General features: G+C 44.1%; 1 protein-coding gene across 1 annotated transcript; it reads right to left on the reverse strand.

The window, feature by feature from the left end:
* Window positions 1–21,019: 21,019 nt before the first annotated feature.
* On the reverse strand, window positions 21,020–68,237 carry LOC309562521 (membrane-spanning 4-domains subfamily A member 4D-like; the record flags this gene model as incomplete). The annotated part of the gene is made up of 6 exons (XM_082266762.1): window positions 21,020–21,196; window positions 25,565–25,690; window positions 32,701–32,847; window positions 32,939–32,995; window positions 54,108–54,230; window positions 68,103–68,237. The coding sequence occupies 6 exons, from the start codon at window positions 68,235–68,237 to the stop codon at window positions 21,020–21,022; spliced, it is 765 nt and encodes a 254-aa protein (XP_082122888.1).
* Between the last annotated feature and the right edge of the window lie 75,942 nt (window positions 68,238–144,179).

Below are 144,179 nucleotides of genomic sequence, written 5' to 3' on the forward strand. Positions count from 1 at the left end.
GGGTGAGAGATACCGATCTGCCAGCAGATCTGCTAATATGGAATTGCTTATATCTTTTGTACATATGTGAGTGGCATATTCAATAAGATTTGTACACGGAATTATGCTATGTGACATCATTTTACCCTTACGTGAGCAATACTTGGAATATCGGTAATATCGGCCAGTTCCAGGGCCGATATAGATATATCGGCAAAAGTCAATATCGGCCCTCGATATATCGACCTTGCCGATAATCGGTCAATCCCTAATAGAAACTTCCAACAGTGAGATCCTCCAGCCGTGATTCTTGACTGTTTTGGGTTTCTAGCCCACCTTTGCATGATCCAGCTTTTCTTCCTGTTACAGTCTTATCTCTTAATTGGTATGCAGATCTGTAAACTCAGTGCAGAGATCTAAAAAAAAAAAAATAGTTCCCATGGGATAGAAGAAGCTGTTAGAGGGCTTACATGTTTAACACCCACCAAAGACTAAAATATCAGTTTTGGGTGGATTAACCTATTAATATGGGGACTGGAGCCACCACTGGTGCTGAATAAGGAAAACATTATGAAACAAACTGCTCCTAAAGAAGATATCTCAAACTCCTATAAAAGCCATTTGAAATGTATGCCATTGCGCTGTCATGTACACTGCAGTCTTTGTCTGTTTTTTCACCTTTTACAAAAAATGCTGTATTTTGTTACAGGTATTCATTCTGCATAATGGAGCTCTGTAGCCAATGCCTCTTGGAACTGTGCCATCCGCACCTCCATATTTCTCACCATCAGATTTCCCACCACCTTATTAGGAAGGAGATATGAAAACGTATTGTTAAAACTGCAGTTAGACCTCAAAGTGTTGGTAAAATTAAAAATGGAAAAATCAGCACAAGGAACATAACTTACATTCAGTAGGATGTGCCCCTTGTGCTGATTCCTTTTCTTTTAGTTAAAATGTTCCTCTGTTCCTGCATTTTGCCTCCTATCCCACCGTATCCCTGCCTTTGTAATCTTCCGATGTGGCAGGGGCAATCGCAGGCTCACATTATGAGAGCTCAACCATACCTGTAGTTCCTGAAGAAACTACGCAAGCACGTAGTGAAATGCATCGACGTTACACAGGCGTCACGGACATCAGCTGTGCTAGCCCTGTTTGAACTCGCGCATTGGCGCAAATGACTGTATCTGGACTTCTGGATCTGTCTGGGCTCTGAGCAACGGAGGTTTGCTTATCTGGTGGATGCTGTATGGGATCTCGGACTTCGGTCGCAACCCCTCTTTTTCCTCTGTGGATTTTCGGCAATGTCAGTGAGGCACAGGTCATCTCACCCAAGTTGGGACTCAGCAGATATCGGAACTTTAGCTTCCATGCTTCATCATTGTAGCCTCCAGTGAACAGCCGACCTAAGACAGTGGGGTGGTAAGACTGATCGACTGCACATCTATCATTTGGAACTGTACTATCAGACATCCCAGTTTATAAGCCTGTCAACTGCCCCCATTTTGTTGATTACATGCAATAGCCCTCCTAATATTTACAACACGCAGCTTGCACTGCAGGGGTCCAGCTGACTTCATATCTGAATTTGAGCCCGTGTGTTGGACAATAACTGTTGATCTGCCTGCAACCATTGAGGACCATTTATTGGGACTCAGGTTTTCCTGCAAGATGATGCCCTTAGGGAAGCCTTTCTCAACGTTTTCAACACAGAGGAATCCTTGAAATACAGTTCTGGTCTCGTGGAACCTGCTAAAAATTAAAAAATCTACAACTCATGACGCATTAGTGTGACAGTCAGTGGGAAGAATGCTCCTTACTCTTGTCATCATTGTGAAGAATTACCCCCTTACAGATAGCTAAAAGGAACAATGGTGTCATTGGAAACTTATCCGAGAGGCAGAAATTGCTCATTGCTCAAGGAACCCCTAGCAACCTCAGGAGGAACCCTAGGGTCCCACGGAATCCTGGTTGAGAAACCCTGCATTAGGGATACACTAAAAAAGTTACTTGGGTTGTGGTCGCAACGTATATTTTATGTCACCCCCAGGTAAAGCCCCTTCTTTGGTTTTGTGAAGCCTCCTCTAGGATAGACCTTCCCTGATATTATGGAACCTCTTCTGACACAGTGGCAGGTCTGAAGGCTCTTTTTTAATGTTAAAGGGGGGGTCTGTGGGGACCCTGGTGTGGGGGGGCTCTGTGGGGACCCTGATGTGAGGGGGGGGGCTCTGTGGGGACCCTGATGTGAGGTGAGGAGCTCTGTGGTCCCTGATGTAAGGAGGGGGGCTCTCTGGGGACCCTGATGTAACAAGGAGCAACTCTGGGGACCCTGATGTAAGGAGGAGGGCTCTGGGGACCCTAAAGTAAGGAGGAGGGCTCTGGGGACCCTGATGTAATGAGGGGGGCTCTGGGGAACCTGATGTAAGGAGGAGGCTCTCTGGGAACCCTGATGTAATGAGGGGGCTCTCTGGGGACCCTGATGTAAGGGGGGCTCTGTGGGGACCCTGATGTATTGAGGGGGGCTCTAGGGACCCATATGTAAGTGAGGGGCTCTCTGGGGACCCTGATGTAGGGAGGGGGGCTCTCTGGGGACCCTGGTATAACAAGGAGGGCTCTTTGGGACCCTGATGTAAGGAGGGCTCTGTGGGGAAACTGATGTAATGAGGGGGGCTCTAGGGACCCATATGTAAGTGGGGGGCTCTCTGGGGATGCTGGTGTAAGGAGGGGGGCTCTCTGGGGACCCTGATGTAACAAGGAGGGCTCTTGGGACCCTGATGTAAGGTGGGGGGGCTCTGGGGTTCCTGATGTAAGGAGGGGGGCTCTCTAAGGACCCTGATGTAACAAGGAACAACTCTAGGGATCCTGATGTAAGGAGGAGGGCTCTGGGGACCCTGATGTAAGGAGGAGGGCTCTGGGGACCCTGATGTAATGAGGGGGGCTCTGAGGACCCTGATGTAATACATAATAAGTGATCAGTTTCTGTGTGAAGTAAAGCATATGTGATATAAACCTCAGAATGAACGAACCTTTTTAAAAAATGAAATGTTTCCATGTATCTATAAAACGGCTACCTGTGGCACAGCGATTAGGAGTATTTTGTGGTACAATGACTGTAGTATGTGTGTGCAATGTATACAGCGAGTAGGCACAGATTCTGTTTAATCACCCCCCCTTAAGCCCTTTCCACTTTTAGCTGGGTACACACCTAAAAGAGAAGTATGGGGAAAGTTTGTCTTGCAATACAGTTCTGTAAGCAACAGCTTATTTTCTGGCAGCGCCCCTCCATAGACTAGACACTGGTTCAGCCCCTGTTCTGACACAAATCTTCCGACACAAATCTTCCTTGGTGTTATGAAGCCCCCAGGCGTTTCTCCCCCTCCCATTCTTATCCTAGTTATTCTATTTAATATCACTGAGGAATCTCTGAGCGGTCCAAACTGCACAACCATATCTTTCTCCTGAAAGTGATTGGATGGAACCCAAGCCTTCTTTGATATGATGACTATCCAATATTTGAATGCTAGGATGCGCAGATGGTTGATGGGTCCACCCCGTCAATTCAGGGATCCCATTTTATTCATGGTAGCTGCAGTACAGCTTCTGTGAATGGTGCCGCCAGGCAGAAAGGGCTGGCATAGTCAGACTTTCTTGACAAGAGTCTGTAACAGCCACTTAGTTGTATTAACCCCTGCCTCACCAGAAGATTACAACTGCGGGGATGGGGAGGAGCTAGGGGTGCAGGGACAGAGAACATTTTTAAACAAAAGGGGAGGAATCATGTACATGTAACACATTCTACTGACTAAGTTATATCCCTTGTGCTGATTTTTCTCTTTTTAATTTTATTTACACTTAGGGTTGAAGTCACAAAAAAAAAACTGCCCCAATGTGTAGAAGGCACTTTATGAAATCCCTATTTACCTATTTGATCTGCAACCCCAAAAATTGCTGCAGTCCCAGTGAAAATGTAAGTATGCTTAATCACTAACACTTGAAATGATTAGGGGGAGTGCCTTTATAGGCATATAATATTGAGCGTGATTAAAGCTGAACTCAAGACAGATAGAAAAACACAAATTAATGCATTATTTACTGTATTAAAGTGCAACTAAGCCCTTCTAACCTTTTGCAGCCGACATTTGGGATAGAGTTGACATAAGCAAACTGGCATCTGTGACAATTATTATTAAATGAGAAATGCCTTGAATGCAGCATACCCCACATATGCACTAGTAGTGTTGTGGAAATTTTATTAGGACTAGTGTGGACATTTTTCAGGATGTGTTTTATTTAGCCTGTCATTATGGCTCTTGTTGGTTTGCTTGCAATATGATCATTAGAGCATGTACAGGCAAACCGGCATTGAAGAAAGACTACTGGCAGTGAAAACCTTCTCTTACAAATGTAGACGTGTTGGCTCTACATAGACATCTCCGCCGGCGAACACTCCATGCGCGGGTCTGTTTGCTAGTAGAGATCTATGTGTATTGCGGTGTGGAGTTTTGATATCTTTCTGCCTTTATGAAGGGATACATGCTCATGTCTTTCTACTGTGCCTGATCACCATAGTGGAAACAGCATAGCTCTTTCCCTGCAGATTGCCTCACATCTATGGGAAAAGTAGTGAAATCCTATTAGGTATTATTCTCTGAGCCTTGCTGAGTGGGATTCACTCCAGTAGTAGTGGCGGGAATGTATGCCCGAGTTTGATTAGAGCAGCGTTCATGGTTCTACACGCTGATTTCATTGTGTAGTGTTAGGCGCGAATTCCGCTACACGTGTGTAGCACCCTTGGGGTAGGGGGCACTGTGCTGGCGGCTCTGTAAAAGTGATCAGTGCCACTGCACCACTTTCAAGGTGGGAGCTGGTTGAAAAAGACCACACAGGCTGATGCCTGCTACTGCAGCCATCAGCTTGCGATTAAGGCTCCATTCACACCTGGGAGTTCCAGATTGCAGGCAGAATCACCGCTATCCTAGCAGCGATTACAATTGCCGCAAAACGTGGGACGGGCTTGCAATCCCCATTACTTTCAATGGCACCCCAATCATTATGCAAGGTTGCTGTTAAATTTAGTTTGCTGAGCCTTAACTAGCTAGGCTGTAATTATTCTGTGGTTAATTGGACTTCCCTTCTTAATCTGGTTTGACTGTGTTTCTCCCTTCCGTCAGTAGATGGCACTGTAGCCTCTGACACTAGTGTGAGAATTACAGTTAAACAAACTGTTAATGTCCATCTGTTAGTGTCTCCCAATCAGAGTGTCACTACGGCATTCTGGGAGATCTTATAAAAAGGATGGGAGGTCCAATAATCGGTCTCTTCCCGCCTGGACCCCCTTGGGGGAGGGTGTGTGCTGCTGTTTGCTGCTGACTAGGCCTGAAGCCTGAGGCCTAGTCAGATACCTGGGATTCTGCTGAGGAGAGCCAGCGACCCACATGGGAAAGATCATCCACAGACATCCAGTAACCTGTGTGAGTAACCTGCTTGTATCTTATGGAGGATAGCTTTCCAGACAGTACAGACCACCAAAAAGGGATTGTGTCTAGTGGAGAGAAGATGTCTCCCAGATCAATCTGAAGCTCATGGACACCTAATGATTCTCAAGGTCTGCTATCCTGTACTGCTGTCTGAATACCTGTCTTTTGCAATGGGAGTCTGCCTAATAGACTGTTCTTAAAGGGTGTCCTGGACCCTACCCCTCTCTCCCCCGGTTTATTCTTGTCCTGTTGAGAAGAAATAAACTATTCTTTTACTTCAGCATAAAAGTGACTGGCGCCCAACATTTATTTTACCTGCATCACTACCCACCATGCCTGACAATCCACACCCACAGGAGGTATGTAGCCCCTCTCTGCCTCTGAAGTTCATCACTAGGCCCTAGGGGGTTTTGGGGGGTCCGCTACACGTGGGTTTCATTGTTTACCATTTGCGGATTTCCACACACCAACGGCGGGAAGCCGTGCACGCTGTTCTGCTCATTTACGATCGTGTACTCCCCCTTTCTATTCTATATTTGAATGTATAGATGTGTTTAATTGGCTGATTCTATGTGAGTAACTTGTGTCATGTGACTGTACATTTGGAACTGATTGGCTGATGTTGTATAGCCATCAATTCCTGCTAACTGTTATCTCTTTGTTGTTCCATAAATAAACAGAGCTCAATGCTTTAGGCAGGACATTCTATCGAGCATCCAATATGATAACAGCCTGTTTGTCTGGATTACTGGGTACTGCTGAGTGCGCTCCATTACCTTATACAAAAGAGCTGAGAACTGTGCATTTTTGCACAATGGGATTAATTGCGCTTGGCGTATATTAGTATCCAAAAGTGCACTTATCAGCCCAACTGAGTTATTTGCGCATCAAGCGTACATTAAGTTCCAAGACAGTAGGTGGAATGTAATTTTCAAAAGCTTCAGAAAACCTGAAGGATGGCTAGCCTATGTAAAGGTAATCCACTGAGGGGGGAATTGCAGTAGTCGAGGTGAGAGATCACCAGGATGTAAATTAGAAGCTTTGTGGTATTATTGGTTAAGAAAGGGATGTTGCAGAGTTTGAGGTAGCAAATTTGGACAGAGATTGGATGTAGGGCTGAAAAGAGAGTTTAGAGTCCAGAGTCCAGGATTACACCTAGCACCCTGATATGCAGGGATAGTCATGCCAAAGATCTTTACAGAAAAGTCAGGGGAAGGGGCATATGGTGGAGGAAATATTATGAGCTCAGGTTTTAACCACTTTGCCGCAGTAGCCTCCATGTGAGCATAGGTAAAGTGCCGCGATCCCGTCCAGCGACGTAGACCTACGTCGCTGGACTCCGCCCCTTGTGGGCGGTGCTCGCGCGCCGCCGGAGGCTCGCTCCCGCTGTGTTCATTCACAGCGGGAGTCGGGCCAGCGGAGGAGCAGCGGCGATTGCCGCTGCTCTGCCCCGATCGTCGGGGATCGAGTCTGGAGATCCGCCCGCTGTGTGTAAACACAGCGGGCGGATCTCCATAGTGACAGGGACTGACAGATCGGAGTGTTCAGCATAGCTGGACATCCGATCTGTCCTTCTGTCACACAGTCACCTCCCCCCCTACACGTCAGTAAGCACCAGGCATACATTAACCCCTCCCTCTCCAATAAAATTAACCCCTTCCCTGCTAGTGTCATTTTTACAGTAACAGTGCATATATATAGCACTGATTACTGTAGAAATGTCACTGGTACCCCCAAAAGTGTCAAAAATGTCAGTCAAGGGTCCGATCTGTCCGCCGCAATGTCGCAGTCCCGCAAAAAAATCGCAGATCACCGCCATTACGCGTTAAAAAAAACACCAAAAATGACAGAAATCTTTCCCTTAGTTAGTAAACGCAATAACTTTTGCGCAAACCAATCAAAATACGCTTATTGCGATTTTTTTTACTAAACATAGGTAGCAGAAAACAAATTGGCCAAAAATTTAAAAAAAATTGATTTTTACATTTTTTTGGGGGGGAATTTCATATAAAAAAATTTAAAAAATATTGTTATTTTTTCAAAATAAACGCTCTTTTTTTGTTTATAGCGCAAAAAGTAAAAATCGCACAGGTGATCAAATACCACCAAAAGAAAGCTCTGTTTGTGGGAAAAAAAGGACGTAAATTTCGTTTGGGTATGGTGTCGCACGACCGTGCAATTGTCAGTTAAATTCGCACAGCGCCAAATCGCAAAAAGTGGCCTGGACGGAAGACAGCAAAATCCTCCGGGGGTAAAGTGGTTAATAAATTGAGTTTGAGGAAGTGGAGTGACATCTAGACTTATATGTCTCTCTGTAAGTTAGTGATGCATGAGGAGAATAATGGAAAGAGCTGAGTGGCAGAAAGATACATTTGGATGTCATAAGCATAGAAATAGTAACGAAAGCCATAGGTTGCTCTCAGCTGACCCAGGGAAGATGTGTAGATTGAGAATAATAGAGGTCCTGCATGTACCCTTACGGAAAAAAGAAGAGAAGAGAAGGTAGAATTGTAAGTGACAATGAAGATGCAGATAGGTAAGATGAAAACCAACAAAGAATACAGTCATGGAGACCAAGGGAATAGAGTTTTTTTAGGAGGGGGTGGCAGCAGAGAGGTACCAAGAATAAGAGTACAGAATGCTGATCATTGGTTTTAGCCCTTAGTAAATCGTTTTGTGAGTTTTAGAAGAGCAGTTTCTGTGTCGGTGGTAGCTCAGGCATTTGTATTCGAGGTGTACAGAGATAAAGTGGAGCAAGGAGATGGGTCATACGTTTTTGAGATTGGGCCTACATATGAAATTGATGTTCATTAACACCGGCCTGGTATAACTGGTTAATCATACACCTGAATCTTATCCTACAAATTCCCTGACTTTGTGCAAGTGTACAAAGTGTGTAAGTGTAAGAATTGATGCTGGTTTGAAGTCAAAGGGTAGTTACACGAAATACTGATTTGATTTAGATTTTTCTTCTGTTTATTTTTTTATAAAAATAAACAATAAAAAAAAAAAATATATATATATATATTCTTATTTCCTTCTTATTTACTGCCTAAAACGTTTGCACAGTACTGTATGTGGATGCTTGGCATCATTGACCTAATCCATGAAGCTGGATGATGGTCACTGGAAAGTGGATGATGTCATCAGTGACTCGGGATTAACTCCACCTATTAAGATGTAGGCAGGTGCAAGTTGGCCTCCCTGCATAGGTAGTGTTGTTGCTTCCATGTTGAAGGGAGAGTTGAGGACAGGAAGATAATCCATTCCTTTTAGGCCTCTGTACGTGTCATCAGGTGGGCTGCTGTCTGATTGGACGCTGCTACCTGGGTAACCTCTGTGGTCATCATTAGTGTGGCCAGAGCTTACAAATAACCCTGGCTCACTGCAGTAGCCGTGCATTCTGTGTGTGGCTAGGTGAGGGACAGGAACCCGCTTGAAAGAGAAGTGTGTCTAGCAGAGGAAGAGGTTCCAGAGGAGGAGGACCAGCATAAGGATTGTCACCAGAACTCCTTGGGGAACTTCTCTGCTACTTGTGCTTACTGCATCCATCTTCCAGCAGCTCCCTGCACCAAGTGCTGCCAGCCTCTGTGCATCGCTCTCTCTATCTGTGAGTCCTGCATACTGCTGTGAATATTGCTGCTCGCTTCTTACTTTTTTAAAGACTCTGTTACTGTATCTGTAAGAATTTGAAAATCTAACTTTGCCATCTCAACCACTATGTGTGCCGTGCCTCCCTCCTGGGCCTTCACCTACCCACAGCCTACAAAGATATTAACCGCTTGCCGACTGCTCACAGTATATTTACTGCGGCAGTCAGCCCCTCACAGGCAGAGTGACGTAGGTCTACGCCGCTCGCCTGTGAGGCTCTGGGGAGCGAGCGCGCGCCCGCGGAGGCGCGCTCCCGCTCCCGCGTGGTCACGGACCCCCCCGCGCGTGTGACCAGCGGACCCGATGTCCGCCGGTCACTCGGCGATCGGCGGGGGAGAGGGAGAATGTCAGGCAGCTTGTGTAAACAAGCCACCTGTCATTCTCCTCGCTGTAAAAACACTGATCACATGGATCTACTATGTAGATCTGTTGATCAGTGTCCTTACAGCTCAAGCCACAGCCAATCACAGTAGAAAGCACGCCCCTAGAGACACACACAGCCCCTCCCTCCCAAATAAAGTTAACCCCTTCACAACCAGTGTATTTTTACAGTAACAGTGCATATATATAGCACTGATTACTGTAGAAATGTCACTGGTAACCCCAAAAGTGTCAAAAATGTCAGTCAAGGGTCCGATCTGTCCGCCCCAATGTCGCAGTGCCGCAAAAAAAATCGCAGATCGCCGCCATTACACGTTAAAAAAAAAACACCAAAAATGACAGAAATCTTTCCCTTTGTTAGTAAACGCGATAACTTTTGCGCAAACCAATCAAAATACGCTTTTTGCGATTTTTTTTACCAAACATAGGTAGCATAAAACAAATTGGCCGAAAATTTTAAAAAATTTTGATTTTTACATTTTTTTGGGGAATTTCATATAAAAAAATGTGAAAAATATTGTTATTTTTGCAAAATGTACGCTCTTTTTTTGTTTATAGCGCAAAAAGTAAAAATCGCACAGGTGATCAAATACCACCAAAAGAAAGCTCTGTTTGTGGGAAAAAAAGGACGCCAAATTCGTTTAGATACAGCGTCGCACGACCGCGCAATTGTCTGTTAAAGTCACGCAGTGCCGAATCGCAAAATACCCCCTGGTCGTTTAGCAGGAAAATCCTCCGGGGCTTAAGTGGTTAAGAACACATCCAAAGTTGGATCAATGAACATTACATCAACGTACTGTATAAAGAGATTTTTCTAAAACCGATAGTATGTTTTCTAAACGCTGCATCTAGTCAGCAATTGTCAGGTCATATTAAAGTGACACTAAACTATATTCTTTTTTACCAAAAATAATACACATCCAAACAAGAATCTGTTCCTCTAGCTTACTCATCCAAATCCACCAACAGAGATATCTTAACATTGATGCCCCATAGACCCCCCTATCCATGCATAATCCCTGAACTGCCCCCTTCATGCCCCCCCAAGGGGGTGTTTATTTTTTCTCTCTCTTCTCTCCTCCCTCTCTCTCTCTTTCCTCTCTTTGTGCTAGGTTTGCTTCCCCCCCCCCCCCCCAAACGGCACCCTCTAAGACTATCCTCTGAAATACCTCTACCGTCCTTTAATTCATTTCCTTACACAACCCTTTTTCTCTATATTTTGCATAATAGCGTTCATTGAGCCAGGCAATCAGATGGTTGGCCCAACCCTCGTTGAGGACGTTTCTCCCAGGGTTCGGTCAGAGCAAGATCCCCTCTGGGGTGCCTGGACCCTGGGAGGACTACCAAGACAATCTAGGTAACTGTTTGCCCACTTTCACCCACACGTCTTACAGTTCAACAGAGATGTATAGTAACTAAGTAGAAATACTTCACTACTGTACTTAAGTACCGAAAGGCGGTATCTGTACTTTCCTAGAGTAGAATTTTTTTCTCTTACTTCCACTTTTACTTCACTACATTTTTTTCAATGATTTCAATACTTCTACTCTGATATTTTTTTTTTGTGCTGCATAGTTACTCGTTACAATTATAAAAATTACCACTGCCAGAACAGTAGATGGCAGGTTTCATGAAGCTCAAAACATGTGTATTATCAGCGCATACGAAAATAAATGCTACTGTATGTATAAATAAAAGCTGTATTTGAAATAATAAAAAACAATATGATGTTCAAACTTTTGACTTCTTTCTTTAATAACTACATAACACAGTACTGGTACTTTTACTTTCAGTACTTGAGTAGCAACATTTAAAAAAAAACTACTTGTAATACTTAAGTACAAAAAATGTTGAATACTTTAGTACTTAAGGGTGGTAATAAACAGCGCATACTCAGACTGGTCTGAGGTAGTAAGCGGGGTCCCCCAAGGCTCAGTCCTAGGACCAACCTTGTTCAATTTATTCATAAACAGCATTGAGGACGAGATCAGTAGTTCAATATTCGTTTTTGCAGATGACACAAAATTAGGCAGGGCAATAACAGCACAGCATGAAGCAGATATCCTACAGTATGACCTGGACAAAATAACGGAGTGGGCAACGACTTGGCAAATGAGGTTTAACGTGGAGAAGTGTAAGGTTTTGCACTTGGGGACTAGCAACATAAAAGCACAATACACGTTAGGAGGAGAACCCCTGGGAGAATCAAAAATGGAGAAGGATCTGGGAGTATTGGTGGATGATAGACTAGGCAACAGCATGCAATGTCAAGCGGCAGCTGCCAAAGCCAGCAGAATATTAGCATGCATAAAGAAAGGGATGTATTCCAGAGATAAGACTATAATCCTTCCACTCTATAAAACTCTGGTCCGACCGCATCTGGAGTATGCTGTCCAGTTCTGGTCACCAGTCCTCAGAAGGGATGTGTTGGAGCTGGAGAGGGTCCAGAGAAGGGCAACTAAACTAATTAGGGGATTGGAGGACCTTGATTATGAGGAGCGTCTGCAATCGCTTGATTTATTCTCCCTGCAGAAGAGACGTCTGAGGGGGGACATGATAGCAATTTTTAAATATCTCAATGGGGATCTAGGCTTAGAAGAAAAGCTGTTCAGTCGCAGGGATTGCATGAGGACTCGGGGGCATACAATGCGATTAGAGGAGAAGCGGTTTAACCTCAGGCAACGTGGGGGGTTCTTTACTGTTAGGGCTACAAGATTGTGGAATTCTCTACCACAAGAGGTGGTTTCTGCGGGAAGTATGGTGGCTTTCAAAAGACTTCTAGACGTACATCTCAAGGATCAGAACATTCGGGGTGTGCGAGATGATTACAGCCACAAACACCTACACAGGTTGAACTGGATGGACTATTGTCTTTATTCAATCTTACCTACTATGTAACTATGTACTCAAGTCACTTTTTGATCGAGCACTTCCACTTCTACTCAAGTCACTTTTTGATCGAGCACTTGTACTTTTACTCAAGTATGGGTTTCGAGTACTTTATACAACTCTGCAGTTCAATGTAGCGGTATCATATCTTTGTCTCTTACAAACTCATTATGATGTTATTATGACTTTATCTCAATACTGTTAACCATATGGCCTCTGTGCATTGCTTTTTGTCATGTACACTATGTTTGTTGAAATGCTAATAAAACGTTTTGGAAGAAAAATAATAATAATAATAATAATAATAATAATAATAATAATAATAATAATACACATCCACTCCTTAGTCCCGGTTCACACTAGGGCGACCTGTGAGGCGACCTGGTCGCCTCACAGGTCGCCGTAGGTCGTCTTCCATAGGGAAGCTGCGGACCTGTTCTAATAGGAGCGACACAAGTCGTTCCAACTTAGAAAAAGGGTCCGGAGCTTCTTTGGGGTGACCCGGAGGCGACCGCCATAGACTTCAATGTTATGAAGTCCGTGGCGGCCACTCCGAGGTCGCGGCGCGCTGCTCGCACCGCGACCTTGGAGGTCGCCCCTGGAAGTAGCATCGCCTGTATGTGAACGGGCACTTAATGTTCCTGGAGACTGTTTTTCATTAAATGTTTTCTTACTGTGTTTTTCTGCATCCTTGTAACATTATGAGCTCCTGAACCTCTCAATTTTCTACTTACTTCCATTTGTTTGGAACAAGCAGTGCATGTTGGTTGCAGTCATATGCCCTTCTCTGTGCATGCTGCAAATCCCATAGTCCATCTCAGAAGTGAGAAAGATAGGGTGGTTACATTTCTACTTACGGTAAGACCACAGAGAATTAATGCATCCACCCTCTAACAGAAGTCGATCACAGCAAAAAGCAGGAATTTAGAGACTTGGAAGAGGCTGAGAGCAATAGAAGGTACTTTTATGAGTTATAAACACATACTTGAATGTAATTAAAGAAAAAAAAAAAAAAAGATCAGTGTCACTTTAACCTCCTTAGCGGTAATCCCGAGCGTGACTCGGGGTTGGTTTTTCATATCAGGAGCGGTAACCCCGAGTCACGCTCGGGGTGGATTGCAGAGAGCGCAGCGGTGTTCTCTTACCTTATCCTGGCGATCCAGCGATGATCTCTCATTGCTGTGACCGCCAGCCGAGAGTCCCGCCGCTCCTCCGTCGGTCTCCGTCGCTCTGATCACTTCCTAGTTCCGTTCCCTGCAGCAGCAATGCTGCATGGGAGCGGAACTAGGGAGGGAAATTAAAAAAAAAAAAAAAAAAACGTTGCACAAAACACATTTTTTATTATATATATATATATATATATATATATATATGTGAAAAAGAAAAGTGCGCTGATCCGTGAATCTTCCAGATTCCATGACATGACCATTCCAGATTTTTGTGATCACTGATTCCATCTCAGGTGAACCAATTAGCTGCTGTGTGCAGATCCAGCTTATGATGACAGCCAATTAGGCGGAAACGCGTCAGACAGGAGGCGTGCCGTCACCACGTCGCTGGGGATCCGGACTGCAGCCGGACCCTAGCCATACAGGAATTCCTCACGCTTTTCTACCATACATCTCATGTAAGTGCAATTTTATTTCAAATAAAGTTTACACCAAGGATAATGCACTATAGTAGTCATTCCTTTTTACATGTTATGCTGGAACGATACGATCCATCCCATCGCTTATTATAAGCGGCTACCAGTGCCACCGGAATACAGGATCTTATCTGCCCGTGAGCAGCGCAATAGTATTCAGTGTCCATATCCACCAGAGGCTGATAAGGACCAATTGGATACAGAGACATACCCGTCCAAGAGGGATGCAATTACGCATGTCATCTATATCCATCTGGTAAGAAGCCCAGCAGGCTACTTTATACACACGGCGGGGAGCACCTTTTGATTTGGGAGCACCTGGGATTGTTCGTTTTCTTTAAGGAGAGCACTTATTTCATTCCGTCCCCGGTAAGGAGGAATTCTAACAGGTGGAGGGAATTCAAGTCACTTATTGCTTTTGAACACCATCTGTCACCAGCCACATCACCGAAAATTGTTTCAACACAGACACATTAGTGTCTTGGGACTTTTTCTCACATATATTTATATGTTAGAGTTTTGCACTTATATTGTTTATATTTGAGGTTGCACATCATTTGTTTGCATTTTTGCACATATTTCAGATATAGCGCACCACCAATTACACACATATATATATATATATATGCATGTATATATATATATATATATATATATATATATATATATATATATATATATATATATATATATATATATATATACACCGGTATATATATATATGCATATATATATATATATATATATATATATATATATATATATATATATATGCATATATATATATATATATATATATATATATATATATATATATATATATATATATATATATATATATATATATATATATATATATATGTATATGTATATATATATATATATATATATATATATATATATATATATATATATATATGTATATATATATATATATATATATATATATATATATATATATATATATATATGCACACACACATATATCTATATATAATATATAATGCATGAATTATAATCTAATCAATAATATAATTTTATTATATATATTATATATTAAATAATAAAATAATATTATTGATTCAATTATAATTCACGTGTTTGTGTTTCAAATTTATCACATCTGGGATGTCTACTAGACTCTTGTTTTGGTCAGGTTTAAGTCAGTAATCACTAAGCATTGTAGGCCTATAATACATAACGCCAAATTTCCATGAAAAGAATTGTACCGCTTTTGGTATGTAATTCCTGACATAATCATACCGCCAGGGAGGTTAATTTAGGAGGATTGTATATAGCATATCAAATCAGCAGAATATTAATAGCATATAAAATTAGCAGAATATAGATAGATAGCATATAAAATCAGCAGATTCCTGATTTCACTCTATACACACTTATGACCCACTAATACCTTGGATAAGATGAAGAACCATTTATGAGCAGGCAAGTAATTTGCTACTTTACATGGCTGTACACGTTGGATATTACAGGTAGACTCAATGGTATTCTCAGTGGTGGTAAAGGATAACTTGGATGCAGGAAGGGGAATTATCGCTCCAGGTAACATAGGGAAATTAATCCTGCAGCAAGTACTCCCAACAGGTGCTGGCCCGGCTCTCCACCGCAATATGTAGAGAAACTTGGAATAGACAGTCGCACTCCGTAATGGGAAACCAAACGTGAACATCCTTATTGTAGTGTAGACAGATAAAAACACAGGAATCCATGGATCCATTTTTCCATGGATCCTCAATCCAGTCACATGACATCTTTGGTCTTCATCTTGATGAATAAGTTGGATAGGTCCTTAAGGGCACCAACTAATGACGTGTCATTCTCCTGCATGTGCAGGACGGCTTGATAGTGGTGAAATATCATGGTGCCTTTTTAGAACAGCTCAAAAAAGGGAGCTGCTCTAAAATGGCTCCCTGAGCTTTCTTTTTGGTCTTTATTTAGATGGCTGTGCCATTTTTGAGCTTTTCCAAAATGACACCTTGCGTCTATTTATTTGAATGGAGCAGTATAAATGGCAGGCTTAGGAAAGGGATGTACCACCCAAAATGTGTTGCCATACTCCCATGTCATCATCATGCTTTCTTGGTTCCCTGCTTCCACCCTGAGGTTTCCTGTGTTCCTCACAGCAGCCCTGCTGGCAGGTCATATATGGCTCAATACTGGAAGAAAAAATATGCCAAGGGGGAGCTCTAAATCAGAAAGTATTCAAGCCCGGTAACTAGCAATTTCAAGCACTGATCAGCAATGGCAACCTTCGTATTTATCTTTACCATAGATTTCCTTTGGACTATTTTGGCTTATATTTATGGAGGAACAACTTTTAGTTTATGGGCTGTTGTTAAATTCAAGCAGGTTTTACATTTTCTGTGCATCTATAGAAATGCAAAACCAGCTTGAAGCAAGTCAAATGCAGGATAGAATGAGATAAATTGCACCTATCAATGAATTCTGAATAAAATCAAAAGCATCCTAAAATAGGCTGATCTCCAAATACTGAATAGTGTACCCCAAAAAAAGAGTCCCCAATTGTGTCCCCATTTTTTAATGGGGACACATTCCCACAGCCTGGAGCTGTGTTGGAACCTATTTGGCAACATTCAGTACCTGGAAACTTTCATGATTTAACCTCCCTGGCGGTATGATTATGTCAGGAATTACATACCAAAAGCGGTACAATTCTTTTCATGGAAATTTGGCGTTATGTATTATAGGCCTACAATTCTTAGTAATTACTGACTTAAACCTGACCAAAACAAGAGTCTAGTAGACATCCCAGATGTGATAAATTTGAAACACAAACGCGTGAATTATAATCGAATCAATAATATTATTTTATTATTTAATATATAATATATATAATAAAATTATATTATTGATTAGATTATAATTCATGCATTATATATTATATATAGATATATGTGTGTGTGCATATATATATATATATATATATATATATATATATATATATATATATATATATATATATATATACATACATATATATATATATATATATATATATATATATATATATATATATATATATATATATATATATATGCATATATATATATACCGGTATATATATATATATATATATATATATATATGCATATATATATATACCGGTATATATATATATATATATATATATATATATATACATATATATATATAATATAAAATGTGTTTTGTGTTTTGTGCAACGTTTTTTTTTTTTTTTTTTTTAATTTCCCTCCCTAGTTCCGCTCCCATGCAGCATTGCTGCTGCAGGGAACGGAACTAGGAAGTGATCAGAGCGACAGAGACAGACGGAGGAGCGGCGGGACTCTCGGCTGGCGGTCACAGCAATGAGAGATCATCGCTGGATCGCCAGGATAAGGTAAGAGAACACCGCTGCGCTCTCTGCAATCCACCCCGAGCGTGACTCGGGGTTACCGATCCTGATATGAAAAACCAACCCCGAGTCACGCTCAGGATTACCGCTAAGGAGGTTAATGTGCTAAATTATCTTTCCTTCTCTTTTCCAAAATGTTATGGTTTCATATGTCGATTAATGTTTTTAATAATATTTATTGTGAATGGGGAAATTATGTGGTGTTTTATATGAAAAATTCCCCATTCATCAAATAAATTTAATATATAACATTTTCCACTTCCTGTTAGTTTGTGGGGACACCCACGTACTGCTCGTAAAAAAAGGAAGTGATACTATTCCGATCAGGCGTCTATTCTTATCTTCTGATTGGCGGGGACAGCCGTCAGTCACGTATAAATAGATCCAGCCGCGAACAGGAAGTGATGTCTATGAAAACGCCTATTAAGGCGGGCGAAACGCGTCGACACACTTCCTGTTGATGGCATACCAAACAGCGTCACTTCCTCCATCTCGTGGAACGCAAGCCGGCTAGTGATCCCGGAAGTGGACGCATGCTACGTTCTCATGTGGTTTTTTCAAACGCTGTCTATCCTATTTACCTTTGTGAGTAGTTTTTTATCTATTATACTTAATAAAAGTTACTACGGGCTTCACTATGTTTGGCTCCTTCCTTTCCTTATGAATGTATAACCGAGAGGGACCATTAGTAAAGGTTGGAGGCTCGTCTGGTGACACACGGATCCATCCATCCACAGGGCTGTTTTGGAGAGTCCATGGTCGTTAAGGCTTGATTACCTTTAACATCTGGTGAGTGGATCCCCAAAAGGGGCCGTTTGGAGCACTTTTACCACAGTGTGGAACACCCTAAGCACCTTTTTGTCCAGCACCTTATTTTGAAGGCATTAATGGACTTATAACTTTGGACTGCACTTTACTTTGCACTAAATCACTTTAACACTCAGCATTTTGATTTTTGCACTTTATATTGTAATATATATTAATTTTTATAGTTATATTTTAGCACCAAGCATCTTGCACTTTATATTGTGATATATATTCATTGTCATATTTTTTCATCAAGTGCACTTTATATTGATCACTATTGGAGGATTATATTTAATTATCTTTCACTTTCCTGGTAGCGCTGTCATATAACATTTTCACTTTATGGATTTAGTGTCAATGCCAGATTTTTGTTGTTTTAACTGGTTCTCCGAGTGTCAGGCCCAGTTCCACATCTCTTCCCCAGTTTCTATTCTCATTCATCATTCTTCATGAATCACCACAATCCAGCATACAGTAGTTTCCCCCAATGCATTACTGTAACCTTTTCCACTCCACCTGTTTCTGCCCCACAGTCAAATTCATATAATGTAATATCTTCAATCTCTTTGTCCTCTCATCTGTTTCCAATCCATCTGCTTTGTTTCCCCTGTCCAATAGTAATGCTTTTGCTATCTCATATAGTTTAGTTCTACTTCTCCACCTGTCATGATGATGACGTTTCACTTCCGACTTCACTTCTGTTTAGTCATTTTAGATTGTTACCTGAATTATCTATAAAACAATTTATATAATACTGACTTTCCCACTTTAACCTCTGCACATTTAATTGTTTTCTCTGGCTGGAAATGCACTTCCCTCTGTTTATTCACTTTCACCTTATTTACTGTTCCCATTTCACCTCTCCCTTCCCTTTTGATCCAAGGATTTACCATACCTCAAACTTCCAAGCCTACAGACAAGACAGACAAGCTTACAGACTACTCATTTTTCATACGGAGCTGCTGATAACTAGGAAGATGTGTCACTCCAAATACTCAACTTGGTCACATGACTTCATTCATTTCTGTTCTCATTTGTAAAGCTCACCCATTCACTTGGTACCTCAGGTCCTCTATATTTTTTCCTGTTCAGCTAGTACAGTCCTGGCACTCAACATTAACCTCTGCCAAAACCTCAGTCCTGTTTTATTATTTGAAACTATCACACTTCGCATTAGCAGTGTTATTTACTCCTGAACCCTGCACTCTGTACATTATACACTCCTAATCCCTGCACACTGTGCATTATATATATATATATTCTCCCACTCTACAAGACTCTGGTCCGGCCACATCTGGAGTATACCGTCCAGTTCTGGGCACCGGTCCTCAGGAAGGATGTGCTGGAACTGGAGAAAGTCCAGAGAAGGGCAACAAAAATAATTAGGGGAATGGAGGACATCAGCTATGAGGAAAGACTACAAGCACTGAACCTATTCTCTCTGGAGAAGAGACGATTGAGGGGGGATATGATATCAATGTACAAATACTGTACTGGTGACCCTAGCATAAGGAACAAACTATTCAGAGAAAGGAGATACAATAAGACACGTGGCCACTCACTAAAACTAGAGGAAAGGCGGTTTAACCTTAAAGTGCGTAAGGGGTTCTTCACTGTAAGAACGGTAAGGATGTGGAATTCTCTTCCACAAGCAGTCGTTTAAGCAGGGAGCATTGATAGTTTCAAAAAACTATTAGATGGACACCTTAAAGACCACAACATACAGGGGTATACAATGTACGGTTAAAAGCAAACACACACACGCATCATAGGTTGAACTGGATGGACTGATGTCTTTTTTCAACCTTACTAACTATGTAACTATGTAACTATGTAACTATGTAACTATATACTCCTGACCCCCTGCGTTTAGTGCATTCCAACTCCACAACTCCTAGTGAATTCCAACTCCTCCTGCACTCTGTATGTTATACACTTCTGACCCTTGCATTCTGTTTATTATCTATTCCTGACCCCATCATTTTGTACCTTGTGCACTCCTGACTCTTGAACACAGTGAGTTACATATTCCTGACCCCTGCACTCCATGCATTACACACTCCTGAACTTTATGCAATATACATTCCTAAACCCTGCACTCTTTACCCAGAGCAGAGTAGATTTAGGTTTTATTGATACTTCTACCCTTTTAAGTTTCTCCCCAGTGCAATTTGTAGCCACACCCACACATTTATGCACCCCAAACAGACAATGTTTTTTGTGGATAAATGTGGACATGGTTAGTACGATTGGCAGTCCTGAATAAGGAGGCCACGCCCTCTGAAAGCGTTGTCATAGCAACCTTAGCATCAGATACCAGCTGGCACTGCTTGAGAATCATAGTTACATAGTAGGTGAGGTTGAATAAAGACAATAGTCCATCCAGTTCAACCTTTGTAGGTGTGTGTGGCTGTAATCATCTCACATAGCCCTGAATGTTCTGATCTTTGAGATGTACGTCTAAGAGTCTTTTGAAAGCCACCATACTTCCCGCAGAAACCACCTCTTGTGGTAGAGAATTCCACAATCTTGTAGCCCTAACAGTAATGAACCCCCCACTTGGATGTGTATCTGGATCGAGTCTCCCGGTGATTGGAGGATCCTCCTTATGTGCAGGTGCAGGGTAGGGCAGGTAGTGGGGAGAGAATGCATTAAGGTAAAAAAAACCTTTAGACATTCAAACCACTTTAATAATTCTATCACTAAGTCATTTAAAAAAAAAAAAAAATACACTGCACACATACAGCAAATTGTTCTTCCACCAGTAGATTACTGTTAAGGAAATATAAGTTGTGGCTGGATGATGGGGTTTGGTACGGAGTTGCTGGTACTATTCTGACCTCCTGGATACAGAGGAGGAGCAGAAACAGGGGCTGCGCTCAGCATCAAAGTGTGAGGATAGACTGGCTGAACGTGTCTCGTCCAACATTCGTTGTTGACTAGTAGTGCCTGCTGGAAACATGAAACAATTATACAGATTACAATGATAGTTCTCACTATACAAATGAATAAAAAAGGTGTAATAATGCATGTGTGCTGAATCTTCTCACTACTTCTATGTGTGGTCACTGCTCTGCCCCTTAGCCCATGTCAAACAATGCCCCTCACCTTCCTTCTGTTCCTTGAATCTAGAGACATCACAGTTTGGTATTGATTTAAAAAATAATTCAAGCTGGAGATTGTTAGATTAGGAGATTCAGAAATAGGAGGGAAGCCATTGAGGGTGGAGAATGTTTTGACTAAATGCAAATTTTTACTTTAAAGATGGGTATGTGTCCTTTTTGACTATTGCCAATGGGACTATGAGTGAGGAAAAATCTAAAAAGTCTAAAAGCAAACTCCTGTGTTCAGTAAGCAGCAGGGCAGCTGATTGGCTTGGGACCAAGAAGCCACTAGCAATCATGTAGTAGTGGTGCCTACCACAGTTATTTTCAGCTTCCATAGGTATCAGGCAGGTATGGCACATGCATTCAAGTTGGACAAATGTAACTATCCAAAACTATCAATCCCTAAACTTCAGCTTTAAATTGTTACCAGAACAGGAATAGAGTTCCCATGTCAACCTTCTAGGAACAGATATCTCCTATTTTGGAGAGACTTCTTATTTCTTCCTGTTTTGTCAGGACAGGAAATGAAGGTATTCTTCCCAATAGGACCTAGACTACCATAATGTTTTAAATGTCTTTTTTTATTGAAAACAACTATTTTTGGTTGATTTCTCCAAATAGTAAGGCTCTAATTGTTTAGTCTATGGGGCATGTAAAGGACCTTATTTCTTGCTCCATAAGGCTTCCTACCCACTAGATAATTGATGGTGAACCTTGGCACCCTAGATGTTTTGGAAGTACATTTCCCATGAGCATCATGGGAAATGTAGTTCCAAAACATCTGGGGTGCCAAGGTTTGCCATCACTGCACTAGATGAACTTCCCACGTAGCTATGTAAAGAACCTCATTTCTTGCTCCATAAGGCTTCCTACCTTCCAGATGACCTTCCTATGTAGCCACTCCTCTTCATTGATCATGCAACCATCTCCTTAGTCTGGCAGGCTTCCTCCACTGAATTACCTTCAGTAGCTGCTCCTCTTTGCTCTTTTTGTGGCCACCTCCTTGTTCCTGTAAACCCCTCCCTCCCCATTGGTTGACGTTTCCAAGTAATCACTGTTCTTAGTTGGTTACAGGCCTATCACTGATATCATAACACACAATGCAGGACCTTCAGCACTGCACTGTACATGAAGGCATTGAGGGCCTACCCACATTCTGGAGCTGGAGAAGAGTTAAAGAAAAACACCTACTTTTTAGGAGTGTGAAAGAGGTTAAGGTTTCTTCTGTTACATCCCCCTAGACTAAACATTCTTTAGACCTTAGAATATGGGGAGGGGATACCAAAATGAGATTTTTGAAAGCAGACCAGGATTCCACTTTAAACTATTTTAAGCTGAAGCATTGGGGGGAACCTACAGGGGTCGCAATTGCCACCCTGCCCCATCCTGCAGGGGTCCGTACTGCCCCTGTATATCTGGAATGGAGGAGTGATGGCTGCATATAGAGAAAATGATCTCTCCATTTTCCTCCTGCAGCCGCTGAATGTCCACTTCTCCTCTTCTCTCTTCCGCAGTCATTCAGTGGCTGCAGGAGGAATATGGAGGGATCATTTCCTCTATATGCAGCTGCCCCACCACTCTTCCTATCCAGCTTTTTCTGCTGCCACCTGTATGCTCTTCAACCCCCCGTGTTCTCTCCGGAAGCTCTGCTGGGTCTCCCCCCCCCCCCCCTCACTGGCTGCTGTCTGGGATCTTTTTTTTCCCCAATAATGTGGATGTTGAGAGCCCCAACATGTTGACTTTGTTCCCTGACTTTCATTGGACTTTTAAACAAAGTAAATATTCTTTGTACTCTAACTGTTCCATACAATGCCCTTACTTTCTTGTCTTCCATTAAGCAAATGACAGCTGTGAGTATGTGTTTAAGTACACTGCTCAAAAAAATGAAAGGAACACTTTGAAAACACATAAGATCTCAATGGGGGAAAATATCATGCTGGATATCTATACTGATATGGACTGGGTAATGTGTTAGGAACGAAAAGATGCCACATCATTCAATGAAAATGAAAATTATCAACCTCCACATGGCTGAATTCAAAGACACCCCAAAAATCATAGTGAAAAAATAATGCAGCAGGCTACTCCATTTTGCTGAAATTTAATTGCAGCAACTCAAAATGGTACTCAGTAGTTTGTATGGCCCACAAGTGCTTGTATGCATGCCTGGCAATGTCGGGCATGCTTCTTATGAGACAACAGATGGTGTCCTGGGGTATTTCCTCCCAGATCTGGAACAGGGCGTCACAGAGAGCTCTTGAACAGACCAAGGTGCAACCTGGTGGCATTGGATGGACCGAAACATAATGTCCCAGAGGTGTTTAGGTCAGGCGAGTGTGGGGGCCATTCAATGGTATCAATTTCTTCATCCTCCAAGAACTGGCTGCATACTCTCGCCGAATAAAGCTGGGCATTGTCGTGCACCAGGAGGAACCCAGGACCCACTGCACAAGAGTAGGGTCTGACAATAGATCCAAGGATTTCATCTCAATACCTAAAGGCAGTCAGGGTGCCATTGTCTAGCCTGTAGAGATCTGTGCATCCCTCCATGAATTTGCCTCCCAAGACTATCAATGACCCACCACCAAACCGGTCATGCTGAAAGATGTTACAGGCAGCATCATGTTCTCCATGACTTATCTAGACCCTTTCACGTTTGTCACATGTGCTCAGGGTGAACCTGCTCCTCTGTGAAAAGCACAGGGTGCCAGTGGAAGACCTTCCAATTCCGGTATTCAATGGCAAATGCAAATTGAGCTCAACAGTGCTGGGCAGTGAGCACAGGGCCCACTAGAAGACGTCGGGCCCTAAGGCCACCCTAATGAAGTCTGTTTCTGATTGTTTGGTCAGAGACATTCACACCAGTGGCCTGCTAAAGGTCATTTTGTAGGACTCTGGCAGTGTTCATCCTGTTCCTTCTTGCACAAAGGAGCAGATGCTGGTCCTGCTGATGGTTTAAGGGCCTTCTACAGCCCTATCCAGCTCTCCTAGAGAAACTGCCTGTCTCCTGGAATCTCCTCCATGCTCTTGAGACTGTGCCGGGAGACACAGCAAACCTTCTTGCAATGGCATGTATTGATGTGCCATCTTGGAAGAGTTGGACTGCCTGTGCAACCACTATAGGGTTCAGGTATGGCCTCATGCTACCAATAGTGACACTGACCCTAGACAAATGCAAAACTAGCAAAACACGGTCAGAAAAGATGAGTAGGGAAAAATATGTCAATGGCCTCCACCTGTAAAACCCTTCCTGTTTTGGAGGTCATCTCATTGTTGCCCATCTAGTGCACCTGTTGTTAATTTCATTAACACCAAAGCAGCTGAAACTGATTAACAACCCCCTCTACTACCTAACTGACCAGATCAATATCCTAGGAGTTTAATTGACTTGATGCTATACTCTGATTAAAAAAGTGTTCCTTTAATTTTTTCGAGCAGTGTATAGGCGCTTTTCCACTGCATGGAACCGTACCGGTTCGGCACCCTTTTGTGCTTTTCCACTGCTGGTACCGCATGGTATAGGGTCGGAACGGTTCGGTACGGTACGGTATAGGTTTGCTTTTCCACTGCATGGAACCGAACGGTACGGTACGGTACGGCTCTGAAAAAACAGTACCTACTCGATTGTGGTTCCAACAGGTACCAAACTGGTACCATATCCCACAATCCTTTGCATGCAGTCACTACTAGCCACTGATTGGTCAGAGAATCTCACCCACCCCGTTGTTATCCCACCCACTTAACTTAGTACTACTTTAGTGGAAAAGCAAACCTATACCGTACTGTACCGAACCGTTCCTACCCTATACCATGTGGTACCAGCAGTGGAAAAGCAAACCGGGCCAAGCAGGGCCGAGTAGAGCCAAGCCGGTACTAGCCGGTACTTGCAGTGGAAAAGTGCCATAAATTGGCTTAGAACTCATCCCTTAATATTCCGTTTACTCTTATGGCGATCCTCATCTAACATTTAATTTATTCCCAATTATTTTGGCAGTTATAAAATAAGTTAAGTCCTGTCATTTAAGCTTGAGAGGTATAGAGAGATTGTGAGAAAGAAAGCAAGATGGACAGAAGAGAAGGAAAAATAAAAGTGTGAGAACGAGAGAAAATTTAGAAGAGTAGGAAGGATGGAGAGAGAGAGGGAAAGAATCATTTGGATGTATTTCTAAAATTTCAAGATGGTATTTGATTACATTATTTCCACCTAGCTAACCTGCGGTAAGGAGTCGACGGTCTCATAGCTCAGAGCACGACAGCCAAAAGAAGACATCGAAATGGCCACGCAGAACTCCAACAAGCTGACAATTATCAAAGATATTAAAACAATAATTCTGATTATCTGAAAAACAAAACAATATGACATATAAGAACCTCATCAACTTCAAAAAGCAGGAAATTGTTTTATAATAAAAAAGCTGCAGAAACATACAAGCAAATAATGATATTGTTACATGGTTAGTCAGGTTGAAAAAGTCCATCTAGTTCAGCCTTTCTCAACCTTTTCAACACAGAGGAAACCTTAAAATATATTTCTGGTCTCGGGGAACCCCTGCTAAGAATTAAAAATCTACAACTCATGATACATTAGTGTGACAGTCAGTGAGAAGAATGCTCCTTATTCTCTTCACCATTGGGAAGAATTACCCCCCTTACAGATAGCTAAAAGGAACAATGGTGTCATTGGGAACTTATCTGAGAGGCAGAAATTGCCCATTTCTCAAGGAACCCCTAGCAACCTCTGGAGGGACCCTGGTTGAGAAACCCTGATTTAGTTTAATCAACAGAAAAAAAAAATACATTAAAAACCTCCATATACGGAATCCTATATCCACAGTTGGCCTTTAACCACTTTAATACAGGGCACTTCCCTCCCTTCCCGCCCAGGCCAATTTTCCCCATTTAGCGCTGTTGCATTTTGAATGACAATTGCGCGGTCATGCAACACTGTACTTACACCAAATTTATGTCATTTTCCCCCCACAAATAGAGCTTTCTTTTGGTGGTATTTGATCACCTGTGCGATTTTAACTTTTTGCTAAACAAATAAAAAAAGACCGAAAAGTTTGAAAAAAAAAAAAAGTTTTTTTGTTTATGTTATACAATTTTGTAAATAAATAAGTTTTTTCCTGCACTGATGAGCACTGATGAGACTGCACTGACAGGCACTGATGAGGAGGCACTGATGGGGTGGCACTGATGGGGTGGCACTGATGGGGTGGCACTGATAGGCGGCACTGATATGCGGCACTGATATGTGGCACTGATAGGTAGCACCGATATGCAGCATTGGTGGGCACTGATAGGCGGCACTGCTGGGCACTGATAGGCGGCATTGATGGGCACTGATAGGTGGCACTGACGGGCACTGATAGGTGGCACTGACGGGCACTAATGGGCACTGATAGGCGGCACTGGTGGGCACTGATGGGCACTGATGGGCGGCACTGATCGGCACTGACGGGCGGCACTGATGGGCACTAATGGGCACTGATAGGCAGCAGCGGTGGGCAATAATGGGCACTGGTGGGCGACACTAAAGGATGGCAATGATGGGCACTTGTGGGCAGCACTGATAGGGAGGGCACTGGTGGGCAGCACTGATGGGGAGGGCAATGGGGGGCTCCCTGAGCCCTGATTGCCATCCCTGGTGGCCATAGTGGGCATCCCTGGGGTCATAGTGGGCATCCCTGGGGTCATAGTGGGCATCCCTGGTGGATCTAGTGGCACCCCCCCCCCCCCGAGGGTCTGCACTGGTAATCAATGATCTGACCTGTCAGGCACGAACTAAGGAAAGCCGATCAACGGCTGTTCCTATTTACTATGTGACCAGCCGTGATTGAACACGGCTGATCACATGGTAAAGAGCCCCCGTCAGAGGCTCTTTACCGAGATCGGAGATGCAGGGTGTCAGACTGACCGGGGGGCGCCCAGAGCTGTGTTATCCTGCCGCCGTCATATGACGTCCGGTCAGGATAACACAACCACATTCCCGCCGTCATTTTGCTATAGGGCGGGCGGGAAGTGGTTAACTACAGAATCCTGTACCCCAAAAATCATGGTCCAATTTACGCCGGCGGCATTTGGATATTCCCTGGAGCAACAATATTTGGTGTTATTACCTATAAATGTTAATATCCAGCCATATTATGTGCATTAATGCTAGGTACACATGTTTTTTTATTCATTCAAACCCAGCGGGCTGAATTAAAAAAACTGAGAGCTCGCTGTACTAACTAAGCAAAGATATTAAGGGGATTTTTCCCACTGAGCTATTGTGTTTTGACAGGGGGACTGCCGACTTTGCCAGAACACATTGATCAGTGTTCAGTCATTGGCTGCCAGCACTGATCGGATGGTGGTTTTCCAGCATGTCCATTCCACAAAAGCTGAACAGACTGCTGTACATTCTGGTTGAATGTAAGCCGGTTTCTGTTAAACCAACCAATATTCTGCCCATGTGTACCAGCCTTTAGGAATGCAACCAGCTCTTTTTTTAAAACAATCTACTGAGCTGGCCAGAACTAGTTCTTGAGGGAGCCTATTCCACGTTTTTACAGCTCTTACTGTGAAAAGGCCTTTTTGTATGTGAAGGTTAAATCCTTTTTCGTCCAGACGTAAAGAGTGCACGTTTGTTCTCTGTGATGACCTTAAAGTGAATAACTCAACACCAAATTAACTATATGGACCACTTTTAACAGAAACGTGTTCCCGCAAATTTGGGAGCATGAAATTGTCCAAAATGTCTTGGTGTGCTGACACCTTAAGAATTCCCATCACTGGAACTAAAGTGCCCAGCCCAACCCCTAAAAAACAACCCTACACCATAATCCTCCCTCCACAAAATGATTTGGACCAGTGCACAAAGCAAGATCCATAAAGACTTGGATGAGGGAGTTTGGGGTGGTGGAACTTGACTGGCCTGCACAGAGTCCTGACCTTAAAATGGAGTTCCAGCCTCAAAACGAAAATATAACATCTGCTTTCTCTAAGTAACCTGAAAAAGAATTGGATAATCACATTTTTTTTTTTTTTGCTTTACTTACCTTGTTTTTGAAGAAAATATACGTACCTTCCTTCCACTTCCTCCCTCTGTGGTCGAAGTCCGCGCCGTCTCTTCTTGCTTGCATTGACTCCTGGGAGCTGAACGTCATCGCTCCCAGGAGTCAATGCGCCTGCACCGGCCCTGCTCATCACTTCCGGTGGAGACGCATCATTCCCTGCTAAACAGCTTCTGGGCATGCCCAAAAGCTGTGCAGGGATGACGCGCCTGCACCGGAAGTGACGAGCAGGGCCGGTGCAGGGCATTCTCGGACTCCGACATCACCGAAGAGGACGCTCTGGCTTCAGCTGCCCACACCTGAGATAGCAGCGCTGGACGAGACATTTTCAAGGTAAGTATTTCTTCTAAAAGGTAAGTGAACCCGGGGACAGTTCAGAGGCTATAATTGCTGAAATACACTAGCCCTGACTGTCCCGGGGGTATTTTTATCGAAAAAAAATTTTAAGGCTGGAACTCCGCTTTAACACGATATAACACCTTTGGGATAAATTAAGGTGGAGACTGCGAGCCAGGCCTTCTACACATCATCTCCACATTCTCCACATTCAAAATTCTCCACATCTTCATCCAACATCAGTGCCTGACCTCACAAATGCGCTTCTGGAAGAATGGTCAAACATTCCCATAGACACACTCCTAAACCTTGTGGACGGCCTTCCCAAAAGAGTTAAAGCTGTTATAGCTGCAAAGGGTGGGCCAACTCAATATTGAGCCCTACGGACTAAGACTGGGATGCCATTAAAGTTCATGTGTGTGTAAAGGCAGGCGTCCCAATACTTTTAGTAATATGGTGTATAGTGCAAGCTATGAGCTCTGAAGACGTCACCGGAAGTGACGAAACATGTTAGCTCGGAACGCATAGCGAGGGTACGCTACGTTTGGGTGGTTCGCAAGCCGGAACCGGAAGTTCGGAAGCCGTACCGAGAGGACGTGCAGTCCGCACCGTACCGCTGACCACCAATGCAAACGTTTGGAAAAACTTTTTACAGCTGCTAACCCTATTTAGGGTAAATAAACTTAACATTATACTGCACTATCTGGAGCACCTTTCTCTTTCCTTTGCACAAAACCGGATCGCTGACAAGAGAACCTGAGGGACTGTTGCCATCCCAAGGGGATATCCAGAGGAGATGCGTTTGTGCCCAGGGGGCTCATCAAGCCTGATTGGTCCTGGTGCCATATGGCATTCAGTACCCATAAATTTCGGTAAGTGACTCAACTTTAATATTTATTTGGAACAAGGAACATCTGAGCCCTATATACCAAGCCTGAATAGAAGCACTTTACATGAATTGTGGACTTTTGAAAGGATACTATCATTGTTTTTATTACTAATTATTGTTTACTTGATGAATTGCTATTTATAAGATTTATGCATGTTTTCACTCACCAATATTGAATTTATATTATTGTATCTACATTTAATATCACTTGCGGAAAATTTATCTACACTATTGCACTTTACTATTTATTGGAATATTTTTTATTCATTCAAGCAAGCGCTGTATTTTGGTCGCTAGACCAAGTATTCACCAACAATATGGTGTATAAGCAGAAAGACAAGTGCTGCTAAATCAGCCCTTCCACAATCTATAGTTACACCCAGGTGTCTTTACTTTAATCTTCATAAAATCCTCCATAAATAACACCTTCATAGATCATAGGGCAGCTTACTAGAAATGCAGACCTCTAATTTATAGAAGGCCAGACAGCTCTTCAGATCAAGAGTCACAGGAAATAGTAGATGCTCACTCTCCACTAAGGATCATGCAATCACACTATATCCCCTTCAACGATTCCACTCCTTCGTAGTATTGCTCTAAGCGTATATGTGAGGACACAAAAGAGAAATTGCCCATAAGAATACCCCTAAAAGCCATTTATTAAATTACAGTGTTGCAGATTAAAAAATAAATAGTGTTTTCAATAACAATAATTTTCAATATGGCTTGTGTAACAATTGTGTATGTTATATATATGTTTTATTTGTAATATTTTTCCCCAAGAAAGTGGAGCAACCATTCACATTTTGATCTAGTATCTCTTTTGATGCTAAGTTAGGTTAGATAGTGGGTGAAATCAAAGGGGTTAGGGGTAGTATTTACCAATTACTGTTGGAGAAAGTATTTAGCATTGGGCCAAGTCTTGGTTTTATTGAAGAAGTCTAGAGTACAGGAGGAAGTTTAAGCTTGATAGTATGGTTTGGAAAAAGCATATACCGTATATACTCAAGTATAAGCCGACCCGAGTATAAGCCGAGGCCCCTACTTTTACCACAAAAAGATGGGAAAAATGATTGACTCAAGTATAAGCCTAGGGTGAGAATGCAGGGTGGCGGGCATGGTACAGGAGAAAGCAGGGTGGCTGGCATGGTACAGGAGAATGCAGTGTGACTGGCATGGTACAGGAGAATGCAGGGTGGCAAGCATGGTACAGGAGAATTCAGTGTGGCTGGCATGGTACAGGAGAATTCAGGGTGGTAAGCATGGTACAGGAGAATTCAGTGTGGCTGGCATGGTACAGGAGAATTCAGGGTGGCAAGCATGGTACAGGAGAATTCAATGTGACTGGCATGGTACAGGAGTAGAATTCAGTGTGGCTGGCATGGTACAGGAGAATTCAGGGTGGCAAGCATGGTACAGGAGAATTCAATGTGACTGGCATGGTACAAGAGAATGCAGTGTGGCTGGCATGGTGCAGGAGAATTCACTGTGGCAAGCATGATACAGGAGAATTCAGTGTGACTGGCATGGTACAGGAGAATGGGGTGTGGCTGGCATGTACAGAAGAATTCAGGGTGGCAAGCATGGTACAAGAGGTTGCAGGCATACTAGTGCGGCTGTCTCACTTACCTGTTCCAGAGGCGCCTTCATTTTAAAAATGGCGCCGCCCGGCCCCGACACGTCATTGCGCACGCGCCGCCGCCGCTCGGGACAGCTGGTATACGTTCGGCTATTTCCGGCCTGTCCCGAGCGGTGGCGGCGCATGCACGGTGACATGTATACGCCGGGCGGCGCCATTTTTAAATCTTAAACACGTCGGAGCGGCCGGGAACTTTTTTTTTTTTTGGTTGACTCGAGTATAAGCCGAGGGGGACATTTTCAGCACAAAAAAATGTGCTGAAAAACTCGGCTTATACTCGAGTATATACGGTACTTAGTTTTAACCACTTGCCGACCGCCGCACGACTATCCACGGCGGCGGTCAGCCCCTCACAGGCAAAGTGACGTAGGGCTACGTCACTAGCTTGTGAGGGTCTAGGGAGCGAGCGCGCGCCGCCGGAGGCGCGCTCCCGCGTGGTCACGGACCCCCCCGGGCGTGTGACCGGCGGACCCGATGTCCGCCGGCCACTCTGCGATCGGCGGGGGAGAGGGAGAAAGTCAGGCAGCTTGTGTAAACAAGCTGCCTGTCATTCTCCCCTCTGTATGAGAGATGATCATACGGATCTACTATGTAGATCCGTTGATCACTCTGCATACAGCTGAAGCCACAGCCAATCACAGTAAGAATCACGCCCCTAGGGACACACACAGCCCCTCCCTCTCAAATAAAGTTAACCCCTTCACTACCAGTGTATTTTTACAGTAACAGTACATATATATAGCACTGATTACTGTAGAAATGTCACTGGTAACCCCAAAAGTGTCAAAAATGTCAGTCAAGGGTCCGATCTGTCTGCCGCAATGTCGCAGTACCGCAAAAAAAATCGCAGATTGCCGCCATTACGCGTTAAAAAATAAAACAACAAAAATGACAAAAATCTTTCCCTTAGTTAGTAAACGCAATAACTTTTGTGCAAACCAATCAAAATACGCTTTTTGCGATTTTTTTTTTACCAAACATAGGTAGCATAAAACAAATTGGCCGAAAATGTTAAAACATTTTGATTTTTACATTTTTTTGGGGGGGAATTTCATATAAAAAAAAGTGAAAAATATTGTTATTTTTGCAAAATTTACGCTCTTTTTTTGTTTATAGCGCGTGATCAAAAAATCGCACAGGTGATCAAATACCGCCAAAAGAAAGCTCTGTTTGTGGGAAAAAAAGGACGCCAAATTCGTTTAGGTACAGCGTCGCACGACCGCGCAATTGTCCGTTAAAGTCACGCAGTGCCGAATCGCAAAATACCCCCTGGTCGTTTAGCAGCCAAATCCTCCGGGGCTTAAGTGGTTAAGATTGGTGGTTAGAACTTAATTTTATCTTGATGCCCTCAAATTAATAGGAGCTGACCATATCTTATCTACGATCAGTGGCATGCAAAAAAAATAATTATAAACAAGAACACTTACCCATGCTTCAGCCTCGTGGTCCACGCAGGGAGTTAGAGCTGAGTTATTACAGTAACCGGTAAAATCTGAAATGTCTGGAATGAGAAGACCAAGCTCCAACGTGGATACCAAAGAGCTTATAATGTTCATGGCCAGACAACCTCCAATCTGTACAGAACACAAGAAAATAACTGGGTACCAAGCTGTGATCATTCTATGGATGGTGAACAATGTTCTTTAGAAAGTTTCCTTGACTTACCAGACAACTAGACTCACGGTTTCCAGCAGCGACAGACAGAGAGCCTGAAATGATATACTGGGAAGAAGAACACAGATTTGTTTATATTGAACGGAAAATCAGGGTGATTTATTTTCCATCTGTAGTAATTATTTCACTCAATCATTGTGCCTTTCCTTTTATATAAAAGTTGTCACCAGCATGGATTAGGCACAGCTAATCTAGGAAGACTTCCCTGAAATAGAAACGCTCAACAGCTTTTAATGTTGGAAAAATAAAGCCAGATCTAATACAGTTTACTCTTTGAACCATGAATATCATTAAATACCATTAAATATTCACAGTATTACAACAGTAAAGCTGATCTTTGACAAGGCCCCCTTTTAGTAAACTATGTCGAAGATGAAGATCCATACCAGCTACTTGACATACATAACCAGCTCAGTAGGTACACACATCAATGACCCTGTTTATTCAATGGCTGATTACACCACACCATTTCTGCACTGTAACCTGAAAGCATGTGACATTAGCCCTTATACAAGTAAATACATTGATAACCATTGACAAAAAAATTAAAGCGGAGTTCCGGGCACAAAAACATTTTTTTTTTTTTGTGCCCCTCCGCTAGGTAGAGCTCACCTGAAAAGGAATTGGATAGTTATTTTTATTTTTTTTGTTAACTCACCTTTTTATTGAAGATCGTAAATACTCACCTCTGACTGCTTCCTCCCTCGGAGCCGCGGCTCACCCCGTCACTTCCTGCCTCGCGATGATTCCTGGGAGCTAAACGTCATAGCTCCCAGGAATCAATGCGACGGCACCGGCCCCGCTCGTCATTTCCGGGCGACGTTTCCGGGCGACGCCGCATTCCCCTGCTAAACAGCTTCTGGGCATGCCCAGAAGCTGTTTAGGAATGCGGCGCCGCACCGGAAGTGACGAGAGGGGCCGGTGCAGTGCATTCTGGGACACGAAGACGCGGAAGAAGACAGAGAAGAGGACCGCGCCGGCTTCAGCTGCCCACAACAGAGATGGAAATGCTGTGGAAGAATTTTTCTAAGTAAGTATTTCTTCTTGCAGGTAAGTGCGAACCGGGACAGATCAGAGGCTAGCCATTGTGGAATGTGCTAGCCCTGACTGTCCCGGGGGTATTTTCAGCAAAAAATCATTTCTGTGCCCGGAACTCCGCTTTAAGTTGTCATGAAGCTGTGAAATTTATAATCAGCCTTATTTTATGTGCCACCGTGGACCTGCCTTTCACCCCCCCCGGGAGAAATAAATATTAGTTCTTCCAATATGAATGCCAACCACACTCTTGGCTAATTGCCCTTAACCAATCCACCAATTACATATAGTTACATAGTAGTTGAGGTTGAATAAAGACAATAGTCCATCCAGTTCAACCTGTGTAGGTGTGTGTGGCTGTAATCATCTCTCATACCCCTGAATGTTCTGATCCTTGAGATATACGTCTAAGAGTCTTTTGAAAGCCACCATACTACCCGCAGAAACCACCTCTTGTGGTAGAGAATTCCACAATCTTGTAGCTCTAACAGTAAAGAACCCCCCACGATGCCTGAGGTTAAAACACTTCTCCTCTAATCGCATTGTATGTCCTCGAGTCCTCAAGCAATCCCTTCAACTGATTAGCTTTTTTTCTAAGCTGAGATCCCCATTGAGATATTTATAAATTGCTATCATGTCCCCCCTCAGGCGTCTCTTCTCCAGGGAGAATAAATCAAGTGATTACCAATCTGTTCCTCTTCCCTATACCTTTAATTTAAGGGTAGGGTGACTAAATTCTAAAGCTGGAAAAAGGACAATGTCTGTAGCTTTTTTCCTTTCTATGCTTCTAAGCTTTTCCCTTTCATTTTAAACAAATCCTAATCCAGTAAATCCTTGGATTGCGAGCATAATTCGTTCTGGAAACATGCTTGTAATCCAAAGCACTCTCATATCAAAGGGAATTTCCCCATAAATTATAATGGAAACTCAGATGATTCGTTCCACAACTATTTATTCATAAGTCCTTCAGTTTAGAGTCCATATAAACAAATTATAGCAATGTTATAGGTTGTGTAACTCTAAAATGTCCATCCACAACTGCCAGCCTCCATAAGGGGATGAGAAGCAAAATCCAGCAGGAGCTACAGAGTATAAAAGAGAAGAGAGGCGCCTCTATGCCCCGTAAACACGTACCGATCGTCGGCATACAAACGTTCGTCTTTTGTCCCCGGGATGTCGGTGTCTGTTGAAAAGTGCAAAGACAGCACAAGAATTTTGTCCGCCGACTACAGCCGACTGCAGAAGTGATGTCATGTAATGGTTAACTTTCCCTGTGTTTTTTCTTTTCTGAGCATGCCCAGTCTTGCAAATCTGCGGTCTGTCGGCAGAATTCTGTACTGACTGGTGAACAATCGTTTGTTCTGGTGTCAGCATACAAAAATTTAAATGCTTGCAAGAAAGACTCTTGTCCGCAGAATGTGCGCAGACAGCTGTCGGAGGCACCATACTAACAAGCGTACAATCGGCAGATCTTTTGTCCGCCGACGTTTGTATGCCGACGATCGGTACGTGTGTACAGGCCTTAAGTGTAGCAATATGGTTACATTTAATGAAGGTTCAACATTTAGCAACTCACATGGATGTGGACAGCTTTACCCTGGATGCCTGAATACTTAGGGTGTTTTCACACTAGCACTTTTGGTGCGCACCCGGGTTCGATTGACGTCAGAATTTGGTTCTTTTTGATGATGTGAACACTGTCTTTGAACTCGGGTGCGCACCCGGGAACCGTACCCCAGTCCACTTAAAAAGGGTGGTCTGGGGGTACGGTTCATGTGAACTCCAGTACAGTTCGCTTCTGATGAGAACGCAATCGTACCAAAGCAAGCAATTCGATCCATTTGGCACCTTCTCGTTTACAGCGGTTGCCAAGCAACATGAGTAAGCACCGGCTGCAGCTTGATGACACAAGTGTACCGCGGTTCGGATACAAAAATCAAATGTGAACACAGTCCATCAGGGGCAGGGGGAGGGGGGAGCAATCGAACTCGAGTTCGGACCAAGCAATCACATCAAGTGTGAAAACACCCTTAACCACTTGCCGACCGCCGCACGACTATCTACGTCGGCGGTCAGCCCCTCACAGGCAAACTAACGTAGGGCTACGTCGCTTGCTTGTGAGGGTCTAGGGAGCGAGCGCGCTCCCCCGGAGGCGCGCTCCCGCGTGGTCACAGACCCCCCCGCGCGTGTGGCCGGCGAACCCGATGTCCGCCGGCCACTCGCAGATCGGTGGGGGAGAGGGAGAATGTCAGGCAGCTTGTATAAACAAGCCACCTGTCATTCTCCTCGCTGTAAAGACACTGTTCACATGGATCTACTATGTAGATCCGTTGATCAGTGTCCTTACAGCTCAAGCCACAGCCAATCACAGTAGAAAGCACGCCCCTAGGGACACACACAGCCCCTCCCTCCCAAATAAAGTTAACCCCTTCACTACCAGTGTATTTTTACAGTAACAGTGCATATATATAGCACTGATTACTGTAGAAATGTCACTGGTAACCCCAAAAGTGTCAAAAATGTCAGTCAAGGGTCCGATCTGTCCGCTGCAATGTCGCAGTACTGCAAAAAAAATCGCAGATCGCCGCCATTACGCGTTAAAAAAAACAACAAAAATGACAAAAATCTTTCCCATTGTTAGTAAACGCGATAACTTTTGCGCAAACCAATCAAAATACGCTTTTTGCGATTTTTTTTACCAAACATAGGTAGCATAAAACAAATTGGCCGAAAATGTTAAAAAATTTTGATTTTTACATTTTTTTTGGGGGGAATTTCATATAAAAAAATGTGAAAAATATTGTTATTTTTGCAAAATTGACGCTCTTTTTTTGTTTATAGCGCGTGATCAAAAAATCGCACAGGTGATCAAATACCACCAAAAGAAAGCTCTGTTTGTGGGAAAAAAAGGACGCCAAATTAGTTTAGGTACAGCGTCGCACGACCGCGCAATTGTCCGTTAAAGTCACGCAGTGCCGAATCGCAAAATACCCCCCGGTCGAAATGGGGGTAAAATCTTCCGGGGCTTAAGTGGTTAAATGTGCCTCTATTAATCATCAACCATGTGAGTTGCTGAATGTAACCATATTGCTACACGTAGAGGCCCCTCTCTTCTCTTTTATACTCGGTTGAGATATGACGCTACTTGTATATCAAGACATCGCTCATTTATCAAGTCAAAATTTTGCTTGTCTTGAAAAAACGCTCTCAAACCAAGTTACTCTCAATCCAAGGTTTTACTGTACCTGCAACTTTTAAGCCTAACTTATCCCTTTTGTTTGTACAACTTTACCTATTTACTGAGGTACAAACAATCCACACAAAACAGTTATCAGCCCACATACCTAAAAATAAGGAAAAACAGTTTCCTAGGTTCCCAAAGGGTGACCTCTACCTGTGCCACATGCCAAAAGTAGAATATACAAAAAAAAATGATTGTTGCAAGAATTAGTCTTACAGCTGGTGGACTTTATTGGCACAATTCATGAGACCGAGACTGTATTTAAAAAGTATCAAAAACATTTTATTAGTACATCTCTTTAAAAGACGTCACATAGCCTAACCTAGCGTTCAAAAACAAACAAACAACCTAAAAGCAATACATACAGGGCTTTTTTTCAGCGGGAACACGGGGGAACGCAGTTCCGGCACCTCCAGAACTGAATGTATGTAATGGCAAGGGGTGCTGGGGTGTGCTGGAGGGTCTATTGATGCTGGCTAATAGGGAATCTATTGCTGCAGAGGATGAGGGTCTATTGTTGCTGGGGAGGTCTTCTGTTGCTCATAGGGATTTATTGTTGCTAGGGTGGGTCTTTTGCTGCTGGTGGGTCAATTGTTGCTGGGAGGGATTTATTGTTGAGGGAGGGGTTTTTGTTGCTGGCTGCTGGAGGGTCTATTGATTCTGGCTACTGGGGAATCTAGTGTTGCTGGAGGGGATCTATTTGTTGCTGGAGGGGATCTATTTGCTGCTGGAGGGGATCTATTTGCGCAGAAGGTCTATAGTTGCTGGGGAAGTCTGTTGTTGCTGGTGGGGTATCATGTTGCAGGGAATCAATCATTGCTGGGAGGGATCGACTGTTGAGGGAGGGGACTAATGCTGCTGGAGAGTCTATTGATGCTGGATGTTGGAAGTCCATTGTTGCAGGGGTGGATCTATTGTCGCTGGGGTGTCCATTGTTTCTATATCTATTATATTGCCTTTCTTGTTATCGTTAATTCTCTAAAAGGGGAGGTACTGGGAGGTGGGTAGGAGGTGAAACCAAGGAATGGTGCTCGGGGGTCGGTAGGGGACAGAGTTAAGGGGTGACTCAGAAGGGAGGAGTTCCTGCACCTATTCTCTGAGAAAAAAAGCCCTGAATACATATGACATTGCAATTTACAGTGTGACCCCTATATACCAATTCTCAGGTGATAGTCTAATGCAGGTTACAGGAACCAAAGAAGGTGTCTGTATATTGGGTCTCCTCCGTTGGTTCCTAGGTTCCTCCATCCACACAATGAGGTGGATGGGAGATTCCCGACACCGCAACATTATGGGGTTATTTACTAAAACTGGAGAGTGCAAAATATGGTGCAGCTGTGCATGGTAGCCAATCAGATTTTAGCTTCAGCTTGTTTAATTAAACTTTGACCCTAAACAAGGAAAGAGTAAGGGAGATATCCCATCTCGGAAACATTTTCACGGCCCGTTTCTGCATCATATGATTCAAGGTGTCAGGGAGCCGGAACAAGTCACAACACTTTACAATTACTTAGCCATACTACCCCCCCTTTTTTTTTTTTTGTTTTTTCTTTTTTTACCCCCCCCCCCCCCATTGATCCCTTCCTCAGCTTAACTTTATACTTGCCCACAATTACCCGCCAACAAGAACTGTGTACCCTCTCTACAGACTTTGCTAACAGAGACCATCATTTACTGGAGAGTGCACCTATACTCTAACTCACTGCCCCACCACTCCGTACCGCACTTTCACTCCCGTGCTGAAGGGCTAGGTTTGGTTATGTTCTATTTTGTTGTGCTTTGTCACGATATTACACATTGTTAGGTATTCTATACGCAAGACACCTCTCAAATCGAAGAGCGGTACTATTGGGCATACTGTTGTTTTGTTATACTGTATTTGACCTTTCTCTTTATTGTTTTTGTAATGTTCTAATATTTCAATAAAATATTTTTTGAAAAAAAAAAAAAAAAAAACTTTGACAAAAATCCTGGAAGCTGAGTAGTTTCTATGCACTGCTGCACCAGAAATTGCACTCTCCAGTTTTAGTAAATCAACCCCTATATTCTGGTCATGGCACCCTCCACTGTCAGAATACACTGATCGGCAGCTGCAGCTCATTGGTTCATTTCCAACATGCCCCTTTAATAGAAGTCCAACATACGACTGGCTTCTTTTGAGCAGGGACAAACACACACTAAAGCCCCGTACACACGCACAGATTGTTGGCCAACTGATCGGCCGTCTTTTGTCCAGTGTTGTTTGTTGGATGAAATGTGCTCTCTAGACTTGCACTGGACTTTTGTTGGCCAACAAAAACCAACTTCAGAAGTGATGTCATGTGCTGGTTGACTTTCCCTGTGTTTTTTCTTCTCTGAGCATGCCCAGTCTTGCTCATCTGATTTTTGTCTGCCGAATTCTGTACTGACTGAGGAACAATCGGCCGTTCTTTGTTGGCCAACAAAAATTTTATAGCATGCACACCAGATTTTTTTCGGGCCGAAAATTCGCAGTTGGTTGTCGGAAGCATCATACTAACAAGCCTACAATCGGCAGATCGGACGTTGGCCGACAATTTACGGCCAACAATCTGTACGTGTGTACGGGGCTTAATCGAAATTCATCCAGTCCTCAACTTGATTAGTGTATGGCGTGATATACTCAGGGGAATTGACAAAAACTGGTGCTAAGTTTAAGCACGAACAGTTTCACATTGTCAGTTTGACACTTTGTCAAGTGGTCTGAAACTACCAGAACTGGTTCAACAAACCAAAATAAACATTTTTGGTCTTACCAGACTAGTTTCCTAAAAGCTAACTATTTTTTATTTTTTTTAATCAGCACAATGGACGGTATGTGCATTCAAATCGAAGTGTCCCATGTGCTGCTGGCTTCTCTCTTAGTTAAAATCCAAATTCCTCTGCCCACCCCATACCTCACTGTAATCTTATGGCATTGTGTTGGTAATATGAGCTGCTGGACCTGTCATAAGTAGTGTTGAGCGAACACGGACTGTATTATTCGTGTTCGTACCGAATAATTGGATTTTTTGTACCCGAACACGGACACGGACACTTTACTGTATGTTCGGGTAAAAATCCGTGTTCGGTCGTTTTATTTCCGGGTTTTGCATGCTTTGGCGCTCTTTTCATGGCGGGCTTTCAACAGCCAATCAACAATCGTTTAACTGGTGTGCCTTAAGCCATCCCAGCCATGCCTGCAAATGTCTCAGTAGCTGTGATTGGCCGTCTGAAGCATGTGACCAAGTCTTTATAAGTTCGAGGCAGCCGCAGCGGCGTCATTATGCTGCTTAGATTCAGGGACAGAGCACACATCAACGTGCTGGCTGCTGATTAGGGAAAGATAGGCAGGAAAAAACCATTTGTGTCCGGATAGAATTGAGGGACAGGTCGGAGTGTTTAGGCAGGGCGAGTTGTAGGCATTTTAGGGATAGAGTCTGCTGAATTATATAGGGTCAGTGTCTTCTACAAACTACAATCGATATTGCTGTGTGGGGGGTGGGGTCTGCACTCAATCCTGATCTACGATCTCTTCTCAATCCTGTTAGGGACAGAGTCTGCTGAATTTTAGGGAAACTGTGTTCTACAAACTACAATCGATATTGCTGTGTGGTGTGGGATTGGAGATAGGCAGGTGTCAGTGATCCACATCCATTTTTCTGTGTGTGAGCTGCAGTGAACACAATCTTTTTGGGCTGCAGTGAACACAATCTTTTTGGGCTGCAGTGAACACAATCTTTTTGGGCTGCAGTGAACACAATCTTTTTGGGCTGCAGTGAACACAATCTTTTTGGGGTGCAGTGAACAAAATCTTTTTGGGGTGCAGTGAACACAATCCTTTTTGGTGTGCAGTGAACACAATCTTTGTGGGGTGCAGTGAACAAAATCCTTTGTGGGGTGCAGTGAACACAATCTTTTTGGGGTGCAGTGAACAAAATCCTTTTTGGGGTGCAGTGAACAACATCCTTTTTGGGGTGCAGTGAACACAATCTTTTTGGGGTGCAGTGAACAAAATCCTTTGTGGGGTGCAGTGAACACAATCTTTTTGGGGTGCAGTGAACACAATCTTTTTGGGGTGGAGTGAACAACATCCTTTTTGGGGTGCAGTGAACAAAATCCTTTTTGGGGTGCAGTGAACAAAATCATTTTTGGGGTGCAGTGAACACAATCTTTTTGGGGTGCAGTGAACACAATCTTTGTGGGGTGCAGTGAACACAATCTTTTTGGGGTGGAGTGAACAACATCCTTTTTGGGGTGCAGTGAACAACATCCTTTTTGGGGTGCAGTGAACACAATCTTTTTGGGGTGCAGTGAACACAATCTTTGTGGGGTACAGTGAACAGAATCTTTGTGGGGTGCAGTGAACACAATCTTTGGGGGGTACAGTGAACACAATCTTTGTGAGGTGCAGTGAACACAATCTTTGTGGGGTGCAGTGAACACAATCATTGTGGGGTGCAGTGAACTCAATCTTTGTGGGGTACAGTGAACACAATCTCATACTGAAGGTTTGAGGGTGCTGCCTGTTCCATACTCCCCCTACTCCTCATCTAGCCTTTTAGGGGTACAAACAATAGTAATTGGGGCCTAGTGTGGTTGTGTACGTGTGATATACATACACTTTTTTGGGATCATATTTTCTATTCCGCTATTTAATCAAAAACCTTTGGGGATCAGTTAAATTGGGGGATAGTCTGTGTTGGTACGTGTGAGAGAGATCCACCTTTCCAAGTTGTTGGGGTTCATCTCATACTTCTGAAGGTTTGAGGGTGCTGCCTGTTCCATACTCCCCCTACTCCTAGCCTTTTAGGGGTACAAACAATAGTAATTGGGGCCTAGTGTGGTTGTGTACGTGTGATATACATACACTTTTTTGGGATCATATTTTCTATTCCGCTATTTAATCAAAAACCTTTGGGGATCAGTTAAATTGGGGGATAGTCTGTGTTGGTACGTGTGAGAGAGATCCACCTTTCCAAGTTGTTGGGGTTCATCTCATACTTCTGAAGGTTTGAGGGTGCTGCCTGTTCCATACTCCCCCTACTCCTAGCCTTTTAGGGGTACAAACAATAGTAATTGGGGCCTAGTGTGGTTGTGTACGTGTGATATACATACACTTTTTTGGGATCATATTTTCTATTCCGCTATTTAATCAAAAACCTTTGGGGATCAGTTAAATTGGGGGATAGTCTGTGTTGGTACGTGTGAGAGAGATCCACCTTTCCAAGTTGTTGGGGTTCATCTCATACTTCTGAAGGTTTGAGGGTGCTGCCTGTTCCATACTCTCCCTACTCCTAGCCTTTTAGGGGTACAAACAATAGTAATTGGGGCCTAGTGTGGTTGTGTACGTGTGATATACATACACTTTTTTGGGATCATATTTTCTATTCCGCTATTTAATCAAAAACCTTTGGGGATCAGTTAAATTGGGGGATAGTCTGTGTTGGTACGTGTGAGAGAGATCCACCTTTCCAAGTTGTTGGGGTTCATCTCATACTTCTGAAGGTTTGAGGGTGCTGCCTGTTCCATACTCCCCCTACTCCTAGCCTTTTAGGGGTACAAACAATAGTAATTGGGGCCTAGTGTGGTTGTGTACGTGTGATATACATACACTTTTTTGGGATCATATTTTCTATTCCGCTATTTAATCAAAAACCTTTGGGGATCAGTTAAATTGGGGGATAGTCTGTGTTGGTACGTGTGAGAGAGATCCACCTTTCCAAGTTGTTGGGGTTCATCTCATACTTCTGAAGGTTTGAGGGTGCTGCCTGTTCCATACTCCCCCTACTCCTAGCCTTTTAGGGGTACAAACAATAGTAATTGGGGCCTAGTGTGGTTGTGTACGTGTGATATACATACACTTTTTTGGGATCATATTTTCTATTCCGCTATTTAATCAAAAACCTTTGGGGATCAGTTAAATTGGGGGATAGTCTGTGTTGGTACGTGTGAGAGAGATCCACCTTTCCAAGTTGTTGGGGTTCATCTCATACTTCTGAAGGTTTGAGGGTGCTGCCTGTTCCATACTCCCCCTACTCCTAGCCTTTTAGGGGTACAAACAATAGTAATTGGGGCCTAGTGTGGTTGTGTACGTGTGATATACATACACTTTTTTGGGATCATATTTTCTATTCCGCTATTTAATCAAAAACCTTTGGGGATCAGTTAAATTGGGGGATAGTCTGTGTTGGTACGTGTGAGAGAGATCCACCTTTCCAAGTTGTTGGGGTTCATCTCATACTTCTGAAGGTTTGAGGGTGCTGCCTGTTCCATACTCCCCCTACTCCTAGCCTTTTAGGGGTACAAACAATAGTAATTGGGGCCTAGTGTGGTTGTGTACGTGTGATATACATACACTTTTTTGGGATCATATTTTCTATTCCGCTATTTAATCAAAAACCTTTGGGGATCAGTTAAATTGGGGGATAGTCTGTGTTGGTACGTGTGAGAGAGATCCACCTTTCCAAGTTGTTGGGGTTCATCTCATACTTCTGAAGGTTTGAGGGTGCTGCCTGTTCCATACTCCCCCTACTCCTAGCCTTTTAGGGGTACAAACAATAGTAATTGGGGCCTAGTGTGGTTGTGTACGTGTGATATACATACACTTTTTTGGGATCATATTTTCTATTCCGCTATTTAATCAAAAACCTTTGGGGATCAGTTAAATTGGGGGATAGTCTGTGTTGGTACGTGTGAGAGAGATCCACCTTTCCAAGTTGTTGGGGTTCATCTCATACTTCTGAAGGTTTGAGGGTGCTGCCTGTTCCATACTCCCCCTACTCCTAGCCTTTTAGGGGTACAAACAATAGTAATTGGGGCCTAGTGTGGTTGTGTACGTGTGATATACATACACTTTTTTGGGATCATATTTTCTATTCCGCTATTTAATCAAAAACCTTTGGGGATCAGTTAAATTGGGGGATAGTCTGTGTTGGTACGTGTGAGAGAGATCCACCTTTCCAAGTTGTTGGGGTTCATCTCATACTTCTGAAGGTTTGAGGGTGCTGCCTGTTCCATACTCCCCCTACTCCTAGCCTTTTAGGGGTACAAACAATAGTAATTGGGGCCTAGTGTGGTTGTGTACGTGTGATATACATACACTTTTTTGGGATCATATTTTCTATTCCGCTATTTAATCAAAAACCTTTGGGGATCAGTTAAATTGGGGGATAGTCTGTGTTGGTACGTGTGAGAGAGATCCACCTTTCCAAGTTGTTGGGGTTCATCTCATACTTCTGAAGGTTTGAGGGTGCTGCCTGTTCCATACTCCCCCTACTCCTAGCCTTTTAGGGGTACAAACAATAGTAATTGGGGCCTAGTGTGGTTGTGTACGTGTGATATACATACACTTTTTTGGGATCATATTTTCTATTCCGCTATTTAATCAAAAACCTTTGGGGATCAGTTAAATTGGGGGATAGTCTGTGTTGGTACGTGTGAGAGAGATCCACCTTTCCAAGTTGTTGGGGTTCATCTCATACTTCTGAAGGTTTGAGGGTGCTGCCTGTTCCATACTCCCCCTACTCCTAGCCTTTTAGGGGTACAAACAATAGTAATTGGGGCCTAGTGTGGTTGTGTACGTGTGATATACATACACTTTTTTGGGATCATATTTTCTATTCCGCTATTTAATCAAAAACCTTTGGGGATCAGTTAAATTGGGGGATAGTCTGTGTTGGTACGTGTGAGAGAGATCCACCTTTCCAAGTTGTTGGGGTTCATCTCATACTTCTGAAGGTTTGAGGGTGCTGCCTGTTCCATACTCCCCCTACTCCTAGCCTTTTAGGGGTACAAACAATAGTAATTGGGGCCTAGTGTGGTTGTGTACGTGTGATATACATACACTTTTTTGGGATCATATTTTCTATTCCGCTATTTAATCAAAAACCTTTGGGGATCAGTTAAATTGGGGGATAGTCTGTGTTGGTACGTGTGAGAGAGATCCACCTTTCCAAGTTGTTGAGGTTCATCTCATACTTCTGAAGGTTTGAGGGTGCTGCCTGTTCCATACTCCCCCTACTCCTAGCCTTTTAGGGGTACAAACAATAGTAATTGGGGCCTAGTGTGGTTGTGTACGTGTGATATACATACACTTTTTTGGGATCATATTTTCTATTCCGCTATTTAATCAAAAACCTTTGGGGATCAGTTAAATTGGGGGATAGTCTGTGTTGGTACGTGTGAGAGAGATCCACCTTTCCAAGTTGTTGGGGTTCATCTCATACTTCTGAAGGTTTGAGGGTGCTGCCTGTTCCATACTCCCCCTACTCCTAGCCTTTTAGGGGTACAAACAATAGTAATTGGGGCCTAGTGTGGTTGTGTACGTGTGATATACATACACTTTTTTGGGATCATATTTTCTATTCCGCTATTTAATCAAAAACCTTTGGGGATCAGTTAAATTGGGGGATAGTCTGTGTTGGTACGTGTGAGAGAGATCCACCTTTCCAAGTTGTTGGGGTTCATCTCATACTTCTGAAGGTTTGAGGGTGCTGCCTGTTCCATACTCCCCCTACTCCTAGCCTTTTAGGGGTACAAACAATAGTAATTGGGGCCTAGTGTGGTTGTGTACGTGTGATATACATACACTTTTTTGGGATCATATTTTCTATTCCGCTATTTAATCAAAAACCTTTGGGGATCAGTTAAATTGGGGGATAGTCTGTGTTGGTACGTGTGAGAGAGATCCACCTTTCCAAGTTGTTGGGGTTCATCTCATACTTCTGAAGGTTTGAGGGTGCTGCCTGTTCCATACTCCCCCTACTCCTAGCCTTTTAGGGGTACAAACAATAGTAATTGGGGCCTAGTGTGGTTGTGTACGTGTGATATACATACACTTTTTTGGGATCATATTTTCTATTCCGCTATTTAATCAAAAACCTTTGGGGATCAGTTAAATTGGGGGATAGTCTGTGTTGGTACGTGTGAGAGAGATCCACCTTTCCAAGTTGTTGGGGTTCATCTCATACTTCTGAAGGTTTGAGGGTGCTGCCTGTTCCATACTCCCCCTACTCCTAGCCTTTTAGGGGTACAAACAATAGTAATTGGGGCCTAGTGTGGTTGTGTACGTGTGATATACATACACTTTTTTGGGATCATATTTTCTATTCCGCTATTTAATCAAAAACCTTTGGGGATCAGTTAAATTGGGGGATAGTCTGTGTTGGTACGTGTGAGAGAGATCCACCTTTCCAAGTTGTTGGGGTTCATCTCATACTTCTGAAGGTTTGAGGGTGCTGCCTGTTCCATACTCCCCCTACTCCTAGCCTTTTAGGGGTACAAACAATAGTAATTGGGGCCTAGTGTGGTTGTGTACGTGTGATATACATACACTTTTTTGGGATCATATTTTCTATTCCGCTATTTAATCAAAAACCTTTGGGGATCAGTTAAATTGGGGGATAGTCTGTGTTGGTACGTGTGAGAGAGATCCACCTTTCCAAGTTGTTGAGGTTCATCTCATACTTCTGAAGGTTTGAGGGTGCTGCCTGTTCCATACTCCCCCTACTCCTAGCCTTTTAGGGGTACAAACAATAGTAATTGGGGCCTAGTGTGGTTGTGTACGTGTGATATACATACACTTTTTTGGGATCATATTTTCTATTCCGCTATTTAATCAAAAACCTTTGGGGATCAGTTAAATTGGGGGATAGTCTGTGTTGGTACGTGTGAGAGAGATCCACCTTTCCAAGTTGTTGGGGTTCATCTCATACTTCTGAAGGTTTGAGGGTGCTGCCTGTTCCATACTCCCCCTACTCCTAGCCTTTTAGGGGTACAAACAATAGTAATTGGGGCCTAGTGTGGTTGTGTACGTGTGATATACATACACTTTTTTGGGATCATATTTTCTATTCCGCTATTTAATCAAAAACCTTTGGGGATCAGTTAAATTGGGGGATAGTCTGTGTTGGTACGTGTGAGAGAGATCCACCTTTCCAAGTTGTTGGGGTTCATCTCATACTTCTGAAGGTTTGAGGGTGCTGCCTGTTCCATACCCCCCCTACTCCTCATCTAGCCTTTTAGGGGTACAAACAATAGTAATTGGGGCCTAGTGTGGTTGTGTACGTGCGAGATACATACACTTTTTTTGATCATATTTCCTATTCCGCTATTCAATAAAAACCTTTGAGGATCAATTGAATTGCGGGATAGTCTGTGTCGGTACGTGTGAGAGAGATCCACCTTTCCAAGTTGTTGGGGTTCATCTCATACTTCTGAAGGTTTGAGGGTGCTGCCTGTTCCATACCCCCCCTACTCCTCATCTAGCCTTTTAGGGGTACAAACAATAGTAATTGGGGCCTAGTGTGGTTGTGTACGTGCGAGATACATACACTTTTTTTGATCATATTTCCTATTCCGCTATTCAATAAAAACCTTTGAGGATCAATTGAATTGCGGGATAGTCTGTGTCGGTACGTGTGAGAGAGATCCACCTTTCCAAGTTGTTGGGGTTCATCTCATACTTCTGAAGGTTTGAGGGTGCTGCCTGTTCCATACCCCCCCTACTCCTCATCTAGCCTTTTAGGGGTACAAACAATAGTAATTGGGGTCTAGTGTGGTTGTGTACGTGCGAGATACATACACTTTTTTTGATCATATTTCCTATTCCGCTATTCAATAAAAACCTTTGAGGATCAATTGAATTGCGGGATAGTCTGTGTCGGTACGTGTGAGAGAGATCCACCTTTCCAAGTTGTTGGGGTTCATCTCATACTTCTGAAGGTTTGAGGGTGCTGCCTGTTCCATACCCCCCCTACTCCTCATCTAGCCTTTTAGGGGTACAAACAATAGTAATTGGGGTCTAGTGTGGTTGTGTACGTGCGAGATACATACACTTTTTTTGATCATATTTCCTATTCCGCTATTCAATAAAAACCTTTGAGGATCAATTGAATTGCGGGATAGTCTGTGTCGGTACGTGTGAGAGAGATCCACCTTTCCAAGTTGTTGGGGTTCATCTCATACTTCTGAAGGTTTGAGGGTGCTGCCTGTTCCATACCCCCCCTACTCCTCATCTAGCCTTTTAGGGGTACAAACAATAGTAATTGGGGCCTAGTGTGGTTGTGTACGTGCGAGATACATACACTTTTTTTGATCATATTTCCTATTCCGCTATTCAATAAAAACCTTTGAGGATCAATTGAATTGCGGGATAGTCTGTGTCGGTACGTGTGAGAGAGATCCACCTTTCCAAGTTGTTGGGGTTCATCTCATACTTCTGAAGGTTTGAGGGTGCTGCCTGTTCCATACCCCCCCTACTCCTCATCTAGCCTTTTAGGGGTACAAACAATAGTAATTGGGGCCTAGTGTGGTTGTGTACGTGCGAGATACATACACTTTTTTTGATCATATTTCCTATTCCGCTATTCAATAAAAACCTTTGAGGATCAATTGAATTGCGGGATAGTCTGTGTCGGTACGTGTGAGAGAGATCCACCTTTCCAAGTTGTTGGGGTTCATCTCATACTTCTGAAGGTTTGAGGGTGCTGCCTGTTCCATACCCCCCCTACTCCTCATCTAGCCTTTTAGGGGTACAAACAATAGTAATTGGGGCCTAGTGTGGTTGTGTACGTGCGAGATACATACACTTTTTTTGATCATATTTCCTATTCCGCTATTCAATAAAAACCTTTGAGGATCAATTGAATTGCGGGATAGTCTGTGTCGGTACGTGTGAGAGAGATCCACCTTTCCAAGTTGTTGGGGTTCATCTCATACTTCTGAAGGTTTGAGGGTGCTGCCTGTTCCATACTCCCCCTACTCCTCATCTAGCCTTTTAGGGGTACAAACAATAGTAATTGGGGCCTAGTGTGGTTGTGTACGTGTGATATACATACACTTTTTTTGGATCATATTTTCTATTCCGCTATTCAATAAAAACCTTTCTAGGGCAAGATCTTAAATTACAGAAATATGAGGAGACCGTCAAATAAGGGCCGTGGCCTGGGTCGTGGTGCTGCTGGTAGAGCTCCTGTTGCAAGGAGAGGACATGGTCGATCTGTGCCAGCTACACGCACAAGTGAAACACCTTCCTCAAGTGTGAGTAGGCGACAGAACCTGCATCAGTATTTGGTAGGGCATCAAACGCCCCTAGAAGTGATGAGGCCAGAACAAGTTGAGGCGATAGTAGATTGGTTTGCTGCTGACAGTGCCTCCAGTTCCTTCACATTGTCTCCCACCCAGTCTACTGCAGAAAGGTCAGAGTTGGCACCTGCAGCCAATGTCCAACCGTCTTTCACCTCACCCCCTTGCAAATCAGGCCAGCAGTCTGAGCCCCAAGCCATACAGCAGTCTCTTATTCTATTTGAGGACTCTGTCAGCAGGGTTTCCCAGGGCCATCCACCTAGCCCTGCCCCAGAAGTGGAAGAGATTGAGTGCAGCGATGCCCAACCACTTATTTCTCAAGATGAGTACATGCAAGGATCATCGCAGCACGTCTCCGATGATGACGAAACGCAGGTGCCAACTGCTGCGGCGTTCAGCATTGTGGAGACCGACAAGGAGGGCAGGGGTGAAGACTGGGTGGAAGATGATGTGGAGGACGATGAGGTCCTCGACCCCACATGGAATGAACGTCATGCAGGTGAACTGAGTAGTTTGGAGGAAGAGGCGGTGGTCGCACAGAGCCACCAGCACAGCAGAAGAGGGAGCAGGGTGCAGAAGCGGAGCGGCCGTGCCCTAGACACTACGCCCGCTACTGCCCAACGCAGCAAGGGAACGAGCGCACCAAAGTCAGCTCAAAGGAGTTCTCTAGCGTGGAAGTTCTTTAGAAAATGTGCTGATGACAGGACACGAGTGGTTTGCACCCTGTGCAATCAGAGCTTGAAGCGAGGCATGAACCTTCTCAACCTGAGCACAACCTGCATGATCAGGCATCTAAGTGCAAAGCACGAGCTGCAGTGGAGTACACACCTTCAAAACCAAGAAACGTCTCTGGCTCATCCTGCTTCCTCTTCTGCTGCAGTCTCGGCCGCTCCAGCCACATCTGTAGTGATACCGGCACCTGCCACCCCGCAAACAGACGATCTGTCAGCAACACCACCACCTGGGTCACCAACAACCATCTCCACAATGTCCCGTGGAAGCGTTCAGCTTTCCATCTCCCAAACACTTGAGAGGAAGAGGAAGTACCCCCCTACCCACCCGCGATCCCTGGCCCTGAATGCCAGCATTTCAAAATTATTGGCCTTTGAAATGCTGTCATTCCGTCTGGTGGAGACGCACAGTTTTAAAAACCTTATGTCGGTGGCTGTCCCACAGTACGTCGTGCCCAGCCGCCACTACTTTTCCAGGCAAGCCATCCCTTCCCTGCACAACCAAGTGGGGGAAAAAATCAGGTGTGCACTGCGCAACGCCATCTGTGCCAAGGTCCACCTAACTACGGATACGTGGACCAGTAAGCACGGTCAGGGGCGTTATATCTCCCTAACGGCACACTGGGTAAATGCAGTGGCGGATGGGCCTGAGGCGGATAGCAATTTGGCGCATGTCCTTCCACCACCGAGGATTGCAGGGCGCTTCAGTTTGCCTCCTGTTCCTAACTCCTCCTACTCCGCTTCCTCATCCTCTACCGCCTCCTCATCCGGACAGCGTAACACCTTCACCACCAACTTCAGCACGGCCAGGGGTAAACGACAGCAGGCAGTTTTACAACTTGCCTGTTTGGGGGACAAACCACACACCGCGCAGGAGTTGTGGAGGAGCATGGAACAGCAGACAAATGAGTGGTTGCTGCCAGCGAGCCTCAAGCCCGGCCTGGTGGTGTGCGATAACGGGCGAAATCTCATAGCAGCTCTGGGCCTAGCCGGTTTGACGCACATCCCTTGCCTGGCGCATGTGCTGAATTTGGTGGTGCAGAGGTTCCTTAAAAACTACCCCGATATGTCAGAGCTGCTGCAGAAAGTGCGGGCCGTTTGTGCGCACTTTCGGCGTTCTCACCCTGCTGCTGCTCGCCTGGCAGCGCTGCAGCGTAACTTCGGCCTTCCCGCTCACCGCCTCATATGTGACGTGCCCACAAGGTGGAACTCCACCTTGCACATGCTGGAAAGACTGTGCGAGCAGCAGCAGGCCATAGTGGAGTTTCAGCTGCAGCACGCACGCGTGAGTCGCTCTGCGGAACAGCACCACTTCACCACCAATAACTGGGCCTCCATGCGAGACCTGTGTGCCTTGTTGCGCTGTTTTGAGTACTCCACCAACATGGCCAGTGGCAATGACGCCGTTCTCAGCTTAACTATCCCACTTCTATGCCTCCTTGAAAAAACAATTCGGGCGATGATGGAAGAGGATGTGGCACAGGATGAGGAGGAGGAGGAGGATGAAGAGGTAACATTTCCAAGGCTTTCAGGGCAGTCATTCGCAAGGGGCTCCGAGGGTGGGTTCCTGCACACGCAAACGCCAGGGACGCAATTGTCCAGCAGGGGCACAGTTCTGGAGGATGAGGAGGATGAGGAGGAGGAGGAGCTGGAGGAGGAGATGGAACCATGTTCACAGCAGGGTGGCACCCAGGCCAGCTCATGGCCATCACTGGTGCGTGGCTGGGGGGATACAGAGGACACGGACCATACACCTCCCACAGAGGACAGCCTTTCGTTGCCTCTGGGCAGCCTGGCACACATGAGCGATTACATGCTGCAGTGTCTCCACAACGACCGCCGAGTTGCCCACATTCTAACTTGTGCTGATTACTGGGTGGCCACGCTGCTGGATCCCCGTTACAAGGACAACGTACCGTCCTTAATTCACTCACTGGAGCGCGATCGCAAGATGCGCGAGTACAAGCGCACGCTGGTAGACGCCATGCTGCTGGCATTCCCATCTGACAGCGGGGCCACAGTGGAAGCACAAGGCAGAGGAGGAGGAGGAGGAGGTCGCCAACGCAACCAGGGCACCGCCAGCACCTCAGAAGGCAGGGTTAGCATGGCCGAAATGTGGAAAAGCTTTGTCAGCACGCCACAACAAACAGCAGCACCAGCAGCTCAGATGGAACGTCTTAGCAGGAGGCAGCATTTTACCAACATGGTGGAGCAGTATGTGTGCACACGCCTACATGTAGTGAATGACGGGTCTGCCCCCTTCAACTTCTGGGTCTCCAAATTGGGCACATGGCCTGAGCTTGCCCTTTACGCCTTGGAGGTGCTGGCGTGCCCTGCAGCCAGTGTATTATCTGAACGGGTATTTAGCACGGCTGGGGGCGTTATAACAGACAAGCGCAGCCGCCTGTCCAGAGACAATGTGGACAAGCTCACGTTCATTAAAATGAACCAGGCATGGATCCCACGGGACTTTTCCGTACCTTATGCAGAATAGCAATGGATACCGACCTTACCCACCCATTGTTCCATTTTTGCTCTTTCTCACTCTTTTGGGGTGTACCCTCATTTAAAATTTGTGAAAAGAAGCAGTGTTGGCTACCTCGTCCTCCTCCTCAGGGCCAGATTAATGTAGGGGCTATTGGAGCTGCAGCTCCAGGCCCCTACCTTTTATATAGGCCCCGGGTTGGCCATATTCACTGTTACCGCTCTTCTGTCACTTGTAAACACAGAAGTCTGGCTTCTATGCTCGCTTCCCCAGGCAGCACCCTCAGAACCTCCCCACACAGCGTGAAGGCCGGACAAGGAGGGACAGTTGGCGATGCATGGATGTGTTTATGGGCTTCAGAGACAGCATCCCATGTTGAATTAGGCATGCATGGCTGCACCCTTCCTCCTCTGGGTGCATGGCAAGGCACGGCCCTAAGGCCCTTCAAAATCCTCAGCACCAAGCCCATGATGCTGTTAATCCGGCCCTGGTCCTCCTCCACCGCCGCTTCCACCTACACCGCCCATAGGTGTGCGCAGCCTATTGCATTAAGGTGTGCACCCCAAAGTTGAAATACACATGCATGTGTTTGCCAGCAGGGAGAGTAATGTATCGGGGCCATGTACCTGTAGGCAAGGAGAAATAGAGCAGAGCAGGTCCCAGGGAGATCTTTCCCATCTCCTCACTGGCAATGCTATGTGCCCTAGGTGATTAGGGTGTGCCCAGGCACACCCAGCACACCCTGTGCGCACGCCTATGTCACCGCCACATCCACCACCACCTCAACCTCCCTCCTACTCCATATGGGCCTCGTCCTTCAGAGATGAAGAAGAACATTGTTTTATTTTTCTGTTTTTTTTTGTTGTTTTAAGTTATTTCCCTATCCACATTTGTTTGCAGAGCACTTGCCATGCTCTTAATTACGTTTTGCTGCCATTTGCAGCACTCTAGCCCTTTCCTTTGGTGTTTTAGAGCCATTTTAGTGCCTTAAAGTTCGGGTCCCCATTGACTTCAATGGGGTTCGGTGTCCGGGAAAAGTTCGGTAAAAGTCCGGGACACGGACCCGGACTTTTTTTTAAAGTTCGGCCGAACCCGTCGAACACGGACATCTAGGTGTCCGCTCAACCCTAGTCATAAGCACTTATCAAAAGTGCTTACTATGTCCACCCTTTCTGCCTCCATTTATAGAAGCTGTATTGTAGCTCTCATCAATGAAAAACGATCTATGAATGGAGGAAGTGGACCCTTTTATTCATTCACCCTTCCTCCATTCATAGAGAGATTTTCACTGATAGAGTTATAGCAAAGCTTCTATCAATGGAGAAGAGGATGGAAAGGGCGGATATAGTCAACACTTCTTGACAAGTGCCTACAACAGATGCAGTTCTCACAATAACCCCTGGGGGGCTGGCAGATTAAATCAAATGTCCTCTGCCTCAACCCCATATCTTTAAACTAAAAGAACAGCCAATAGCACAAGGCACACTTGCATGTAAGTATAGTCTCTTGTGCTGATTAAAATAAATAAATAAAGTTGGGCTTTATTAAAAAAAAATTGTCTGGTTAACTCCAAATTTTACTTACGAGAACTGGTCCCCAGAAAGGAATTCCACTGTCTATGGTAAAGTTTGTATAGCTGAAGAAGGACACAAAGTAGAGGATCACCCCAAGTGAGATCTGTATGAAGGCCGCTGAAATCTGTAAAGTCTGAAAAGGAAACATAATGCCAATTTATAACTAGCCAAAGGAAATTTTGATTGAAGACCTCAGTGTAAAGAACCGACATTTACTCTTCTTTAACCACTTCTGCTCTCAAATCTGTTTACCCCCTATGGACCAGACCATATGTTCACATTTCTGCTATGTGTTTATCATTAGTAAATACAAAGTTATAGACTCAGGAATAAAGAATTGATACATACATTGTTTTTGGGGACAAACAGTGCTTTCTTGGGACCCTTTTAATTTATTTGCATTTTAAGGGGAAAACGAGTAAAATCTGAAAAAAAAAATGTATATTTCCGAGTTTGGTCAGTAACATTTTAAACAGAAGTACCATTACTGTGGGCAAAACATTTTATTCTGCTTCTTGTTCTATTTGCTGCAATATTAAAATTACATTTTTGATACAAAGCATGTTAAAGCTATTTACAAAAGAAATAACATTATTTATTTATTTATTTATTTATTTTTTGCATATTTCATTTTTCTCATAATGTATCAGTAATTTAAAGTTCTTAATGACTCAAAATAAAACAGATATACCCTAAATCACATATTTTTTAACAGTAAATCCTTAAAGATAACAATGTATTTATGTAGGATTGGTTACACAGTAAGGTAAGCATGTATTGTAAAAAAGCAGTAATTCATTACAAATAATTCACCATAAAAACAACATCAGTAGATGTACATAATAAAAAGGACATTGCAAGAATTAGCACATAGATGAATATATATGAAAGTGATTGCCCTCATACGACGCGTTTCGCAGATTCAAATGCTGAATGTCGCTTCATCAGGGATGAGAGGCAGACTTCATCTATTATGCTTATAGAAAAAGAAAAGAGCAGTAAATCATGATATTCATCACAATTGATAATGTGAGGGGTAGCTTACAATTCAGTATAACATCACAGCTTACCATACATTGCAGATATCTTTTCACATGATTCTAAATCAAAGCAGACTCCATAAGATGAAAGGTGACTCCACTGAGTCGACAGTTTCGAGTCCTGGTCATACCAACCAAAGGGTCCACGTGTCCCACTTGGTGGTTGGCCGATATGGTGCAGACTGGACCAAACACTTGTAACGGACTGGACCCGTGGCAGGAAATGGGGTTCACCCTCAAGGTAATCAGGATCTAGTTCAAAAGGAAATTGGTGGGAAAAAAATCACCATCTACATCTTCCTTCACTCATAAGTAAGGCAATCCTCCCCATGCTACTATCTGAACAGATCAACCAGTATTGCCCAGTATAGGACCTATATCGCTGGTATTGTGGTTGATGTACTAAACAGCTTAAATCAACGAAAGAAGGCATTTTGGATTGAATGTTAAGTATTGATGCCCATGTTACTAAACAAAAAAGATCAATAGGAACTTCAAGCAGAGGGCCAATGAGACCCTATCCCTGCTGTGTTCCCAACGGTCATTCCTGAAGGCGGTAAAAGCCCCCCAAGAACATACTGACATATACAGATACTTGTGGGCTGATTTGTTCATCCTATTCCAAGTTAAAAAATCTCCAAATTTACCAGATCTTACTTAATTAAGCGGTGGTGACACCGTTTGCCAAGGATATATTCCAATCCCTGAGTCTAGTAGTAAAAAAGGCTGTATAGCGCATTGTCAGAGATAATGCCTTTAATAAAGTGGGGGGTATTCCTTTCAATGACGTACCTGTCCGTTAGATCCAAAGAGTTCTGCCGTTCCACATAGCGGATGTGCGGGAGGAGCCGCTGACGGCGTCCTCCACGTGCACTCCGCTATATGTTTGGTCCCACCGGAAGTAACGCTACACCCGCCCACGTCACTTCCGGCGCGGGCGCATCGCATGGTATTCTGCGCGACGGGGGACGAACCCGCCTCCCGCGGCGCATTCAACCAATCCAGCCAAAGGACCGGAAGAGGCACAGCACCCACTAATGGGAGCCTGCCTCTGCTTTGCGCCCGAGTCTACACTAGGCGGACTACGAGGGAAAGTCCCCCATGGGGTCACCCATCAAGGAGCCATAGTTACACAAAAGAAGATACAAAACAAAAAATATATATATGTATATAAGTATGCAAAGATACAGATTATAACAAAGAATTTATCACCCATAGTAACTTAAATCAAATATATTAAAACATGATTACACATTTGGGAAGGAGGGAGAAAAAAAAAAAAGGGGAAGAGAAAAAGAGAATATAATAGAATGGGTACAGTAAGAGTGGGGCAGCCCATTACAGAAATGGCTTATAGGATACAGCTGTATTGAGGCCTGGCCATGCAGTGGCTTGCAGCCTGTAAATCCATTTTGCTTCTTGTTGTAGTATTTTGTTATCAAAGTCACCACCGCGTGGATTGCGTGAGATGACCTCAAGAGCGCAAAAGCTGACATAGTCGGGTTTGAAGCTGTGATGTGTCCCCACGTGTTTACAGATGGGCGTAAAAATTAGGCCCACCTCTAAGTAATATAGGTGATCCTGGATACGTTTAGAAAATCTCCTTTTGGTTTTTCCCACGTAGAATGCCCCACAGAGGCAGGTGGCAAGATACACCACGCCCTCTGTGGAGCAGTCCGCGTAGAACCGAGATTTTAGAATGCCTCCACGGGGAGGGCAACATTTTCACCTACCTTCACCCATGGGCAGAAATCACATGTTCCACATCTAAAAGCACCTCTCCTTTCCTCAGCATCCCCAAGTCCTAATTGTGGTTGCTAGTGACTGTGGACTAGCGTGTCCCTGATCGATTTGGGTCTTCTGAACGTGATCTGCGGCTGAGGTGCTATTTAGTGATTATATGATCATCACAAAGAAAATGCCAATTGTTGGCAAGAACCTGCCTAATCATGGAGTGATGGGCATTATATTTAGTAATTACCCTGGTTATACCCTCCGATTGGTGTTTTTTGGGCCCAAAGATAAGTTGGTCCCTCCCTTTAGAATTTGCTCTTGCGTAGGCTCTTTTAAGTACCTTATTGCTATACCCTCGAGCACGCAGGCGAACACGTAAGGCGTCAGCCTCAATTTTATAGTCGGCCTCTCTAGTGCAATTGCGCCGCAACCTAATGTATTGGCTGTAGGGTATGCTTTGCACTAGAGGGCGAGGATGTCCACTATTAAAGTGTAGTATAGTGTTGCCTGCAGTGCTCTTGCGGTATAGAGAGGTATATATAGAGCCATCCGAATTCAAGAAGATTTAAGTGTCCAGGAAGGGTATAACTTCTTTACTCCATTGCATGGTAAATTTTAGATTGAAACTGTTTTCGGCAATAAATGCCATGAATTCCTGCAACTCAGCCACAGACCCGGTCCAAACGACCAGGACGTTGTCAATATATCGTCGCCACAAGGCGATGTGGCGAAGATATAGAGACGCCCTTTCCTCCGCGAATAGGGACCTCTCCCATTCCCCCAGGTACAGGTTGGCATACGATGGGGCACACGAAGTCCTCATTGCAACCCCCTGCACCTGGAGGAATGTTTCACCATTAAAGGTGAAGAGATTGGAGTGAAGGATATGATGTAATAACCTTAGAACATGGGCATCATTACTTAACATTCAATCCAAAATGCCTTCTTTCGTTGGTTTAAGCTGTTTAGTACATCAACCACAATACCAGCGATATAGGTCCTATACTGGGCAATACTGGTTGATCTGTTCAGATAGTAGCATGGGGAGGATTGCCTTAGTTATGAGTGAAGGAAGATGTAGATGGTGATTTTTTTCCATCAATTTCCTTTTGAACTAGATCCTGATTACCTTGAGGGTGAAGCCCATTTCCTGCCACGGGTCCAGTCCGTTACAAGTGTTTGGTCCAGTCTGCACCATATCGGCCAACCACCAAGTGGGACACGTGGACCCTTTGGTTGGTATGACCAGGACTCAAAACTGTCGACCCAGTGGAGTCACCTTTCATCTTATGGAGTCTGCTTTGATTTAGAATCATGCGAAAAGATATCTGCAATGTATGGTAAGCTGGTGATGTTATACTGAATTGTAAGCTACCCCTCACATTATCAATTGTGATGAATATCATGATTTACTGCTCTTTTCTTTTTCTATAAGCATAATAGATGAAGTCTGCCTCTCATCCCTGATGAAGCCACATTCAGCATTTGAATCTGTGAAACGCGTCGTATGAGGGCAATCGCTTTCATATATATTCATCTATGTGCTAATTCTTGCAATGTCCTTTTTATTATGTACATCTACTGATGTTGTTTTTATGGTGAATTATTTGTAATAAATTACTGCTTTTTTACAATACATGCTTACCTTACTGTGTAACCAATCTTACAAAGTCCCACTGCAACATGACCCTTCTGGTGACTGGGACCAGAGGTTCAAACCCCTGTTTTCTTATACGTATTTAAGGGATGTGGATAGGTTACTATGGACAGTACTGAATATTGATTTAATTCCAATGTATTTATGTACTTTAAAATTATTTGTTGGGAAAAAATATTTTAAATAGAAACATGGAACAGGAGATAAAACTTTTAAATAGTGCTTATACATGTTGAAATGAATGAGTTAAGTAGTAAAATAAGAGCATGTCCTGTATATAGGAGCAAAGTAAGGCGCTCACCGATCCTTCAATAAAACTCCGCTCACCCGGCGCCAAAAAATATTTCCTGAACACTAAATAAGGTAAGCTGCTGCTATAAATTCATACATGTATATAGGTGCATCAAGATTCAAAAGCCCAACGCTACAGATTCATTCACGCACTAGCAGCGCTAAAGTCCATGAAATAAACATGAATCAATTTCTGAATGTGAGGATGAATAAAACAGTAAAGGGAAGTCCATGCATGCAGTCCCAGGATGTAAGGAGATGATGTAAATGGGTGTATCCTTGCAGACACCCCAAAGCCTTCACCACACCGCTGTGTGCACCCTTAAGTGGGGACACTTACCAGAACCAGTCTTTAAGGAAGTAGAAAACAACCAGTGGGAATGCCTTTATCGCCTTAGTCCTCTGCGTTGTAACTCCAACAGGGACCGCCAATGGATATCGCATGTAAAATCCCCTCACCAGCATAGAAAGCGTATATATGGGAAATGAAAAAGCAACATAGCGTAGTCCAGCTAAAACACGTGTGCCTTTATTCCCAAAATTTACCCTTCAAACATTACACTTACAACATAACAAATCTTTGTAAACATGTCAGCAAGTTAGCCTGTTGGTTCCTACCGCTCTCTCCCGTCCTGGACGAATACAGCCCGGTACCTGGCCGTGAACCTCGGGGGATCGCGTGTCACCACGGCTTCCTGCGTGATTGCGTCACCACGCGCTGACGCGTTTCGTCAGCAAGTGACTTCCACCGAGGGCGTGATTCGGTGGAAGTCACTTGCTGACGAAACGCGTCAGGGCGTGGTGACGCAATCACGCAGGAAGCCGTGGTGACACGCGATCCCCCGAGGTTCACGGCCAGGTACCGGGCTGTATTCGTCCAGGACGGGAGAGAGCGGTAAGAGCATGTCCTGATTAAGGCTTCTTTCAGACGGCCGCTCCGCATTTCTTCTCTGCTGCAGGACTTTTTTTTTTTCCCGGAGCGGATGACATTTGGGTCATCCGCTCCGTATGCCCGCATATCATCCCATCCGTTTGCGGATGATATGCAGACATAATGTAAGTCTATGGGCATTGCGGATGTCAGCGGATGACACCGCTGACATCCGATTTTCCTTCCTTTCCGTTTTTTGAACGGATGAAAAAATAGGGTTCTGTTCCGTTCCAAAAAACAGGACAGAACTGAAAGGAGGAAAATCGGATGTCAGCGGATGGTATTCCGCTGACATCCGCAGTGACATTGACAAACATTATGTCCGCAAATCATCCGCAAAAAAATAGGATGATTTGCGGACAAGCGGAGCGGCCGTGTAAAAGAGCCCTAATTAAGAGTTAACCCCCTGTGCACACAATAAACATTTCTCTCTCACTCGCAGATCTATTTCACAGGGAGATAGGACAGCTACTATATTCATTTTTATTTGGTTTACACGTGTTAAACTGAATGCTCACTGTGATTGGCTGTCAGAGTGACCATTTAATGAGGAAGGCTTCTGACTGGCTCACCTGGAGCTCATCTTTCTACAGAGACCAGGTCTCATGGGGCTGTTCACAGAAGGGAGTAGGGGAGATAAGAAACTGCAGGGCATACAGGAGACACCCTGTGTACAGAGGAGGGGGTTTTATGGACGTGTGTAAGATGCTGAAGGTAGGCAACTGGTGACAATGACTTACAAAGGCTTTGAAAAACAAGTGCCTGCTTATAAAATGAATAGGGAATGGTATGGTACATACAACGTTGTTTGTGTTTCTGCATGTTGATTTTAACTTTGCCATCAACAATTGGCAGGCACTGCAACTTGCAGAGCTTGTCAGATGCCTTAATTCATAGCCAATTGAAATGTATTGCAAATGCATTCTAAGCCGCCCTTAGAATTTGCCATGAGTTTGCGTAGCACTACCGCTAGGCTCTATCCTCTATCCCAGGGGTCTTCAAACTATGGCACTCCAATTGTTCAGGAACTACAATTCCCATCATGCCTAGTCATGTCTGTGAATGTCAGAGTTTTACAATGCCTCATGGGATGTGTAGTTCTGCAACAGCTAGAGGGCCGTAGTTTGAGGATCCCTGCTATCCTATCCTTTCTTTTCAAAATATTTCAAAATATAGGCATCAAATAGCCTTTCTTACAACTCTGAAGTCCATCTAAAAATGTAGTCCGGTGCTGTTGGCATTTAAGAGGTTTTTTACTCTCAATGTCCATGTGAACATAACCTAAGAGTCACCTCTGTATTGACATTTAAAACCCAACTTTAGCCAAAATGTTTTACTTGGTTTAAGGTAGAGCAGGGAAGGATGATATTCTCTGTTAAAAAGTATCTATATCCTAAATGTTTTATCAGGGACAACCTTTTACCAGACCGGAAATGAAGAAATATTTCCAATAGAGCCTCTGACAGCAGTAAAACCTGTTCATTCCCTACACCAGTGCTCCCCAACCTTTTTATCGCCGCGGACCGGTCAACATTTGATAATTTTTCTGTGGCCCGCTGGGGGGGAGGGGGGGGGGGGGGGGGGCGTCAATGCACAGTGCCACAGCGTGCCCCCAATCAATCAATTAATGCACAGTGCCACAGCGTGCCCCCAATCAATGCACAGTGCCACAGCGTGCCCCCAATCAATGCAGAGTGCCACAGTATTGCCCCCAATCAATGCAGAGTGCCACAGCATTGCCCCCAATAAATGCAGAGTGCCACAGCAATGCCCCCAATAAATGCAGAGTGCCACAGCATTGCCCCCAATAAATGCAGAGTGCCACAGCAATGCCTCCAATAAATGCAGAGTGCCACAGCATTGCCCCCAATAAATGCAGAGTGCCACAGCATTGCCCCCAATAAATGCAGAGTGCCACAGCATTGCCCCCAATAAATGTAGAGTGCCAAAGCAATGCCCCCAATAAATGCAGAGTGCCACAGCATTGCCCCCAATAAATGCAGAGTGCCACAGCAATGCCCCCAATAAATGCAGAGATGCCAGCGTTCCTCCTTTCAATGCAGAGATGCTAGCGTTCCCCCCGCGAGACCCCCCCCCCCCGCGAGACCTGTGCACTTACCTCACGGCATCTTCTCTTCGGTCCCCGCGTCTCCTCGAGTCCTCAGTCCTCCCGCCTTCTCCTCGGCCAATGCATGGGCTTTGCCTTTCGGCCAATCAGGAAGCGAGAGGACTCGCTCCCTGATTGGGCAGGAGGAGGATTCGTGTGACAATAGCGAATTTTCATTCGCTATTGTCACTTAATGGGCGGGCTCGGGGCACACTGCTCTGCTCCCCGGCCGCCACAGTAAAATAATGTAAGGTTTCTCGGGCGGCCCGGTACCGTTTCATCCACGGACCGGGGTTGGGGAACACTACCCTACACCATCTGAAACTGAACAACAAACGTTTTGGGTTTAGATGCTCTTTACATTTTTAATTCTTTCTCTGTTTCTATGAAAGACATTTGCCAAGGCTTCCTCTCAGGAATAAAAGTGATGGAAAATCTTTCAAGTAAGGACAAAGACTAAAATGTTTAGAATGGTGAGAGCTAGAACATCTGGCAATTTTTTCATTCCTGCCCATTCTTTCTTGTCCTGGTGAAGGCCACAGGGGCCTTCACAATTTCTTGTATGGGCACCCCTGGGAGAGGAAATGAAAGAAAATTTTCCCAGTGAGGTTACAGAGAGAAATAACAGAACTGATGGAAATTATAACTTTCCTATATTATATTATATTACATTATATTATATTAAGGGCTAGAGAGTCTGGCATTTTTTTCATTCTTTCCCATTCATTTCTGTACCAGTGATGGCCACAGCCCCCCATTTCTTGTATGGACATCCCAGGTAGAGGAAGAAAATCTTCCCAGTGGGGTCACAGACAGAAATAACACACCAACAGAGATGATAACTTTCCCATATTATAATATATTACTTTTTCTGTATTATATTATATCATATCAAATCATATTATATTAAGGGCTAGAGAGTCTGGCAATTTTTTCATTCCTGCCCATACCTTCCTGTGCCAGGGATGGCCGCAGCCCCCCATTTCTTGTATAGGCAAGAAGAGGAAGAAAAGCTTACCGGTGAGGTCACAGACAGAAATAACAGCACTAACAGAAATTATGACTTTCCCATATTATAATATCTTATGTTTTAATATATTATAATATATTATGGGATAAAGCATCTGGCAATGTTTTCATTTCTGCCCATTCATTCTTGCACCGGTGATGGCCGATGACCCCCTATTTCTTGTATAGGTATCCCAGGTAGAGGAAGAAAATCTTTCCAGAGGGGGTCACAGACAGAAATAACAGCACTAACAGAAATGATAACTTTCCCATATTATAATATATTATTTTTCATATATTATAATATATTATGGGATAAAACATCTGGCAATGTTTTAATTTCTGCCCATTTGTTCTTGTACCGGTGATGGCCGATAGCCCCCTATTTCTTGTATAGGCATTCCAGGGAGAGGAAGAAAATCTTCCCAGTGGGGTCACAGACAGAAATAACAGCACTAACAGAGATTATAACCTTCCCATATTATAATATATATTTTTTATGTATTATATTATATCATATCATTTCATATTATATTAAGGGCTAGAGAGTCTGGCAATTTTTTTATTCCTGCCCATGATTAGAGTATTACCGATGCTTGCTCCCAGTTAACCTTAACCATTATGCTAACCTATACAAATTACCAGTGACACCAGTTTTGGAGAAAATTGGCCCGGTGTGCCATTTTATTAACAAAAATAACCAAAACACATTATTTCTTAACATAACCATAAATACTCCAGTATCCCATGAAATAAGTTGTTGGTCTTGGGAGGCACAAAATTCCAATTAACTATGTATCAGCGTAATTTGTTAAACGGTCCCCAGCCGCGCAACACCAGCTCGAGGACAACCCACTTGACCACTGATACCTCCTTGTTATTACGACTTCCCGTTAATCCACTATTAACCGGGATACACTAGAGGGCTCCATACCTTAGATGGGTCACCCTATGCACTTTGTTACCAACACTGTTTACCGCCTCCAAAGACCCCCAACCGCCAACACAAAGTATGCATACAAACCCCCAAAAACCACTCAACCCCAAACCAACCACAAGTCACATATAGCAACCACTGACCAGTGAAAACCCTGCATATTTTTTTTTTTTTACGTCCCACACCAAACACGAACACATCCAGGGCGGGAGGGCAGGGATCCTTTCTTCTTGGCTTCACGATGAATATGCTGGAAACCGTAAGTACCCCCACTTTCTTTTCTAAAGACCCCACCTACCTGACACTGACCAATCCCTGACCTTGACCTCCACATGCACCTATTGCCATTAACCCCCAACTGACCGTGGCCCAGTAAACCCCCTCATGAGGCCCTACGCTTATTTTTTTTTTTTTTTTGCTTCGGGCCTGTCTTACCTTCCTGTGCCAGTAATGGCCGCAGCCCCCCATTTCTTGTATTAGCAAGAAGAGGAAGAAAATCTTCCCGGTGGGGTCACTGACAGAAATAACAGCACTAACAGAAATGATAACTTTCCCATATTATATTATTTTTTAATCTGGCAATTTTTTCATTCCTGCCCATTCTTTCCTTTCCTGGTGAAGGCCACAGGGGCCTTCACAATTTCTTGTATGGGCACCCCAGGGAAGTGAAAGAAAATCTTCCCAGTGAGGTTACAGAGAGAAATAACAGAACTGATAGAAATGATAACTTTCCTATATTATATTATATTAAGGGCTAGAGCAGGCATGTCCAACCTGCGGCCCGGGGGGCGCATGCGGCCCAGAACCACAGGCAATGCGGCCCACTGCCCCCTGACAATTTTTATTTTTTTCTGCTGAGGAGGAAGGAAGTTGGGTCGGGGGCACGACCACAGCGGCTTCCAACTAACTGTAGGCAGAGGCTGCCTTGGAAGGGATCATACTCTAGTTGTGTTAAATTACATAGTTGCACAGTTACATAGTTAGTGAGGTTGAAAAAAGACAACAGTCCATCCAGTTCAACCTATGATGTGTGTGTGTGTTTGCTTTTAACCGTACATTGTATACCCCTGTATGTTGTGGTCTCTAAGGTGCCCATCTAATAGTTTTTTGAAACTATCGATGCTCCCTGCTGATACGACTGCTTGTGGAAGAGAATTCCACATCCTTACCGCTCTTACAGTGAAGAACCCCTTACGCATTTTAAGGTTAAACCGCCTTTCCTCTAGTTTTAGTGAGTGGCCACGTGTCTTATTGTATTTTCCTTATGCTAGGGTCGCCAGTACAGTATTTGTATATTGATATCATATCCCCCCTCAATCTTCTCTTCTCCAGAGAGAACAGGTTCAGTGCCTGTAGCCTCTCCTCATAGCTGATGTCCTCCATTCCCCTAATTATTTTTGTTGCCCTTCTCTGGACTCTTTCCAGTTCCAGCACATCCTTCCTGAGGACCGGTGTCCAGAACTGGACAGCATACTCCAGATGTGGCCGGACCAGAGTCTTGTAGAGTGGAAGAATAATCAATTTATTTCTGGAGTGAATCCCCTTTTTTATACATCCCAGTATTCTGCTGGCTTTGCTTGCAGCGGCTTGGCATTGCATGCCACTTCCAAGCCTGTTGTCTACCAGTACCCCCAAGTCCTTTTCCATCCTAGACTCACCCAGAGGTTCCCCCCCCCCCCCTAGTGAGTAGCTTACTTTCTGGTTTTTGGCCCCCAAGTGCATTACTTTACATTTTTCAACATTGAACCTCATCTGCCATGTAGTTGCCCACCCCGTTATTTTGTTCAGGTCCGTTTGTAAGGTTTCCACATCCTGCATAGAAGATATTGGCATGCCTAGTTTAGTGTCATCTGCAAATACTGAGATTGTACTAGATATCCCCCCCTCTAGATCATTTATTAATAAATTAAACAGGATTGGTCCCAGGACCGAACCCTGGGGGATCCCACTTTCCACACCCGCCCAATCCGAGTACTCCCCATTAATCATCACCCTCTGGACTCTCCCCTGGAGCCAGTTCTCTATCCAGGTACTCACCTTATGGTCCATACCTACCTTCCTTAGTTTGTACAGTAAGCGTTTGTGGGGAACGGTGTCAAAATTTCTTGTATAGGCATCCCAGGGAGAGGAAGAAAATCTTCCCAGTGGGGTCACAGACAGAAATAGCAGCACTAACAGAAATGATAACTTTCCCATATTATAATATATTATTTTTTATATATAATATCATATCATATCATATTATATTATATTACATTACATTATATTAAGGGCTAGAGAGTAACTAGCAAAAAAAATACAACCAAAAGAAAAATATTAATAATATAAAATATTTTAGTATTTCAATGTTTGCTGGCACAATGAATTTTATGTGTATAACAGCTGGTGTGTCTGTCTGCACGAATGTATGTAAAAGATTGCTAAAAATGCCCGAAACACTGAAGATATATTAAAGAGAAACTCAGCATAATAAATTGCTCACTAGCTAGTGTAACCTGAATTTCTTTTGTCCTCATTGTTCAATAGAAGGGAGATGAGATGACCTTTACTGTGTGATGGAATGTGTGCAAATAATTTAAAATTTGCCTTGCATCTACTGTATATACTTGTCCTTTGGATCAAATGATATACTGTAACTAATATGAATAGACTAAGGCCCCTTTCACACAGGCGGACCGTTCAGATCCGCCTGTTCGTTTTTTTGGCGGATCTGAACGGTCCCCCCATGCATTCCTATGGGGCATCGGATGTCAGCGGAGACATGTCCACTGACATCCGACCCGATCCGATCCATCAAATCTGGACGGATGGAAACCCTATTTTCCATCCGTCCAGCGGATCGGATCGGATGGGATCGGGTGAGAACGGACTGACGGTCCGTTGACATCCGATTTCCCCCATAGAGATGCATGGGGAACTGTCAGCTGTGTCTCCGCACACAGCGCGGAGACACAGCTGTCCTGCTGCTCAGCGGGGGATCGGCGGCTCGATCCCCGCTGAGAAAAACGGACTCCGTCCAACGGACGGAGTGTGTGAAAGAGCCCTAATAAATAATGTACCCTCCATACACGCAATTATACCCCGATTAGGAAACTTAAGCAAGATGAATTGAATAAAACTGCTGCACCACTTTTCTGGCATTAACTGTTCTTGTCAATGTGTTGCGCTAAATTAAAAAAACATCTGCAACAGTTTTTACTTTTTTGCTGACAACAACTCATGTGCCAAATTCCAGCAGTTCCAATTTGCTTCATTTATACATTGTAGTGCAAAGCCTGCGCCAAATTCAAAGTAAAAAAACAGTTCAAAACTCATTAGGACCAATTTTCTTTTGGCATACAGAGACAGATTTTGTAAAAGTGTCTTGCGTGCATTCTAAAAGTGACGCAGCGTGCCAGGGATTTTTTTCTTAAACGTATACATAATTCCAGGGAATATTTATATGATCGTATCAATCAATTCTATTTTTACAGAAAGAAAAAGGAAAAATTCCTATCAAATACTTACCGTAATTTTCCTTTCCTGATGGACTCCATGGCAGCATACGTACAGGTAGCTCCGCCTCCTCTCCTACCCCATAGGACCCCACTCCCATAAATGTTTGCTCCATGCCAGGAGCCGTGTTCCATGCTAGCCTTCTCCAGCAGATGGGAGGGAACTCCTGCTGCCATGGAGTCCACCAGGAAAGGAAAATTACGAAATTTTCAGTTTTCCTAACAGACTCCATGGCAGCATATGTACGGCAAATAACTAGCCATACACACCCGGGTGGGCAACTCCTGGTCAGACAGAAAAAGGTTTTGTTTGCACCATCAACTGACACAATTTGCAAACCAAAATTAACAGGGGACAAAGAGGCTGGTGCGACACAATAATGTATCATAAAGGTATTGATCGGGGACCATGAGGCCGCTTTACAGATGACTTCAGGCGCAACATGCCAGGAGGCCACCCATAATGTAGAGACCCCTCTGGTAGAGTGAGCAGTCACCGCCTCCGGGGGTGCCAGGCCCTTGGCTCTATAGGCCCACTGGATGGTCTGAACTATCCGAGTCGCAATTGATCTTGAAGAGGCAAGCCGGCCTTTGTTTTTTTTCCATAGAAGAGAATGAATAGAACACGGCTCCTGGCACGGAGCAAAAATTTATAGGAGTGGGGTTCTATGGGTTAGGAGAGGAGGCGGAGCTACCCGTACGTATGCTGCCATGGAGTCTGTCAGGAAAGGCTTTTTCAGAGGGGGCTTCCTTTTAATGTAACCCCTTTACATCTTCTATTGTGCATCTGTTTCACTGTGACTCACCCCCAGAGCTTTTGGTTGTCCATTCAGAAATACCTTGAAATATGGTTTTGTACTTGCAGCCGGATATAATAAAGGTGTGCTCCACTGGGGGGACAAAACAAAGGGTATCCGAGCAGCATTTAGAGCTATGGCCATTGTTAAAACGTCCTAAAAGAAAGGAAAACAAGACATTGTTTTTTTGTTTACAAACTTTTACAAACTTTTTTTTTTTTTTGTAGAAAAATGCAAAAGGTGGTACAGAAGTCTAACATATTGCAATGTCCACGTAAGATCCTAGCGTAAAAGTATGTTGGAAATTGTAGAACAGAGCAATGGCACTTTAACCACTTGCCGACTGCTTACCGTATATTTACTGCAGCAGTGTGGGTCTCCAAGGCAAACCGACGTAAGTCTACGTTGGTCGCCTGGTGGCAGCTAGCGATCGTCAGCGGGGAAGCCGGCTCAGATTGCTGCCTGACACCCACGATCGTTCCTCGCTGAGAGAGAAGGATGGGCAGCTGTTGTAAACACAGCTGACTGTCCTTCTCCCTGGAATGATCATAGAGCCCCTGTGATCCTTCTATATAGGGTTACAGGTCTCTTTGGTCATTCCACAAGCCACGCCCCCCCCACAGTTAGAAACACGCCCCTAGGTACACATTTAACCCCTTTATCACCTTTACTGTTAACCCCTGGGTTAACCCCTTCCCTGCCAGTGTCATTATTACAGTAACAGTGTATATTTTTAGCACTGATTACTGTAGTAATGGCACTGGTCCCCCCAAAAGTGTAAAAAATGTCAGTTAGGGGTCCGATCTGTCCGCCGCAATGTAGCAGTCCCGCAAAAAATTGCAGATCACCACCATTACAAGTAAAAAAAAAAAAAAAACAAATACAATAAAACTAACATAAATCTTTCCCGTAGTTAGTAGATGTAATAAATTTTGCGCAAACCAATCAAAATACGCTTATTGTGATTTTTTTTTTTTTTTATTTTACCAAATATATGTAGCAGAAAACAAATTGGCCTAAAATGTTAAAAAAAAAATAGATTTTTAAATTTTTTTTTTTGGGGGGGGGGAGGGGGGGTAATGTTATATAGCAGAATGTTAAAAATATTGTTTTTTTTTTCAGAATTGTGGCTCTTTTTTTGTTTATAGCGCAAAAAATAAAAATCGCACAGGTGATCAAATACCACCAAAAAGAAAGCTCTATTTATGGAGAAAAAAGGACCTACATTTCGTTTGGGTACAGCATTGCATGACCGCGCATTTGTCTGTTAAAGTCACGCAGTGCCAAGTTGAAAAAAGTGGCCTGGTCATTAACCGCTTCCATATAGAGCAGTTAGACCCTCTTCCTGCCCAGACCAATTTTCAGCTTTCAGCACTCTCACACTTTGAATGACAATTGCTCGGTCATGCTACACTATTTTTTTCACACAAATAGAGCTTTCTTTTGGTGGTATTTGATCACAACTGGGTTTTTTTTTTTTTTTTTCGTGATATAAGCAAAAAAAGGGCAAAAATTTTGAAAAAAAAAAAACACTTTTTTTTAGTTTCTATTATAAAAATTTGCAAAAAAATTAATTTTTCTTCATACATTTGGGCCAAAATTTATACTGCTACATATCTCTGGTAAAATTAACCCAAATTAGTGTATATTATTTAGTCTGTGTGAAAGTTATTGAGTCTAGAAGCTATGGTACCAATTACTGAAAATTGATCACACCAGATGTACTGACGGCCTATCTCCTTTCTTGAGGCCCTGAAATGTCAGGACAGTACAAATACCCCCCAAATGACCCATTTTTGTAAAGTAGACAGTCCAAGGTATTTAGTAAGAGGCATTTTTTGAAGTTATAATTTTTTCCCACAATTCTTGGGAAAATGAAGAAAATGTTTTTTTCTTTTTTTTCCCACAAAGTTGTCAATTTATAGGCTATTTCTAACACATAGAATGTACACAGCAAAAATGACACCCCCAAAATACATTCTACTGCTCCTCCTGAGTATGGTGATACCACATGTGTGAGACTTTTACACAGCCTGGCCAGAAAAAGAGACTCCACATCCAAGTAGCACCTTCAGGCGTTCTAGGAGCATAAATATACATAAAACTTTCTTACTACCTATCACACTTTTGAAGGCCCTAGAGCACCAATACAATGGAAAAGTCCACAAAATACCCCATTTTGGAAAGCAAACACTCCAGCGTATATTTTATGAGGCATTATGGGTCATTTGAACATGTCATTTTTTTCCACACATTTTTGGAAAATGTGGGAAAAAATAAAAACTTATTTTTTTTTTACACAAAGTTGTCAATTTATAGGATATTCCTAACACATAGCATGTACACAGCAAAAATGACACCCCAAAATACATTCTGCCACTCCTCCTGAGTACGTGTGTAAAACTTTTTCACAGCCTAGCCATATAGAGGGGCCCAACATCCAAGGAGCACCATCATGCATCCTAGCCACTTGCCTAGGCCTATTTTTGACATTTGGTGTTTACAAGCTAAAATCAGTTGTTTTTGCTAGAAAGCTACTTAGAACTCCCAAACATTATATATTTTTTTTAGCAGAGACCCTAGAGAATAAAATGGAGATTATTGAAATATTTTTTATCACACCGTATTTGCGCAGCGGTCTTCCAAACGCAATTTTTTTTGGAAAAAATTCACTTTTTTTAATTAAAAAATAAGAAACCAGCAAAGTTAGCACAATTGTTTTCCATAATGTGAAAGATAATGTTACGCCGAGTAAATAGATACCCAACATGTCAAAATTGCGCACGCTCATGGAATGGCGACAAACTTTGGTACTTAAAAATCCCCATAGGCGACACTTTAAAAATTTCTACAAGTTGCCATCTAAGAGTTACAATTTCTACAGGTTGCCATCTAAGAGTTACAGAGGAGGTCTATGGCTCAAATTATTGCTCTAGCTCTAACGATCGCGGCGATACCTCACATGTGTTGTTTGAACACCATTTACATATGTGGTCGGGGTTTCTGTATGCGTTCGCTTCTGCGCGCGAGCTCACGGGGACAGGGCGCTTTAATGTTTTTTTTCCTACTATTTATTTTATTTATTATTTTTTATTTTTACACCGTTTAAAAAAAAAAATTATAATTTTTATTTCTATTACAAGGAATGGAAACAAAAAGGCACGACAGGACCTCTTTTTTGTGAGATCTGGGGTCAAAAAGTCCTCAGATCTCACAAGTACACTAAAAGATAGAAAAAAAAAATAAAAAAAATAATAAAATAAAATGAAAAAAAAAAAAAGGGACCTTTAAACCGGTTGCTAGGCAACGACGTTTGCCGTAGCTCCGGTCCTCCAAGACCATAGAGTCGAGTGAGGGCAAGCTTCCTGTCTGTGAGGATCCAGGACCGGATCATTTTCCCCGCTGCCGGCGGGTCCGGTAAGCGGGGAGAAGGACCGGAACGCGGCGGGAGGGGGGGGGGAGCCATCCCGGAAGGGTGATCCGTGGCGAATCCGCAGCTGGGACCACCCTTATCGGAAAGCCAACCGTCCACCGTTTAAAAAAATACCAGGGTTATGGCAGCTATCTGCTGCCATAACACCGGTATTTAGGTTTAAACGGAGGACGTATATAAACCTTTTTGGACTTGGACATGGTGGCTGTATGAAGGGTGACAGGTACTCGGGTACTTTGCTGGGCAGGTGACAGGTACTCGAGTACTCCGATAGGCAGGTGACAGGTACTCGGGTATTCTGATGGGCAGGTGACAGGCAGGTGATGGGTACTGATGAGTAGTACTGATACTGATAGGTGATACTGATACTATACTGATGGGTACGGATGATCAGTACTGATACTGATAGGTGATAGGTACTGATGGGTACTGATGAGTACTGATGAGTAGTGATGGGTACTGATGAGCAGGTGGCAAGTACTCAGGTACTTCAGGTGTCAGGTACTCTGATGAGCAGGTGGAAGGTACTCGGGTACTCTGATGGGTAGGTGACAGGTACTCGGGTACTCTGATGGGTAGGTGACAGGTACTCGGGTACTCCGATGACGAGTACTCGGGTACTCCGATGACGGGTACTCTGGTACTCCGGTGACAGGTACTCAAAGTACCCGAGTACCTGTCATCAGAGTACCTGTCATCAGAGTGCCCGAGTACCCTTCATCAGAGTACCCGAGTACCCGTCATCAGAGTACTGGAATATCCGTCATCAGAGTACCCGAATACCCGTCATCAGAGTACCCGAATACCCATCATCAGAGTGCCCGAGTACCCGTCATCAGAGTACCCGAATACCTGTCACCAGAACATCAGAGTACCCGAGTACCTCTCTGTTTCCCATCAGAGTACCCGAGTACCTGTCACCTACCCATCAGAGTACCCGAGTACCTGTCACCAGCCCATCAGTAGTATCATGAGACAGGTACTCGGGTACTTTGATGGGCTAGTGACAGGTACTTTGATGGGCTAGTGACAGGTGCTCTTTATTGGGGGGGGGGCAATCAGTGTGTTTTGGGGTGCACTGTATTCGGTAACTAGCTGTTACCACAATCTCCTCCTCACACAGGATCAGTGTGTGAGGAGGAGAACACAGTGACAGCTAGTTACCGTGTTCTCTGTTGACATTTGTGACCGGCTGTGATTGGACACAGCCGGTCACGAGGTAAAAAGCCAATTTCATTGGCTCTTTACCTAGAACGGGGATGGGCTCTGTCCGAGGGACGAGCCTCGTCCCCGATCGTCGCGGGGGGCACGCATTGAGGAGGAAACGAGCGGCTCATGCTGGAGCCGCTCATGTGATCGGCTGTGATTGACACAGCCGATCACGTGGTAAACAGCCAATTTCATTGGCTGTTTACTGTGATCGGGGTTGGGCTCAGTCCAAGGGACGAGCCTCACCCCCCGATCGCCGCGCTGCGCCATATACTGTGGCAAGTCGGCTCTGTCCCCACTAAACTGTCTGTAGTTATGCGGGATTGCTAGTCGGGGCGCACGCGCGCCGATTGGCTACAGGGGGAGTCAATCAGTGGGTCCAGCGGCCGCTAGTGGGGGTGCACATGCGCTGATTGGCTACAGGGGGAGTCAATCAGTGGGTCCGGCGGCCGCTAGTGGGGGTGCACGCAGGGGGAGTCAATCAGTGGGTCCAGCGGCCGTTAGTAGGGGCGCACGCAGGGGGAATCAATCAGCGGGTCCGGCGGCCGCTAGTGGGAGCGCACACATGCAGATTGGTTACAGGGGGAGTCAATCAGCGGGTCCGGTGACTGCTAGTGGGGGCGCACGCGCGCCGATTAGCTACAGGGGGAGTAAACCCCACGATCGCTGGAGACAGAACTGCCGCTATTCTGTCAGTTATGAACACAGGGATCCTGGGCTCCTTCTATTTAGGAACACAGGTCTCTGTGTCCATCCAGTGAATACAACCCCCACACAGTTACAAAGCACCTCCTAGGTACACATTTAACCCTTTGATCGCCCCTGGTGTTAACCCCCTTCCCTGCCAGTGTCATTATTACAGTAACAGTGCATATTTTTAGCACTGATTACTGTAGTAATGTCACTGGTACCCCCAAAAGTGTCAAAAAAGTCAGTTAGGGGTCCGATCTGTCCGCCGTAATGTCGCAGTCCCGCTAAAAATTGCAGATCGCTGCCATTACTAGTCAAAAATAAATAAATAAAAATGACATAAATCTTTCCCCTAGTTTATAGACACAATAACTTTTGCGCAAACCAATCAATATACACTTTTTGGGATTTTTTTTTTTTTTTTTTTACCAAAAATATGTAGCAGAATACATATTGGCCTAAAATGATGAACATTTTTAATTTTTTTTTTATTGTGAATGTTTTATAGCAGAAAGTAAAAAAAAATATATATTTTTTTTTTTTAGAATTGTTGCGCTTGTTTTATAAATAAAAATCGCAGAGGTGATCAAATACCACCAAAAGAAAAATTGCAGAGGTGATCAAATACCACCAAAAGAAAAATCGCAGAGGTGATCAAATACCACCAAAAGAAAACTCTATTTGTAGGGAAAAAAAGGACATCAATGTTATTTGGGTGCAGCGTCGCACAACCGCGCAATTGTCAGTTAAAGTAATGCAGTGCCGTATCACAAAAAAAAAAAGGCCTGGTCATTAAGGGGGAAAACCTTCCGGGCCAGAAGTGGCTAAGTATACAAAGCCTGTTATTCTGCATAAGGCCCCTTTCACACATACGGTCCGTTCAGTTCATCAGTTCAGTCACGTCAAAATGTATCAGTTTTCCATCCGTTTTTCATCCGTTTTTCATCAGTTGTCATCTGTTTTTCGTCAGTTGTTATGCGTTTTTCATCCATTTTTCATCTGTTGTTATCCGTTTTTCATCCGTTTTTTGTCAGTTGTTATCCGTTTTTCATCCGTTTTCCGTCAGTTGTTATCCGTTTTTCATCCGTTTTTCGTCAGTTATCTGTTTTTCATCCGTTGTCATCCGTTTTTCATCCGTTGTCATCCGTTTTTCATCCGTTGTCATCCGTTTTTCGTCCGATCCGTATTTTTGACGGATGAAAAATAGGGCATTCATACGTTCAAAAAAACGGACATTGACGGAAGTGGATGAAAACGGATGTTAACTGATGATCATTCGTTGTCATCCGTTTTTACATAGAGATACGTTGATGTCCGTTTTTCATCCGTCAACGGATGGATGAAAAACGGACAAACGGACAGCATGTGTGAAAGGGGCCTAAAGGTGATGTTAATTTGGGAATGTATCATTATATAATAATACATTTTATTTTATGGGTTTATAATATGAACCACTAGATGGCAATGATGCTCCACAGATAATAATAGCATAAATAAAAGAAAATAGCACTGTATATATTATTTATGTTATGATGAAGCCTTGACTTGCCTGTGTTTTTTTTTTTTTTGTTTTTTTGTTTTTTGTTTTTACATTAAATGTCCAAAGGGTTACACATTTAAATAAATAACAAAATAAGAAAATATGTTTCTCTATACAGTAAAACCTTGGATTGCGAGCATAATTCATTCCGGAAGCATGCTTGTAATCCAAAGCACTCTTATATCAAAGCAAGTTTCCCCATAAGAAATAATGGAAACTCAGATGATTCGTTCCACAACCATTTATTCATAAATCCTTCAATTTATAGTCCATATAAAAAGATTATAGCATTGCGATAGGTTGTGTAACCATAAAATGTCCATCCACAAATAGCCGCTTCCACAAGGGGATTGGAAGCAAAATCCAGCAGGAGCTACAGAGTATCAAAAGAGAAGAGAGGCGCCTCTAAGTGTAGCAAAATGGTTCCATTTAATGAAGGTACAACATTTAGCAACTCACATGGTTGATGAATAAAACAGGCACATCTAAGGATGCAGGCATCCGGGGTAAAGCTGTCCACATAGACCATCTTCTGAACCACCGGCTGCTAGTCTGTAATCCTGACCGGGAAGACCACCCTGCAGTAAAGCGATCTGATAGCGAGGGGCAGCATGGAAGGGATGACGTAGATGACGGTGTGGAGGATGGTCTATGTGGACAGCTTTACCCCTGATGCCTGCATCCTTAGATGTGCCTGTTTTAATCATCAACCACGTGATTTGCTAAATGTTGTACCTTCATTAAATGTAACCATATTGCTACACTTAGAAGCGCCTCTCTTCTTCTTTTATACTCAGCTGTGACTTGAGGCTACTTGTATATCAAGACATTGCTTGTATATCAAGTCAAAATTTCTTTGAAAATTTTGCTTGTCTTGCAAAGCGCCCTTAAACCAAGTTACTCTCAAACCAAGGTTTTACTGTATTAGGATTTCTCCATGCATTTTTAAAACTGTCCACAAGATGGCAACAATGTCCCATTATATCATTTTCCTTGGTACAATTTAGAAGTATAATAATAATAATAATAATAAGCATAAATAAGAAGCATAATAATTGTGAGTAATATGTAAAAGACAGGGATGACAGAATTATTTAATCCTGAACTCCAGGCAAACAGCTAAATATTCCACTTGGTATATGCCAATAGATTTACCAAACCTTTTTTTTGGATCATGTCATCCAGCCACTCCTGCCAGACAGTGAAGACTGTGCAATACAGCCTGGTCTAGCCATTTGCCGACCAACTAACTGTAAATGTACGTCATTAATTGGATGTTAAATACGGGGATTATGGCAGCAGCTAGCTAGAGGTATCTTTTTTTCAGTCAGGCGGCCAGCTTTTAGATAAAAGTGGTCCCAGCAGCTGATTTGCGAGATCAATTTAATAGTCAGCGGAAGAGGTGCCCTCCCCCATCCCGCTGCTTCCTGGTAATTTCCAAGCTTACCGAAGCCCGGTGCAGCCAATAGATAGGCGGGAAGTCAAGTGAGGACAAGATAACCCGCATCAGCTCTATGCCCTTGGAGGACCGGAGTGACGTCTGACGTCACTTCCTGTTCTCTTGCAGACAGAGAGGATTTTTTTATTAACCAGTTCTGGACCGGAATGATTTGCCCCCTTAACGACCAGGCCATTTTTTGCGATTCGGCACGGCGTTACTTTAACGGAAAATTGCGCAGTCGGTAGACACTGTACCAAAATAAAATTGACATCCTTTTCCCCCCACAAATAGAGCTTTCTTTTGGTGGTATTTGATCACCTGTGCGATTTTTATTTTTTGCGCTGTAAACAAAAAAAGAGTGACAATTCTAAAAAAAAAACAATATTTTTTCACTTTCTGCTATATAACATTTCCAATAAAAAAAAAAAAAAGAAAAAGAAATAAAAAAAATCAAAATTTTTCATCCTTTTAGGCCAATTTGTATTCTGCTACATATTTTTTTGCTAAAAAAAATTGCAATACGGGTATTTTGATTGATTTTGCACAAAAGGTATTGCGTCTACAAACTAGGGGAAAGATTTATGTCATTTTTATTTATTTTTTTTTTTTTTACTGGTAATGGCGGCGATCAGCGATTTTTTTTGTGGGACTGCAACATTGCGGCGGACAGATCGAACCCCTAACTGACATTTCTTACACTTTTGGGGGGGACCAGTGACATTAATGTGTGTGGGGAAGAAGTTGGAAAACGGCGCTACCTATAGTGCGTAGAATAAAAGAACCATATGCAATTCTGTGCAATCTGAAAAAAGTGCTAGTGCAACAATAAATATGTGCAAGAATAGTGCTCATATAAAATGTATATATATATAACAATGTAAAAACTGACCGATTATGAACACGAGTGAGTTGGTGCAAAAATGTAATGTTGTGACAAGGTATGGTACAAATATAAATAGATATGCATAAAAATCAAATCCAGTAAAAAATGGTAATGAGTAGTGGTGATATAAATAAAGGTGACAAGTTCCAAAAGTACGGTGATTGATGTGAAAATAGTGCTGGTGAATTCGAGTTGCTGCATTCCCAACAACCACTAGAGGTCGCACTTACCCCTCAGCAGGATACAGTGAATAGCTGCATAGGGTAAGCAAAGGAAAAAGACCTCAGACCTGTCCCCAATCTATCCTTACGGACTGATGGATCCCATCTGAGTATAAGGGAGAAGACCTCTTAGTGTAGCATGTAATAAACATACAATAGGGAGCAGTAGTCACTCACACTTAGGATGTAGCTGTAGCAGATCGTCTCAGACAGATGCAGATGACACCGGAGGAACTTCCGCATTCCATACACGGCGAGCTGCGGACCGGAAGTGACGTTGACGTTAGGTTCCGCCCTACGCGTTTCGTCATTGGACGTCTACGGGAACAGTAATCAGTGCTAAAAATATGTACTGTTACTGTTCTAATGACACTGGCAGGGAAGGGGTTAACCCAGGGGTGATTAAATGGTTAAGTGTGAGCCTAGGGGAGTGTTTTCTAACTGTATGGAGGATGAGCTTGTGAAATGATCACAGAGACCTGTGTTCCTATATTCCAGAGAGAATAGCTGTGTTTACAACAACTCTCTCAGTGGGGAGCAATCGCAGGTTTCTGGTGGCAATCGCAGCTGCAGGTCCTGTGGATCGGCATCCCCGCTGCTGAATGTTGGGGGGGGGGGGGGGCGGGAGCGCGCCGCCCCCTAGTACCACTCGCATGACCGACGTAGCGCAGCAGGCGGTCGGCAAGTGGTTAAGGGCAAAGCGTCATTTTTATTTATTTTTTGCTTTTAACCACTTAAGCCCCAGCCCTATTTCGGACACTTTTTGTTCACGCGTTAAAACCAGTATTAAAACCGGTGGGACGGGAGCCCCGGGCAAAGCCACGGAAGGCGGCGGGAGAGGGGGGACGTCCCCTCCCGCCCCCCCGGGTACCAATCGAGCGGCTCCCGAGCCGCATCGGTCGGTACCGACGGAAAGCCAACCGTCGGCTCTAAACCACGGTACCGGGATGGTGCCTCTAGCTAGAGGCATCATCCTGGTACACTACCGCAAAGTTTACCGACGTAGACCTATGTTAGTATGCGGTAAGTGGTTAAAGGTACAGTAAAAGAGAAATGTGAGGTCTTTTTGATACCCAAATCTCTCAATACAGAGGACCTGTCATGCTTATTTTTATTACAAGGGATGATTACATTCCGTGTAATCGGAATAAAAGAGATCAAAAAATAAAATAAAGGGACAGTTTAAAAATATATGAGAAATAAAAAAGAAAATAAAAAAGTGCCCAATCCCTCTGAGTTTGCACGCAAAAGCGAACGCATACGTAAGTCGCGCCCCCTTATGTAAACAGCATTCAAATTACACATGTGAGGTATCGTTGCAATCATTAGAGCGGGAGCAATAATTCCAGCACTAGACATCTGTTACTCTAAAAAAGGTATCCTGTGAAAAGGTTTAAAGCATCAACTATGGAGATTTTTAAGTACCCTAGTCTCTGGCCATTCCACAAGCGTGCGCAATTTAGAGCGTGACATGTTAGGTATCTGTTTACTAAGCCTAACATCATCATTCACATTATATAAAAAAAAAATTGGGCTAAATTTAATTAATTATTATTTTTTTAATTCATTAAAGTGTATTTTTTCCAAATAAATTGCGTTTGAAAGACTGCTGCGCAAATACAGTGTGACATAAAATATTGCAATGATCGCCATTTTATTCTCTAAGATCTCTGCTAAAAAATATAATATAATAAGTGCTTTTCTAGCAATAAATACAGATTTTTACTTGTAAACAACAAATGTCAGAAAAAGACCTGGTCTTAACCCCTTTCCGACCACCCACCGCATATTTACTGCGGCAGGGTGGCTCTCCTGCGCAAACCGACGTAGGGGTACGTCGGTCGTGCACGGGAAGCTAGGGGGGAGTGCACGCCACCGGCGGCACGCTCCCGCCCCCACTCGTCAGCGGGGATCCCGATGCATGGGTCAGACAGCTCCGATTGCCGCTTGACACCCGCGATCGCTCCCCGCTGAGAGAGAAGGACGGTCGGCTGTTGTAAACAGAGCTGACCGTTCTTCTCTCTGGAATGATCACAGAGCTCCAGTGATCCTTCTATATAGAGTCACAGATCTCTACGGTTATTTCACAAGCCACGCCCCCCCACAGTTAGAATCACTCCCCTAGGCTTACATTTAATCCCTTGATCACCCATAGGGTTAACTCCTTCCCTGCCAGTATCATTATTACAGTAAAAGTGCATATTTTTTAGCACTGATTACTGCAGTAATGTCACTGGACCCACAAAAGTGCCAAAAATGTCAATCAGGGGTCCAATCTGGCCACTGCAATGTTGCAATCCCGCTAAAAATCGCAGATCGCCGCCATTAGTAGTAAAAAAGTAAAAAAAAAAAAACAATAAAAATGACATAAATCTTTCCCATAGTTAGTAGACTAACTAACAAATAACAAATAACTTTTGCGCAAACCAATCAAATGACGCTTGTTACGATTTTCTTTTTACCAAAAATATGTAGCAAAAAACAAATTGGCCTAAAATGTTAAAAAAATTAGATTTTTTTTATATTTCTTTTGAGAAAGTCATATAGCAGAATGTGAAAAATATTGTTTTTTTTTTTCAAAATTGTCGCTCTTTTTTTTTTTTTAGCGCAAAAAATAAAAATCGCACAGGTGATCAAATACCACCAAACGAAAGCTCCATTTGTGGGGAAAAAAAGGACGTCAATTTAATTTGGGTACAGCGTCGCGCGACTGCGCAATTGGCCACTAACAAAAAAAAAAAAGAAAAACTGCGCCAACCCCCTTTCCATCCCAGTTAAAAATCTATCTTTTATTTGGGAACTTTTAAATAATTTGAATTCCCAAGAATGGGAGCAGAGCGGCTGGTAGAGCCTGCTGCAGCAAATGGTACTGGGAGGTACTTCTGACTCCTTCACCCTTTATGAGAAATTGGCACATATGGATAAAGCACTCATCACAGATAATATCAGTTAAGCAATATAAAATTATATATACTGTATATATTATATACTGTATTTTATATACCCCCATCCCGCTGCTTCCTGGTCATTTCCAAGCTTACAGGAGCCCGGAACTGATCCGGTGTGGCCGATAGGCAGGAATTCAAGTGAGGGCAAGATAACCCCCATCCACTAGGGCAAGCTGGCTTTGGTATACAAAAGAAACAGAAAAGGGAAGAACGCCTAGAAAACCAAGAAAATAGCCACTAACACCGATTAGTTAAAAAACAAGCTCATCAATGGTAAAACCGGGATGCATGTTCGGTCATCTCACAAAGAGGAACGTCAAAGGATCCACTGGGTGCCGCTATCATGGACGAGGAAGCTGGCTGTAGGTCATCCAGCATGAGGGCTAGAACTCACCGTGGACCGCAGTGTTGGCAGAATGACATCACCGGGAGGAGGAGAGCAACGCGTTTCTGAGTATGCATGATGCAATGTTCAGGCATGTGCACTCCTTTCTCAAGCTAGTAAAAACAACATCCAAGGGAGCCAGTATATATATATATATATATATATATATATATATATATATATATACACACACTTACACACACCCTGATCACCATGGGACTACAAGGCCCAGCGCAAGACCATATATGAATAAATTACCTAACCACTTGTCGCCAAATCACGTACCTGGTATGTAATTTGACCCAAAGTTTTTTTAGAGCCGATGGTCGGCTGTCTTGTAATTAGGGATGATCGAACTTTTGAAAAGTTCGGTTCGACCAGAACACCCGAACTTTCCGAAAGTTTGGGTCCAGATTCCAGAACCCCATTGAAATCAATGGGACCCGAACTTCAGTAATCAAAAAACACAATTTTAAAGCCCTAAAACCCAATAAATGCCCCTAAAAAGTGCCTAGGGTTCTGGGTCATGCCCCAGGGACTATTAATCACACAAAAAAAAGTTCTTAAACATTTTCATTTTTGATAGAGAGCCAATTATTGAAAAAAATTATTGAAAAAAAAAAAGAGATTTCTTTGGATTTAGTGTCTGGTGGGTCTAAAAAGTGTACCTGTGAAGATTCAGCTCTGTAGCATGTCCAGAACCAGGAAAAAAAAGATAATTTTTCTTAGAATTTTTATTAGCGCAGGGATGTGGCTCCGCTCTTATCACACCTATATGTGTGTATATATACATATATGTGTGTGTGTATATATACCCCTATACAGAAGTCCAGATGTTATGCCTGCTTCCAAAGACGCCCAAAACATGCCCAAAAAAATGCCTGCAACAACACACCGGAGCATTTTTGTTGCAGGCGTTTATTGGGCATTTTTTGGGCGTCTTTGGAGGTGGGCATGACATCTAAACTTCTGTATAGGGGTATATATACACACACACATATATGTATATATACACATACACACATATAGGTGTGAAAGTAGCGGAACCCCATCCATGCGCTAATGAAATTATTTGCAGGGATGTGGCTCTGCTCCTATCACACCTGTATGTGTGTATGTGTATACTGTATATATATATATATATATATATATATATATATATATATATATGTGTGTGTGTGTATATATACCCCTATACAGAAGTTCAGATGTTATGCCTGCCTCCAAAGACGCTCCAAAAAATGCCCAATATACGCCTGCAACAAAAACGCCCAGGTGTGTTGTTGCAGGTGTTTTTTTGGGCATTTTTTGGGCGTCTTTGGAGGCAGGCATAACATCTGAACTTCTGTGTAGGGGTATATATACATACACACATATATGTATATATATACATACACACATATAGGTGTGATAGGAGCGGAGCCACATCCCTGCAAATAATTTCATTAGCGCATGGATGGGGTTCCGCTACTTTCACACCTATATGTGTGTATGTGTATATATACATATATGTGTGTGTGTATATATACACCTACACAGAAGTTCAGATGTCATGCCTGCCTCCAAAGAGGTCCACAAAAAAGCCCAATAAACACCTGAAACAAAAACGCCCAGGTGTGACAGGAGCGGAGCCACATCCCTGCTCTACTACAAATTCTAAGACAAACAATCTTTTTCCTATAGCGGTCACCCTGACATGGATGAATTCGGTCACTCTGGCATACAAGGAGCGGAGCCCCATCCCTGCTCTACTAATAATTCTAAGAAAAATGATCTTTTTCTTATGGCAGTCACCCTGACATGGAAGAGTTTGGTACACCCGGGCATAGCAGTCAGAGTCAGTTCACCCTACACTACACTGAGGTCACCCTGACACTTAACACTTTCCCTACAGAAACTAGATTATTGAATCTAACTATAGTGGTATATAGTACCCTAACTACACTAGATATCCCTTTCCTCACACTAATACTTGCTAAATGACACTTTTGCAGCAGGAGTAACAGAACTGCTTCCACTCTCTTCCACAGCCCCTGTATTACAGTGCTAGAGATTTGGCGGGGCTATGTTATATACTGAGGGGCGTATTCACTACTGATTGGCCTCTGGACCCCCTAGTCACTCCAATCACATCCCTAGCATCCTCCAGCCCCCTCAATTGGCTTTTACTGATGTTTCTGGTCCAATTGCGGGCTTTTAAAGCCCAGTTCCTGTCCCATTGCATTTTGGTTGGTTCTGGTTGCCTTGTCAGGGTAACCCCACTATGCAGATTCTGGGTTAGGGGTATATATATATATATATATATATATATATATATATATGTATATACACACACACACACACACACAAACACATTTTTAAGAACTTTTTTCTGCCTGATTCATAGTCCCTGGGGCATGCCCCAGAACCCTAGGCACTTTTTAGGGGCATTTATTGGGTTTTAGGGCTTCAAAATTGTGTTTTTTGATTCCAGAAGTTCAGGTCCCATTGATTTCAATGGGGTTCTGGAATCCAAACCAAACTTTCGGGAAATTCGGGTGTTCTGATCGAACCGAACTTTTCAAAAGTTCGATCATCCCTACTGGGGGGGACCCCACACCGTTTTTTTCATTTTTTTCTTATCTGTCTTGCTGGGAGCCGACAATACATTGAAGCCGTGAGCAAGTTTATATGACATTTTTTTTCTTTAGAAATGTCAGTATTGCTGCAGCAGGCTCCATACATCGTACAAATGCACCACTTATTTAAAGGATTTTTTCATTTTTATTGTTTCACTTTAAGCATTATTAAAATCACTGCTCCTATAAAAACAAAACATTTTTGCATTGATACATGTCCCCCAAGTCAGTACCTGAACCCCATACACTTTTTGTGGCAATAACTTGCAAATAAGCCTTTAAAATAAGGACTTTTGATTTTTCATGTTTGTGTCCCATAGACTTCAATAAAGTTTGCATGTTCGCTAGACCTTTTACCCTTTTCGAGATGTTCTGGTGCGAACCTAACAGGGGGGTGTGTTCGGCCCATCACTAGTCACATTTACTAATAGTCTCCTGGCTAGTAATCACGAAAAAATGGAAGACTAACTTTGGCCTTGAGGTATCAGAAGTTATCCATAGGGTGAATTTCCATTGCCTATATGAAAGAGCAGTGCCTTGCAATCACAACTCATTGCGCTCCTTTAACAATAAATGGTCAATCTGGACCCAAATGTTTTTTAAAAGACGGGGGGCTCTAGGAGTTATTATACTATTACCTATTACTCTGCACGCTCAGACGACACACTACTCTGGACTTGAGTCCTCCTGGTCACTTGAATAAAGGATCCGATTATATGCAGACTTTTTAGTTTCCCCATTCCCTATCCATTTACTGTCTACCCCTGTTTTGTCTCTCTTTTTTTTTTCTCTTTTTGTTTTGTTTGGTTACACTGCATGTCAATGGCCTTCCAGAGTTACATGTGTTCACACATTGATTGTTGGCGAAACAAACAATGTAGACCATCCTTTCTCAAACTTTTCAACACAGAGGAATCCTTGACTTAAATTTCTGGTCTCGGGGGAACCCCTGCTAAAAATAAAAATCTCCAACTCATGATACATTAGTGTGACAGTCAGTGGGAAGAATGCTCCTTACTCTTGTCATCATTGGGAAGAATTACCCCCTTACATATAGCTAAAAGGAACAATGGTGTCATTGGGAACTTATCTGAGAGGCAGAAATTGCCCATCGCTCAAGGAACCCCTAGCAACCTCAGGAGGAACCCTGGTTGAGAAACCCTGATGAAGACACTTACATAAGGATAGAATAATTATGTTCTATGCATGTTAGATGACTACGTTATCTAACATGCAAGGGATGGAGACCATAGCATGACCGGCTTGTCTCATGTAAAGTCCCAAATATTTTATGAACTTAGGGAAGGAGGCACTGTGCTATACAGGCAAATTGCCTCATATAAAGTCCCAATCTGTGTTTTACACTGCATGCACCAAGGAGTTGGAGGTGTATGCTTCTCAGCTGGTCGTTTTCCTTTTTGTACCATCTTAAGAACATTGAGATACCAGACCAGTCATGGATGGGGGTGGGTTGGGGGAGGTTTGGGCTGCTCCCTCCCACCTGCCTCCTATCCATCCATTAGCAGCCATGTGCTCCCAGAGTGGAGACACTCAAATTTAAAAGTGTTAGGACTGCAGATAAAACAGGGTGCCGTGTCGTGGCTCTGCAGCTTACACATGCGTTTGCAAATGCGTGTCAACTAAACCCCTGTTCTTTATTTATATCATGAGACAGGTCTACTTGGTTGGTGGCAGACTGGAGGGTGAGTACATCAGACTGGGGGCTGGCTGGCTTCCACGCACCTCTCTTAATCCTTTTCAATTCGTTTTTTACGTTATCTGGTGGTTACCCTGCTTAGCTGTCAACTAATGCAGAACGTATGTGATGGCCGATCTTCTCACTGTAAAATATGTAACCGATACTGTTCACTGTCTAACTTGTATTACTTTCATAATAAAGAATATTGAAACTTAAATACCGTGTGACATTGCAAAAAAATTAATAAATTGCAAAACCCACCAATTCTCTAGGGCCTCTAGGTCATTTTGTTACATGTGAACAAAAAGTGTCAGAAAAGGCCAAGACTGGAAGTAATTAAGAAGTTGAAGCTTTTTATGAGATGCTGGTGATCGGAGTTCCATCTGCTTTAACCAAAGGAAGGATTTGTACTTAATGAAAGGTGAAGAGACTTACCTCTTGGTGCTCAAGATTGCAAGATAGACCAGCCCTCCAAAACAGTTCTTGTCATATATGACTTCAATGATAAGGGGTCTGATCATCGGCGATATACAGACTGGTTCAGCAGCAGGCATTAGGTTCCTATTACATGTACTGTAGTGTTGTAGTTTGTGGTCCCATAGGTTTCTATAGCAGTCAAGTCCCGTCATTCTATATTCATGGTCCCATAGGTTTCTATAGCAGTCATGTCCCGTCATTCTATATTTATTAATGTTTCACACCTGCCGCTATTGTAGCAGGTTACAAAAGCTGTTGTAATCTAATCTGCATCCTATCTAGCAGAAAGACTAGCTAGGTGTTCCTTACATGGAGAAAACTCCAATCTATTTAAGGTGTATGTAAAACCGTGACAAGGAACTTTTCTTTTGCGTTCCATTTTGGTTAAATATATCTCTGAAAGGGTTTTGTAAAATCTGTTAAAAAAAAAAAAAAAAACTTGCCGATCCTGCCAGTAGTTTGCTGACAACTTGCCTGCTCTGTACATTTATCAATTGGGGATTGGCTGTCACTGAAGACATCACGCTTGCTTAGCCATTACTCATGGCTTTCCCTTCTCTGTACATTTATCAGCTGGATTAGTTCCAGCCACAGGGACTACAGAACACATCCCTCTGTGGCATCCACACAAGAAGAGGGGGTGTTCTGTAGTCCTATTATGTGGTGACAACGCTGCTCTTCCAAAACTCCGGTCTGGTGAGTGAGCATTACCACCTTTAACCGCTTGCCGACTGCTAGGGATGATCGAACTTTTGAAAAGTTCGGTTCGACCAGAACACCCAAACTTCCCGAAAGTTCGGCCCAGATTTCAGAACCCCATTGAAATCAATGGAACCCGAACTTATCAAAAAACACCCTTTTGAAGCCCTAAACCCCAATAAATTCCCCTAAAAAGTGCCTAGGGTTCTGGGTCATGCCCCAGGGACTATTAATCACACAAAAAAAAGTTCTTAAAAATTGTCATTTTTGATAGAGAGACAATTATTGAAAAAATTAGTGAAAAAAAAATGAGATTTCTTTGGATTTAGTGTCTGTGGGGTCTAAAAAGTGTACCTGTGAAGTTTCAGCTCTGTAGCATGTCCAGAACCAGAAAAAAAAAAGTTTGTTTGTATTAGAATTGCAGTAGAGCAGGATAGTGGCTTCGCTATTTTCACACCCGGCTTTTTGTTACAGGCGTTTATAGGGCTTTTTTGTGGACGTGTTTGGAGGCAGGCATGACATCTGAACTTCTTTATAGGGGTATATACACACACACACACATATATGTATTTATATACATACACATATATAGGTGTGAAAGTAGCAGAACCCTATGCCTGCGCTAATGAAATAATTTGCAGGCATAGGGCTAAGCTCCTATCACACCTATATATGTGTATGTGTATAAATACATATAAGTGTGTGTGTGTGTATATACCCCTATACAGAAGTTCAGATGTCATGCCTGCCTCCAAAGACGCCCAAAAAATGCCCAAAAAAACGCCTGCTACAAAAACTCCCAGGTGTGTTGTTGCAGGCATTTTTTTGGGCATTTTTTGGGCGCCTTTGGAGGCAGGCATAACATCTGAACTTCTGTATAGGGGTATATATACACACACACTTATATGTATTTATACACATACAAACACATAGGTGTGATAGGAGCGTAGCCCTATGCCTGCTAATTATTTCATTAGCGCAGGCATAGGGTTCTGCTACTTTCACACCTATATATGTGTATGTGTATAAATACATATATGTGTGTGTGTATATATACCCATACACAGAAGTTCTGATGTTATGCCTGCCTCCAAAGACGCCCAAAAAATGCCCAAAAAAACGCCTGCTACAAAAACGCCCAGGTGTGTTGTTGCAGGCGTTTTTTTTTTTTTGGGCATTTTTTTGGGCGTCTTTGGAGGCAGGCATAACATCTGAACTTCTGTATAGGGCATGGGTGTCCAACCTTTTTGCTTCTCTGGGCCACATTGAGTGTAGAGAAATTTTTTCGGGCCGCATATAAAATATATACTATAGTTAAGGTATATAAGTACTAAAATGCCGCTGCGCCCTTCCCGCGCCGCTGCGTCCCCCCGCACTAATTTAACACAACTAGAAGATGATCAAATGAAATGGAATCAGTATACAGAGGTTTACTTCTTCTGAAAGATAATAAAGGAACACTCTAACCACCATGATCACTTCAGTGATTTGAAGTGGTCATGGTAGTAGGAGTCAGAAACACTGCACATGCTCCCCTCCCCTCTGAGGCAGCCTCTGCCTACCGTTAGTTGGAAGCTGCTGTGGCCGTGCCCACGACCCAACTTCCTTCCTCCCCAGCAAAGAAAAAAAAAATTGTCAGGGGGCAGTGGGCCACATTGCCTGCAGTTCCGGGCCGCATGCGGCCCTTGGGCCGCAGGTTGGACATGCCTGCACTAGGCAGTGTGGATGCCGATCCATGGGGCAGGTGGCCGCGATTGCCACCGGGCACCCGCAATCGCTCCCTGCTGAGAGAGAACGACGGTCTGCTGTTGTAAACACAGCTGACCGTTGTTCTCTCTGAAATGATCACAGAGTGCCTGTGATCCTCTTATATAGGATCACAGGTCTCTGTGTTCATAACACAAGTCCCTCCCCCTTACATTTAGAAAACACCCCCTAAGCTCACACTTAACCCTATGATCACCACTGTGTTAACCTCTTCCCTGCAAGTGTCATTATTACAGTAACAGTTCAATTTTTTTGCACTGATTACTGTAGTAATGTCACTGGTCCCCCCAAATGTGTCAAAAATGTCAGTTAGGGGTCTGATCTGTCCGCCGCAATGTCGCAGTCCCGCTAAAAATCGCTGTTTGCTGCCATTACTACAAATTGTTTTAGAATTGTCGCTCTTTTTTTGATTATAGCGCAAAAATTAAAATCGATGAGGTGATCAAATACCACCAAAAAAAAGCTATATTTGTGGGAAAAAAAGGACATCAATTTTATTTGGGTACAGCATTGGGTACGCAATTGTCCATTAAAGTAATGCAGTACCGAATCGCAAAAAATGGCCTGGTCATTAAGGGGGCAAATCCTTCTGGCCCAGAAGTGCTTAAACAATAAGCAATTTCTGCCTTTCAGATGAGAACCACTGACACCAATGATCTTTTTAGCTACATTATCTGTATGGGGGGGGGGAGAGTTCTTCCCAATGACCCCAAAAGCAAGAAGCAATCTTCCCACTGACCATCACACTATTGTATTGTGAGCTGTAAATGTAATAATTATTAGCAGGGGTTCCCTAAAGCCAAATAAATATTTAATGCAGAAAGGCTACCACCTTTCTGCAAAGCAGGAACACGGATCAATGCCTTCTCATAGTACAAGCACCTCCCCCACAGGAACCAAGCACAGGTTAGGCACACGGTTAATAAAAATCAAAAAGAAGGCCAGCCATCTAAGTGTATCCATTTAATAAGTCAATAAGAGGTAATATGATACGGGCAGGTAAATGTTTCCTTGTGATGGCCGTTGTCTGCTGGCAGAAGGTCCAGGAATGACGGGTCGACGTCCTTTCATCCACAATTCCCACGCCGGCTTGTGTTCCAGCCTGGCTATGGCTCCAGGCTATGGCTCTCTCCTGCATGCCAGTGCACTCGGCCATGATCCTCTGGACCCACACACCTCTGCTCCTCCAAGTGGACACTCCTGCTGCCTGTGGGCATGCCCAGGGAAGCCTCCACAGTGATATTCAACCATGTCCCTGCCTATCGCAGTGGTGATACGCAACAGTTCCATCCATACCCATATTATTTTACCTCTGTGAGTGCAATTCTTCTTTTTTTTGTGTTTTAACTTATTAAATTATACACTTATGTAGCCATCCCAAAATGATGGCGTCATGAGTACTGTATTGCGGTTTAGGTCATGTTTGGCTGTTCCTTTAAGAACTGAGTAAAGAAGATGGGTTCCTCTCATGGAGCGGTAAATTGGATTATAGGGGATGTAGTCTGAAAGAAGGTGGAGATCATGCATTGAGGGATGGATTGGACCACACTCCCAGGGAGCATTGAGGGATCCATGGAGGATCATGGGAGGGGAGATAAATTGGGGGCAGGGCCGGATACACGCTCTCTTGCTTCAAGGAACTCATGGAGCGCGGTATGCGGAGAAGAGCCAGAGAGAAAGTCTGATTGGGAGAGGCCTGAGAGCGAGGCCTGGAGTGCGAAGTGCGCATCTTGACAGAGGAGGACGGTGGGGATCACAGAGAGGTGATCGGTCCATTATGGAAGTTGAAAAGACGATGAGTGGTGCGGAGAGCGGGAGAGCGGCCTAACAGTGAGAGTGCTGAAGTTCTTGCCTGTGACGTAACACTAGAGAGAGAGAGAGCCCTGTGAGAGGCTAAGGAGGTCACCGCTGGACACTAACGTTACAGTAAAGTGCCTGGTGATTCTTAGGAAACCCCAAGTATACACTTAACTGTACAGCTTACATCTGCCATAATATTTACCCCTTTGTGGATTACAAATATCACTTCAATAAGTGATTAAGAGCTCCAACTGCCGGCAAAGAACTGCAAGGCCTTGCTAGCGCAGTGACTATGTCTGGTTAATCCTAAAGGAGGCCCCCAGTGTTTATGCCAGTTAGTTAGATTGAATCTATCAGATAGACTTAAGATCTTCAGTAAGGAACTGTTCTTCCTGTCTAAGTTTGTTCATTGGTGAATAACATAATAGTACATTGCAGTCACTCTCACTTACTATATTCATATATATATATTGCTACTTGTTTAATCTAAATTGGTGTTAGTCTTCCAAACCCCAAATGACCCAAATGGGATCTGGGAGACAAACACCCTATTTCATTATTGCATATTCTAGTGTGTTATTATTGAACCTGTTGCATTTAATCTGTTCCAATAACCAGTTACACTGATATCCAAGTGTCAAGAGTATTACTGCTTAAACATGTCTGAGCCTGTAGTGCCCAGGGGGTCGGAGGGTCCAGGGAGTGCAGAGGAGGTGCTATTACCCAGCAGCCCCCAAGGGGGTCGTGCTACACTTAGATGGCCGGGCCTTCTTTTTGCTTTTTAATTCCAATATCCTAACTGAAGAAGAGCTGCAGCCATTTATATAGTGGATCTCTTTTATCTTCATTGATCCCACATATTGACATTAGGACATTCATGGGTTATATACCCGGTATAAAGTTATGGTATAGAAATAGGAGCCAAAAGAATTTGGGAGAAACCAGCCCTGTGTGTATATATCAAAAAGGAAAGGAGGGAAAGAGGAAATTGTCTTACCCCACCAAAAAAATGGGCCTTTAAATGGTAACTCCCAAATGGTAAGTAAAAGCAATACAAATATTTTTTAGATTTAAAAAAATACAGAAATGTATTTATTAAACATACAAATCCTTATACTTGACCTAGTTAGAGACAGGTTTTACACGTACAGGGACCCCTGTAGTATTTATACAAATGTAGCAGGGGTGCTGAGAATTACACTTCGTGGGTCCCCTGGGTTACCATTAGCAACTGACCGTAGATAAATGGCATTAAAAGTTCTTGGCTCAGTCAATGATCAGCCCAGGAGATTTGTTTTTTTTTTGTGTTTTATTTAGAACTGGGATGGGAGAAGGGATTAGTGTGATACTCCAACTAGTAACTATGCGCAATTCTGAGGACAACTGACTGTAGAATGCGGCAAGGCCGCTGCTTCACCCTGCCAATGAAGTGAAGATAAGATTACTGTTCCCGCTTGAAGACTCTCTTCAGGGTTAATAACTTGGCACCCCCTTTACTCTCACTGCCTGTGTGCTGACACCCGTCCACTGACTCCGGCCACTGGAGTGGTCCCCTTCCTGGGCAGACCCCTTGGCAAGCTTCCCCATACTCACGGACACTGTTTTTTCAGAGTTGCTCTACCTTCACCTCCACAGTCAGCTTCCACTGGACCTCTAGGTTCAGCCACATTTTCTGGTCCACTAGGCCAACTGCCTGTGACCACCATCCACAGCAAACAGGAGGAGAGACAGCTGTCACCCTCCTCCCGGGACCTGGATTCCTGTCCAAAGACTCCCTGTCACATGTGCCCTTGGCTTTTATAACATATCCCAGGATGCACCACTGTTTGTGCCAACCCTCTGAGATAGTTACAAAAGCCTGTGTGTCACTGGCTGGGTTTCCTCCACTGTCCAATAGGCTCCCCTATTAGATACAATGGGGACACTCCCTCAGTCCAGATGAATCACACCCTGGACACATGCACCAGGCCGAAATACCAATCAGGCTCCCCTGATAAGCAGAAAGAGCAACTATACATTCCCTGCCTAGCACCTACCTAGGAGGGTGCTACATATAAAATTACATAAAAAAATCTGCAGATATAGAGTATGCCAACATGTTTCGCAGTGTAGGTAATCCGGTTCTTCAGGGCTTTTTTTCTGGATATATTTCACAGATGTCAGAAACGAGGGAGGAGAAAATCACAGGAATCGACATTGACGGATGTGTCCCAGCTAAGGGGAGATGATAAACTGTATGCATCAGGTGCCTCAGGTTCCCAGGAGGTACTGCCTAAATGGGAGAGGCTGATGGACTCCCAGCTATAAGGTAGAGGATCGGTTACCTCACCCAACACCAGAGATAAGAGATCGTATCCTCCTTCACATTTATATACCCACTCATCGTTTGCACTAAGGGACTTTTTTATTCTTCTTTTTTAAGCAAACATTTAACACTTTGATTGCCTCTGATGTTAACCCCTTCCCAGTCACTGTCATTAGTACAGTGACAGTGCATATTTTTAGCAATGATCACCGTATTAGTGTCACCAGTCTCCAAAAAAGTATCATAAGTGTCACGTTAGTGTCCGATTTGTCAACCGTAATGTTGTTGCTGCTTTGAGTCACTGATCCCCGCCAATACTAGTAAAAAAAAAAAAAAATTGATATATACAGTATCACGCAAAAGTGAGTAAAGACAATCTTCTAATAGCCTAGGCCAGTGATGGTGAACTTTGGCACCCCAGATGTTTTGGAACTACATTTCCCATGATGCTCGTGCACTGTGAAATGTATTTGAGCATCATGGGAAATGCAGTTCCAAAACATCTGGGGTGCCAAAGTTCACCATCACTGGCCTAGGCCATCTTTATGTACCTGTCCTGTTAAACCCCTGTATGGTCTTGGCCACCATGCTGCAGCTCAGTTTCAGGGTCTTGGCAATCTTCTTATAGCCTAGGCCATCTTTATGTAGAGCAACAACTCTTTTTTTCAGATCCTCAGAGAGTTCTTTGCCATGAGGTGCCATGTTGAACTTCCAGTGACGAATATGAGAGAGTGAGAGCGATAACACCAAATTTAACACACCTGCTCCCCATTCACACCTGAGACCTTGTAACACTAACGAGTCACATGATGCCGTGGAGGGAAAATGGCTAATTGGGCCCAATTTTGACATTTTCACTTAGGGGTGTACTCACTTTTGTTGCCAGCGGTTTAGACATTAATGGCTGTGTGTTGAGTTATTTTGAGGGGACAGCAAATTTACACTGTTAGTGCCGGTTTACACTAGTACCACTTGTCAGGCGACTTGGTCAGCCTGACAAGTCGTGCACCGTCGCGGTCCATTGTGTAGTATAGGAACGGTTCTAATAGGAGCGACACAAGTCGCTCCGACTTAGAAAAAGGGTCCTGTACTACTTAGGGGCGACCTCGGAGCAACTTGCATAGACATTCATTTTATGAAGTCCGTGCAAGTCGCGCCGAAGTCGTGGTGCATGCGACTTCACAGGTCGCCCCCGAAGTCGTGCTGCTTCAGTGTGAACCAGCACTTATACAAGCTGTACACTCACTACTTTACATTGTAGCAAAGTGTCATTTCTTCAGTGTTTGCACATGAAAAGATATAATAAAATATTTACAAAAATGTGAAGGGTGTACTCACTTTTGTGAGATACTGTATATAGCCAATAGATGGTAGATAACTTTTGCCCAAACCAATCAATATACGCTTATTGGGATTTTTTTTTTTTACCAAAAACATGTAGCAGAATACATCATATTGGCCTAAATTTATGAAGAAATTTGATTTTTTACTTTTTTTATTGGATGCGTTTTATAGCAGAAAATAAATATTGTTTCTTTTTTTTTTTTCAAAATTGTCTTTATTATTTTGTTTAACAACTTGCCAACCGCCCCACGCAGATTTACTGCGGCAGGGTGAGTCAGCTGCGCATAATAATGTAGATCTACGTGATTATGTGCATGCGGTCACGGTGGCGCGCGCGCAGCGCCAGAGCCGCGCTCCTGATGTGACACAGCGGGAGCCGGACCGCCGGGGGAGCGGGCGCCGCCGGCCTCCCGCGATCTTCAGTGAAACTGACAGGAGAGCCGCCTGCCTATGTAAACAAGGCAGGAGGCTCTCCTGTCAGACAGGCACAATGAAATCGTGTGTCTCAGCCAAGCTGAAAACCCGATCTCTGTGTGCCTGTCACAGAGCCCATCCCCCCCCACACAGTTTAGTGAGCACAATTTAGGAGCACACTTAACCCCTTGATCGCCCCCAGTATTAACCCCTTCCCTGCCAGTGTCATTTATACAGTAACAGTGCATATTATTTAGCACTGATAACTGTATTGGTGTCACTTGTCCCCAAATAGTGTCACTTCCCGTGTCAGATTTGTCCGCAATGTCGCAGTCCTCCTAAAAATTGCTGATCGCTGCCATTACTATTGAAAACAACAAAAAAATGAAAAGTGCAAAAACCTATCCCATAGTTTATAAACGCTATAACTTTTGCGCAAATCAATTAACCACTTTACGACCGCTCACAGTAATATTACTGCGGCAAAGTGGCTCGTTATCGTCTGACGACGTAGTACTACTCCCCCTTCTGGGTGGCGCTTGCACGCCGCCGGAGGCTCGCTCCCGCTGTTTTCATTCACAGCGAGAGTCGGGCCAGGGGAGGAGCAGCAGCGATCGCCGCCGCTCTTCCCCCGATCGTCGGGGATTGAGTCTGGAGATCCGCCCGCTGTGTGTAAACACAGCGGGCGGATCTCCATAGTGACAGGGAGTGACAGATCGGACTGTTCAGCATAGCTGGACATCCGATCTGTCCATGACTCACTCAGTCACCCCCCCCCCCCCCACACGTTAGTAAGCACCAGGCATACATTAACCCCTCCCTCTCCAATAAAATTAACCCCTTCCCTGCCAGTGTCATTTTTACAGTAACAGTGCATATATATAGCACTGATTACTGCAGTAATGTCACTGGTACCCCCAAAAGTGTCAAAAATGTCAGTCAAGGGTCCGATCTGTCCGCCGCAATGTCGCAGTCCCGCAAAAAAAATCGCAGATCGCCGCCATTACGCGTTAAAAAAAAAAAAACACCAAAAATGACATAAATCTTTCCCTTTGTTAGTAAACGCAATAACTTTTGCGCAAACCAATCAAAATACGCTTATTGCGATTTTTTTTACCAAACATAGGTAGCAGAAAACAAATTGGCCAAAAATGTTTTAAAAAATTGGTTTTTACATCTTTTTTGGGGGGGAATTTCATATAAAAAAATGTTAAAAATATTGTTATTTTTTCAAAATAAACGCTCTTTTTTTGTTTATAGCGCAAAAAGTAAAAATCGCACAGGTGATCAAATACCACCAAAAGAAAGCTCTGTTTGTGGGAAAAAAAGGACGTAAATTTCGTTTGGGTACGGCGTCGCACGACCGCGCAATTGTCAGTTGAAGTCGCACAGCGCCGAATCGCAAAAAGTGGCCTGGACGGAAGACAGCAAAATCCTCCGATGGTAAAGTGGTTAAAATACGCATTTTGTGATTTTTTTTTTTTTTTTATCAAAAATATGTAGCAGAATACAAATTGGGCAAAACTGATAAAAAAAAATTAGACTTTTAATTTTTTTTTTTGGGAATGTTTTATAGCAGAAAGTGAAAAAAAAATAAATAATATATATATATAATTTTTTTTTTTTTTTTTTCTGAAATTATCACTCTTTTTTTGTTTAAAGCGCAAAATCTAAAAACCGCAGAGGTGATCAAATACCACCAAAAGAAAGCTCTATTTGTGGGGGGAAAAAAAGAACATCAATTATATTTGGGTACAGCCTTGCACGACCGCGCAATGCAGTGCCGAATCACAGAAAATAGCCTGGTCATTAAGGGGGTAAAACCTACCGGGGGCTGAAAAAAAAAAATGAAGAGGTGATCAAATACCACCAAAAGAAAGCGCTATTTGTGGGAAGAAAAAGGACATTATGGATATGATGCTGCAGCGCACTTGAGTTGAGGAGGATTACATTATGCAGCCTAATCATTTCTAATGTGCTGTTATCACACCTCAATGCACATAAGAAGAATTTGCGCTATTTTTCCAAATGCAGTGCAACACAACCTACATTATATTTGAATCTGTATATCTTAGTGCATTGCGGCACACCGTATATAAATATATATATACACTAGGGGATGTGTAGGTAAATAAGCCCTTGCAGGAGGTCAACGACCTTTAGCTTTATTTTACTGCTGTTGAGATAATGTGGACTGCAGTTATAATTGCAAAAGTTCTTCTCTTTATTATACTTATTGGTTGCACCAAATGTCTTATCTTGGGTTTAACAGAATAGAATTTCTTTGCTATTAGTTCCTCTTTACTATTTGCCCACATCTAATCTGTTTATGGATTTACTGATGCATATACTGCTATTTATTATTTATTATTATTATTATTATTATTATTATTATTATTATTATTATTATTATTATTATTATTATTATTATTGATATTAATAGTAGTAGTAGTATTTTGTGATTTAATTTTTTGGAGCTTTTTTTAAGCTATTAAGCTTAAAAAAAAAATTAAAATTCACTTAATGGAAGCTGAACACAAACGGTATTTCATGCAAAAAAAAGTTCTTAAAAATGTTATATGAAGGAAATGAATATCTTATCAGGGGTTTAACAGAACAATAGATTTTTAGCCATTAGTTCCTCTTTATTATTTGCCCACCTCTAATCTACCTGTTTATGTAATTACTGGTCATGATTATATATTATTATTATTAGTATTAGAATATATTATATTTTGTGTTAGTATATATTATATTTATATTATATTATTTAGTATTAGTATATATATTATTACATCATTTTTATTATTATTTTGTGATTACAGTTTTTTGGAGTTTTTAAAGCTACTCACAAAAAAATTCACTTAAAATGTTATTAATCCTAAAAGGGAAATGTCACACAAAATATCTTTAAGTTCTTAACCTCTTAACGCAAATATGCGGCCTCTCAAGTGCCTAACGGCCACATATTTGCGTGCATTAGCCCCGACAGAGCTGTGCCGAGAGGAAAGTTCCTGATCGCCGTTTGTGATCATGTAACCAACGTGACAGCCAATCACAGTGGTCACATGGCCATTTGCCCCACTCCACCATCCACGATAGCACTGCCAGAGCCCTATAAAATGACCTCAAGCAGGCCACCCGTGTGAATGTCTCTGACCAAACAACCAGAATCAGACTTCATGAGGGTGGCCTGAGGGCCCAAATTCCCCTAGTGGGCCCTGTGCTCACTGCCCGGCACCGTGGAGCTCGATTGGAATTTGTCATTGAACACCAGAATTGGCAGGTCTGCCTCTGGCGCCCTGTGCTTTTCACAGATGAGAGCAGGTTCACCCTGAACACATGTGACAGACGTGAAAGGGTCTGGAGAAGCCATAGAGAACATTATGCTGGCTGTAACATCATTCAGCATGACCGGTTTGGTGGTGGGTCAGTGATGGTCTGGGGAGGCATATCCATGGAGGGACGCAGAGACCTCTACAGGCTAGACAATGGCACCCTGACTGCCATTAGGTATCAGGATGAAATCCTTGGACCCATTGTCAGACCCTACGCTGGTGTAGTGGGTCCTGGGTTCCGAGTTTCTCCTGGTGCACGACAATGCCTGGCCTCATGTGGCGAGAGTATGCAGCCAGTTATTTTGAGGATGAAGGAATTGATGCCATTGAATGGCCCCCATGCTCGTCTGACCTAAATCCAATAAAACACTTCTGGGACATTATGTTTCAGTCTATCCGATGCCGCCAGGTTGCACCTCATTCTGTTCAGGAGCTTAATGATGCCCTGGTCCAGATCTGGGAGAAAATACCCCAGGACACCATCCATCATCTCATTAGGAGCATGCCCTGACATTGTCAGGCATACATACAAGCACGTGGGGGCCATACAAACTACTGAGTAAAATTTTGAGTTGCTGCAAATAAATTTCAGCAAAATAGATTAGCCTGCTGCATCATTTTTCCACTTTGATTTTCAGGGTGTCTTTGAATTCATCCCTCTGTAGGTTGATAATTTTCATTTCCATCAAATGATGTGCCATCCTTTCCTTCCTAACACATTACTCAGTCCATACCAGTATAGATATTTTTTCCCCATTGCAGTGGCGTACCTAGATCTGGGGTGGATCCTATATCTGGCTCCCCCCTTCCCCCCAAGCTCTAAAATGTAAAAACATCCACAAAAATGTGTAATGTTTTCAATGTTTTCAAGAATATTTATTGCACACAGCCCCCAACCCTGTCTTTCTGATCAAAGTGCCCCCTTTTACACTCTCGGCCTCCCCTGCACAGTCCTACCTTCGGCATAAACAGATAGCCAATACTATTAGCAATGTGTTTAAGTTTGAGTAAGAGATTGGAGACATGCCACAGGAGATGGTCAGAGACTGCGGACGAGATACATGAGATAGTCAGAGACTGCAGACATGATACAGAAGATGGTAAGAGACTGCGGACATGATGCAAGAGATGGTCTGAGACTGCAGACATGACTGCGGACATGATGCAAGAGATGGTCAGAGACTGCAGATATGATACAAGTGATGGTAAAATATGGTGGACATGATACAAGAGATGATCAGAGACTGCAGACATGATACAAGAGATGTTTATAGACTGCAGACATGATACAAGAGATGTTTAGAGACTGCGGACATGATACACGAGATGGTCTAAAACTACGGCCGCGATACAGGAGATGGTCAGAGAACGCGGACATGATACAGGAGGTGGTCAGAGACCACAGACATGATACAGGAGGTGGTTAGAGACCCCGGACATGATACAAAAGATGGTCAGAGGCTGTGGCCATGATACAGGAGATGGTCAGAGACCGCAGACATGATAAAAGAGATGGCCAGAGACTACATGTGATACAAGAGATGGTCAAAGACTGTGGACATGATACAAGAGATGGTCAGAGACTGCAGATATGATACAGGAGATGTTAAAATGAGAGGGGGGGGGGTATATTGGGACTTTAAATGAGACTCATACACAACTGAGTCTCCATCCCTGTATGAGACAAAACAAAAGGACAGAAAAAATTGGGACTTTATATGAGGTGTGACCAGCTTAAAAATAATGATAATGAATATGAACACATTTTATAAACACGGAAGAATGAATATATAAATAGAAGAATTGTATGTTTATTGAAACATCTGATAACTAATAATAAAGTCAATACATCTGAATAAGAACGAATAACCATAAAATTGGGATAGACATGAATGATGAACATGTTGAATATGAATGTTACAGTAGGACCCTAACAATAGTAAAAGGCAGGGCTTTTTTTCTCAGAAAATAGGTGCAGGAACTCAACCAAGACCACATTGTAGGTGGCTCCGACTCTCTCACTTGCAGGAAGATTATCCAGTAGGGATGTTGGCATCCGCATGGCACTTGCATCCCCCTTGTCCCCATCCTGCACTCAGTAAGATCCGTTCAGGAGATCGTATCTGTGGGAGCCATTGGGAGACAAGCTGTCACTTGTAAACCCAGAAGCTGGACTTCTGGTTTTACAGGTGATAGTTGGGAGCAGAGAGCCTGAGGTAGTAGAACTGAGTTCCACCAAGTTCCAGCTGAAAAAAACCCCTGGTAAAAGGTAATAGAGTATTGTCCAAGTAGTAAATATTGGCATAGGTACATATACCGGTATTTAAAAATTGTTAAAATAGTAGACAATTGGATACATGATGAAACTTGCGATTGTAAAAAAAAATTGCACCCTATTAGGCTCAACGCGTTTCATGAAAAGTCACTTCATCAGGAGGAGGCACAATTCAAGTATCTGGAAAGAATACATATACATAAACAACAGTGTATCCAATAACTAAACAAACCTAGATATCCATTCAGGAGTATAACTTACAGTTGGGTATCAACTGTTGCTAAGGTTGCAAATCATCCGAGGATGTGTCCAACCTGGGAATTGAGGGAACGAGGCATGCGCATCAAGCAGGTATGTGGAACCTACATGCAAGGTAACAGTCGTCATAGGGGGATCTCAAAAACCTCAACTCACCATCCAAATAAAACTCTATAAAGATAAGAAGAATTATACGTGTGAAATTTAATAGGATATGTAATACTATACGAGTAAGGTTGAATGACACCCCTATACCAAGATACCAAAGGGAAAAACAGCTACTAAAGTCTATAGGTGTGCATCAATACATAAGACAAACCCAATTAAGGTGTATAAGTCAAATAGAAAGTATACAAGTGAATAAATGTAAATGTCACCACCAAATAGAGAGATGCATAGCCATCAAGGATAAAAGCACACCAATACGAGGAGAAAGAAAGAGTGAGGGTGCAAAAAAGTGACTACCAACAGAGGATGTATTATAGGAGAGGACATCAATAAGAAAGTACAAAGTGCTGGCTAGTGTGGCCATAAAAAGGATACAAAGGAAAGTGATGAACATAGAGTGTAGATACAAGAGATGGTCGGAGACTGCGGACATGATACAGGAGATAGTCATAGGCTGCAGGCATGATACAAGAGATGGTCAGAGACTGCAGACAAGATACAATAGATGATCAGAGACTGCGGACATGATACAGTAGATGGTCAGACACTGAGGACATGATACAAGAGATGGTCAGAGACTATGGACGTGATCCAAGAGATGGTCAGAGACTGCAGATGTGATACAAGAGATGGTCAGAGACTGCGGACGTGATACAAGAGATGGTCAGAGACTTCGGATGTGATACAAGAGATGGTCAGAGACTTCGGACGTGATGCAAGAGATGTTTACAAACCACAGACATGATACAAGAGATGATCAGAGACTAGGGACACGATACAAGAGATAGCCAGAGACTGCAAAGATGATACGGTAGATGGTCAGATACTGCGGACATGATACAAGAGATGGTCAAAGACTGTGGACATGATACAAGAGATGGTCAGAGACTGTTGATGTGATACAAGAGATGGTCAGAGACTGTAGACATGATACAAGAGATGGTTAGAGACATTGGACATCATACAAGAGAGGGTCAGAGACTGCGGACATGATACAAGAGATGGTCAGAGACTGCAGACATCATAGAAGATAGAAGAGCACTAGGGGGGCCGGAGAGCACAGGGGAAGTAGAGAGCACTGGAGGAGCTCAAGGGCACGGGGGGGGGACTAGAAAGAATTAAGGGGGTTTGGAAAACATTGCAGGGGGTTGGAGAGTGCGGAGGGTGGAGAGCAGTGGGGGGCAGGGAAAACCAGGGGACTGGGTGCGTGGGGGGAGGGGGACGGAGAGCACGGGGAGAGGGGGGCACTGGGGAGCACTAGGGGGGAACTGGAGATCACTGAGTGGGAAGCCAGGGAGCACTGGGGGAGCCAGAGAGCATGGGGGGGGGCTGAAAAGCACTGGGGGTGGCTAAAGAGCCCTGGGGAGCTGAAGAGCACTGGAGGGGGGGTTGGAAAAGGGGGGCTGGACAGCACTGGGGGGCAAAGAAGTTGCATAGGAGGAGCTGTGGGGCAGCTGCATGTAGAGGAATTGATCTTTCCATATTCCTCCTGCAGCCGCTGAATGCCTGCAGAAGGGAGAGGAGGAGAATCAGGCATTCAGCAGCTGCAGGAGGAATATGGAACGATTAATTTCTCTATAGGCAGCTGCCCCCGCTGCCTCTCCTATCCAGGCACACAGGGAGGCTGCATAGGCACCGGCACTCGCTTTCTCCACGCGCCCTCCCCACCTCATGGAGATGCAGCTGCCTTCACTGAGCGATGCCAGCCTGACACCCCTCCCCAGTGCGTGGTACCCGTGGCGGGGCAGACCGACCCCCCCCCCCGCACCCCCCGTCGGTACGCCACTGCCCCATTGAGATCTGATGTGTTTTTAAAGTGTCCTTTTCATTTTTTTTGAGCAGTGTATATTAACTGGGGTTTAGCACAATAAGGTTTCATTTTATTTTGTCATTCGTTCCACTTTAACATCTACCCACATCTAATCTACCTATTTATGTAATTTCTGATCATGTTCATGCATTATTAATATTATTATTTTTTTTTTTTTTTTTTTTTATCGTATTTTATGATTGTAGCTTTTTTAAGTTTTTTTTAAAACTGCCCATAAAAATGTTTAATTCGCTTAAAGTTATATTGATGCTTGAATGCAAACTGCACATTATTAAGATTTCTTTGTCATTAGTTCCTTTTTACCATTTGTTCACATCTAATCTACCTATTTATACGTTTACTACTCAAGCTCATATATTATAAATTATTATTAATGTTATTGGATTTTTTTTAAACTACTCACAAAAAATGTAATTTCACCTAAAATATTATTAATACTCGAATGGAAACTGCACACAAAAGCTCTTTCATTTACATGTTGCATACAGGAAAGCAATATCTTATCTGGAGTTTAACAGAATACGTTTTTTTTCGTCATTAGTTCCTCTTTTCCAGTTGTCCACATCTAATCTACCTATTTATGTAATTACTGGTCATGTATTACTATTTATTTTGCTGATTTTTTTGAGTTTTTTGTTTTAACTATTCACACTAAAATTTATTTAAATTCACAAAAAAAAAAAAAAAAAAATTATATTGATGCTCGAATGCAAATTGCGCTCAAAAGGTTTTTCATTTACAAAAACAGAGTTCTTAAAAATGTTATATGTAGGAAATAAATATTTTATCTGGGGTACATAATAAACATAATAAGATTTCTTTTGTAATTTGATCCTTTTTACCATTTGTCCACATCTAATCTACCTATTTATGCTTTTATTAGTCAGTTTCATATATTACAATTTTTTACTATTATTAGTATTATTATCATTATTGTGATTTTAGCTCTTTTCGTTTTTTTAAAGCTACTCGCAAGAAATAAAATTTCACTTAAAATGTTTTTAATGCTCAAATGGAAACTGTACACAAAAGCTCATTCATATACATACAGTATCTCACAAAAGTAAGTACACCCTTCACATTTGTGTAAATATTTTATTATATCTTTTCATGTGACAACACTGAAGAAATGACACTTTGCTACAATGTAAAGTAGTGAGTGTACAGCTTGTATAACAGTGTAAATTTGCTGTCCCCTCAAAATAACTCAACACACAGCCATTTATGTCTAAACCGCTGGCAACAAAAGTGAGTACACCCCTAAGTGGAAATGTCAAATTTGGGCCCGATTAGCCATTTTTCCACCCCGGTGTCATGTGACTCGTTTGTGTTACAAGGTCTCAGGTGTGAATGGGAAGCAGGTGTGTTAAATTTGATGTTATCGCTCTCACTCTTTCATACTGGTCACTGAAATCCGTTCAACATGGCACCTCATGGCAAAGAACTCTCTGAGAATCTGAAAAAAATAATTTTTTCTCTAAATAAAGATGGCCTAGGCTATAAGAAGATTGCCAAGACCCTGAAACTGAGCTGCAGCACAGTGGCCAAGACCATACAGTGGTTAACCAGGACAGGTTCCACTCAGAACAGGCCTTGCCATGGTTGACCAAAGAAGTTGAATGCACATGCTCAGCATCATATCCAGAGGTTGTCTTTGGGAAATAGATGTATGAGTGCTGCCTGCATTGCTGCAGAGGTTGAAGGGGGTGGGGGGTCAGCCTTTGAGTGCTCAGACCATACGCCGCACATTGCATCAACTTGGTCTGCATGGCTGTCCTCCCAGAAGGAAGCCGCTTCTAAAGATGATGCACAAGAAAGCCCGCAAAGAGTTTGCTGAAGATAAGCAGACTAAGGACAGGAATTACTGGAACCATGTCCTGTAGTCTGATGAGACCAAGATAAACTTATTTGGTTCAGATGGTGTCAAGCGTGTGTGGCGGCAACCAGGGAAGGAGTACAAAGACAAGTGTGTCTTGCCTACAGTCAAGTGGTGGGAGTGTCATGTTCTGGGGCTGCATGAGTGAGGAGCTACAGTTCATTGAGGGAACCATGAATGCCAACATATACTGTGACATACTGAAGCAGAGCATGATCCCCTCCCTTCAAGGACTGGGCTGCAGGGCAGTATTCCAACATGATAATGACCCCAAACACACCTCTAAGATGACCACTGCCCTGCTAAAGAAACTGAAGGTAAAGGTGATGGACTGACCAAGCATGTCTCCAGACCTAAACCCTACTGAGCATCTGTGGGGCATCCTTAACCAGATGGTGGAGGAGCGTAAGGTCTCTAACATCCACCAGCTCCATGATGTCATCATGGAGAAGTGGTAGAGGACTCCAGTGGCAACCTGTGAAACTCTGGTGAACTCCATGCCCAAGAGGGTTAAGGCAGTGCTGGAAAATAATGGTGACCACACAAAATATTAAAACTTTGGGCCCAATTTGGACATTTTCACTTAGGGGTGTACTCACTTTTGTTGCCAGCGGTTTAGACATTAATGGCTGTGTGTTGAGTTATTTTGAGGGGACAGCAAATTTACACTGTTATACAAGCTGTGCACTCACTACTTTACATTGTAGCAAACTGTCATTTCTTCAGTGTTGTCACATGAAAAGATATAATAAAATATTTACAAAAATGTGAGGGGTGTACTCACTTCTGTGAGATATATGTAGAAGTAAACCTATGCGCTACCAAATGGAGAGAAGGAGAGGGAAAAAAGGAGGTGACAGAGGTAGAAGAATGGAGCACCAGAAATCTGCAGCTAATTTTGTAGTGTCACCACATACAACAAATGTAAACAAAGAGGTAGAAAATCAGCGCAGAAACTCTATAATGGGTGAACCATAAATATCTATATAAATTAGACAATAGAAGCAAATCAATAATACTTTAAAATCATCAATCTTCAAAATAACAAAAGTGCTTAAGTGCCAAAGTGAAGGTGCACACACAGCCGTGAATATGTATAAAATAAGGAGATAAAAATTAATGCAAATACTCTAAAATCTGTAAACCCAAAATTCTGGGTAAGAAGAGGTTAAAGAAACGTTGGTTATTAAACACTCTTCATCACAATATAAATAAATAATAACGATGCTCGATAGTAAAAATATTATAAAATCTTCAATTAGTGAAAGATAAAGTGATCCTGTGCAGGAGATATAGGTATCCCAGAAGAATAAAGTGCTTGAGTGATCTGAAAGGTGATCAAAAATTAGCTGAATAAATAAAGTGAATATCCTGTGCTGTATTTGTAGTCACCTTATCTCACTCAGTTGGCCGCCCCATATTGCCAGATCTTTGCAGATATATTGGGCTAGGCTGCACTAAGTTACTTTAAATGAATTAATATTACTAATTTATTTTTTTTATTTATATATTTTTCATTTTTGTAATCCATATTAAGTCATTTATTGGACCAACTAACACTACGTCACTTTACTACCTATTTATTGGACACATCAATTTTGTTTTATTCCCATGTTTTTTCACATATCAGTTGGTATATTTATTGACCACCTGCTTATGGGCTTTGGATATTATTGAATAATTATGCTTGTCACTTCCCACTGAGCACTTTATATTTATACTATATCTATATATACATTTTCTCTTTGACTGCGTCATAACTAATATTTATTTATTGCTCACACCACGCATCAACACTTTGTTGCACTATTTGCAATTTTCAATTTATTTATTCATTGATATGTATTTATTATATTTATTGTGGTGTTAGAGACAGCAGTACGACCACATGTGTTTTGGATTACCCTGCCTATTACGTTTGTACTAGTGCCCTTATTTATCTATTGAAAGGCAGCGCCATTCGCCTCACTACTCCTTTATCCCCAGGGGGCAATGCTACAGTTGTTTTTTGTTTTTGCTTTTCCCTAAATTTACAATACAAGAGCTCATAAAAGTGTTATATGTAGGAAATGTCTTCTATTCAGAAGCATATACCGCACTATACAGGACAACAAACAGTTACTATAAAGGCAGCAGTTGGACAATGTGACATTTCAATTACATTTACCTCCATTATGTCAATTCTCAGTTACAGCTCTCAGAAAAACTTGCAGCGCAGCCCATGTTTTCCAGTAGGTGCAGTGCAGCATTGCCATTAGCCCATGTTTTCCAGTAGGTGCAGTGCAGCATTGCCATTAGCCCATGTTTCCAGTAGGTGCAGTGCAGCATTACCATTACCCCATGTTTCCAGTAGGTGAAGTGCAGCATTACCATTAGCCCATGTTTCCAGTAGGTGCAGTGCAGCATTACCAGTAGCCCATGTTTCCAGTAGGTGCAGTGCAGCATTGCCATTAGCCCATGTTTCCAGTAGGTGCAGTGCAGCATTGCCATTAGCCCATGTTTCCAGTAGGTGAAGTGCAGCATTACCATTAGCCCATGTTTCCAGTAGGTGAAGTGCAGCATTACCATTACCCCATGTTTCCAGTAGGTGAAGTGCAGCATTACCATTAGCCCATGCTTCCAGTGGGTGCAGCTCAGCATTACCATTAGCCCATGTTTCCAGTAGGTGCAGTGCAGCATTACCATTAGCCCATGTTTCCAGTAGATTCAGTGCAGCATTACCATTAGCCCATGTTTCCAGTAGGTGCAGCGCAGCATTACCATTAGCCCATGTTTCCAGTAGGTGCAGTGCAGCATTGCCATTAGCCCATGTTTCCAGTAGGTGCAGTGCAGCATTGCCATTAGCCCATGTTTCCAGTATGTGCAGTGCAGCATTGCCATTAGCCCATGTTTCCAGTAGGTGCAATGCAGCATTGCCATTAGCCCATGTTTCCAGTAGGTGCAGTGCAGCATTACCATTAGCCCATGTTTCCAGTAGGTGCAGTGCAGCATTACCAATAGCCCATGTTTCCAGTAGGTGCAGTGCAGCATTGCCATTAGCCCATGTTTCCAGTAGGTGCAATGCAGCATTGCCATTAGCCCATGTTTCCAGTAGGTGCAGTGCAGCATTACCAATAGCCCATGTTTCCAGTAGGTGCAGTGCAGCATTGCCATTAGCCCATGTTTCCAGTAGGTGCAGTGCAGCATTACCATTAGCCCATGTTTCCAGTAGGTGCAGCGCAGCATTACCATTAGCCCATGCTTCCAGTAGGTGTACTCACTACATCTAGTCCCCATTATTTTAAGAATAGAATTAGGTGCTGCAAAAGAAATTGAATGGGCTGTAATTTGGAGTATCTAAGATTAGCCATACAATATCCAATTTTCCTTTAGATTTGACCTCAAAGTATATGGTTTTGGTAAATCTAGATGTAGCACCCTCCTAGTCAGGTGCTAGGTAAGAGCATTAGGTTTGCTCTCCTACTTATCAGGGAGCAGGATTTCTAGTTAGGCCTGATAAATGTGTCCAGGTGTGATTCACTTGGTCTGAGGGAGTATCCCCACTGTGTCCAATAGGGGAGCCTGTTGGACAGTGGAGGAAACCCATGTTCATATGTACCAGGAAGCTTGCCAGGGGTCTGCCTAGGAAGGGGGACCACTCCAGTGGGGTCAGTGGACGGAAGGTCAGTGCACACAGTCAGCGAGTAAGAGGGTGCCAAGTTAGACCCTGAAGAGTCATCTATTGAATAGTTCGCCTTTCAACACTTCACTTCAGTGGCAGGGTGAAGCAGCGGCCTTACCGCACTCAATACAGATAGAGGTCCTCAAAAATGTGCATAGTTGTCAAGTTGGAGTATGCCACTCCTCCCTTCTCCCATCCAAGTTCAAATAAATACCAAAAAAAAACAAATCCCCTTTTTTGACTGAGCCAAGTGTTAAAGCGTCAAGACTTAACAGACTGTTGCTATGGGTAACCCAGGGGAATTCATTCTAAGCAGCTCCCATGGGGGCAGTGCTACATAAACACTTTCAGCTTGCTATGCAATCAGACAGGCCCTGGCACTACATAGTTAAAGGTAAATCTAAAGGAAATAAATAACTAAATTGTATAATGGATGGCCTTAACTCCATTCACACAATAGTAAGTAAAGAAGAAAGTGCACAGACCATTGAGCTTTTAGCAGCACTGCACTCCTGGCACAGGAGCTGTTTCTGGGAAAGCACAGCACAGAGGTAAAGGTTCTTAAAACATTAGGCTTCTTACACATAGGCGCCTGAGCCCCCATAATGTACGTTGTAAATTCAGGTGAGTTTTTCCAGGCCAGATAGGCCAAGTAAACAAGCAAAAAGTTGGGGGAGCAAACCCTGAACATGTATTTCTAAAGCTGGTGCAGCTATGAACCAAGTGACATGTATATTAAAAAAGAATAGCGCACACATGCCAAAGAAATGACTATCAAATACGAAGACAATCCATAAATAAAAATGGGGATTTGGTCCCACCATATGGCCATATCGTGCTCAAGCCCACCACTACGTCAAAGTACCCCATTGTCAGTGGGTCCTACACTATCCATAAAAAAAGGATGAATTCAGCCTCTCTAACCCTTGGAGTCCACTATCAAGTAGATATAGGAGGAGTCTCTTGTAGTGAAGTAGCACATCTCTCCCAGCAAGGAGTGTTATCTCCAAGGGTTAGAGAGGCTGGATTCATCCATTTTTTATGGATAGTGTAGGACCCATTGATAATGGGGTACTTTGACGTAGTGGTGGGCTTGAGCACGATATGGCCATATGGTGGGACCAAATCCCCATTTTTATTTATGGATTGTCTTCATATTTGATAGTCATTTCTTTTGCATGTGTGCGCTATTCTTTTTTAATATACAGATAGGCCAAGTGCTGCATAAAGCCACCCCTAGAAAAGAATGGCTGTGTCTCTCACCTCCTGTTTTGACTATGGGAAAGGATGTAAAAGGAAATTTCCCCAAAAAGACATGGATGGTAAAAAAAAAAAAAGAAAAACAACTAATAAGGGTTATAACCTTCCCTTACTCTACCCCCCAAAAAATAAAATGTTGTACTTTAAATAATATTCACTTTTACTCTACCCCCCCCAAAAAAAAAAAATGTTGTACTATAAATATTATTCACTTTTAAGACCCCTTTCACAGTGGCCTGCTGTGGTTTGGCCACTCACGGCATAAATGCAGCACAGCGTACCCGTAGTTTTCATGTATGTTGTTACCCATGCTTTCCCAACTTCCCACTGTCAACAATGGAAACCAGTGGGTCTTTGAGTCTTGAACAACCAGTGAGGTCATCAGCTCCATTCACTTACACTGGGAATCTTTAGCCATGGGGTGGGGAGAGTTTTGAAAAATGGCATGGAGCCCCCCCCACCCCCCCCCCACCCCCATTTATACCTGGTTCTTTAGGTGTGCTTTACATTTTTTTGGGCGAACCTATGCATACACTACAAAAAAAAGTGCATGGTCCCCCCCCCCACACCAAATTTTGTACCAGTTCCTTTGTGTCTGCTATATCTTTTAAGGGGGAACCAAAAGTAAAAAAAAAAAAAAAATCCAAACCAGACCCTAATACGTGCATGCAGTCTTGATGGCCAGGAAAGGGATGAGGAACATGTAGTACCCTCTCCTGAACCATACCATGCCACATACCCTCAACATTTTTGTGTACCCTGCTAAGAGGAAGCCTCCAAAAAAAACACTTTGTCTCCATGTTGATGAGGACAAGGGCCTCTTCCCTTCAACCCAGGTAGGATTAGAATGCCCACTTATGGTATTTAAAGGAATTAGCCATTTTTACTCTTTTTACACTTTAACCTTTTAATAAATCACTGCTCCTGGTCAAATGAAATGTTTAAAAAATGTTTTTTGCATTGGTATATGTTTCCTCAGGGCATTGCCCCCCCCCCCCCTCCCACACCCATGCTATAGTTCTGACATCCCCTTGACTAGTCCAGAAAATTTGCATTTTTTTTTACATTCACTGAACCTTGTCTAGCACTCCTCCCATGGGAGCTGCTGGTTACGGATTCCCATGGGTTACCCATAGCTACAACTTGACAACTTCCTAAGTGCTTGGCTCAGTCAGAAAACAGTCCAGGGGTTTTGTTTTTTTTGTTGTTTTATTTGAGAACTTGGATAGGAGAAGGGATGAGTGGGATACGCCAACTGAATAAACTATGCACAATATCTGGGACTTCTGAATATAGCTAAATGCAGCAAGGCTGCTGCTTCACCTTGTCACTGCAGTGAAGAAGAATTAGATGAACTGTACTGTACTGTGAATCACTCTTCAGGGTACTACTTGGCACCCCCTTTGTCCCTACTCTTCAGGGTTCTATACTGCACCCCCTTTACTCTGACACTCTCTGTGACCTGACCCCTTGATCCTTTGACTTCACTGGAGTGGTCCCCCTTCCTGGGCTGACCCTTTGGCAAGTCCCCTGGTACTCACAGACACTGTTTTTCCCAGAAGACTCTGCCAGCAGCTCCACTGTCAGCTTCACTGGATCCTCTGCAGCTCAGCTCCCCTCCTGGTTCACTAGGCCGACTGCCTATGACCACTTTCCTCATACAGCAGGAAGAGAGACAGCCGTCAACCTGCTCCTGGGACTCTGCTTCCCGCCAAAGACACCCTGTCACATGTCCCCTCAGCCTTTATGAGCAATCCCAGGATAAACTGCAAGAGTGCCTTCCCACTGGGACTCCCATAAAAGCTAATGTGTCGCTGGCTGGGTTTCCTCCACTGTCCAACAAGCTCCCTTATTGGATACAGTGGGGACACTCCCTCAGACCCAGTGAATCACACCTGGGAACATGCAACAGACAACCAAATAGATCAGGCTTCCCTGATAAGCAGAAGGAGCATTAGATGCTTTAACCTAGCACCTACCTAGGAGGGTGCTACAGTTGCTTCAACCAAACCCAGAGCAGTTCAGCTTATCCCTAAGCCACATAGTAAAAATAAAAGTTAGGCACACCCCGGTTGAATCCATTATTCATGATTAAAACTGTTCTTTTGCTGGCCAGTTTTACACTGCTGTATCCTCTGTGGTATCCTATTTTTTGTAATAGCATCCCTGCCAGTACTCTTTGTCACAAGTACATTGGAGCTTAGTCTTGCAAAATAAAATTGTCTGGCTGTTGGCAAGCTTTGCACTACTGTATCATCTATAGTCTCCTAATTCTTGTAATAAAGCCCCTGCCTGTACATTGTGTTTTTATCTGTTTTCATCTAATTCTCCCTAATGCAAAATGTTCTGTTGCAGGACAGGTTGACACTATTGTATCATTTGCAGTCTCCTAATTCTTAACGCCCTTAGATGCCAGGAGGTGGGGCGGGGTTTGTGATCACTTGACCGCCGTGATTGGCTGTCACAGTGATCACATAAATGGAAAGCTCCCAATCATAAGTAGAGATAAAGAGCTTTCCATTAGCTACTGGTAACTGTGCCGGGAGTGCACACGAGACGGGTTCTCAGCGCAGATCCATTTACCTTTAGGTACGCATATATGCAGCCTCTCGGCGTTAAGGCCTACCTGCCTTTAGATGAACACATGGCCAGAAATGGGGTTTGTCTCAAAGTTTTCCTAATACTGTATATAGTACATCTGCACTATTTGGTCAAATATTTGTAGATGTCTGATCATCACACCTATATGAGCTTGTTGCACATCTCAGTCCAAAACCTGGGGCATTTATACAAAGTTGCCCCCATCTTTATATATATATATATATATATATATATATATATATACACAAACCCGATTCCAAAAATGTTGGGACACTGTATAAATTGTGAATAAAAACAGAATGCAATGATGTGGAAGTTTCGAATTTCAATATTTTATTCAGAATACAACATAGATGACATATCAAATGTTTAAAGTGAGAAAATGTATCACTTTAAGGGGAAAAAAAATTGATTTTTAAGAGCCGGTTCCCACTGGGGCGACTCAAAGTCGCCTGACAAGTCGTGGCAGTGTGTACCGGGACTAAATCTCATGGCATCAACACATCTCAAAAAAGTTGGGACAAGGCCATGTTCACCACTGTGTGGCATCCCCTCTTCTTTTTATAACAGTCTGCAAATGTCTGGGGACTGAGGAGACAAGTTGCTCAAGTTTAGGAATAGGAATTTTGTCCCATTCTTGTCTAATACAGGCTTCTAGTTGCTCAACTGTCTTAGGTCTTCTCTGGTCCATCTTCCTCTTTATGATGTGCCAAATGTTTTCTATGGGTGAAAGATCTGGACTGCAGGCTGGCCATTTCAGTAACCGGATCTTTCTTCTACGCAGCCATGATGTTGTAATTGATGCAGTATGTGGTCTGGCATTGTCACGTTGGAAAATGCAAGGTCTTCCCTGAAAGAGACAACGTCTGGATGGGAGCATATGTTGTTCTAGAACTTGGATATACCTTTCAGCATTGATGGTGCCTTTCCAGATGTGTAAGCTGTCCATGCCACACGCACCCATGCAACCCCATACTATCAGAGATGCAGGCTTCTGAACTGAGCGCTGAGAACAACTTGGGTTGTCCTTGTCCTCTTTAGTCCGGATGACATGGCATCCCAGTTTTCCAAAAAGAACTTCAAATTTTGATTTGTCTGACCACAGAACAGTTTTCCACTTTGCCACAGTCCATTTTAAATGAGCCTTGGCCCAGAGAAAACGCCTGCGCTTCTGGATCATGTTTAGATATGGCTTCTTTTTTGGCCTATAGAGCTTTAGCCGGCAACAGCGAATGGCACGGTGGATTGTGTTCACCGACAATGTTTTCTGGAAGTATTCCTAAGCCCATGTTGTGATTTCCATTACAGTAGCATTCCTGTATGTGATGCAGTGCCGTCTAAGGGCCCCGAAGATCACGGGCATCCAGTATGGTTTTCCGACCTTGACCCTTACGCACAGAGATTGTTCCAGAATCTCTGAATCTTTGGATGATATTGTGCACTGTAGATGATGAAACTCCTTTCTGATATTGCTCCATTTATTTTCGCCGCAGAATTGGGGGAATTGGTGATCCTCTGCCCATCTTCTGAGGGACACTGCCACTCTGAGAGGCTCTTTTTATACCCAATCATGTTGCCATATGGTCCTCCAGCTGTTCCTTATATGTACATTTAACTTTTCCGGCCTCTTATTGCTACTTGTCACAACTTTTTTGGAATGTGTAGCGCTCATGAAATCCAAAATGTGCCAATATTTGGCATGACATTTCAAAATGTCTCACTTTCAACATTTGATATGTTATCTATATTATATTGTGAATAAAATATAAGTTTATGTGATTTTGTAAATTAGTCCATTCCTTTTTTACTCACAATTTGTACAGTATCCCAACATCCCAACTTTTTTGGAATCGGGTTTGTATATATATACTGTATATATATATATATATATATATATATATATATATATATATAAATATATATATATATATATATATACAGGGTCAGGACAAGAGGTGGGCAGAAAGGGTGGCTGCCCTGGGCACCGTGGTATCATGTGAGGTGTGGGGGGCGCGTCACAAGGAGATTGAGAGGGAGAAGATTTGCATTAGAAGGGGTAATTTGGGGGCAACGTATTGTTCTAGGAGGGGAAATTTGGGGGGGGGGGGTGCTAAGAGTGGTGATCGAGAGGGATTTGTGTTGGTAGGAGGAATGGGGGAAGAAGATTTGTGGTAGGAGGGGGAATTTGAGGGAATTTGTGTGTGAGCAGGAGAAGATGTATACTAGGAGGGGAAATTGAAGTGGTAAAGGATTTGTGCTAGGAAGGGTGAGTTTCTTTGGGGGGGGGGGGGTTATTTTCCGTTTGACATGTTCATCCTGGACCTTGTCCCGACACTGTGTGTGTATATATATATATATATATATATATATATATATATATATATATATACACACACACTGCTCAAAAAAAAAAAAGGAACACTTTTCAATCAGAGTATAGCATGGGATATTGACCTGGTCAGTTAAGTAGCAGAGGGGGTTGTTAATCAGTTTCAGCTTCTTTAGTGGTAATTAAATTAACAACAGGTGCACTTGTTGGCAACAATGTGACAACCTCCAAAACAGGAATGGTTTTACAGGTGGAGGCCACTGACATTTTTTTCCCTACTCATCTTTTCTGACTGTTTTTCACTAGTTTTGTATTTGGCTAGGGTCAGTGTCACTACTGGCAGCATGAGGCCATACCTGGACCCTATAGAGGTTGCACAGGCAGTCCAACTCCGCCAGAATGCCACATCAATATGTGCCATTGCCAGAAGGTTTTCTGTGTCTCCCAGCACAGTCTCAAGAGCATGGAGGAGATTCCAGGAGACAGGCGGTTACTCTAGGAGAGCTGGACAGGGCCATAGAAGGTCCCTAACCCATCAGCAGGACTGGTATCTGCTCCTTTGTGCAAGGAGGAACAGGATGAGCACTGCCAGAGCCTTACAAAATGACCTCCAGCAGGACACTGGTGTGAATGTCTCTGACCAAACAATCAGAATCAGACTTCATGAGGGTGGCCTGAGGGTTTGACATCCTCTGGTGGGCCCTGTGCTCACTGCCCAGCAGCGTGGAGCTGGATTGGCATTTGCCATTGAACACCAGAATTGGCAGGTCTGCAACTGCCACCCTGTGCTTTTCACAGATGAGTGAACATGTGACAAACATGAATGTGTCTGGAGAAGCCGTGGAGAACGTTATGCTGCCTGTAACATCGTTCAGCATGACCGGTTTGGTGGTGGGTCAGTGTCGGTCTAGGGAGGCATATCCATGGAGAACTGCACAGACCTCTACAAGCTAGACAATGGCACCCTGACTGCCATTAGTTATCGAGATGAAATTCTTGGACCCATTGTCAGACCCTTTGCTGGTGCAGTGGGTTCTGGGTTCCTCCTGGTGCACGACAATTCCCGGCCTCATGTGGCGAGAGTATGCAGCCAGTTCCTGAAGGATGAAGAAATTGATACCACTGAATGGCCCCCACGCTCGCCTGACCTAAATCCAATAGAACACCTATGGGACATTATATTTCAGTCCATCTGACGTATGTTCAGGAGCTCAGTGATGCCCTGGTGCAGATCTGAGAGGACACCATCCATTGTCTCATTAGGAGCATGCCCAGACATTGTCAGGCATGCGTACAAGCACATGGGGGCCATGAAACTACTAAGTACCATTTTTGAGTTGCTGCAATGAAATTTCAGCAAAATTAACTAGCCTGCTGCATCATTTTTTCAGTTTGATTTTCAGGGTGTCTTTAAATTCAGCCCCCTGTAGGTTGATAATTTTCATCCATCAAATGATGTGGCATCCTTTTGTTCCTAACACATTACCCAGTCCATACCACTATAGATATCCAGCATGATATTTTCCCCATTGAGATCTGATGTGTTTTCAAAGTGTTCCTTTCATTTTTTTTTTAGCAGTGTGTATATATATGTTCACCTGAAGGACTTATATGTTCATATAAGTTCACCTGAAGGACTCCAAGATGGTGAGAAATAAGATTCTCTGGTCTGATGAGACCAAAATAGAACTTTTTGGCCTTAATTCTAAGCGGTATGTGTGGAGAAAACCAGGCACTACTCATCACCTGTCCAACACAGTCCCAACAGTGAAGCATGGTGGTGGCAGCATCATGCTGTGGGGGTGTTTTTCAGCTGCAGGGACAGGACGACTGGTTGCAATCGAGGGAAAGATGAATGCGGCCAAGTACAGGGATATCCTGGACAAAAATCTTCTCCAGAGTGCTCTGGACCTCAGACTGGGCCGAAGGTTTACCTTCCAACAAGACAATGACCCTAAGCACACAGCTAAAATAACAAAGGAGTGGCTTCACAACAACTCCGTGACTGTTCTTGAATGGCCCAGCCAGAGCCCTGACTTAAACCCAATTGAGCATCTCTGGAGAGACCTAAAAATGGCTGTCCACCAACGTTTACCATCCAACCTGACAGAACTGGAGAGGATCTGCAAGGAGGAATGGCAGAGGATCCCCAAATCCAGGTGTGAAAGACATATAATGAACTTAAATGATTTTAGCAAATGGCTGCAATATAACAAAGAGTGAAAGATTTAAGGGGGTCTGAATACTTTCCGTACCCACTGTATATATTGTATAAAATATACACACACATCATTTCTTATTAAGCTGCAAATACAACCTGTGATATGGAACAAAATAGATATCAACTGCTTTATGTTATGAAATGTTGGTAAACTGATTGTGGTCGTTGACTATCAACAAGTCACACTTCTCCAAATATTATCAGCTACACACATTTACAGCGTAACTAACAGACCATATTATAGCAATATCTTATCAGGGACTCCATAAGATCACAATACATTTTCCTTTTCACTGTAAGGTCAAATGTTTGTGGATACATGATCTTCACACCTATATGAGTTTGTTGGACATCGGCCATTAAGGAGAAATTATCCCCCCCGATTCTCTTTTGAATCTATAAAAGCCTTCACTCTTTCCGGAGGGCTTTTCACAAGATTTTGGAATGTATCTGTAGGAATTAGTGCCTATTCAGCCAAATGGCATTTATGAGGTCAATTACTGATGTCGGATGTAAATACCTGGTTCCAATCACTGTTCTTTTCTTTCTAAGTTTGAGGTCTGAGCTCTTTGCAGTCCCCTAGGTTTCCTTTACAAACCTCAAAACCAAAAGGACTTTCCAAAAATGTTGCCCCAAGGTTGAAAGTGCACAACTTTTTAAAATGTCTTTGTATGCCGTAATCAGTTATCATAAAGGTGCTGTCACAGTGGTGGCTTAGGCACTAACTTATAAATCATACATGTAGACCAACTAAGAGGGTGTAAGGTGTCACATGGAGGGTCAGGTATGGAAACTTTAGCTGCAGCACTACATCCTTGGATCCAACACCTGGTAATGTTTGGCAGTACTACACCCGGTGAGAACTGAGCAATCACATGATCATTTGCAAGCTCTGTGCAACATGGGGGCCCTACAGAGGACTGGTTTGGCCATCATAGTGTAGGCTTGGTGGCCATTTGGATGCAGCAGTGTGAATTGCACTGAAATCTCGCAAGATTTAAGTGACCATTTTCCTAAGGCAGTATTTTTGAGGGTCTCGCATGGGAGAGCAGGTTCCACTATATGACCATGTGCAAAACGTGGATAGGTTTCTATTTAGGAGAAAGTAAGGGTTTTCCCTGGTATCACGGTCTGGACAAATCTTTGAGGCAGCCTAGTGCAGAGGGGTGATTTACAAGAACAGTGGCAGGACTGCAGCAATCGACACATGCATGCCTGCCCTTTAACCTTCTTAGCGGTATTCCCGAGCGTGGCTCGTGGTTACATTTCAGAGCCAAAAGCGGTAACCCCGAGCCACACTCGGGGTAGCGCCAGAAGCATCGCTGGATCCTGTAAAAGAGGTTACTTACCTTGTCACCGGGATCCAGCGATGTGTCTCGGCGGTGTCTCGCGGCGGATCTTCCTCCCGATCGTCTCCGTGCCCCGGCTTCTGTCTCCTGCAATGTGACGTTCGCAGGGAGGGGGTGGAACCGGCGGCAAATTCAAATGTAAAAACACACCAAACACACTGATACCATGCAAAATAAAAAAAAAAATCACATTAGTTTGCCCCCAATGCCCTTTCCTGCAGTTTTACTGTACTTTTTATGTAAATATATATACATGTGTATATATATATATATTTATATATATATATATATATGTATATATATATATATATATATATATATATATATACGTAATTCTTGTGAATAAGCAGCCCAAACCAACTGTATACATTATATACTTGTAACAGTACAGCAACAGTTCACAAGGAAACTCGTGGAGAGGTTGCCCAACCATGTAACTGGGCTACCACCGGGTTACATGGTTTTCAGTAAAGAGAGCAGGTATTAGCCAGACTGACAGAGAATGCAGCCTGACAGTCTTGTGTCTAAACAGGATGAGTTCCAAAGGAGATGTGTCCCTACACCTTCCCTTCTCATCAGGAACCTTACCGCTAGGCCTGTTCCTAACAGGGGGGGTAACTTGCCCTACTCTACCAACAAAGAACATGCCAAGCCTTGAAGCCAGGGCCTTAAAAAGGCTCTGCCTGACCCAAGATGGCTGCCAGGGTCCCATGGGGTGACAGCATCCAAATGGATAGTTTCCCCAAAGAAATGGGAAACCATAGAGGAACCCTTTTCCTTCTGACTTCCCCTCCGCTGCAGAAGAGTGCCACCTGCAGTGGAAAAAGCAGAATGCACCTGCCTACATACTGTAGCCCAAAAAAGTTGACAGCGGTCCTGATAGAAAGGTTTCAAAACACAAAGTGTATCAGTTTATTGCGTATAGGCCTTCGTAGCTGCAGACCAGTCAGGGTGCCCATGCTGACCTGTTTCCACAGCCAAACGTGCCTACAATAGGCACATGAGCATCAGAACTGTACCACTGAGCAATAGAAGAGGTGTTGACTTGACCTCCTAATTCTCTAGATCTCAATCCAATCAAGCATCTGTGGGATGTGCTAGAAAAAAAAGTTTTAATTCATAGAGGTCCCACCTTGCAACCTACAGAACTTAAAGGATCTGCTACTGATGGCTTGGTGCCAGATACCCCAACATACCTTCAGAGGTCCAGCTTATGCAGCCATTTTTCTGAAAGGCCTAGCAAAAAGCTTGACCTACATTTGCACATTAAAAGGAAAATCCATAGGACTGATAGCATAGTCTCCTCCTCTGCTAATTATATTCAAACGTCAAATGCAAACTGTAACTTTGCAACACCCAAGACTTACTCTAATAAGATTGATAGAATGTATGGCACCAGCACACTATAGGCTAGTGAAATGCATACTCATTATTGTTTATTATAATACTAACTGCTTCACATAATACAAATAACCAAATAAAATGTGTATTACAGTCTTGATCAAAGTGTGTGGCTGCGTAGTCTACTACTTTTCTTTAATGAAGCTCTACTTTAACCTATGGTCTATCAATATACATTTATAAATCTCCTGGTATTCAAGAATTTAAAACAAACTGCTTTCAGTAGGCATGGGACCATGGTAAGTGGTGGAAATATTTAGAGCAGGAGGTGATTGGGGAACATCTGTTCCCAAGTCCCCCTTAACTTATAAACCTGGTTACCTGGAAGCTGCACAATAAAAGTCACTTCTGCGTTCACATCTGTCATTCCCTGTCTTCTGTACCTGGTAATGCAGCTAACCAAGCACAATCTATGCTTGATGACCTGCACTGAAGAGCAGGGGAGACATTGGGATCTAATAGATCCCTGATGTCTCCAAAAAGTGGACCTGATTCATGTTATCCCATAGGGGCTATCCCTCAAAGTTACCAGTCTCAGCTGTATGTTGTCATTGTGTACATTGAAAGACCAACTGATGACCTGCCCACAATTGGGCTGTGGAGGAGAATTTCAATAGTCAAGGGAGCAAGGCATTAGATAAGTATATCACCTTATTCATCATCCCCTAGGCTAATGTATATAACCTTATTCATCATCCCCTAGGCTAATATATATCACCTTATTCATCATCCCCTAGGCCATAGGTCGGCAACCCGCGGCTCCGGAGCCGCATGAGGCTCTTTTAAACCTTTGCCACGGCTCCGGGGTGGATGAGGGGAGGAGGCGCACTGTGCGTCACGCAGAGCCGCTGATTGGCGGCCTTCTGGGTGTTATCGGTGCGCATAGCAATGCGCCCCGACACTCCCCCACTGTGGCGCTGTCCTGGCTGTGATTGGTCCAGGCTGGACCAATCATAGAGGACATCCCGGGTGACGTTGCGTGGGGGGGCGGTGCGTGCATTAGTCACGCACTGTCCCGACGTCACCTTCCTGCCCACCGTCAGAGAGGAGGGCAGCGGCGCGAATGCAGGTCGAGGAAGAAGACGTCCGACCGAGACTCGACTCCCGTCAGCAGCACGCCAGGCACGGTGACGGCAGGTAAGTGAAGTGATGCTTTGAAGGGGGCACGCACGCACGCTGATCTCTGCATTGAAAGGGGGCATGTACGCTGGTCACTGCTTTGAAAGGGGCATGTATGCTGGTCACTGCTTTGAAAGGGGCATGTACGCTGGTCACCACCATTGAAAGGGGCATGTATGCTGGTCAATACTATTGAAAGGGCATGTACGCTGGTCACTACATTGAAAGGGCCTAGGCTAATGTATATAACCTTATTCATCATCCCCTAGGCTAATATATATCACCTTATTCATCATCCCCTAGGCTAATTGAACAGTTAACACATACATTGGGGAGGAGGACCCACTGCAAGAGTAAACCTTTTTTTCCCCCAGAGTTTAGTTTATTTTTATTTTTTTAAGAATTACACAACTGAATTAAATAGTTCTTTTTTTTTAAAATCTCTGCCTGGTGTTAAATTTGAACCCTTTTTCTACCTGTGTATATTTGACGCACCCTCTAATGTGAGCTAGAAGTGAGGTTAGGCAAACCATACTCTGACTTACATTTAAGCTGATGAGTCTTAATTGGGTCAGGGTTTTTAGAGTTCGGGGCTGGGTGACTCATCCTGGCAGCTCTCTGGTACCTCCCCCTGGTCTAGAAGGTTGTAAAATCTTCTGGAACTAGAAGGTGGGGGTTAAGAGGAGCTGCCTGGAATCTTAATGGAGCCTTGGTCAATCCCCAGCAGTGAGCTGGCAGGGGGCTGTGATAACTCCATAAACAGACATGGGCCATGCCAGCAGGGGCAGTCGAGTGGAAGATGGAGATACAATGTCGAGGAGGCTGTCGTGGCCCTGAGGGGTGCCCACCAGTCTGGGGGGGGGGGGTGTCCTGCTTTGGGGTGGGGCTTGGGTGCTGGAAGGATCCTGCCAAAACACACTTGAGGAAGTCTTTCCCGGAGGCATGGGAGCAGGAGAGGACAGTGTGAGTAGTGCAATACTGTGGGGACTAACAAAGGGGGAAACTGTCACATGTAGCTAGTCTTCCTTGATGACAGCGGTGTGCTTAAGTCTTCAGTAGAGATGTCCCGAACTGTTCACCGGCGAACAGTTCCCAGCGAACTTTGCATGTTCGCGTTCGCCTCTGTGGGCGAACATATGCGATGTTCGGTCCGCCTCCTATACATCATCATTGAGGCAAACTTTGACCCTGAACCTCACAGTCAGCAGACACATTCCAGGCCAATCAGCATACCTCCCTCCCACACCCTCCCACCTCCTACAAATAAGCAAGGGCAGCATCCATCTTAGATCATTTCTGAAGCAGTGTGTTAGTGAGAGCAGGGAAAGTGCTGCTGCTGCTGCTGTTAATAGCTAGGGACAGTTGTTAGACAGTGTTCACGGTCTTGTTAGTCAGTGTTATTGATACACTCCTGCTGTAAGGACAGCACCCCAAAAAGCCCTTCTTAGGGCTGGTATTTGAGGGTTTTTTTTTGTATATATATATATATATATATATATTGTCCCCAAAAAGCCCTTTTTAGGGCTGGTATTTGTGTAATTTTTTTATATATATTTATCAGGCATTTTTGGAGGCAGGCATGACTTTTTTGGGATTAGTGTCAGGGGGGGGGGGGGGGGGTCTAAAAAGTATACCTGTGAAGTTTCAGCTCTGTAGCATGCCCAGAACCAGAAAAAAAAAGATCATATAGGTGTAAAAGGGGTTCCCACCATTCCTGCTCTACTGAAAAATGATCTTTTTTTCTGGTTCTGGACATGCTACAGAGCTGAAACTTCACAGGTACACTTTTTAGACCCCCAGACACTAAATCACACAAAAAAAGTTCTTAAAAATTGTCATTTTTGATAGAGAGCCAATTATTGGAAAAAAAAATAAATAAAAAAAATTTCTTTGCATTTATTGTCTGGGGGGGGGGGGGGGGGTCTAAAAAGTGTACCTGTGAAGTTTCAGCTCTGTAGCATGTCCAGAACCAGAAAAAAATTGAATTAGGGTTAGGGCTAGGGTTAGGGTTAGGGCTAGGGTTAGGGCCAGGGCTAAGGTTAGGGTTATTTTTAGTGCTTAGGGTTAGAGGGTTAGGGTTAGAGGGGTAGGGTTACTAACTCTAACCCTATGTATCTCACCGTAACCCTAACCCTCTAACCAGGGGCGGACTGACAACTCATGGGGCCCCCGGGCAATAAGAGATCATGGGGCCCCCTGTGTCCCCGTCCACACTCAAGCCACACCCACACAAAGCCCGCCTACATCTTGCACTGTCCATATTACGTGTTAGTCACATACATTAAATAAAGTGCAACAAAGGTACATTTCCAGAATTAAGGTTTTCATAAATTAACACAATATAACAAGAGCAACAAATGTCTTCTTAGCTGAACGGTTAAATAAAAAAGACCACCACTGTAGGGAGCATTTTTCCTACTCACCACCAATGGAAGGGACATTCTTCCCACTGATCACCAATGGAAGGGACATTCTTTCCACTGACCACCAATGTAAGGAGCATTCTTCCCACTGACCACCAATGTAAGGGACATTCTTCCCACTGACCACGGATGTAAGGGACATTCTTTCCACTGACCACCAATGTAAGGAGCATTCTTCCCACTGACCACCAATGTAAGGGACATTCTTCCCACTGACCACCAATGTAAGGGACATTCTTTCCACTGACCACCAATGTAAGGAGCATTCTTCCCACTGACCACCAATGTAAGGGACATTCTTCCCACTGATCACCAATGGAAGGGACATTCTTCTCACTGACCACCAATGTAAGGAGCATTCTTCCCACTGACCACCAATGTAAGGGACATTCTTCTCACTGACCACCAATGTAAGGGACATTCTTCCCACTGATCACCAATGTAAGGGACATTCTTCCCACTGACCACCAATGTAAGGGACATTCTTCTCACTGACCACCAATGTAAGGGACATTCTTCCCACTGATCACCAATGTAAGGGACATTCTTCCCACTGACCACCAATGTAAGGAGCATTCTTCCACTGACCACCAACGTAAGGAGCATTCTTCCCACTGATCACCAATGTAAGGAACATTCTTCCACTGATCACCAATGTAAGGGACATTCTTCCCACTGAAGACCAATGTAAGGGACATTCTTCCCACTGACCACCAATGTAAGGGACATTCTTCCCACTGACCACCAATGTAAGGGACATTCTTCCCACTGACCACCAATGTAAGGGACATTCTTCCCACTGACCACCAATGTAAGGGACATTCTTTCCACTGACCACCAATGTAAGGAGCATTCTTCACACTGATCACCAATGTAAGGAGCATTCTTCCCATCGACCACCAATGTAAGGAGCATTCTTCACACTGATCACCAATGTAAGGAACATTCTTCCAATTTTGTTTATTAAAAGTCTTGCAATCAATAAGCATAAAATCAATATACATAAATAAATATATACATATTTACATGAAAAGGGGGGAAAAAAAATACATAGCAAATTCTGCTCTCAAATAAAGACTGCCTTTACAGCAAAAACAAAACTCACATCATGAAGCACATCATTACCGGAAAAAAATTATCTTAATAAGACTCACACCACCACACCAGACATCAAACCTGCGAGGTCAAGAAACAAAACCACTCCCATTATGCATGCAGCCCTTCTTCAAAAATGAAGATATTAACCAACAAAAGCTAAGGGCGTGAAAGAAATAGCATAGGAAAAAAGCTTTTTACCCAGAGATGGACAGTTCACCAAAAGCAGGTCTGATATTCCTCCACGCCCTTATCCAGACCGCTCGAGGCTCCCTGCCCTTCTCAAGACCCCGAATCTTCCCAACCTCACCAAGAATATCGTACACCACCACCTCGACAGGGAGGACTTTCTTCCGCAGGGTAATCTGGCACCGTGCATTCCACGTGAAGTAACGGACAACTATACTAACTAGAAAAAGTGTATCCAAATCAAAATCCCAGCGAGTCGGGAATGCCCCGTACACCCACTCCGCATAACTCATGCGATAGAGAAAGGGGATGCCTAGAGCCCTCCCCACCCTTTTATACACCTCTATGTTAAAGGGACACTGGAGCAAAAAGTGGTCCATAGACTCCACTTTACCAACACACTCCGCTCTAGGACAATCCCGATCATCCACAGGGCGATGCTTCAGGTTCCCTCTCACATAGAGCCTTCCGTGGAAAGCGAGCCAGGCTTGATCCCTAAACTTCAAAGGGATTCTTCCTAAGTTAATTAAACGCAACCCCTCCCTCATTACGGGGCCTGGGCAATCCCTTAAGGTCAGCAACACACTGAAAGCAGAGCCCAAAATCCTCTTCTCCAGAAGCTTTCTGGGGAGGGACTTGATATCCCCCACTGTCACCTGCCACTGCCTAAGTATTTTCAGACACGGGGCAACATAAGCCGGAAGCTTGCCATGTCGGACTCTCAGACTTTTCACTGGCCCGCCATCTTCCCAGCATCGCAGAAAAGGCCTAAACCAAGATTGAAAAATACCCACCCATCCCGGCGGGGTCTCTGCTAACATATTACCAAGATTATACTTTAAAAAAAGCAGAGAAAAGAAAACTATAGGGTTGACCATTCCTAGACCACCCTCCCGCCTGGACAGGTAAGTTACATTGCGTTTGATCAGGTTCAGCCTATTTCCCCATAACAGTTGGAAAAAGCAGCTGTACACCCTTGCATAGAGAGATTCCGGCAAGATACAGACAAAGCTGACATATAAAAAGATTGGGATCAGGTAAGTTTTAATCAAGTCAACCCTTTCCCTCATGGAAAGTTTCCATTTCTTCCAGCTTGCCACCTTGGCATTGGCATTCAACAACCTGCTTTCCCAATTTCGATGACCATAGTCACCAGGACCAAATTTGATGCCCAACACTTTAATTTCCTGCTGGGGCTCTGGGAAGGCATCCGGAAGTTCGAAGCTTTCACCCTCCTCACCCATCCAGAAAACTTCACTCTTTTCATGATTGATTTTAGAGCCAGAAGCCTCAGTGTACTGCTCTATCACAGAGTCCACCTCCTGCGCCTCCTCCATCCCAGAGATAATAACAGACACATCATCGGCATAGGCCACGACCTTCAAAGGCGGCACACCAGCAATGCCCAAAGGCACCCCACACAACGATCCACTCTCTAACCTTCTTATGAAGGGGTCGATTGCGAATACATATAGCAGGGGGCTCAAAGGACACCCCTGGCGCACACCAGAGCCAACCTCAAAAGGCCGTCCAACCCAACCATTAACAAGTGGGAAGCTCTCAGCCCCTTTATATAATGTTTTCAGCCAATCAATAAACCTCCCCTGCAGGCCGTATCTACCAAGTAGCAAATACAGGTACTCATGATTGACTCGATCAAAAGCCTTCGCCTGATCCAATGCCAGCAAGTACTTTCTCCATCCAGCAGCCCTGCATCGCTCCAAAGCCTCCCGGACAGCTAAAATTGCTGAAAAGGTACTTCTGCCCTGGACCGAGCAGTGCTGATGATTGGACAACAAATCGCCTGCTACTGACGACAAGCGCCAAAAAAGAATCTTCGCCAAGATCTTTCTATCAACATTGAGAAGACTGATGGGGCGCCAGTTCTCAATTATTGAGGGGTCTTTACCTTTTGACAGAAGAATCACAGCGGATTGCCTCATGGAGGGAGGGAGAGAACCCTCTTCTAAACAGCTGTTATAAACCTCCGCTAAAAAGGGAGCCAGAATGGACTTAAAACACTTGTAAAATTCAGCTGTCAACCCATCTGGCCCAGGCGACTTTTTGGTAGCCAGCTTCTCTATAGCACGAACTACCTCATCCGCTGAAATTGGTTCTGTCAAATCCATCAAAGGCAATGTATCATTTCCCAATCCTGGAGTAGAATCCAGAAAGCTTTCCATCCTGTCCCGATTAAGGTCCTTTCTTCCCAGAAGGTCTGCGTAATATGACCTGAAGATCTCCAGGATCCCTGATCTGGACTTCACCAGGGAACCCGTACTATCCCTCAGACCTATGACCGTCTTAACTGCTATGCCTTGCTTACAGTTCTGGTAAGGATCAGGCGAGTGATATTTCCCATAATCTCTCTCCAGAACCAAGGAGGCATGCCGGTCGTATTGACACTTCCTAAGAAGAAGCTTTACCTCCGAGATCTCCCCTGGATCTCCTCCATACGAGACAAGACGATCAAGCTTCCTCCGCAAATGCTGGTAGGCAATATACATACCAAGCTGCTTCTTCTTACTTATGGCCTTGAAAAGTCCAATCGCCCTTTGTTTCACAAGCTCCCACCACTCTGACTTACTGCTGCAAAAGTCCAGAATAGAAACCTGTGCCTGAAAAAAATCCTCAAAGGATTGTCTTACCTCTACATCTTCCAGGAGAGCCGAATTCAGTTTCCAGGTACCCCTTCCCCTGGGTGGAGTGTCCGAGGCATTCAGAGTCACAGACAGCATACAGTGGTCAGAGAACTCCACCGCCCTTAACTCAGGAGCCGAGAAAGCAGAGTTCTCCTTTAAAAAAAACCTATCTATCCTACTCTGACTATTCCCTCTCTGAAACGTGAATCCCGTGCTGCCAGGGCAGTGCTTAATGTGCACATCTACCAGGCCTGCTTGTCTAACCATATCTCTAAGAAAAACGCTATCATAACCCAGCCTGTCTATGGAGACCCTCCTGTCTTCAGGCCTAATTATGGTGTTAAAGTCACCTCCAAAGACAACCTGCTGGGATGTAAAAAGGAAGGGCTTGATCTTTGTGAAGAGGCATTTCCTGTCCCATTTTGACTGCGGTCCATAGATATTGATGAGGCGCAGGTCCTGCCCCCTAACAGAGACGTCTAAGACCATGCATCTCCCCATTTCTACCTCAATTATCCGCCGGCACGTTACCATATCGGTTTTAAAAAGAACCGCAACTCCGCTGCAAGGCTCAGCCGCAAGAGACCAAAAGGAGGGACCGCATCTCCACTCCCTTTTTGCTAGATGGACATCGGCCAAAGTATTGAGCCAGGTCTCTTGCAAAAATAAAATCTCAGCATCAAACTCACTGAGCAAAAATAAGGCAATATCACGAGCTCTTGCAGATTTCACGCTGGCGACATTAATGGTCGCCACCTTTATCAGAGCGGGCACTGCCATCAGGATGATTGGGGTAGTCGTTTCTTAACCTCCACCACACTCTCATCACCCGAAGCAGCTCTCTTTACACTATGTGACTCCCCCTCATCCATAGATGATAAAGTAGATAAATCGGATACTAACTCCTCCCCTGATAAAACCGAAAATGTGTTGCCAAGAGGAACCCCTCCTGGCTCTAACTGTAAGGAAGAAGTGACCACTTTACTGGTCTTCCTCTTCTTCTTTTTCTTCCTCTTTGTCCTCTCCCACCCCTCATCATCCGAATCCTCCACAACAGAGGGTGAGACATGGGACATGGACACCCCTCCCTCAACCCCATCGACCCCACCACCATCCAGCACCCCTGCACCCTCTTGGCCGCGTTTGCGGTGTCGAGAGACAGGGACTGGAGGTGGAGTAGGCCGAGGGGGAAGATCCACTATACCCGCCCCCCCAGCAGCTTCCGCTAGTCTGGAGGATCTACGCACAGTAGATGTAGGAACAACAGGAGGGACAGACTCAGGGACCACATCACTAGGGGAAACAGAATCTGACACAACAGACACAGACTCAGGGACCACATCACTAGGGGAAACAGAATCTGACACAACAGACACAGGAGGGGCAACAACAATTTCCTCTCTAACTTCAGCTGCTTCATCTTCTTTATCAAGCCTCTGCAGCTCAGTCTCCAATCCTGGCAAGTTATGCAGTGCCTCTGGGCACTGGCTATATGGATGACCCAGCTGCTGGCACAAATTGCACCGAATCTGGGTGCATTCTCTGGCCAAATGGCCTAAATCCTGGCACAGTGAGCACTTCTTGTGGGTGCAGGACGATGCAAAGTGGCCTTTATCACCACATTTATTGCACACCTTAGGCTGACCTTGGTAGAAAATGGTCAGCCTATCCCTACCCAGAAAGGCTGAGCAGGGAAGGTGCTGAACTACATCGCCCAGCACCCCCAATTTTAGCGACACTGTCCAGGCCCCTGTCCATATCCCATGCTCATCAAGGACCTTCCGCAGTGGAGTGAGGACCTCGCCATATCGGCGTAGCCATACTAATAAATCAGCCTCTGGTATGGATTCGTTACGCACCAAAATGGTCACTGATTTTATCAGAGGCTGCCTTGAAATCACTTTTGGCACCAAACCTCTCCACTGCTGAAGGCCCTTGCACCTCCTATATCTCTCCCAGAAGAGATCCAAACTTTCAGGTTTTACAAACGACAAATCAAATTCATAACTCCCCACCGGGCAAATTAAAGCAAAAATATCACAAGCTTTAAACCCCATTTCCAAAATCAACTCAGCCACCCTCCCCCTTACTGGCGGAGTTCCATCCCCCACCCACCTCAACTGTACCACATTCCTCCTCCTATACCCACCAAACCTCCCTGAATTTTGACTAATAACAGAATTCCCACCACCCACCCTGGTGTGACTCCCCAAAGCTGAAGCATAGCTTCCAACATTCCTCCCAGCAGAAAATCCATCAGTTTTTTTTAAATTATCTGACACACACTTAGCAGATAACGATTGCACAGATTCGGGATTGATCTGTGCAATCGAATCTTTCCTCTGCTGAGCAGGAGGAGAAATGTCATTTTTATTTTTCCCAGCATTACTAACCCCTTCACCACCACCCACCACATTCATTGCTTTAACATTGTCATTTTTTATACTTGCTGGGATACTTATTATTGCTGTTGTCTTCACAGCAGAATCCATAGTTGCTGCTGCACTGGTAAAAACTCCAGCTGTCATCTTCTCTTCCACTAGGACAGAGTTTTCAGCTGTGGAAATAGCATTCTGTTTTAACACAGCAGCAGGTAAAGCATTGCAGGATATTTCCATTGCTACTTCCATTCCACTTCCAGAACTATGTTGATCCCCTCCCCCATCAGCAATCAGCACTGAAAGACTGGGAGGCTCAGGTGAACATGAAGCAGGCTCTTTGGAGCTGGCAGCCATTTTGCTTGCCGTGGGACTACTGGTCTCAGCCAGACCAGCAAAATCCATGCCTGGGGTGTTTAATGCAGGTCCATCCACATTCGTCTGATGGTCCGGGGCTTGCATGTCTGTCGGTTTCTCCACAGCGGTAACTCCAATAGGTAGCTGTATGCAGAGCTCTTTCTCACCTGGGACACCATCCACTACAGCAGATGGGGCAGACATGTTGGATGGCAGCATGGTGTACTGGGATTTCTCCACCATTACTGGCTTTGCTGACTTGAATCTCCTCTGCCCATCCTCAGGGATTTCTGATGGATCATCAGAAAATACAAACCTGTCTGCTTTCAGGGGTGACTCCATCTGCTGGATGAATGTCAGGGATCCATGTCCACTCTCAACCCCCTGGCTGGTTGCCGCTGGCGATTCCCAGTTCTGGCATGGGGGGAGAGGTGCAGAGGCAGATGGAGCCTGGTCATCCATTAACTGAGGCTGCTGATCCACAGAACTTGCTGATGCTTGGCTGGTAAAACGCCTCTCATTGTCAAACTTTTCTTTAAATGCTCCACTTCTGTCTTTCAGCCTTTCCAATAATAAAGTTTGTTCCTTTACCTTTTCTTCCAATTCCTGTAACTCAGGCTTCATGGCTGTGCGATTTTTACTCCAGGCCTGGAAATACTTGGTTTTGAAGGATTTGTGTTCAGCCTTCAAAACTTTAAGTTTTTCTTCCGCTCTCCCAATCGCCCTAAAACGATTGATAATCTTCTGGCTGAAGACATCCGCATTCTCACCAGGGCCTGGACCCACAGACAGGTCCTCCACCTCCTCCTCACTAGGCCCCGTGTCATCAGGGGGATCCCTCCCAGGGCCTCCCCCAGGATCAGGCATTGTTCCTGGGCCAAGCTAGCAAGCAAGGCCCAGGCTTGAAAAGGGCTGGTTCTCACAGAGAGCTCTTTGGGTGTGTCCTCCTCCTTCTTCCCACTGACCACCAATGTAAGGGACATTCTTCCCACTGACCACCAATGTAAGGGACATTCTTCCCACTGACCACCAATGTAAGGGACATTCTTTCCACTGACCACCAATGTAAGGAGCATTCTTCACACTGATCACCAATGTAAGGAGCATTCTTCCCATCGACCACCAATGTAAGGAGCATTCTTCACACTGATCACCAATGTAAGGAACATTCTTCCACTGACCACCAATGTAAGGGACATTCTTCCCAATTTTGTTTATTAAAAGTCTTGCAATCAATAAGCATAAAATCAATATACATAAATAAATATATACATATTTACATGAAAAGGGGAAAAAAAAAAAAATACATAGCAAATTCTGCTCTCAAATAAAGACTGCCTTTACAGCAAAAACAAAACTCACATCATGAAACACATCAGTACCGGGAAAAATAATCTTAATAACACTCACACCACCACACCAGACATCAAACCTGCGAGGTCAAGAAACAAAACCACTCCCATTATGCATGCAGCCCTTCTTCAAAAATGAAGATATTAACCAACAAAAGCTAAGGGCGTGAAAGAAATAGCATAGGAAAAAAGCTTTTTACCCAGAGATGGACAGTTCACCAAAAGCAGGTCTGATATTCCTCCACGCCTTTATCCAGACCGCTCGAGGCTCCCTGCCCTTCTCAAGACCCCGAATCTTCCCAACCTCACCAAGAATATCGTACACCACCACCTCGACAGGGAGGACTTTCTTCCGCAGGGTAATCTGGCACCGTGCATTCCACGTGAAGTAACGGACAACTATACTAACTAGAAAAAGTGTATCCAAATCAAAATCCCAGCGAGTCGGGAATGCCCCGTACACCCACTCCGCATAACTCATGCGATAGAGAAAGGGGATGCCTAGAGCCCTCCCCACCCTTTTATACACCTCTATGTTAAAGGGACACTGGAGCAAAAAGTGGTCCATAGACTCCACTTTACCAACACACTCCGCTCTAGGACAATCCCGATCATCCACAGGGCGATGCTTCAGGTTCCCTCTCACATAGAGCCTTCCATGGAAAGCGAGCCAGGCTTGATCCCTAAACTTCAAAGGGATTCTTCCTAAGTTAATTAAACGCAACCCCTCCCTCATTACGGGGCCTGGGCAATCCCTTAAGGTCAGCAACACACTGAAAGCAGAGCCCAAAATCCTCTTCTCCAGAAGCTTTCTGGGGAGGGACTTGATATCCCCCACTGTCACCTGCCACTGCCTAAGTATTTTCAGACACGGGGCAACATAAGCCGGAAGCTTGCCATGTCGGACTCTCAGACTTTTCACTGGCCCGCCATCTTCCCAGCATCGCAGAAAAGGCCTAAGCCAAGATTGAAAAATACCCACCCATCCCGGCGGGGTCTCTGCTAACATATTACCAAGATTATACTTTAAAAAAAGCAGAGAAAAGAAAACTATAGGGTTGACCATTCCTAGACCACCCTCCCGCCTGGACAGGTAAGTTACATTGCGTTTGATCAGGTTCAGCCTATTTCCCCATAACAGTTGGAAAAAGCAGCTGTACACCCTTGCATAGAGAGATTCCGGCAAGATACAGACAAAGCTGACATATAAAAAGATTGGGATCAGGTAAGTTTTAATCAAGTCAACCCTTTCCCTCAAGGAAAGTTTCCATTTCTTCCAGCTTGCCACCTTGGCATTGGCATTCAACAACCTGCTTTCCCAATTTCGATGACCATAGTCACCAGGACCAAATTTGATGCCCAACACTTTAATTTCCTGCTGGGGCTCTGGGAAGGCATCCGGAAGTTCGAAGCTTTCACCCTCCTCACCCATCCAGAAAACTTCACTCTTTTCATGATTGATTTTAGAGCCAGAAGCCTCAGTGTACTGCTCTATCACAGAGACCACCTCCTGCGCCTCCTCCATCCCAGAGATAATAACAGACACATCATCGGCATAGGCCACGACCTTCAAAGGCGGCACACCAGCAATGCCCAAAGGCACCCCACACAACGATCCACTCTCTAACCTTCTTATGAAGGGGTCGATTGCGAATACATATAGCAGGGGGCTCAAAGGACACCCCTGGCGCACACCAGAGCCAACCTCAAAAGGCCGTCCAACCCAACCATTAACAAGTGGGAAGCTCTCAGCCCCTTTATATAATGTTTTCAGCCAATCAATAAACCTCCCCTGCAGGCCGTATCTACCAAGTAGCAAATACAGGTACTCATGATTGACTCGATCAAAAGCCTTCGCCTGATCCAATGCCAGCAAGTACTTTCTCCATCCAGCAGCCCTGCATCGCTCCAAAGCCTCCCGGACAGCTAAAATTGCTGAAAAGGTACTTCTGCCCTGGACCGAGCAGTGCTGATGATTGGACAACAAATCGCCTGCTACTGACGACAAGCGCCAAAAAAGAATCTTCGCCAAGATCTTTCTATCAACATTGAGAAGACTGATGGGGCGCCAGTTCTCAATTATTGAGGGGTCTTTACCTTTTGACAGAAGAATCACAGCGGATTGCCTCATGGAGGGAGGGAGAGAACCCTCTTCTAAACAGCTGTTATAAACCTCCGCTAAAAAGGGAGCCAGAATGGACTTAAAACACTTGTAAAATTCAGCTGTCAACCCATCTGGCCCAGGCGACTTTTTGGTAGCCAGCTTCTCTATAGCACGAACTACCTCATCCGCTGAAATTGGTTCTGTCAAATCCATCAAAGGCAATGTATCATTTCCCAATCCTGGAGTAGAATCCAGAAAGCTTTCCATCCTGTCCCGATTAAGGTCCTTTCTTCCCAGAAGGTCTGCGTAATATGACCTGAAGATCTCCAGGATCCCTGATCTGGACTTCACCAGGGAACCCGTACTATCCCTCAGACCTATGACCGTCTTAACTGCTATGCCTTGCTTACAGTTCTGGTAAGGATCAGGCGAGTGATATTTCCCATAATCTCTCTCCAGAACCAAGGAGGCATGCCGGTCGTATTGACACTTCCTAAGAAGAAGCTTTACCTCCGAGATCTCCCCTGGATCTCCTCCATACGAGACAAGACGATCAAGCTTCCTCCGCAAATGCTGGTAGGCAATATACATACCAAGCTGCATCTTCTTACTTATGGCCTTGAAAAGTCCAATCGCCCTTTGTTTCACAAGCTCCCACCACTCTGACTTACTGCTGCAAAAGTCCAGAATAGAAACCTGTGCCTGAAAAAAATCCTCAAAGGATTGTCTTACCTCTACATCTTCCAGGAGAGCCGAATTCAGTTTCCAGGTACCCCTTCCCCTGGGTGGAGTGTCCGAGGCATTCAGAGTCACAGACAGCATACAGTGGTCAGAGAACTCCACCGCCCTCAACTCAGGAGCCGAGAAAGCAGAGTTCTCCTTTAAAAAAAAACCTATCTATCCTACTCTGACTATTCCCTCTCTGAAACGTGAATCCCGTGCTGCCAGGGCAGTGCTTAATGTGCACATCTACCAGGCCTGCTTGTCTAACCATATCTCTAAGAAAAACACTATCATAACCCAGCCTGTCTATGGAGACCCTCCTGTCTTCAGGCCTAATTATGGTGTTAAAGTCACCTCCAAAGACAACCTGCTGGGATGTAAAAAGGAAGGGCTTGATCTTTGTGAAGAGGCATTTCCTGTCCCATTTTGACTGCGGTCCATAGATATTGATGAGGCGCAGGTCCTGCCCCCTAACAGAGACGTCTAAGACCATGCATCTCCCCATTTCTACCTCAATTATCCGCCGGCACGTTACCATATCGGTTTTAAAAAGAACCGCAACTCCGCTGCAAGGCTCAGCCGCAAGAGACCAAAAGGAGGGACCGCATCTCCACTCCCTTTTTGCTAGATGGACATCGGCCAAAGTATTGAGCCAGGTCTCTTGCAAAAATAAAATCTCAGCATCAAACTCACTGAGCAAAAATAAGGCAATATCACGAGCTCTTGCAGATTTCACGCTGGCGACATTAATGGTCGCCACCTTTATCAGAGCGGGCACTGCCATCAGGATGATTGGGGTAGTCGTTTCTTAACCTCCACCACACTCTCATCACCCGAAGCAGCTCTCTTTACACTATGTGACTCCCCCTCATCCATAGATGATAAAGAAGTAGATAAATCGGATACTAACTCCTCCCCTGATAAAACCGAAAATGTGTTGCCAAGAGGAACCCCTCCTGGCTCTAACTGTAAGGAAGAAACGACCGCTTTACTGGTCTTCCTCTTCTTCTTTTTCTTCCTCTTTGTCCTCTCCCACCCCTCCTCATCCGAATCCTCCACAACAGAGGGTGAGACATGGGACATGGACACCCCTCCCTCAACCCCATCGATCCCACCACCATCCAGCACCCCTGCACCCTCTTGGCCGCGTTTGCGGTGTCGAGAGACAGGGACTGGAGGTGGAGTAGGCCGAGGGGGAAGATCCACTATACCCGCCCCCCCAGCAGCTTCCGCTAGTCTGGAGGATCTACGCACAGTAGATGTAGGAACAACAGGAGGGACAGACACAGGGACCACATCACTAGGGGAAACAGAATCTGACACAACAGACACAGGAGGGGCAACAACAATTTCCTCTCTAACTTCAGCTGCTTCATCTTCTTTATCAAGCCTCTGCAGCTCAGTCTCCAATCCTGGCAGGTTATGCAGTGCCTCTGGGCACTGGCTATATGGATGACCCAGCTGCTGGCACAAATTGCACCGAATCTGGGTGCATTCTCTGGCCAAATGGCCTAAATCCTGGCACAGTGAGCACTTCTTGTGGGTGCAGGACGATGCAAAGTGGCCTTTATCACCACATTTATTACATACCTTAGGCTGACCTTGGTAGAAAATGGTCAGCCTATCCCTACCCAGAAAGGCTGAGCAGGGAAGGTGCTGAACTACATCGCCCAGCACCCCCAATTTTAGTGACACTGTCCAGGCCCCTGTCCATATCCCATGCTCATCAAGGACCTTCCGCAGTGGAGTGAGGACCTCGCCATATCGGCGTAGCCATACTAATAAATCAGCCTCTGGTATGGATTCGTTACGCACCAAGATGGTCACCGACTTTATCAGAGGCTGTCTTGAGATCACCTTTGGCACCAAACCACTCCACTGCTGAAGGCCCTTGCACCTCCTAAATCTCTCCCAAAAGAGATCCAAACTCTCAGGTTTTACAAAAGATAAATCAAATTCATAACTTCCCACCGGGCAAATCAAAGCAAAAATGTCACAAGCTTTAAATCCCATTTCCAAGACCAACTCGGCCACTCTCCCCCTTACTGGCGGCGTTCCATCGCCCTCCCACCGCAACTGTACCACATTCCTCCTCCTATACCCACTAACCAACCCCCCAACAAACCTCCTTGAATTGCGATTATTAACCGAAACCCCACCACCCACCCTGGTGTGACTCCCCAAAACTGAAGCATAGCTTCCAACATTCCTCCCAGCAGAAAATCCATCAGTTTGTTTTGAAACATCCGACACAGACATAACAGATAACGATTGTACAGATCCGGGATTGATCTGTACAATCGATAAATCTTTCCTCTGCTGAGCAGGAGGAGAAATGTCATTTCTATTTTTCCCAGCAATATTATCCCCTTCACCACCACCCACCACATTCATTGCTTTATGATTATTGTCATTTTTAATACTTGCTGGGATATTTGTTGTCTTCACAGCAGAATCCATAGTTGGTGCTGCACTGGTAAGAGATTCAGCTGTCATCTTCTCTTCCACTGGGACAGGGTTTTCAGCTGTGGAAATGGAATTCTGTTCTAGCACAGCAGCAGGTAAAACACTGCAGGTAACTTCCATGGCTGCCTCCATTCCAAACACAGCAGCATGCTGATCCCCTCCCCCACCAGCAAACAGCTGGTCAATCAGCCCTGAAACACTGGGAAGCTCTGGTGAAAGTGAAACAGACTCCTTGGAGCTGGCAGCCATTTTGCTTTCAGAGGGACTACTGGTCTCAGCCAGACCAGCAAAATCCATGTCTGGGGTGTTAGATGCAGGTCCATCCACATTCACCTGATGGTCCGGGGATTTCACGGTCAGGGATTTTCCCTGCATGTCTGTACTGGTTGTGTTCACAGCAGAATCTCCAATAGGTAGCTGTAGGCAAAGCTCCTTCTCACCTGGGACACCATCCACAACAGCAGGTGGGGCAGACATGTTGGATGGCAGCATGGTATACTGGGATTTCTCCACCAGTACTGGCTTTGCTGGTTTGTATCTCCTCTGCCCATCCACAGGGATTTCTGATGGATCATCAGTGAATGCAAACTTATCTGCTCTCAGGGGTGACTCCATCTCCTGGATAAATGTCAGGGATCCATGCCCACTCTCAACCCCCTGGCTGGTTGCCGCTGGCGATTCCCAGTTCTGGCATGGGGGGAGAGGTGCAGAGGCAGATGGAGCCTGGTCATCCATTAACTGAGGCTGCTGATCCACAGAGCTTGCTGATGTTTGGCTGGCAAATCTCCTCTCATTATCAAATTTTTCTTTAAACACTCCGCTTCTATCTTTCAACTTTTCCAACAATAAAGATTGTTTCTTTACCTTATCTTCCAGATCCTGTAACTCAGGCTTCATGGCTGTACGATTTTTACTCCAGGCCTGGCAGTATTTGGCTCTGAAGGATTTGTGTTCAGCCTTCAAAACTTTAAGCTTTTCTTCAGCTCTTCCAATCGCCCTAAAACGATTGATAACCTTCTGGCTGAAGACATCCGCATTCTCATCGGGGCCTGGACCCACAGACAGGTCCTCCACCTCCTCCTCACTAGGCCCTGTGTCATCAGGGGGGTCCCTCCCAGGGCCTCCCCCAGGATCAGGCATTGTTCCTGGGCCAAGCTAGCAAGCAAGGCCCAGGCTTGAAAAGGGCTGGTTCTCAGAGAGAGCTCCTTGGGTGTGTCCTCCTCCTTCTTCCCACTGACCACCAATGTAAGGGACATTCTTCCCACTGACCACCAATGTAAGGGGCATTCTTCCCACTGACCACCAATGTAAGGGACATTCCTCCCACTGACCACCAATGTAAGGAACATTCTTCCCACTGACCACCAATGTAAGGGACATTCTTCCCACTGACCACCAATGTAAGGGACATTCTTCGCACTGACCACCAATGTAAGGGACATTCTTCCCACTGATCACCAATGGAAGGGACATTCTTCTCACTGACCACCAATGTAAGGAGCATTCTTCTCAGTGACCACCAATGTAAGGGACATTCTTCTCAGTGACCACCAATGTAAGGGACATTCTTCCCACTGATCACCAATGTAAGGGACATTCTTCCCACTGACCACCAATGTAAGCAGCATTCTTCCACTGACCACCAACGTAAGGAGCATTCTTCCCACTGATCACCAATGTAAGGAACATTCTTCCACTGATCACCAATGTAAGGGACATTCTTCCCACTGATGACCAATGTAAGGGACATTCTTCCCACTGACCACCAATGTAAGGGACATTCTTCCCAATTTTGTTTATTAAAAGTCTTGCAATCAATAAGCATAAAATCAATATACATAAATAAATATATACATATTTACATGAAAAGGGGGGAAAAAAAATACATAGCAAATTCTGCTCTCAAATAAAGACTGCCTTTACAGCAAAAACAAAACTCACATCATGAAACACATCATTACCGGGAAAAATAATCTTAATAAGACTCACACCACCACACCAGACATCAAACCTGCGAGGTCAAGAAACAAAACCACTCCCATTATGCATGCAGCCCTTCTTCAAAAATGAAGATATTAACTAACAAAAGCTAAGGGCGTGAAAGAAATAGCATAGGAAAAAAGCTTTTCACCCAGAGATGGACAGTTCACCAAAAGCAGGTCTGATATTCCTCCACGCCCTTATCCAGACCGCTCGAGGCTCCCTGCCCTTCTCAAGACCCCGAATCTTCCCAACCTCACCCAGAATATCGTACACCACCACCTCGACAGGGAGGACTTTCTTCCGCAGGGTAATCTGGCACCGTGCATTCCACGTGAAGTAACGGACAACTATACTAACTAGAAAAAGTGTATCCAAATCAAAATCCCAGCGAGTCGGGAATGCCCCGTACACCCACTCCGCATAGCTCATGCGATAGAGAAAGGGGATGCCTAGAGCCCTCCCCACCCTTTTATACACCTCTATGTTAAAGGGACACTGGAGCAAAAAGTGGTCCATAGACTCCACTTTACCAACACACTCCGCTCTAGGACAATCCCGATCATCCACAGGGCGATGCTTCAGGTTCCCTCTCACATAGAGCCTTCCGTGGAAAGCGAGCCAGGCTTGATCCCTAAACTTCAAAGGGATTCTTCCTAAGTTAATTAAACGCAACCCCTCCCTCATTACGGGGCCTGGGCAATCCCTTAAGGTCAGCGACACACTGAAAGCAGAGCCCAAAATCCTCTTCTCCAGAAGCTTTCTGGGGAGGGACTTGATATCCCCCACTGTCACCTGCCACTGCCTAAGTATTTTCAGACACGGGGCAACATAAGCCGGAAGCTTGCCATGTCGGACTCTCAGACTTTTCACTGGCCCGCCATCTTCCCAGCATCGCAGAAAAGGCCTAAACCAAGATTGAAAAATACCCACCCATCCCGGCGGGGTCTCTGCTAACATATTACCAAGATTATACTTTAAAAAAAGCAGAGAAAAGAAAACTATAGGGTTGACCATTCCTAGACCACCCTCCCGCCTGGACAGGTAAGTTACATTGCGTTTGATCAGGTTCAGCCTATTTCCCCATAACAGTTGGAAAAAGCAGCTGTACACCCTTGCATAGAGAGATTCCGGCAAGATACAGACAAAGCTAACATATAAAAAGATTGGGATCAGGTAAGTTTTAATCAAGTCAACCCTTTCCCTCAAGGAAAGTTTCCATTTCTTCCAGCTTGCCACCTTGGCATTGGCATTCAACAACCTGCTTTCCCAATTTCGATGACCATAGTCACCAGGACCAAATTTGATGCCCAACACTTTAATTTCCTGCTGGGGCTCTGGGAAGGCATCCGGAAGTTCGAAGCTTTCACCCTCCTCACCCATCCAGAAAACTTCACTCTTTTCATGATTGATTTTAGAGCCAGAAGCCTCAGTGTACTGCTCTATCACAGAGACCACCTCCTGCGCCTCCTCCATCCCAGAGATAATAACAGACACATCATCGGCATAGGCCACGACCTTCAAAGGCGGCACACCAGCAATGCCCAAAGGCACCCCACACAACGATCCACTCTCTAACCTTCTTATGAAGGGGTCGATTGCGAATACATATAGCAGGGGGCTCAAAGGACACCCCTGGCGCACACCAGAGCCAACCTCAAAAGGCCGTCCAACCCAACCATTAACAAGTGGGAAGCTCTCAGCCCCTTTATATAATGTTTTCAGCCAATCAATAAACCTCCCCTGCAGGCCGTATCTACCAAGTAGCAAATACAGGTACTCATGATTGACTCGATCAAAAGCCTTCGCCTGATCCAATGCCAGCAAGTACTTTCTCCATCCAGCAGCCCTGCATCGCTCCAAAGCCTCCCGGACAGCTAAAATTGCTGAAAAGGTACTTCTGCCCTGGACCGAGCAGTGCTGATGATTGGACAACAAATCGCCTGCTACTGACGACAAGCGCCAAAAAAGAATCTTCGCCAAGATCTTTCTATCAACATTGAGAAGACTGATGGGGCGCCAGTTCTCAATTATTGAGGGGTCTTTACCTTTTGACAGAAGAATCACAGCGGATTGCCTCATGGAGGGAGGGAGAGAACCCTCTTCTAAACAGCTGTTATAAACCTCCGCTAAAAAGGGAGCCAGAATGGACTTAAAACACTTGTAAAATTCAGCTGTCAACCCATCTGGCCCAGGCGACTTTTTGGTAGCCAGCTTCTCTATAGCACGAACTACCTCATCCGCTGAAATTGGTTCTGTCAAATCCATCAAAGGCAATGTATCATTTCCCAATCCTGGAGTAGAATCCAGAAAGCTTTCCATCCTGTCCCGACTAAGGTCCTTTCTTCCCAGAAGGTCTGCGTAATATGACCTGAAGATCTCCAGGATCCCTGATCTGGACTTCACCAGGGAACCCGTACTATCCCTCAGACCTATGACCGTCTTAACTGCTATGCCTTGCTTACAGTTCTGGTAAGGATCAGGCGAGTGATATTTCCCATAATCTCTCTCCAGAACCAAGGAGGCATGCCGGTCGTATTGACACTTCCTAAGAAGAAGCTTTACCTCCGAGATCTCCCCTGGATCTCCTCCATACGAGACAAGACGATCAAGCTTCCTCCGCAAATGCTGGTAGGCAATATACATACCAAGCTGCTTCTTCTTACTTATGGCCTTGAAAAGTCCAATCGCCCTTTGTTTCACAAGCTCCCACCACTCTGACTTACTGCTGCAAAAGTCCAGAATAGAAACCTGTGCCTGAAAAAAATCCTCAAAGGATTGTCTTACCTCTACATCTTCCAGGAGAGCCGAATTCAGTTTCCAGGTACCCCTTCCCCTGGGTGGAGTGTCCGAGGCATTCAGAGTCACAGACAGCATACAGTGGTCAGAGAACTCCACCGCCCTCAACTCAGGAGCCGAGAAAGCAGAGTTCTCCTTTAAAAAAAACCTGTCTATCCTACTCTGACTATTCCCTCTCTGAAACGTGAATCCCGTGCTGCCAGGGCAGTGCTTAATGTGCACATCTACCAGGCCTGCTTGTCTAACCATATCTCTAAGAAAAACGCTATCATAACCCAGCCTGTCTATGGAGACCCCCCTGTCTTCAGGCCTAATTATGGTGTTAAAGTCACCTCCAAAGACAACCTGCTGGGATGTAAAAAGGAAGGGCTTGATCTTTGTGAAGAGGCATTTCCTGTCCCATTTTGACTGCGGTCCATAGATATTGATGAGGCGCAGGTCCTGCCCCCTAACAGAGACGTCTAAGACCATGCATCTCCCCATTTCTACCTCAATTATCCGCCGGCACGTTACCATATCGGTTTTAAAAAGAACCGCAACTCCGCTGCAAGGCTCAGCCGCAAGAGACCAAAAGGAGGGACCACATCTCCACTCCCTTTTTGCTAGATGGACATCGGCCAAAGTATTGAGCCAGGTCTCTTGCAAAAATAAAATCTCAGCATCAAACTCACTGAGCAAAAATAAGGCAATATCACGAGCTCTTGCAGATTTCACGCTGGCGACATTAATGGTCGCCACCTTTATCAGAGCGGGCACTGCCATCAGGATGATTGGGGTAGTCGTTTCTTAACCTCCACCACACTCTCATCACCCGAAACAGCTCTCTTTACACTATGTGACTCCCCCTCATCCATAGATGATAAAGAAGTGGATAAATTGGATACTAACTCCTCCCCTGATAAAACCGAAAATGTGTTGCCAAGAGGAACCCCTCCTGGCTCTAACTGTAAGGAGGAAACGACCGCTTTACTGGTTTTCCTCTTTTTCTTTTTCTTCCTCCTTGTCCTCTCCCACCCCTCCTCATCCGAATCCTCCACAACAGAGGGTGAGACATGGGACATGGACACCCCTCCCTCAACCCCATCGACCCCACCACCATCCAGCACCCCTGCACCCTCTTGGCCGCGTTTGCGGTGTCGAGAGACAGGGACTGGAGGTGGAGTAGGCCGAGGGGGAAGATCCACTATACCCGCCCCCCCAGCAGCTTCCGCTAGTCTGGAGGATCTACGCACAGTAGATGTAGGAACAACAGGAGGGACAGACTCAGGGACCACATCACTAGGGGAAACAAAATCTGACACAATAGACACAGGAAGGACAGACTCAGGGACCACCTCACTAGGGGAAACAGAATCTGACACAACAGACACAGGAGGGGCAACAACAATTTCCTCTCTAACTTCAGCTGCTTCATCTTCTTTATCAAGCCTCTGCAGCTCAGTCTCCAATCCTGGCAAGTTATGCAGTGCCTCTGGGCACTGGCTATATGGATGACCCAGCTGCTGACACAAATTGCACCGAATCTGGGTGCATTCTCTGGCCAAATGGCCTAAATCCTGGCACAGTGAGCACTTCTTGTGGGTGCAGGACGATGCAAAGTGGCCTTTATCACCACATTTATTACATACCTTAGGCTGACCTTGGTAGAAAATGGTCAGCCTATCCCTACCCAGAAAGGCTGAGCAGGGAAGGTGCTGGACTACATCGCCCAGCACCCCCAATTTTAGTGACACTGTCCAGGCCCCTGTCCATATCCCATGCTCATCAAGGACCTTCCGCAGTGGAGTGAGGACCTCGCCATATCGGCGTAGCCATACTAATAAATCAGCCTCTGGTATGGATTCGTTACGCACCAAGATGGTCACCGACTTTATCAGAGGCTGTCTTGAAATCACCTTTGGCACCAAACCACTCCACTGCTGAAGGCCCTTGCACCTCCTAAATCTCTCCCAAAAGAGATCCAAACTCTCAGGTTTCACAAACGACAAATCAAATTCATAACTTCCCACCGGGCAAATCAAAGCAAAAATGTCACAGGCTTTAAACCCCATTTCCAAGACCAACTCGGCCACTCTCCCCCTTACTGGCGGCGTTCCATCGCCCTCCCACCGCAACTGAACCACATTCCTCCTCCTATACCCACTAACCAACCCCCCAACAAACCTCCTTGAATTGCGATTACTAACCAAATCCCCACCACCCACCCTGGTGCGACTCCCCAAAGCTGAAGCATAGCTTCCAACATTCCTCCCAGCAGAAAATCCATCAGTTTGTTTTGAAACATCCGACACAGACATAACAGATAACGATTGTACAGATCCGGGATTGATCTGTACAATCGATAAATCTTTCCTCTGCTGAGCAGGGGGAGAAATGTCATTTCTATTTTTCCCAGCAATATTATCCCCTTCACCACCACCCACCACATTCATTGCTTTATGATTATTGTCATTTTTAATACTTGCTGGGATATTTGTTGTCTTCACAGCAGAATCCATAGTTGGTGCTGCACTGGTAAGAGTTTCAGCTGTCATCTTCTCTTCCACTGGGACAGGGTTTTCAGCTGTGGAAATGGAATTCAGTTCTAGCACAGCAGCAGGTAAAACACTGCAGGTAACTTCCATGGCTGCTTCCATTCCAAAAACAGCAGCATGCTGATCCCCTCCCCCACCAGCAATCAGCCCTGAAACACTGGGAAGCTCTGGTGAAAGTGAAACAGACTCCTTGGAGCTGGCAGCCATTTTGCTTTCAGAGGGACTACTGGTCTCAGCCAGACCAGCAAAATCCATGTCTGGGGTGTCAGATGCAGGTCCATCCACATTCACCTGATGGTCCGGGGATTTCACGGTCAGGGATTTTCCCTGCATGTCTGTACTGGTTGTGTTCACAGCAGAATCTCCAATAGGTAGCTGTAGGCAAAGCTCCTTCTCACCTGGGACACCATCCACAACAGCAGGTGGGGCAGACATGTTGGATGGCAGCATGGTATACTGGGATTTCTCCACCAGTACTGGCTTTGCTGGTTTGTATCTCCTCTGCCCATCCACAGGGATTTCTGATGGATCATCAGTGAATGCAAACTTATCTGCTCTCAGGGGGGACTCCATCTCCTGGATAAATGTCAGGGATCCATGCCCACTCTCAACCCCCTGGCTGGTTGCCGCTGGCGATTCCCAGTTCTGGCATGGGGGGAGAGGTGCAGAGGCAGATGGAGCCTGGTCATCCATTAACTGAGGCTGCTGATCCACAGAACTTGCTGATGCTTGGCTGGCAAATCTCCTCTCATTATCAAATTTTTCTTTAAACACTCCGCTTCTATCTTTCAACTTTTCCAGTAATAAAGATTGTTTCTTTACCTTATCTTCCAATTCCTGTAGCTCAGGCTTCATGGCTGTGCGATTTTTACTCCAGGCCTGGCAGTATTTGGCTCTGAAGGATTTATGTTCAGCCTTCAAAACTTTAAGTTTTTCTTCAGCTCTCCCAATCGCCCTAAAACGATTGATAACCTTCTGGCTGAAGACATCCGCATTCTCACCAGGGCCTGGACCCACAGACAGGTCCTCCACCTCCTCCTCACTAGGCCCCGTGTCATCAGGGGGATCCCTCCCAGGGCCTCCCCCAGGATCAGGCATTGTTCCTGGGCCAAGCTAGCAAGCAAGGCCCAGGCTTGAAAAGGGCTGGTTCTCTGAGAGAGCTCTTTGGGTGTGTCCTCCTCCTTCTTCCCACTGACCACCAATGTAAGGGACATTCTTCCCAATTTTTGTTTATTAAAAGTCTTGCAATCAATAATCATAAAATCAATATACATAAATAAATACATACATATTTACATGAAAATGGAAAAAAATACATAGCAAGTTCTGCTCTCAAATAAAGAATGGCTTTACAGCAAAAACAAAACTCACATCATGAAACTGTCATTACCGGAGAAAATAATCTTAGTAGGACTCACACCACCACACCAGACATCCAACCTGCGAGGTCAAGAAACAAAACCACCCCCATTATGCATGCAGCC

The sequence above is a fragment of the Pelophylax lessonae genome, assembly GCF_965119305.1.
Source record: "Pelophylax lessonae genome assembly, chromosome: 9".
NCBI lineage: Eukaryota > Metazoa > Chordata > Amphibia > Anura > Ranidae > Pelophylax > Pelophylax lessonae.